This window comes from Betta splendens, chromosome 4 (genome assembly GCF_900634795.4).
Source record: "Betta splendens chromosome 4, fBetSpl5.4, whole genome shotgun sequence".
Classification (NCBI taxonomy): Eukaryota; Metazoa; Chordata; class Actinopteri; order Anabantiformes; family Osphronemidae; genus Betta; species Betta splendens.
Genome location: NC_040884.2, coordinates 1,685,966 through 1,803,303, shown reverse-complemented (window position 1 = coordinate 1,803,303; position 117,338 = coordinate 1,685,966). Strand labels below are relative to the sequence as shown.

The 117,338-nt window shown below is 46.4% G+C and overlaps 9 protein-coding genes across 26 annotated transcripts; 4 read left to right on the top strand and 5 right to left on the bottom strand.

Annotated features, from left to right (window-relative positions):
• Positions 1–7,245: 7,245 nt before the first annotated feature.
• On the top strand, positions 7,246–16,760 carry phactr1 (phosphatase and actin regulator 1). 3 transcript variants are annotated; one of them, XM_029149079.3, is made up of 13 exons: positions 7,248–7,639; positions 9,839–10,003; positions 11,417–11,497; positions 11,799–11,906; positions 11,987–12,190; positions 12,371–12,545; positions 12,674–12,837; positions 13,319–13,475; positions 13,924–13,979; positions 14,072–14,133; positions 14,746–14,886; positions 14,964–15,040; positions 15,542–16,760. In XM_029149079.3, exons 1-13 carry the CDS (start codon positions 7,336–7,338, stop codon positions 15,555–15,557), a joined length of 1,710 nt encoding a protein of 569 aa, XP_029004912.1. In that variant the 5' UTR covers positions 7,248–7,335; the 3' UTR covers positions 15,558–16,760. The 3 variants fall into 3 exon arrangements, with proteins under 3 accessions (XP_029004909.1, XP_029004912.1, XP_029004910.1); XM_029149077.3 differs by having other exon boundaries at positions 7,251–7,639; positions 12,284–12,545; XM_029149076.3 differs by having other exon boundaries at positions 7,246–7,639; positions 11,987–12,545.
• On the bottom strand, positions 16,671–20,689 carry tbc1d7 (TBC1 domain family, member 7). 8 transcript variants are annotated; one of them, XM_029149095.3, is made up of 8 exons: positions 20,587–20,689; positions 20,049–20,182; positions 19,729–19,809; positions 19,137–19,327; positions 18,419–18,562; positions 17,987–18,132; positions 17,118–17,247; positions 16,671–17,036 (listed from the first exon to the last, which is right to left on the bottom strand). In XM_029149095.3, exons 2-8 carry the CDS (start codon positions 20,158–20,160, stop codon positions 16,950–16,952), a joined length of 891 nt encoding a protein of 296 aa, XP_029004928.1. In that variant the 5' UTR covers positions 20,161–20,182; positions 20,587–20,689; the 3' UTR covers positions 16,671–16,949. The 8 variants fall into 8 exon arrangements, with proteins under 8 accessions (XP_029004928.1, XP_029004926.1, XP_029004920.1 ...); XM_029149093.3 differs by having other exon boundaries at positions 20,049–20,215; positions 20,587–20,603; XM_029149087.2 differs by lacking the exon at positions 20,587–20,689 and adding an exon at positions 20,376–20,580 and having other exon boundaries at positions 20,049–20,264.
• A 594-nt stretch (positions 20,690–21,283) lies between these two features.
• On the bottom strand, positions 21,284–43,325 carry LOC114854547 (desmoplakin-like). 5 transcript variants are annotated; one of them, XM_055508428.1, is made up of 26 exons: positions 42,964–43,325; positions 42,796–42,891; positions 42,657–42,723; positions 41,269–41,362; positions 40,045–40,166; positions 39,815–39,965; positions 38,765–38,890; positions 38,214–38,273; positions 37,964–38,131; positions 37,779–37,883; positions 37,605–37,700; positions 37,210–37,335; positions 36,703–36,855; positions 36,460–36,614; positions 36,076–36,202; positions 35,808–35,994; positions 35,285–35,718; positions 35,025–35,203; positions 34,465–34,603; positions 34,141–34,334; positions 33,725–33,887; positions 33,546–33,629; positions 33,367–33,474; positions 33,166–33,264; positions 31,234–33,060; positions 21,284–30,409 (listed from the first exon to the last, which is right to left on the bottom strand). In XM_055508428.1, exons 1-26 carry the CDS (start codon positions 43,169–43,171, stop codon positions 21,770–21,772), a joined length of 13,908 nt encoding a protein of 4,635 aa, XP_055364403.1. In that variant the 5' UTR covers positions 43,172–43,325; the 3' UTR covers positions 21,284–21,769. The 5 variants fall into 5 exon arrangements, with proteins under 5 accessions (XP_055364403.1, XP_055364405.1, XP_055364407.1 ...); XM_055508430.1 differs by having other exon boundaries at positions 42,796–42,867; positions 42,976–43,325; XM_055508432.1 differs by having other exon boundaries at positions 32,563–33,060; positions 42,964–43,324.
• Positions 43,326–47,295: 3,970 nt separating this feature from the next.
• LOC114854554 (solute carrier family 22 member 23) lies at positions 47,296–59,099 on the top strand. The gene is made up of 10 exons (XM_029149080.3): positions 47,296–49,164; positions 50,216–50,319; positions 51,492–51,646; positions 55,107–55,293; positions 55,462–55,589; positions 56,053–56,155; positions 56,267–56,493; positions 56,700–56,732; positions 56,812–56,935; positions 57,336–59,099. Exons 1-10 carry the CDS (start codon positions 48,766–48,768, stop codon positions 57,754–57,756), a joined length of 1,881 nt encoding a protein of 626 aa, XP_029004913.1. The 5' UTR covers positions 47,296–48,765; the 3' UTR covers positions 57,757–59,099.
• On the bottom strand, positions 58,981–60,171 carry psmg4 (proteasome (prosome, macropain) assembly chaperone 4). The gene is made up of 3 exons (XM_029149108.3): positions 59,819–60,171; positions 59,402–59,477; positions 58,981–59,289 (listed from the first exon to the last, which is right to left on the bottom strand). Exons 1-3 carry the CDS (start codon positions 59,993–59,995, stop codon positions 59,168–59,170), a joined length of 375 nt encoding a protein of 124 aa, XP_029004941.1. The 5' UTR covers positions 59,996–60,171; the 3' UTR covers positions 58,981–59,167.
• A 150-nt stretch (positions 60,172–60,321) lies between these two features.
• Positions 60,322–62,133, bottom strand: bphl (biphenyl hydrolase like). Of its 2 annotated transcripts, none has more exons than XM_029149102.3 (7): positions 61,910–62,133; positions 61,554–61,657; positions 61,309–61,475; positions 61,052–61,205; positions 60,837–60,968; positions 60,634–60,757; positions 60,322–60,567 (listed from the first exon to the last, which is right to left on the bottom strand). In XM_029149102.3, exons 1-7 carry the CDS (start codon positions 61,984–61,986, stop codon positions 60,477–60,479), a joined length of 849 nt encoding a protein of 282 aa, XP_029004935.1. In that variant the 5' UTR covers positions 61,987–62,133; the 3' UTR covers positions 60,322–60,476. The 2 variants fall into 2 exon arrangements, with proteins under 2 accessions (XP_029004935.1, XP_029004936.1); XM_029149103.3 differs by lacking the exon at positions 61,910–62,133 and adding an exon at positions 61,758–61,900.
• Positions 62,134–62,957: 824 nt separating this feature from the next.
• LOC114854568 (dual specificity protein phosphatase 22-B-like) lies at positions 62,958–70,268 on the top strand. The gene is made up of 7 exons (XM_029149107.3): positions 62,958–64,095; positions 64,186–64,219; positions 65,806–65,888; positions 68,034–68,083; positions 68,175–68,249; positions 68,564–68,735; positions 69,714–70,268. Exons 1-7 carry the CDS (start codon positions 64,075–64,077, stop codon positions 69,825–69,827), a joined length of 549 nt encoding a protein of 182 aa, XP_029004940.1. The 5' UTR covers positions 62,958–64,074; the 3' UTR covers positions 69,828–70,268.
• A 160-nt stretch (positions 70,269–70,428) lies between these two features.
• LOC114854557 (interferon regulatory factor 4-like) lies at positions 70,429–76,601 on the top strand. Its single transcript, XM_029149084.3, has 9 exons — positions 70,429–71,093; positions 71,221–71,457; positions 71,756–71,942; positions 72,072–72,148; positions 72,463–72,601; positions 72,687–72,788; positions 72,968–73,345; positions 75,249–75,361; positions 75,837–76,601. Exons 2-9 carry the CDS (start codon positions 71,260–71,262, stop codon positions 75,996–75,998), a joined length of 1,356 nt encoding a protein of 451 aa, XP_029004917.1. The 5' UTR covers positions 70,429–71,093; positions 71,221–71,259; the 3' UTR covers positions 75,999–76,601.
• A 445-nt stretch (positions 76,602–77,046) lies between these two features.
• On the bottom strand, positions 77,047–109,982 carry exoc2 (exocyst complex component 2). 4 transcript variants are annotated; one of them, XM_029149072.3, is made up of 28 exons: positions 109,851–109,982; positions 103,266–103,423; positions 101,312–101,488; positions 100,507–100,633; positions 98,645–98,758; positions 97,899–98,023; positions 93,829–93,909; positions 92,638–92,783; positions 92,030–92,111; positions 91,836–91,938; positions 90,466–90,584; positions 86,529–86,642; positions 86,101–86,225; positions 85,471–85,539; positions 85,223–85,380; positions 85,008–85,129; positions 84,249–84,310; positions 84,078–84,158; positions 83,887–83,946; positions 83,609–83,670; positions 83,457–83,526; positions 82,689–82,805; positions 81,374–81,515; positions 80,181–80,236; positions 79,984–80,106; positions 79,723–79,784; positions 79,373–79,432; positions 77,047–79,294 (listed from the first exon to the last, which is right to left on the bottom strand). In XM_029149072.3, the coding sequence occupies exons 2-28, from the start codon at positions 103,381–103,383 to the stop codon at positions 79,201–79,203; spliced, it is 2,769 nt and encodes a 922-aa protein (XP_029004905.1). In that variant the 5' UTR covers positions 103,384–103,423; positions 109,851–109,982; the 3' UTR covers positions 77,047–79,200. The 4 variants fall into 4 exon arrangements, with proteins under 4 accessions (XP_029004905.1, XP_029004904.1, XP_029004907.1 ...); XM_029149071.3 differs by having other exon boundaries at positions 103,266–103,442; positions 109,851–109,971; XM_029149074.3 differs by having other exon boundaries at positions 83,457–83,523; positions 103,266–103,442; positions 109,851–109,971.
• Positions 109,983–117,338: the final 7,356 nt, after the last annotated feature.

The window sequence follows — 117,338 nt, the reverse complement described above, 5'->3', positions numbered from 1 at the left end:
GTTGCCATGGTCACGGTGCGGCGCTGTCACGAAGCCGGCATCTCGAGCAATTTCCCTTGGCTTTACGGCTTTTCTACGTTTCTAAATGTGAGAACGAGCGTTCTGTGCGTCCTCATCCCGGAGGGAGGCTGCTAAATACCGCATCGGCGCGGAGCTGTCCACTGCCTCCCGGTGCTGAAAATGCCACCGAGCACTGGCGGACGCATTCTGAGCGATGCGATGCTCAAACCCCCGCATTTATATATGAGGGTTAGAATGAGCTACTGCTGCTTCCAAATAGCCTGTACGACCCCCCCCCCCCCCCCCCCGTGTGTGTGTGTGTGTGTGTGTGTGTGTGTGTGTGTGTGTGTGTGTGTGTGTGTGTGTGACTAGACTTGAGCCTTTATGTTCCATTTCAGTTAGATGCCAACTCTAGAAATTTCCTCAGTCTGTGTCTTGTTCTGCTTTTGTCTCATTCCCGTCTGTGTTCTGGTGAAGACCTGTAACCAGAGGCTTAGTTTAATGAATGCTTGAGCTGTATGACTGAACATGGATCAGTTTAATTGTGCGGCTGCTCCTAAACTGAGACATACATGTAACAGTACATCAATCTTAATGAGATGAGGAGTTACACACATGCTTGCTCTTCTTTATGCCCTTTTTAGCCTGCTTAGACCTTTATGACTCATAGTGTTCACAGCCACTTACTCATAATCTATCCCAGCTGCCCTCACTGCGGTCCTCTCCATTTTGTTCTCTGTTAAACCCCGTTATTCCTCTCGGACGGACGGAGCTGCTCCTTCCCTTTCCATCAGCACCCAGCATCCAGTATAAAGCGCCCAGCGCCCAGCGGGCACTGCCAGCTACACCAGGAGAGTGGGGCTGTTCCACACTGGTTCCTGAAGTATTCCTCTCTTGCTTCCAAAACTGCCTTAAGTCAAAGCTCTTGTCACCACTGAAGCCATCTGCTCACCCACTCCCTCACTTCCCTTTTACTTGTTTGTGTGTTTAGCCGCTGATGCGTCTGCATAAATCCAGCCCACTCGTTCCTTTGATGTGTGCCACACGCTAGCATGGCGCATACGTGTGTGGCTCCAGCAAACAGCTTGCTTTTGACCTGCTTCAGCCACGTTCAGCCACGAGCAGGCGTAATGTGATGACACCGGCCAAATAACAACTCGACCCATCAAACGTCAGATGCATCTCAGGACTATCAGCTCACATTAGGGTCATAAATGAAATAAGGGCTTTAATGAAGCAGAGGCCTAGTGGAGCTGTATGGACGGGATCCTTCAGGTCTGCTGTCATTTCTTAATGTGTTTTAGACCCAGTGGGCTCCGTGTCTGTGCTCTCTATTTATCTATGGTCCACATTCGGGGGACGTGCAGCGCTGCTACAGCGATGCAAATTCAGGTCACCTCGGTTGGAGCTTAACCCTCATCACAAAGACCGAGACCCAGGCATTACCACGCTTTCATTCAAGCACAGAGGGGTCTCACAGACCTGAATGAAGGGCTGAGACAGGGAGGGTTTGAGTGAGGAGCCTGGACCAGGCTGGGCCCGTAGATTACCATGAGACGGCTGCACACACAAATCGCCTCTCACTATGTGAGTAACGCTGTTTGTCTCATTTGTGGCTGCTGTGTCTCAGCCACATGCACAAGCGCTGCTATCAGGATACATTAGCCGAGCCGAGCAGCAGAGCACCGGTACCTGGGTACAATACAGAGCACTGGGAGGAAGAGTGAGAGCTCTAAATGCAGAGGCGTTCGTCCTCTGCCTCCCACTCACACACAACAGCCCCCGACGCTTCCTCCGCTGCCACGTGGATCCGTCCATTCACAGCAGACAGGCTGCTCATTGTGCTGAGAGAGAAACCCCGAGTCCAGGAAGGTGCATGAGTCAGAGGACAGCAGCATGTTCACTTAAAGGAACACTCCCCAGTATTTGTTCACTGTAATGAATCTGTAAAACGGGGATAAATGTCTGACGGTGACTCATATTGTTACCTTTCATTTGTTGTTTAGCAAATGATGAACAATCTTAATTAATTGATGAATAAATTGACCAGAAAACTATTTGAACCTTGGAGCTGCTTGTGAATTCTGAACGTGTTGAAGTGTTGTAATTAATGAATGAACTTGAGTGGAGGTTCTGAAGGCCAGACAGGTCTGTGGTCTAATACCAGTAGGTGTGTCCTGTGTTCTTCTAAGGAACATTGTTATGTGGCCGCTGGGCAGATGATGGTGGTTTACTGTCTGTCTCCAGCTGCTGTGCTGCACATACACTGGAAGTCTCATCACTCACTTGCTTCTTGTCTTGTTTACTCTTTCTTTTAAAAGTGAAGCTAACTTGCATCAAACTTCGCTGTGGATGCTGCGTGTTTACTGGGGCTTCTTAGACTGAAGAATGAAATCATACGAAGGACTTGTTTTACCATGAACTAGGACCTAACATTCAGTTCTGCTCTGGCTGTTTGTTCTCGTTGTGATGTGTTGTGTGTTTTCATTGGCTGCTTCAGTGCTCCTTTTACTGATGCTTCTCATTCTCCTCGTTCTTGTCCTGTTCCTCTCCGTCATCTTCGTTGGTATTTTTCGGTTTATGTCAGGACACTCGAGCCGGCGCAGGCACTGCCTCAGACGCCTGCAACTGTAGTCAAAATGAACTAAATCAAAAAACACAGCCGGAAATGTGCGAACTTACAGGTGTGTTGTGTGTATTGATTCCAAGCAGAGGAGCTGCAAACAGCAGGAGGAGCGAGGTGATTCACATCGCTGTGTATTTAAAGTGTCACTTTCACACATTTACTGGGACACGTGCACACACACACACGCACACACACACACACACGCACACACACACACACGCTTGCACACACATGCACACACACAGCTCAATTAATACAAAGTGACAGAACAGCAGAGCCTGTGGGAGAGGAGTGTGTGGTTATTTGGGGGGGGGTCGATTCTGAACAATGAATAGCTGTCAGAGAGAAGGAGCTGAAACAGAAGGAAGAATAAATAAAAACTTAACCTTTGAACTCCCCCGTCCTCAGTGTTGGATGGAGGAGGATGGAGGTGACACCGGAGCAAATCCAGTCACAAGAAGCCGTGATGGAAGCGTCCTTTCTGGCTAAAAGGACGCTTTCTGGCTGGTTACATGCAGTCTTCACCTAATTCTACCACAGTATTTCAAACCTGACAGAACATGAAGGAATGGTGGAAAACCTCAGTCAGTCTGTACTTTATTAACTTTATTTATTGCCTCTGACTGTGGGTTTCTGTTAAATAGACCAGTCATTGGTTTGAGGTGTATTTTAGAAAGTCTTTGGTAACAACAACAACCCAGCGTACAATCAGGACTTCATGTATGATGTATCATTTCTACCCGTTGGTGAAATCCGGCCCATGACATGAGCTGTCAGGGCCGTCACCGCTCAGACCCAGAGTTCACCAGTGTTTGGATGTTTCTGTTCACGTCTCTAGAGCGGTGATAAGTTTGACGCCTTCTGTGTGATTCATCCCTGGAGGCCGAGGACGCGACCTCTCTTTACTCCACGGGACTCAGTCTGACTCCAGAGCAGTGATGCTGACAGTTCAGTGGAGCAGCACTGGGCCCTGACCTGCTGTGAAGCTAATTATAGCACGCGCTGTGTTTCCTCTTCTCCATTTAGTCTGAAAACGGTTAACTTCTCTCACCCATGGACATGAAATCCTTATTGTACTCTGGGTTGTTGTTGTCAACTTCTCTCACCCATGGACGCGCAGCGCTGCCTGCGTGTGTGTGTCTTCCTCAGCCTTGACAAGGTGATTCCTCAGTGGCACTGCATCTGTCAGCATCTTAATCAGAGATGGTGGCTGAACAAATCAACTGATGGGGAAATGGAGACAAAAGAAGCAAGTTGATGGAGGGAGTGAGTTCTGGACTGGAAACAGCAGGTCTCACTGTCTCGGGGCAGAGCAGCACATTAATTTTGCATACAAAATCTCTGCCAGGATCATGGTCTCAGTTCAGGGACCAAATTAGCAGCAGCGCCATCAAAGGCCAGAAAATGATTAATACGTTTTGCCTGATGGCGTCAGAAGCCCAGATGGAAGGAGAAGGTGAGATGTGGGGTAATGGATAGTCGTCAGAAATAGATCAGTGAGTGGAAGACGAAAGGTAAAAAAGCAAGAGTGGATCTGGGAAATGTAGTTTAACGCATCAGCACTTCCCTTTACTACTAAAGACACAGAGACGGAGCAACGTCCCATTCAGCTCTGGCCTGCTGGGGTCCAGAGAAACCGGGTCCAAGTGTGCAGCTGCAGGCTCCATGGCGAACGTGAACTCTCCTCTCTCTTCTTGGTCGTACGGCGCCGCCACGAGCAAAACCTCTTCTACGAATGTGTAGTCGTGGCTTCTGTCCGTCACATTGATGATAAACCGGGTCGGATCTCGGGCATATTGATGATGTGACCGCTTTCTGGTCCATGTTTGTTCTTCCACAACGCTCTCTCTCTCTCTGCTGGCGGGGATAAGTTCTGTTTTTAGATACCGAGCCATTAACGATGTGTGGTAACGTTCTTCTTTGCACATGATGGCGAAGCAATGACTCAGTTGGTGGAAAGCGTTTAGGCTGAAGAGCACTAAAAGCGAGGTTGACCTGTGAGCATCGAACCAGCATCAACTGTGCTGCCATTGATTGTTTTCATTTGGAAGTTAATGCACGGCAGTAAAGATCCAGACTCGGGCCTCTGACCCTCATCAATCACCATCTAATGATGCTTATTTAACTTAGCAAATCAGGTGGAACTTTTCAAATTAAAAGGGATAAATGAAAGAAAAAGGGCATTGTCAAAAAGATGACGACGTAAGTCTACAAACCACGTCCATCCATTAGAAATGACTTAGGAGTAAACTGACAGTTGTTTGTTTCTAGCCTGAACATATGAGATGCATGAGGAAACCTTATGTTGTCAGGCTGTGACACAGTCTGATTCAAGTCTTATTCCTAAAAGATGAAAAGCACAGAAGTTGTCAGGCAGTTCAGCTCCCTGCTCAGGTGCTCGGATTGTGACGAAGTCACTGCATCACGGATGGAAAATGATCTGAGAGCTGGTCAAGCGGCCTTGTTTGACCTGGTGGTCAAAGTGCACACGCTCAGATTCTGAGATTGTGGTTTATCTGCTTTGTCAGACATATTGAGACATGAAGTTTATTAATGTCTGCACCACACAGAGCTGGAACCTGCCAAACATCTCCCCAATGAGGCCTTCAGCTGCAGGGCAAAGAATGGCGAGAATTTAAACGACCAACCACCAATGTGATTATTTAAACTGAATCTAAATTCAGACAAATAACTCAGTCTTTATAATAATGAGATAAATTACTGGTGGTGTGAAGTAGGAGAAATATGTGAAAGCATATTTTCATGCTTGTTGCGTTGATCTGTTAGCATGCTAACGTGCTAACTAGCCAGAGGGGGAGCATTCCTAGATTCACTAGAACCTGACTGATGCTGCTCTACCATCAGGCATCTCTGTGACAAACGCTCTTCTGGAGGATTTTGTGCATGTGAATGCAGCTAATCTCTGTTTCCTTGGGCTTCATCACTGGCAACTGGGAGGAACGCTGGAGTCCTGCCACCTCACCGAGGGAGGAGGCTCATTCCAGAAGAGACGCTTGTTCTCTAAACTCTTCCATCGTGTGATTCACAACCTCGTTCTGCGACTCTTCACGCGTCTGTGTCATCATGTGCCGCAGGAAAAATGCAGCATATGCTTCTGATGCCATCCTTACATGAGTGAAATGACAGACTGGGCCTGTGCCGTTCTGGTTATAGACCAGTCCCTGCATCCAGCTCTCTGCCTGTTTATTTCTAAGTTGTATATGAGCTCCACCTGCTGGTCCGGGTGTGTAACTACAAACTGTGACCCTTTATTGGCCTCAGTAACATACAGTACTGAGTGTTGGCGTCTTTCTCACCAGCTCATCAAGTTGAGTTCTACAGTCTTCAGTCAGTCTCCAAATTTAGCTCTCTTTCATTGTTTGGATCCCTTGTTGTCTCTGTCGCAGCCCAGATTACAGAGAGAACAAAATGCAGGCTGGCAGCTCGCAGCCTGAAACGAGCTTCTCCTCTCTTGGCTTCTCTCCACTGTCTTCCAGGAAAAGTCAGAATTGATTTATGATTAAGGCATAGAATAAGATTGCACCTGTTTTTGTTACTGAGCTCGAAGCTGAATGCAGTTAAGTCCCATAGCTGATCAGAAGTCAGTTAAGGACAAAATGTTACTTTTCTGTTAAAGAAGATTGCATATTTGGAAATGATCAAAGTTGGAGGTTCTAAGAGCGAGGCCAGATGAGAAGAGCCCTCGTACACAGCCTACCTTTGATTTCAGACTCAACCCTTCCCTTAGAACCCTGGTGTCTGAGGTGCTGCCACTTAGGGTGTGCTTTAGAAAAAACACTTTCCTCAAGGTGTTTTAAAATGCTTAAACCATCTGACCTTTCGTACAAAGCAGATGGCACAAACATTAGGGAATAAAGCATTATTAACGGCCTTGAATTAGTTTCCTAGTTTAAAATGAATATTTCTTCATTTCAGTCAAAGCATTTGATTTTGTCTCTAAATTAAAAAGAAACATTTGACACATTTTGTTAAAGGTTTTTAAGTGATGTTTAATAAAAGCATTACAGACAATGATCAGAGTAAATTGTGCAGTGTATTAAATTATAAGAAATGTTGCTGGTACCCAGTAATCATTGTTTCTCTTTTTATATCTACCTCTGTAATCTATGGACCTTCGTAAGCGTTGTAATTGTAATTTTAACCATCAGCAGGACATTTAAAATCTCATTATAAATTTCCTGGTACTTCATCCTCATTGGCTGATGCTTTGGGCTCGACCCTCATCGGCCTCCCACGATTGGCTGAGCCTCGTCATAGCGCTGTCGAGACGTAGTGTGTCCGGAAGTAAGATCTGTCTTCAAAATAATAGCAAATATTTAAATGAAAGATGGAAATGTCAAGATTTGTTTCGACGTCATTACTTAATTAGCGTATTGCGTTTTTCCACAAGTCCTTTACGGAAATAATCCACTATACAGCCCATTTGTCAAAAAATGAAACCTATTAGCGAAATAGAATTTTAGGTATTAGTTAATATTTTTAATAGTTAGTTTTTCTCATCAAGTGGTTTTGTTTTAATATTTTGTGGGTGAGAATAGATAACACGTTCTTCTGAATAACGTTTTTTTATTTTGAAAGCCTTGACCGGAACAGCCCGTTTTCATGATGGCTGACTTGTTTGTGGACTGAGCTCCGACCCGTTTGAAATCCTGGGGCGAGAGGCTGCGTCCCTGCAGTCCAACCCAAACATGGCGGGTCGTGAAACGTCCGTGACGGGTTTATGGTCCGGGTCCAGGAGCACGGCCGTGTCCCCGCCGTTAATGTTCGCGGTGCCCTCGTCCGAGCAACAGAAGCCGCAGAAGAGGCGGAGGACCTTCTGCCTGACCGGCGCGAAGTCCCGCGGCGTCTCCGTCGAGCGGCGGCGGGAGCGGCGGGAGCGGCGGGAGCAGCGGCCCAACAACAACAACAACGTGCCGTTCACCATCCACTGCCAGCTCGGGAAGGAGCTCAAACACATCTGCAGCAAGTGTCACGGAGCCGACCCGCTGGACGGTGAGAGGACCCGGTTCGGTTCGGTTCGGTTTATTACGGTGACTGGCTGTCGCTGGGGACCCGGCACCGGCACCGGGAGCTGAACCCAGATCAGCGCCGCTGACCCCGTGTTCTTTATGAAATCAGCCTGTTATTGATTGATTGCATAAAATGTGATATCATTATTTTAGGTGCGATTTACAGATAAATATACATTAGCATTAATAGGAATGAATAAAGGCTTCACACCAAATTCTAGTGCTTTTATTGAATTCACTGTCCTTTAGTCTTAGAAGACTCACTTGTCCTGGGACACTGGAGTCAAGAGAAATCGAGCCTTCAGCTTTATTTGTGATGGTCTGAATCAGGTACAGTAATTGTACCTGTAATAAAAATAAGTAATAACAGCGTCCCCTCCAGTACCACGTCTACGGGTCACTCAGTGCAGGTTGATGAGCGGCTTCGTTCCAGCCTCTGCAGCTGCAGCTCACTTTATAATTCCTTTATCATAAAATAGATTTGCATCAGCTGGAAATGCAGATGTGTCATATTTGCGACGTTTGCAGCTCAGTGTGTATGTACTGGTAAAAATATCTATTAACTATAATCTGCTTCGCTTTGTTTAACCAAGGATCAATGCAGTGTAGCTCGAGATTGATGCCCTGATTTTGCTGCTTTGTCAATGCTAAAGATGTTTCTGAGGCCACTTTGGTTATTGTTAAATTGATCAACTTCCTATAATCCATTTAAATGAAAAGTATGAATCAGCTGGTAGAACCTCCATTAGTCAACTCATTGAATGAGTGCTTCCACAGCAGCGGTGGTGTCATCATCTGTTGTTGTTGTTGTTGTTGTTGTTGTTGTTGTTGTTGTTGTTGTTGTTGTTTGGGCTTCTTCCAGTTGTTGTTCCTGTTGTTGAGTGACTCAGTCTTTGGAAATCAGACCCAGGGTCAGACTGAAAGAATGTCTCCCTGCAGTGTGACTCGGGGGTTTCAGCCAGCAGCGATGGGCCAAAGCTGGTCTCTACCTGCTACAGGCTCAAAGCTGCAACACGAAGCTGCTCGGCAGATTATTAGGACAGTAAACAACCTCTGAATTGTAGTAAAGTGTCAAGTGAATACAAAGTTTTCTCTCTGTGTGCGTGCGTGCGTGCGTGCGTGCGTGTGGGGAAAGTTTCTGTTTAACATCAGTGTGACACTCCGCTCAACCCCAGGCTGGTGTTGGGATGTAGCGTCTGGACCTGGTGGTGGAGGCAGCTTCTTACTGGTTTACAGTCAGCTTGAGTTTTACCCACCCTGTAAATGTTTGTAGCACAAACGTGTAACAGATAAAAAGAAAGAGAACTTTCTTAAATGCATTCAATCAAATGTTTGTAAACCTTGAAACTAGACTCATAAAGTCTAAAGTGACAGTTTAATTATTCAGTATGCTTCAGTATTTCAGTTCTGGTGGTGCCTGTTTAGATGCAGCTCTCTGATTAGTGTTTGCACTTGTTCTTCACGTCTGAGCGTCTCCAGTGTTTTGTGTGGTTGTGTGTTGCTGCTGTTCACGTCCGCTGGCCTGTGTGTGTGCACGCGCTGCTGCCAGCTGAACCCTCGCTGCTGGCTCCGTCTCCAGGCCTTGCTCTGCAGACCTCCCCCTGCTGCTCAGCACCATGTTGTGTGTAGTGGGGAGGATGCCATCTCAAGAAGAACGCTGGAGCGTGCCGTGCAGGCGCGTGGTGCCGTCCGTCGGCCCGTTCTGGACCGCTCCGGGGAGCTTGACCTCAGCCAGGCCTCTTCGCCTCGTTACGTCAAGTCTCTGCCGACAGTCTAACTGTGATTGAGAGCGATCTGAATAAGGTTGTCCTGACTTGATTGTGCCCAGCAGCCCTGTAGCGGAGTCTGTCCCCTGACATTTGAATTTTCATCATGCTGATTTACTGCAGTAAATATGTCCTATAATGAAACCTAAACTACGCAGCTGGCCTGACAGTGCTTCATCTGGATGCTATCAAGCTGTATTTCACGTTTTCTTTAACTTCATGTGAGAATTGCGATGTTTTCAGGTTAGGGTGTGACGGCAGAAGGGAACCTCTGGCTCCAGTAGCTTCTACTGCTTGTTTTCATTACTATTGCTTCATTCTTTTTCTGGCTGCGGGTGAACAGATGTGAAAATCTCCTCTCGTAAGTGCTGTTGACCTTATGGTCACGACCTTCCTGATGTCCTTCTGTTTTGCAGCTGAGGAAGTGGAGAGGTTGGCAGCGATGCGCTCCGACTCGCTGGTGCCCGGCACACACACGCCCCCCATCCGCCGGCGGAGCAAGTTCGCCACCTTGGGGCGTCTGTTCAAACCCTGGAAATGGAGGAAGAAGAAGAGTGACAAGTTCAAGCAGACCTCTGCCGGTGAGAGCACAGATCCTCACGCACAACGCCTCCATTGGCGCCCGCTGCCGTCTCACTGTGGACACAGCAGCATTGATCACACAGACCTGTGCTGCTGACCTCCAGTTATGGTTGTGTAGGATCAGGAAAGCAAACCAGGTGAAATCAGGTGAGAGAGGAGCCAGCAGGTGAAATCATTATAATCATTTCTTACTCCCAACGCTGCAGTTGTAAGAACTGATGCTGAATGAACCTCATTACACCCGTCAGACGCGCAAACATCACACGTGGGCGAGACGATAATATGGAATCGGCTGTAGACTCTGATTGTTGTTGTCTCTTCAACAGTGAATGGATGAGGTGTTTCTACTGAGCATGTTGGCGCATATGTCTGCTTCAGAGCGGCAGGAAGTCTGAGGATGAGAAGTGGCTGTGAAACAGCAGATCTCTGGTTCTGCTGTCGTTTCTCAGCTGGCCGACTCTCTGAGCCAAGCTGTTCTCCCAGCTGTCACAGTTGGACTCGTTTATTTATTTGCTTGCTGAAACCTGCCTCTTCTCTGAATAACAGGTTACATCTTATCTTCACAGCAGGGCTATGTACACAGGAAGCTGATGATGTGACCACCATTCAGACAAAATGCACTAAATAATGTTGATACATGTTTTCAGGCGCTACCAAATGCGATTAACTGTCTTTAAGTCTGAATGTATTATTCTGCTAATTTCAGATACGGTAAAATCACATTATCCAGTTATTGAAATAAAAAGTAGGAAACTTTAAAACCTTCCAGTTTTATTATAGCGCCATCCTAGGAATATTTCAATTTTTTAATAATTGGGTGAAATATTAGTTAGTGTACAAACTTCTCTGGCCACGTTACTTGTATCACACTTCATTTGGGTTTAATGTACAATTTTATTGTGAAACTACAAGGTTTATTCTGTTGAATCTAGGTTTTGTAGTTGTCAGATTTACTGCGAAGCATTAGTGATGCGTGTTTGCTTCATCACCGGGAGGGTTTGTCTTCACACGTAACCTGTGAGGTCACAGTTCTTCACATGTGCGACCTGATCCTCAGTATGACGATGTTTCCTGCCGGCGGTCAGACAGGAGTGCTGTTCTTCCCACTGCCTCCTACTGGTCCCTCATTGTTTCCTCTGTGTTAACCCCGGTTCTGATCGTCATCATCTTGTTCTGTTGTGGATGATATCTACACAGCCTGATTTCACTTTATTTAGTGAAAAACTCCAACCGCAAAATGAAACCCTGCAGTATGAGGCTCAGCATTAAACCCAACGATTGGCATCATTATACTGAGCCGAGGTAGAGGAGTAGAAGCCTGATGCTTTGCTCTGGGCAGTAAGCTGTTTTTTGTTTTGACCTCATGTCTCTCTTTTCTTTTCTCTTTCTCACCTCTTCCTCCTTTTCCTCAGTGTTGGAGAGGAAAATGTCCACCCGCCAGAGCAGAGAGGAGCTCATCAAGAAAGGCGTGTTGAAGGAGATTTATGAGAAAGGTGAGTCACAGACCAGCCTGGCATTAATGTGGTCATCAACATGTTGTCCTATATACATACTATAAAATATCTAAGAACATCTGATGGGGTGTTAACTGGGCTGCAATCTGATTATTGTTATTATTGCTGATGTGGAATATGTCAGTGTTTGACATTTTTATATGATTAGTTGCTTTATTAATGGATTTGTTTTTATGCCGGGTCTGCGTCAGCGCTTCCAATCACAACGAAGCAGCAGCACTTGTCTCTGGTTTGCCTCTCTTCTATTGCTGTCTTGGTTCTTCCTCCCTCTCCTCCATAGACGGAACATCTCCAGCCATACGAGAGGAGGTGAAGATGGAAAACGGGCGTTCACCTGTGCCAGAGCCTGAAGGCAGCGAGCAGATGGAGGGCGCGGCTGCCGCTGTAGGTAGGCAGCAGCGCCGCTCACTGTTGTTTCCCTCTGCACGCCGTGTCTCCTCTGATGCTTTTACTGGTTTTAATCCTCAGGTGCCGTGGAGTTTCAGATGCCCAGTGATGGCGCATGTTCACACGACCACACACAGATAACCACTCAGGCTCCGCTCACAAGGAAGTCCACTGTGTATCTGTCGGACGGCGCTGAATCAGCTCTCTCCAGACCTCCAACGTTACACAAACAACCTCCTGCGCTCCCACCCAAGCCCTTCAGCAGACTGCCCAACCACGTGACAGGTGCGTCGTTCGTCTTCTGTCACGTTCCTGGCTCCTTACGGGCATTAACTGTTCATGCCTTCGCCTTCAACTGTGCTTGTGCTTGTGCTGCAGACGATGGCCCAGTGAAGCTGCCATGTATGTCGGGGAAGTTATCTCCTCCTCTACCTCCAAAGAAGCTCATGATCTCCATACCTGCAGGGAACGTGGAACCCTCGTCGCTCACCTTTCAGAAGTGCCCCGCGCCTTCCAGCCATGCTCCGATGGGAGGGCACCCCCTGCAGTACGGGACGCTGCCGGCCCCCCTCCACCCGCCCAGCAGAATAATAGAGGAACTCAACAAGACGCTGGCCCTCACCATGCAGAGGTTTGAGAGGTGAGCATCACTCTGACTGCTACATCAGAATAACTCCTGGCTCGTCTGTGGAATAAATTTCAGCAAATTCACACTTGCTGAGTTGCTGAGTGACCTCCTCTGACCTTTGCCCTTTCTCCAACCTGCAGCTCTATGATGCATGGTGTTCCCACCGTGATGATCGAGTGTGATGACGACAAAGAGAACCTCCCCAATGAGGCAGACTATGAGGACCTGCCGAGTATGTACAAGGAGGAGGAGGAAGATGAGGACGAAGAAGAGGAGGAGGAGGAGGATGAGGCACTGTTTACAAGTAGGTGTCTCTCTAGTTCCTCTAAGCTGTTTAAACTGAGTAGGAAGCACTTTCCCAACTTCACCATTTGATGTCATCACTCTGAAACACGACTGAACAGAAACGATCCTCCTGTTGCTGTTAAGAATTAAGTGGATGTTCTAGTTATTGCATGTATGAGCATATGGAACCTCTGCATCAGCACAGACGTCCCCGTGGCGTGCTGCATTTAGAGCAGCAATTTGGTCAGACACAGCACAAATATCTGACCTGGTGATACTGTTGGTGTCCACCTGCTAATACCTCTAGTCATTTTATTAACAATTATCACCAGAAAGAAACAAGAGGATTCTATGATCTCCTCAGAATGAAGACTAAATTAAAAATAACCAAATTTGCAAAAGGTTTTTTGGATTTTTTTCATTTTTTTAAGAGCTCGTCAACATCTGAAACTGCACAACAAGATGGGTGAATGTCCCTGTAACTGTCTCATGGTTTGTAGGCACACTGGCCATGAAGGTTCTACGAAAAGACTCTCTGGCCATCAAGCTGAGTAATCGTCCATCGAAAAGGGAGCTGGAGGAGAAGAATATCCTGCCGCTTCAGTCGGACCAGGAGAGACTGGAGTCTCGACAGCAAACGGCCACCAAACTCACCAGGTGAGCTGGAGTTGTTAGAGCACATGATTAATCCCTGTGGTGTGTGATAGACGTGACCTCAACATATAGGGCAGGGAGGGATTTCAAGAATTCAGACTGTGGAAAGCAGAGAAGACAGTGTGAGGACCATCAGGATGGCCCAAAGACGCAACACGACTACAGTCGTTCCTGCCGGTCAAGGGTCGGTGCATTCGGTTCTCTAGAACATCACCGGAGGAGCTGGCACTTGTTATACATTCAAGCTAAAACATGCTAAGCTTCCCCTCAATGCACTTGAATCTTTTACTTAACAAACACTGTAAATTCACAATGCATAATGTACATAAAAGACTTTTAGCACAGTGAGGTTGTTAGCCTGACCACAAGATGGATGATCGTCTCAAAGCACACAAACATTTAAAACGTATAAAAATAAGTTTCTTAAAATAGAGGTTTTCTTTCTTTTCAGGCGATTGAGTCAAAGGCCAACGGCAGAGGAGCTGGAACAGAGGAACATACTCAAACGTGAGTCGCTTTACACATTATAAGAAGGAAAACCAAACACTAATCCACAGTCTCTGGGTGTGTTGAAGCTGTTTTCCTGTTGTTCCTTTCAGCTCGAAATGATCTGGAGGAGCAGGAGGAGAAGCGGGAGATCAAGAGGCATTTGTCCAGAAAGGTAAGATGGAGGAGAGACTGACGGTCTTTGATCAAAGGACATGATGCTATAATATGAACACGGTTGCCATGGGGACAAAACTGCCACCATTGGGATTAGATGATATTATTATCTGTTACATCATCATCATCATCATCTTGTTCTCAGTATCAGGACTGAATGGTAGAGAACAGCTGCCTCAGTAATGACAATATGTGACTATACAATACAATATGAGCTGATGGATGAGCCGAATAAACCCATTCAGTTACTCCTGAGAAAAGCTGCTTATATGTCTGTCAGCATCATCTATTTTTATACACACTGAATTTAAAAGAAGCAAATGTTAACATGTCTCTTGGCTCTGAGAGTTTAACACAACTGGCCATTTGTCTCCTTCTTCCACTTTGCTTATTATTAATACACAAGAAAGAAATGAGGAAGGTAATGTTATACTCATAATATTTTGACATATTGATAAACAATATTGCAAAACCCCATTTTTCCTACAAGATTTGAACCAGCTATTTTCCAGTCACATCCAATATTGGGTTCTTTACTGCACAGATTGTCCTCAGCATCCATGTTGCAAGGCACTGAGTATGTCATGTTGCATTCTCTTCCACGCTGCAGCTCAGCCAGAGGCCGACAGTGGAGGAGCTGAGGGAGGCGAAAATCCTCATCCGCTTCAGTGACTATGTGGAAGTCGCCGAGGCTCAGGACTATGACAGGAGAGCAGACAAGCCCTGGACGAGGCTAACGGCTGCTGATAAGGTTGGCTCCAAGCACAACAACAACAAAAGTCAAGAAGTCTGTACGCGTATCTGAATGTGTGTTTGTGTAATACTCAGGCGGCCATAAGAAAGGAGTTAAATGAGTTTAAAAGCACAGAGATGGAGGTACATGAGTCAAGCCGTCATCTGACGAGGTGAGTTAAAGTCAAAGGTGCAACAAGCTTAAAATCATTACACATCACAGAATGAATAGTGATAGAAAAATAAATGATCCAATAAGACAACTAGAAAAAAAATAGATGAACTAATAATTTTGGCTTTGAGGTTGATGCCAGAGTGATGTTGAATAAAAGGCTTTACACCCAGTCACAGTTAGTGAACTGTTACGCTGTTGTTGAAGCTCTGGAGGAGGCAGACCTGGTGTTTGGGTTAGTGCTGTTGCCATGGTCACCCAAGCAAATATAAGCACTGTCATCCAGAAATACAAACAACCAATTGAAAGAGATTAGCCGCTTAGGTGTAATTAGAGTCTTAGCGCTGACAGATGCAACATTTCCCACTCAGCAAAAGCAGACTGGAGCCAGACTGGGCAGCGCTGGCATCCACTGAGTTCAGGTCGGCATTAAGGCTGAAGTGAAGACTCTGACCTGTGGGTGGTGCTAGATGAAAAGTAAAGGCCCGTTTTCTCTGTGCAGGTTTCATCGGCCATAACGTGGACCTCCGCACTGATCTACCCTCCCCAGAAGCCTGGAGCACCGTGACCGCTACGTGCGGCCCTGATCCTGCTGACTACAGACGCCTGACTGGACTGAACACGTATGACTTTGAGCCATTACAGGAAACGGGAGCAACAAGGTTTTAAACAGATGGGGCTCTCAACTGGTGTCTCCACTCTGGAGATTTTACAGACTTCTTGATATTCAAAAGCTTTTATTGTCATTTTTGAATGATAAAAGGTGATGAAATGTTTACTTTGCTGCACTTTTGTTTTTTCGAACAAAGCCACAGAAAGTCGCAGAATCTGTGCCAACAATCAAGGATGGGAACAGTGCGAGGTGAAGACGGGACTTCCCTTTATTTATTTTTTCCAGGGATTGTTTTCTTGCCTTTTACTATGTTCTGAAGTCTCATTTTTCATTTTGACTTAGTGTTACCTAAGAAGTGAGCTTGTGTTGGCGCACTTCTACTCCACTGATTGAAATCTCTCTAGTCATTCATCTGATTCTGTCAGAAGATAAACACTTACAGCAGCTTATGCTGTGACCGGCAGCTGATAATGAAGCCAAAAGTATCCTAAATCTTGTTCAGAGTCCCAAGGTGTTTACTACCAACTCAGTAACAGTCAAAGTGTAGATCTCCTAATGCAGTCGCATCAATCACCCAAGCAATAATATCAGCTTTCATTTGTTAATCTGCTCTTAGGCTGCATTCAAGAGCTCAATCACAATCCAGATTTCAGAATCAAACCAAAGCAACTTGACCTGCTGAGGATGTTGTGACTTTGAATGCATCCAGATTGACAGCTCATGAGAGTTCAGTAACTGTGTCTCTGTGCCTACAGTATTGTTTACAGGGATTTACACATTTTACAGATTATTGGTACACCGTAAAATGTTGCAGAACTCTCCCCATGGATATTTTGCATTTCATCTTATTGTACAAATTCAAAGTTTACTGCCTGTTTTTTTTTCATAATTGCTCCATAAAGTTTTATCCATATTAGGAGGTGTGCGCAAGCACAGAGTCAGTTAAATTACTGCCGCTTGTCCGTTAAAAATGTATGAGGGAAAAAATAATACTCATACTTTTGTAAAGCAGACAAACTGCATGTGAGTGTTAATTTATTGTCTTCTATAATGTATACAGTTTCTTAAAGAAGGAAACTTATTAAAATTAATACATTTATGATCTCTCGTCCTTTTCCGGCTGGTTTTGTGCCAGCATTCACACCTTACAGTACGTGCTTCTGTGGTCGACTGCCTCCAGTGTTCATGCAGTGTAGTGAAGCCTGGAAAGTGGCCCCCACTAAGAGGTTCTGCTTATACAGAGACTGATCTCTGTATGTGTGTGTCCTGGGAGAACATCTCCCTTCTGTTCACGTGACTACAGAGTGTGCATCGGGGTGCCGCAGTATTTATGCCACAAGTCAATGGCTTTAGTCACGATGGCGTCTGTGTTTTCCTGTGGTATCTGGAAGGAAAAGTTGTGTCCATGTTACTAAATGTCAGCGACAAAGACACAGTTAATTCTCGAGATTGTTGAATAACTTACACTGCACAAAAACTTGACCACGCATTCAGGCCGACTGATGCCCATCAACATGATCTTGTAGCTTAGTAGAATCTCCAGAGCAACAAACACCAGAATCTTACAGGAGCCACTTATCACCTTGTCCCACACCCTGAAGAAAATGACAGGGCTCAATTCTATGACTGGTCAGTGACATTAATGTTCAGATCTTAGCCTGACGACTAAAGGTTCCAGCTGACCACCTTTCTCCTCTAGGTTGGTTTTACTGCACACACAGATACATTGTGTGGTTTATTAGCTACACAACATTTGTGTAATAAATCAGCTTTAACTTGGAATCTGTTGAACCTGCCTCAGAAGAACTGATTCACCTTACATTCTGACAGCTGCAGCTTTGTATCCTATTAATCTGTATCATATTACTGGTCTGTACTAAATCATCAAATAGGACTGTTTTATAACACTTTGTTTTAGCCAAATGTTTAGAAACCGCTACATGTTTTACTCAAACAGCAGCTGCCTCCACACTCAAACTACCAACACATTCATTACTGTTCCACTGAATGCATCATGCTCCACATCGACATTCCCCTTAGGAAATCAAGTATGTCACTGAACACTTAAAAATCATGCCCTTTAGAATGTAAATCAGTATTTAAAGCACGGGCTCAGTGCTGAACATGCCTTCAGGCTTATGGTTTGTGGGAGGCAGTTCATTGCTTCTTAGAAGCTGGACATTGTTTACTATGTTTACACAGAAGAAAACTTAGGTTATTTCAAACAACGTATCTGGTAGAAAGATAATTCTAAACATTTTAGACTAAAAATTCTGTCTATAAGTAGTAGATTACCAAAGTGAGTTACAGTACTGTGGTGAAGAATGGACTGACCTCTGCAGGCTGCATTCAGGCAGGCAGCCAGCGAAGCAGCGTCTGAACCAGAGGCTATAGGGCAGCTGAGTCAGGGCTCCAATGCTCTTCAGATGGTTCAGCAGCCGAGGTTCCTCCTGACACAGAAAATGCTCCAGGCTCTTTGGCTATAGCAGAGGACAGACAACACCACGTCTTAATTCATACTGAAAAATGTGTGAACCCCCAAGTCATGAGAAGGCCATCACATCAACTGTAAACACAAGCTTTGTATCTTTGTCTTCTCAGTGTCATGACATGTTCAAATCAAAATCAAGTCATAAAAATATTTATTTAAAATGGCCCTGATTTGCCTTTATATTGCATTCAAATTACTTTTCTTCTTTGAAGTCTACAAAAGCAGCAACATCGTGTTTTTAAATTTCAGTCAGTTTAATTTGAGTTAAGTCTTACCAGATGAGGTATTGAGTCTCCAAACTTTGTGTGGAACTGATTGACAAAACACTTGATCAGCCAGTAGCAGTCGACAGGATCGTCTACAATCTCCTCCATGGCCCGACCGATGGGGAGAAAGTCATCATTTTCTTCATCCTGTACCAATAATACATAGTTTTATATACAGGTTAAAGTATTTTTATATATTTTATATACAGGTTAAAGTATTTTTTATATAAAAACAAGCAAACGAATTAAAGATTTTTATCAGCTGTGGGAGAACCAGTCATTCCCCATGGATGCTCAATGTTTCTGTAACTAATCTCATATCTGTTAGCTGCTTAAACACAGAGTCTCATTTGATAGTAATACTAACCAGACAATGCTCAGTCATGTTATCATTTTATTATTAGCTCCTAAAAACGATGTATCTGCTCTCAGGCTCGGGCTGAAATGCTCACAGATGCATTTAATGAGATAAAACCAGTAAAAAAATAAAACAGCAGCCATTAGCCATTTTTAGAAGATGGTTACACTACCTTTAAGGCTCATGCATTATGTTAAAAGCACTGATGTAGACATTTGACCATAGAATGGCTGATAAAATAGGCTTTATAACACAAACTATTTTTATGGCAGAATGGAAGATTTTTGACAAACAAAAGCAAAACCAGATTGAAACTGTTATTGCTGCTACTGAAAGTTCACCCATTATCATTTGAGTGCTCCATCTTACTGGGGGTAAGGTCTCAGAGCACCGTGGGAGCATCTGGCTCTCCAGCTGAAACATGCGCAGGTAGATGTGGGTGGAAGGCGTGGAAGGGTTGATGTATCTCATCACCTCCAGAGCATCCAGGATGTCCTGGTACTGCTCCTTCCTGTAGCCTCCAACTAAAGCATGAGAGTCACTATGGGGAGGTAAGATGCCTGCAGGAACATTAAATCAAGTCATACTTACAAGGGACAATAACAAGGATGGTTTTCAGTAAACATGAGTAATAAACAGATTCCTGTTAAATACATTTATTTATTTCTGAGAAGAGAATTCTACAAGTAATTTTTAAATATTTAAAATGAATATTGATATAACACAGAAAAGCAACTCTGTATGCAGAGTCTGAAATGTATAATACTAGTGTTCTCTATATAAAACTCTGTAAAATCAGAAGATCATTTTGATCGTATATTCCCTGTACTGTAGTAAGACAACAATGACTACACACACATAGCTAAGTATAGTCAGTAAATAACCCCTCTGAGTAGCTGTAGCGGTCATGATGATGATGATGATGATGATGATGATGATGATGATAAGGCGTTTGTCTTACCCAACAGCACCTTCCACACATGGATTCGATACATGGATGGAAGAGGGAACCTCTGACTGAAGGTGCTCAGCTTCTCCAAATCTATTAGAAATGAAAACTGTAGGTGTTGTGAAACTGCAAACTGTCAATAGCAGCATTTGAATGGGTATGATGTCTGATGAGAACGTAGAAGGCTTGTGGCATTGCTGCGCAGTGAAAAAACAGGCCAACTAATCATCATTCATTATGAAACTGAAATGAGCTTGGCAGAAATGTATGCTGACCAACAAACCAGCCCACTTTAAACTAAACGGCGGTACATCGGGTTGGTCGTTACTCACCGAGAGGATTGTCCTTGAGCAGTATTTCCAGAGACTTCTTCTCCTCCACTCCTCTGAAGCCCACTTTCTCATAATACGCCGAGCGGAAGTTTCTCTGGGGGTCGTCAGCCATGACGTGACCCGGGCGGTGAAACCTGGCAGCAACGTTCAGTTTGAAGCTTTACACCCTGCATTCACATGTAGCTGCTCAGAAACGTGAACTTTTTTGTGCGACGCCTGCGATAAAACGCAACGTTTTAAGCAGTTTAACTACTGTAACACCCATTAACGTCTCGTATATATACAGAAGGGAAATATTAAAACCCGAGATCGTGTTAATCTTCCTACCTGGGTAGCTTCTAGCTAAGTATTAGTTACCTGCAACATTACTTCTGCTAACGTTTGATATCTAGCGTTTATTTATGTCCTGACACCAACAAACTAACAGCGTAGCTTCATTTGTGACATCTGCCCAGACTCCACTGAAACACCACTAATGGTTCAAGCCCAGACAGGACTTAACGGCGCATCTGCTACATGCTAGCTACTAGCTACCAACCTTGTTACGGAAACACTTCCGGGTGAAACTACCAAAATCAAGTTTGCGGCTAACAGCTAAAACAAGACGTTACTACTGCAACGTAAACGACGCCAAGTACCGGAAGTTCTGCGAAACTCTGTTTTATATGCGTACAAGCTGCTTTTCACGGCACATGTATTTGTTGCAACAGTTTGCATTTTAACAGTCAGTGTAAATTATTGTGATTAATGGTGATTTATAAACTAGGAAGTAATAAAAAAAATATATTACCAATTTTAAGAATATTTTAAAATTTGTCCTGCACATTAAAATGTTGCTCACGCATATGCAGATGAATAAAATAATATAATACATATACAGTACCCATGCTATTATAACTATAAAAGGAGTCATTATAGTTGTGCTATAGTGCAGATGTTTTTAGGTATTTTACTGTAAGCTATTAACCCTGGAGCTCACCAGCAAGCGCCAGCTTGACGCTTTACTTTTAAAATACATGTATTTTAAAGGTTTCCCTTTAAAATACATGTAGGCTTATACAGGACCTTTAACTTGAGTCATACCCTGAAATACGCATTTTTTTAAATATACATGATCTAAGAACGACTCAACTTTACATTTCATTTGACTTTACGAAAGTATGTGCTACAAGCTCCCTACAACAAGGAATATTATACTTGTTTTAGATTTTTGCACAACAGAGACAACTAAGACGAAAAGGTTAGTTTTTATTATGAGATGAGATAAACATCCAAAGCACAAAAAAGCAAGAAAACAAAGATTAACAACTCAGTCAAAGTATAAAAGGATTTATGCTAATAAACAACCTCTAATCCCTCTCTGCAAAAAGTCATAATGGATATTTAATGTGAATTTAATGTAAACAAAGCAAGGCTTAAAAAGGAGTGATACTAGAATTCTTTGGAGCCAAAACCATGGCAAACACTTCAGTTTCAATTTCTTTGGATGGCTGCTATTAGTTCTTTGATTAATTTACACAATATCTTGGCCATAATAACTATAGTATTTCAAAAGCACAGCACAAAAGATAAGAGTGAAAAAAAATAAGAATTAAACCTTATTAACCTTACACCTTTTTCCTCTCACACAGGACAGACATCTTAAAGTTTCCCCCAAAATAATTCATCACTATTTCAGATTTATTTGCAAATAGGTAATGGCTCCTTTTTCTTTCCTTGATTTATCTCGCAGAGGAGAAGGTGGTAAAACTGGTGCGGCTGTAACGAGTGGTTAGAAGCGATGAGGAGGACACGGTGCCAAGGTCCAGACTTCCCCTTCGGGAGCCGTGTCGTGAGCCACTTCTGGAGCCTGTGTGGGACCCTGGGGCAGAGGAGACATTGTATGGACTGCTGATTCCTTTGGAAGACATAGCTGATGCCTGGAGCATTTTCACCCCTGTGGTTTCCTCCAGCATGCAATTATCCAGAGCCTCCTTATAAGAGATCTTGAGTTTGCTCTTGGGGCAGGTCAGGTTCTTTGTGTGCTGTTTGACATCTTGTAGCTTCTGGGCAGCTCTCCCATCCAACCAGCCCATTTTCAATGCATCTTCTATGGTTCTTCTACAGCCCATTTCTGGGTCATACAGCCCTCCTGTTACAAACTGAAATTCCAGAAACCTTTGTCCTGCCTCATATGGGAGCCACATCTCCTTCATTGCCAGAGCAGCAGACATCTTCTTCTTAGTTTTTACATCTTCAAAGCCAAAAAAAGCTTTTTGAGCAGGCTTAAGCTTGTTGGCCATATCCTCAGTTATAATACCTAGCCTGGATGCCTCCTGGATGCTCACTCTACGGCCATTTGTGGGATTCACGATTCCTCCAGTGCAGGCTTGGGCCTCCAGCAGTCTTTGTGCAGTGATGGAATCCACCAGATCACGGTTTCGGGCCTCTGTGATGGATATCTTCTCTACGCTATCTGTATCAAAGATGGCACCGACAGGTTCCTGTTCATCCACTGCCTCAACGGGCGAGGTCAGAGTGAAGGACACACTAGATACATGTTTAAGCGTGTCAGGTGAGTCCTGGGTAAGGCTGCTGAATGTAGCATTTTCCTCTGTGATGGTGGTAGTTCTTGTTGTGGTTATCTTGGCAAGAGTGGGTGATAAGGGTTTCGACATAAATGATGACGCCTGAGTTGTTAAGGATGTTGATGACACCTCTGACCTACCTAATGTTGATGTTGCTGTCGCTGCTGCTGCTGTTGAACCTACTGACTTTGAGGATGTTGATGATGATGACAACTCTGACTTGCTAAAAGTTGTTGCTGCTGTTGATGTTGCTGAGCCTACTGACTTTGCTGCTGATGATATTGATGTACCTAAAGATGTACCTAAAGATGTCGTTGATGTTCTTGTTGATGATGAGGTCACTGAAGATGTAGCTGAAGCTCCTAATGGCATTGTAGTTGATGATGATAATGATCCATGTTGAGTCTTGTTGGTGATGATATCTGCAAACTGAGTGAGGGTGATGGTGCTTGAGCGGTACTGATTCAGGACTGACTGATCAATTACTCCTTTTTCCAGTAGTTCAGTGATGTCATACTGTTTTCCAGTTGACCTGTCAACGATAACAAATCGTGTAGAACCATCTGGAGCAGTAATAGTGATCTCTTCCCATTCGCACTCCTGTTGGGCCAGCTCCAGGTACGTGTTATAGTCAATATACCCTTTGTTATATGCTTCACGTATTGTCATTTCTTTATTTGTCTCTGGGTCCACAATAACCACCCTTCTCTTTCTCTTAGTATTTTTCAGAGTTGATTCTTGTTTTTTGCTGCTCAGGATAGGCAAAAGAATGAGGCCAGTCTTTTTATCTGTGATACAACGTTGTTTAAGCTCCAGATACGTTAGGTTTTCCTCTGTGTTGGGGTCAAAGAAGCCTTTAGTATCATCACTTGGATCAGTCAGGATCTTGTTCATTTCTTCATTAAAGTATCCTCTTTTGTAGGCTACATCCACTTCAATACGATGGCTGTGTTCATGATCAATTATACCCCCGCTGGCAATCTGGGCCTCTAGAAGACGGATGCCATGGCCTTTCTCCACTAAACCCCTCTCTATGGCCTGGAAGAGAGAGATAATCTTTTCTGTACCAGGCAGTTTGTAACCAGTTACAGCTCTCTCTGCTGATAGCAGACTGTCTTTAAACTCCGGCCCAAATAATCTTTTATTGTAGGCTTCACTAACAGTCAAATAAAGGCTGTTGACAGGGTCAACTATGAAACCGGAGGCAGCCTGGGCCTCAAGGAGCTCTAGTGTGGTTCCAGGTCGTAATAGTCCATCTTTCATGGCCTGATAAAAGGGCATCACTTTATCACTGGCCTCATCATAAAGTCCTGCTATGCATGTGGATCCTTTAAGATAAGAGTGAAGGCGATCTTCAATGTCTTTTCTTGTTAGTTTACCCTGGTTCAGTTGATCAATTTCAGCCTTATTCAGCAGGTTGGCATCTACCAGATCTATGACAGACACCTCACACCTGAGCCCTTGAACAGTCAATGGCTCTTTTGGTTCAGCAAGAAGCAAAAGATCTGTACCAGGATCAACCCTACATTTTTTCTTCAGAGAAACATAGGTTGTTGCTTGGTCAGTGTCTGGGTCCAGATAACACTCGGGAGACTGATTCAAAGTCCGGTGTAGGTCCTCATCAATGAGATTCCGAGCCACAGCAGTTTCTTTAGGTAGGAAAATGCTTAAAACAGGGTCCAAAATTCCCCCCAAAGACTCTTGAGCCTGAAGTATACGTAGTGTGGTGTCTTTGTCAATTAATCCCTTCTTCATGGCCTGGCCAGCTGACAGGAGCTTAGCAGTACTTGGGTCCCTGTAACCTATTGCAGCAGCCTCAGCTGCATATAACATTGATTCATCTTCCTTATCCACCACTCCTCTAGTACATGCTTCCTTTACTGTTAGTTTCTGATTTGTTCTAGGGTCAATTATATGACCTGTGGCTGCCTGTGCACTCAGTAGCATGTTAGCACTGTCAGAAGACATCATTTTCTTTTTCTTTGCCTCTGTGAAGGACATTTTTCCCATTGGACCAGCTGCAACACCAGCAACTGATCCGGTTCCTTTTAGAAATACTTTTTTATCAACAGCCACCTCTGCAACAGTTTTTTCTCCTTTTAATAGTTTGTTAAATGTGGGTTTGTCCAAGACCCCACAATCAAGTAACTGCTGTGCTGTTACTGACTTACGAAGACCATCAAAGATAAGTTTGGAAGGGTCTGGCTTTGCAGTAATTGGTAAAAGTATCAGACCTGTTGTTGGTTCTGTCTTGCATCTTTCTTTTAATGTTCCATAACTGGCATCACGCCCTGTGTCCGGATCAAGGTAACACGTAGGACTTTGATTAAGTGCTTGACCAAGGTTTTCATCCAAAAGGTTGCGTTTCATAGCTGTGTGTCTGTGAAGGAACACACTGAGATTAGGATCTAGAATTCCTCCCACCGACTCCTGGGCCTGCAGCAAACGCAGCCCAGCTTTTCTATCGATAAGTCCCTTCTTCATTGCCTCAAACACTGAAAGAGGCTTGGCTGTACTGGGATCCTTGTAACCAACAGCAGCAGCCTCTGCTGCCAGCAATCTTTCTTTATCACTAATGTCCACCACTCCACTGGCACATGCTTCCTCTACTGTTAGCTTCTTATTATTTATGGGGTCAATGATGTGGCCTGTAGCAGCCTGGGCATCCAGCAACAAATCTGCACTATCTGGAGGTATGAGCATCTCTTTTTTGGCCTGGGACAAAGACATCTTCCCCAATGGTCCAGCTGCCACACCAGCAATTGATCCTGTCCCTTTGAGAGGGACCTTTTTGTCCACTGACACCTCTGGAACGGTTTTTTCTCCTTTGATTAGTTGATTAAATGTTGGTCGGTCCAACACACCACAATCAAGCAAGTCCTGTGCTGTCACTGGCTTACGTACACCATCAAAGGTCAGTTTGGATGGGTCTTGTTTCCCAGTGATTGGTAAAAGGAGCAGTCCTGTATGTGGCTCCATCGTACATCTTTTTTTCAGAGCTCCATAACTGATGTCACGCTCCGTTTCAGGGTCAATGTAACAGGCAGGTTTCTGGTTTAGGGCTTCACTGAGGTTTTCATCTAAAAGACTGTGCTTGATCGCTGTGTCTTTAGGCAGGAACACACTGAGATTGGGATCAAGAATTCCTCCTACAGACTCCTGAGCCTGCAGCACGCGTAGCCCAGTCTTTCTGTCAATTAGTCCCCGCCTCATGGCCTCAAACACTGAAAGAGGCTTGGCTGTACTTGGATCCTTGTAGCCTACAGCAGCAGCCTCTGCAGCCAATAATTTATCTTGATCCCTAATATCCACTATCCCTTTTGTGCATGCTTCCTCCACTGTAAGTTTCTGATTGTTCCCAGGATCAATTATGTGACCTGTAGCTGCCTGAGCTTCTAGCAGCAAATCTGCACTATTAGGCAGAAGCATTTTTTTCTTAGCTTCTGACAAAGACATTTTTCCTTGATCTCCCACGATAACCCCAGCTATGGGTCCAGTGCCCTTTAGGTTGATGCTTTTGTCTATGGAAACCTCTGGAACAGTTTTCTTCCCAGTCTCTAGAGCTTTAAATGTTGGCCTGTCCAGGACACCACAGTCAAGCAGCTTCTTGGCTGTGACAGGTTTGCGAACGCCATCAAAGATAAGTTTTGAGGGATCTACCTTCTCAGGGACAGGAAGAAGCAGAAGCCCTGTGTGTGGCTCTACCTTACATTTGTTCTTTATTGACATATAGGTTACACCCTCCTCACTTTCTGGGTCCAGGTAAAGTTCAGGCCTCTGATTCAAGGCCCGACATATATCATCATCCAGTAGTTTGCGCTTAATAGCGGTGTCTTTGGGAAGGAACACACTAAGGTTAGGATCTAGAATTCCTCCTGCAGACTCTTGGGCCTGCAGCAGTCGTAGACCAGACTTCCTGTCAATAAGTCCCTTCTTCACTGCCTCAGACACTGAAAGTGGCTTAGTTGTACTTGGATCCCGAAAGCCAACAGCAGCAGCCTCTGCTGCCAGCAATCTTTCTTTATCACTAATGTCCACTACTCCACTGGCACATGCTTCCTCTACTGTTAGCTTCTTATTATTTATGGGGTCAATGATGTGGCCTGTAGCAGCCTGGGCATCCAGCAACAAATCTGCACTATCTGGAGGTATGAGCATCTCTTTTTTGGCCTGGGACAAAGACATCTTTCCCAATGGTCCAGCTGCCACACCAGCAATTGATCCTGTCCCTTTGAGAGGGACTTTTTTGTCCACTGACACCTCTGGAATGGTTTTCTCTCCTTTGATTAGTTGATTAAATGTTGGTCGGTCCAACACACCACAATCAAGCAAGTCCTGTGCTGTCACTGGCTTACGTACACCATCAAAGGTCAGTTTGGATGGGTCTTGTTTCCCAGTGATTGGCAAAAGGAGCAGTCCTGTATGTGGCTCCATCGTACATCTTTTTTTCAGAGCTCCATAACTGATGTCACGCTCCGTTTCAGGGTCAATGTAACAGGCAGGATTCTGCTTTAGGGCTTCACTGAGGTTTTCATCTAAAAGACTGTGCTTGATAGCTGTGTCTTTAGGCAGGAACACGCTGATATTGGGATCAAGAATTCCTCCTACAGACTCCTGAGCCTGCAGCACGCGTAGCCCAGTCTTTCTGTCAATTAGTCCCCGCCTCATGGCCTCAAACACTGAAAGAGGCTTGGCTGTACTTGGATCCTTGTAGCCTACAGCAGCAGCCTCTGCAGCCAATAATTTATCTTGATCCCTAATATCCACTATCCCTTTTGTGCATGCTTCCTCCACTGTAAGTTTCTGATTGTTCCTAGGGTCAATTATGTGACCTGTAGCTGCCTGAGCTTCTAGCAGCAAATCTGCACTATCATTAGGCAGAAGCCTTTTTTTCTTAGCTTCTGACAAAGACATTTTTCCTTGATCTCCCACAATAACCCCAGCTATGGGTCCAGTGCCCTTTAGGTTGATGCTTTTGTCTATAGAAACCTCTGGGACAGTTTTCTTCCCAGTCTCTAGATCTTTAAATGTTGGCCTGTCCAGGACACCACAGTCAAGCAGCTTCTTTGCTGTGACAGGTTTGCGAACACCATCAAAGATAAGTTTTGAGGGATCTACCTTCTCAGGGACAGGAAGAAGCAGAAGCCCTGTGTGTGGCTCTACCTTACATTTGTTCTTTATTGACATATAGGTTACACCCTCCTCACTTTCTGGGTCCAGATAGAGTTCAGGCCTCTGATTCAAGGCCCGACATAGATCATCATCCAGTAGTTTGCGCTTAATAGCGGTGTCTTTGGGAAGGAACACACTAAGGTTAGGATCTAGAATTCCTCCTGCAGACTCTTGGGCCTGCAGCAGTCGTAGACCAGACTTCCTGTCAATAAGTCCCTTCTTCACTGCCTCAGACACTGAAAGTGGCTTAGTTGTACTTGGATCCCGAAAGCCAACAGCAGCAGCCTCTGCTGCCAGCAATCTTTCTTTATCACTAATGTCCACTACTCCACTGGCACATGCTTCCTCTACTGTTAGCTTCTTATTATTAATGGGGTCAATGATGTGGCCTGTAGCAGCCTGGGCATCCAGCAACAAATCTGCACTATCTGGAGGTATGAGCATCTCTTTTTTGGCCTGGGACAAAGACATTTTCCCCAATGGTCCAGCTGCCACACCAGCAATTGATCCTGTCCCTTTGAGAGGGACTTTTTTGTCCACTGACACCTCTGGAACAGTTTTTTCTCCTTTGATTAGTTGATTAAATGTTGGTCGGTCCAACACACCACAATCAAGCAAGTCCTGTGCTGTCACTGGCTTACGTACACCATCAAAGGTCAGTTTGGATGGGTCTTGTTTCCCAGTGATTGGCAAAAGGAGCAGTCCTGTATGTGGCTCTATTTTACATCTTCTCTTCAAAGCTCCATAACTGATTTCACGCTCCGTTTCAGGGTCAATGTAACAGGTGGGATTCTGGTTTAGGGCTTCACTGAGGTTTTCATCTAAAAGACTGTGCTTGATCGCTGTGTCTTTAGGCAGGAACACACTGAGATTGGGATCAAGAATTCCTCCTACAGACTCCTGAGCCTGCAGCACGCGTAGCCCAGTCTTTCTGTCAATTAGACCCCGCCTCATGGCCTCAAACACTGAAAGAGGCTTGGCTGTACTTGGATCCTTGTAGCCTACAGCAGCAGCCTCTGCAGCCAATAATTTGTCTTGATCCCTAATATCCGCTATCCCTTTTGTGCATGCTTCCTCCACTGTAAGTTTCTGATTGTTCCTAGGGTCAATTATGTGACCTGTAGCTGCCTGAGCTTCTAGCAGCAAATCTGCACTATCATTAGGCAGAAGCATTTTTTTCTTAGCTTCTGACAAAGACATTTTTCCTTGATCTCCCACGATAACCCCAGCTATGGGTCCAGTGCCCTTTAGGTTGATTCGTTTGTCTGTGGACACCTCTGGGACAGTTTTCTTTCCTTTCTCTAGATCTTTAAATGTTGGCCTGTCCAGGACACCACAGTCAAGCAGCTTCTTTGCTGTGACAGGTTTGCGAACACCATCAAAGATAAGTTTTGAGGGATCTACCTTCTCAGGGACAGGAAGAAGCAGAAGCCCTGTGTGTGGCTCTACCTTACATCTCCTCTTCATAGCCATATAGGTTACACCCACTTCACTATCTGGGTCCAGGTAGAGCTCAGGTCTCTGATTCAAAGCCCGACATATATCATCATCCAGTAGATTGCGCTCAATAGCTGTGTCTTTGGGAAGGAACACACTGAGTATAGGATCTAGAATTCCGCCAACAGATTCTTGAGCCTGTAGCAGACGTAGTGTCGTGTTCCTATCAATTAGTCCCTTTTTCATGGCCTGAAATACTGAAATAGGTTTGTTGGCGCCAGGACTACCATATCCAACAGCTGCAGCCTCAGCTGCTAGCAACCTCTCCTGGTCCTCTTCATCAACAACACCCTGATTACATGCTTCTTCCACTGTCAACTTCTGATTAGTTCTGGGATCAATAATGTGGCCTGTGGCAGCCTGAGCATCCAGTAGGAGATCAATGCTATCAGGTGGAAGAAGATTCTCTCTCTTTGCCTCAGTAAAGGTCAGTTTGCAGAGGGGGCTAGCAAAAGACCCAGGACCTTTTGGACTTTCAAATACCACCCCCGCTATCGGGCCTGTCCCTTTCAGACTTACTTTTTTGTCAACAGATACTTCAGGGACAGTTTTTTGTCCTTTCACAAGCTGGTTAAATGTTGGCTTCTCCAATACACCACACTCAAGCAGCTGATCGGCAGTGACTTGCTTACGAACCCCATCAAAAATCAGACCAGAGTCATCCAAGGTTGGGGGCTCTCTGCCTCTCATCAGCTGTGGTTCTGTGGTTTGTCTAACAGTGGTCACCTCTATCATTTCCTTTTGTATAGCTGACAGCCTGCTTTTATATGTACCATCAAGCTCCCTGAGTTCTCTCATCAGTCTCTCTATCTCACTTCTCAAGGAGTTCTTTTCCCTGTCCATACGTTCCTTGTCAATGTCATATTGTCTTATCAGACTCTGCTTACTATCATTTTGGTCTTTCCAGTAACTCAGATCCCTCTTCACCCTCTCATTCTCGTCCTGTAGCCGTTGCCTATTACGAAGTTCAGAATCTAGGGAGAGTTTAATGCGATTGATTTCCTCCTCCAGTGCTTGCAGGCGATCTCTCTCTTTTTCTGTCAACTGCAATTTCAGCAACAAAGCATCTCTTTCCTTTATTATATCGGTGTACTGAGACTGAATGGATTTCATCATGGCTGTTGTCTGTAAAAAAAACACAAAAAAGAAGAAACATGGTAAAAAAAATTGATATTGATACATTTGCTTTTGCAAATAATTTAACATTTGGCATCAAGAAATTAAATGAGCTACAGTCTGGGATCAAGGAAAAAACACACTATGCATGTCGTAGCAGGAATACTAAAAGGTAAGACAGCATATGGGCTCAGTCTAGTTAAAATATAGAAGCTACTCAGCTACAATATCAACATTAAAATGTGAGTCATTGAATCGACCCCACGTTTCAACCTGCTATTATCCTTTAACAACATGAAACTAAGATTAGAAAAGCATTGCGTGCAACACAGCTACGGCCTTCTAGATTTTGGAAAGCAGCACACACAACAGGGTGCCAAATTTTATTTGACTATTCCCAACTTGCAGGACGATATTACTTTGCAGTGTTTGCATCTTCAAGGTGCTACAGCTTCTAAGCTGAATGAGAACGGAGGGGCGGCAGTAGTGAAGTCACAGATAATAGTGACTGTTGGGTTAAGAGAAGAAACAGCAGGCATGCACACTGCACATGGTCGCACAGTATGGGCAGGGAGGCAGAGAGTGATTGGGGAAGGGCTGCAGCTACAGAGGCACAGATCAGGTTTCCATGCATGCAGGTAACTGACATGCAAAGTTATTTAAACACATTCAAATTGATGTGTTTGAATCAGTTGCCAAGGAATCTACAGGTGATCCAGCATGCAAGCAAGACTTTGGCTACAGACAGTGATCTCTACTTGATTGGTCCGAATTGGGACTATGATTGGGAAACATGAGAGTAGTCCAGGACTAACTGCCAAACTTCCATGTACCTCGATGGCCTGGTTTTGTATTCTCTCAGTTTCCTCCTTGAGCTTCTCCCGCTCTAAAGAGAGTTCTGAAACCAAGTTGCTGTAGTCTATATTGCGGCGCTCGCTGGTTTTCAGCTGCAGCTCCAGGGCAGTAATCTGGGAGGAGAGCTCATCATCGCTTCCCTTTTTACTTCTCAGTGCTTGATCTTTCTCAAAACGCACGGCCCTTAGTTCTTCTTCGAGCCTCAGCCTCTCTTTTGTCTGGGTTTCTGTCATCTCCTTCAGCCTTTTAAGCTCAAACGAGTTCTCATTCAGTGCTTTACTCTTCTCTTCTAAAGCTTTGGAAAGACCCTCGTTCCTGAGGTTCGCCTCTTTGATACGGCTCTGCTCCTGGAGTAAGTGTTGCTGCAGGGCCTTCAGTTCGACGCTCAGCTGTGCCGCTTGCTCTGCAGAGGCCTGGTTTTGTGCCAAGCTTTTCTCCAGCTCCTCCTGCAAGCGAAGCTGCTCCTCCTCACATCTCTGTTCCGACGCGCTGGCTTGTTCTTGGCTGCGGCGCAGGGCACTGATGGTGCTGGTGTACTCCGTCATGGTCACAGTGGTCCTTTCTAGCTCTGTTTCTACCTGCCTTCTTCTCGCTACTTCCTCTTGGTTGGCTTTTCTCAGACTCTCCACCTGGATCTCCAGCCCATCTCTTACAGTCTGCAGGTCCCTGATGCGTCCCTGTAGCCGGTTCATGTTTTGGTCTACTCTGCCTCGCTCCCTGCTCTCTCTCTCCAGCTCCACACGTATCTGCTGAAGCTCCTCCTCACACTCCCTCAGCTGGGTTGCACCCACGGCTGAACTAGTTAGCTTCACCTGCAGCTGAGCTAGTGTTTGTTGAAGCACCGCCTGCCCTTCCTCTGTGGTTTTTCTTCTTCTGGTCTCCTCCTCTAGGCTGTGTGTCACATACGCCAACTGCTCGCCCTTCTCCTGCAGGAGCTCCATGGCCTCAGCCAGGTTCTCCCTGTATTTGGCATTTTCCTGGTCTCTCTGTTTCATCACTACCTCCACCTGGATTTCCAGTTCTCTCCTTCTGCGCCCTTCCTCTGCGATGACAGCACGCTGACTGTGACTTTCTTCTTCTGCCCTTCTTATTTGTTGCTCAGCTTGGCATACAGACATCCTGAGCGTCCTGAGCTCCTCCTCCAGATTTTTCCTCTCTGCCTCCATCCTCTCATACTGCAGTTGGAGCTCAGCTGTGTCGTCCTCCCTCTGGGCCGCCAGCCTCTGGATGTCTGTGCGACTGATGTGGATCTGTGATTCGTAGCTCAGCTTTATGTTACTGAGCTCCTCATTGCATTGGCTCCTTACCTTTGATATCTCCTTCTGTAGCTCCTTCACCCTCGCTCCTTCATCAGACAGCTGCCGCCGCAGCTGTTCAATCTCGTGATCCTTACTGACCACACTCTTCTCTATCTCCACCTTGGACCAGCTGACTGTCTCCAGCTCCGTCTGCCTCTTCCTCAGCACTCCCTCGTACTCTTGCTGCTGTTGGGTGTAGCGCTCCTCTGCCAGCCTCCTCTTCCTCTTTTCTTCCTCAAGCATGTAGTTCAGTCGTGTCACCTGATCGTTGAGGTCTCCCAGCTGGTTCTGGGTGGAGTCTAGACTCTCCTTGGTGGCACTGCACTGCAGCGCCGTGTTTCGCTTCACCTCTTCCATCGACAGCAGCTGGTTCTGGGAATGGGACAGCTCCAGCTGGTAGCGAGCTACAGCATCTTCCAACGATTTGTTTTTGGAATTTCGGTCTTCAATGTTTTCCCTCAGCAGGCGAAGCTCCTCCTCCAACAAGTCAATCCTGGTGTTACGAATCTGGAGACAAAGACAACGCTAGTTTTACCAGTTCACAATACACAACCCAATTAGAATTACGTTACGTTAGGAAGCATGAGGAAGCATGAAATACACGGTCAGCACCTTGAGCTCCTCCATGTTTTTGAGCAGTTCTCCCAGGTATTTGTAATAGTCACCAGACAGAGTAAGCAGCTCCATGTAACGCGTCTGTAGCTGTGCAGCCTTGGACAAAAACAGACTCAGTCAGCAAGTTCAAGGATTTAAATCCTCCTAATCATAAGAACAAAACATATCCACATCGATGATAACAACTTCAAGAGGTACCTCCTGATTAAGATCCATTGTTGGGGAACTCAGCATCGTCCTCTTGATAGGGATGTTGAGCAAAGTCTCTAATCCAGATGTATAAGTAGCAAGATCTGTTTCATAATCCTGTAAAGACACGCAAATATGAGGAGGAAATAACACGACGACGCACGTCTGTACGTATGTGAGCTTCGTACCTTGACAGAATGCATGCAGACGTCATTGTCCTTCAGCACACTCTCCACCGTCTCCCTCTTAGCCTTGATTTCTGTGTTCAGCGCCTTGAGACAAGATCATAATGAAGTTGCATGTGTGATTACTGAGCAAGTAGAAAATCAGTGAGTGAATTAACAGCAATGGAGGATTCAGAAGAGACCTTCTGGCTGTTAATGAGGTCTTTGACTGCTTGGACGTTCTCGGTCTTGGTGGCCTGTAGGGCATCTTGTTTTTTCCGTGTCCCATCAATCCAGCCAATGAGCGAGGTGCTGGTTTGCTTGTACTGCTGCAGCTGGGGCAGGTACAACTCAAGATCCTGGAGTCTGAGAAAAAAATGAAAAGGTGGAAAAAAAATCCCCTCCCTTATTACACAGATCTCTAACTTCATACATGTTACTGGAAAACAGAGGCTGAAAACAATGGAAATAAAAAGGAAAATCATCAAATCAATCAATGATCATAACTTCTTATGGTCGACCATTAAATGTTTAAACAAATTATTTAAGGGTTGGCACTTCATGTTGGTGTTACATCACCGAGGAAGAACTATGAGTGTAAAATAGAAGACGCATTTACCTGGTGTTAATCTGTGCCTGGATTCGCATCCAGCGATCGGACAGCAGCCCCACCTGCTCCGTGTACTTGGACAGCATCACGTCACACCTGTGGAAAGCTCCGCCCACCTGGCTGTTCCAGTGGCTGGCCTCGGCCAGGTGTGCCTCCATGCTGGCCAGAGCGTCCCTCTTCTGATCCAGCTCTGCTTTGATATTCTACACAACAACCACCAGTCAGCAGTGACGTCTCGTGGACAATAATAGAGTCAGATAGAAGAGCAGGACTATCCTGCTTAGGATCATTGATTCATGCAGAGTACTTGCACTTGTCTTGTCTCAAACAAACCTGAAGTGTTGACATATAGTCTTGTACTTCGCTCGGTGACAGTGACGTGGTCTCTTTCTCTGTCAGTCTTGCTTCATACACTTTGACTATGTCCTCAACGTGTGCCACACTCTCCAGCATGTCCTTGACAGCCTGCAGCCTGATCAAGAGATGAAGGAGACAAAGGCTCTAAAAGACACAATATACTGTATTTATTCTGTAGAAGACTGGAGCACAAAGGAGCCACAAAGGTTAATCCGAGGAAGTCACTGAAAGCCAGCTGTAAGATGAAGATCTGAATCGTGAATCAATGATCCCATCACCTAGTGCTGCTCAAAAGGGCTCCTTGGGTTATTTCCCTAGCTGAATGTCAGTTGTGGTGTGGAACTTTAAAATAAAAAACTTGTTCGATGATACGAGTTACAGAGCTCCTCCCAGTGGCACACGTGGATTACACCAAGTGCTTGTGCTCAACTAGAAGCCTCTATATGCGACGCTGGTTACAGAACACCTAAATCAGCTTAGAAGTCCTGAATAGACAAAGCTTCCAGCAGCATTGTGAGTCTGTTTGTGTCATGTACCGCTGTAGATAAGCCGATGAGCTGCTCTCCAGACTTTCCAGTTTTTGGTCGATGACTCGGAGCTCGCTGCTGAGGAACTGAGCTTTATCTGGATCATCCGTCCCCTCCAGCTCCTTCGGAACGTGTTCCCTGAGACGCAGGTACTCCTCACGAACGAAGGCGATGTCGCGCTGCACCACCTACGACACATGCACACACATGAATGGCATGAGTTTTACCGACGCACGCGCAGCAGCCTTCATTGTAGTTTTTTATCGTACCTCTAGCTGAGCGATCCTGAGGGCGCAGTCGTGCACCCCATCATCTCCGAGGCAGATGTGAACATGCTGACTCAGCGAGCCCTCAGCTGCCTCCAGCTTCAGCCTGAGCGTGTGCAGCTCCGATAGGCTGCGGAAGGCAGAGGACGAGGAGCTGGACTTCCTCTTCTTCGTGGACTCCGACTTGGTCAGTTTCACGACTTCCTTCTTGATCACGTGCTCCTTGCTCACATCTTTCTTGACCTCTGTCTTCTTTTCAGACACCTTTTTCACCTCTGTTCGTCGCCTCTCGTCCTCCACTCGTTTGCCGTCCACTTCCACAGCAGTTTGCTGGAGTGTTTGCTGGAGCACTTGTTGGACTGGTTGCTGTTGTAATATGAAAAGCTGCGGTGGCTGAATGGGTTCTTGTTGGATTTCCAATTGTTCTTGTTGTGCAACTGGATGAAAATACAAACAAAATCTTTCAAATTTAATAAAGATGTACATTTTCAGTCAAAAAAGAGAAACAATCAATGGTTCTACTGACCATAAGTGGGCAGCTGCACCACCAGCTGGTCATAGTGGGCCTGGGCTCCATTAAACTGGTTCTCTATGCTCCTCTTGTCCTCATCTGCAAACATCTGGGAGCCGTGGCTAGCCAGCTTGAACTCCTCGTAGTGAGTCTCCATGTTCTTGATGATCTGCCGGTACTCCTCAGGACGCATCTGGGCCAGCTGAGCAAACACACAGAAGCCTCAGGTGATGACCTCTATCACGGATAAATGAAGAGCAAAGGCTGCGCTTTCATGGCTTACCATGGACATGGTGAGGGAGTTGATGTGTTTGATATCTAGGAGACAGTACTGCCAGGAGATGAGGCTCTTCACATTGACGTACAGCTGATTCCAGATAGACAGGATGGCCTCGTAGTACTGCTCATTCCTTTCAACAACACACAGAATATCAAACCAAATTCATTTACAAAAAATAGAAACAAAAATGGATGAAATCAAATGCAAAAAATAATAATAATATATATGAATATAATAGAAACTGTATAAATATAAAGAAACTGAAGGACAACAACTGAATTCCTGGCTTCCCCTAAAAACTAGCCCCAGTAACGAGCCTTGGACTTTGGACCATCCGGCATGAATATTCTGTAATAATTATGTAACATGACCAAAAGCAACACTTACTTGGCAGCCACGGAGATGCTGAGTGGATTAGGAGGTGGAACAATAAGACAAACGGACGGCACCAACATGTCCAGGCCTCCCGGGCCGGTCACCTGCCACCTGCTGCGCTGACTGTTGTCCTTCAGGATGGCTTCGTCGTCCTTACAGATTACCCTCTGTACAATACAGGGAATGGACTTCATGAGGTGCTGTGCAGACACCTAATGTGTGACATCTGACTGATGCGAGCATGCGGAGACTCACCTGGTCTTGTTTGAACTCACACAGAGCCTTGACGATGACGGGGGAGCTGCTCTTCTCCTCAGGGTTCCTGGGTTTCAGTCTCACGATGCTCTTCGACTTGTTGACCAGATGTTGAACCTGACTCTTGTTTTCTCGAATCTTCTCTTTTTCCCTCTAGAAGAAGGAAAAATCTCAACTCAGGGCCCATAAATGATAGAAAACTTCTTTTCCATTACCAAACTCTAATTCTGTTTAGCTTCGTCTTAGTGTCTCTTAGCAGATAAACGCAACGATGCAGAATGAGCTTTAAAGCCCCTGCTCGTTAAAGACTAAAGAGCTTTACTGTGTTGTCTGAGATGTGACATTTTACAGTCATAACTAACAGCTCCTGGTCCGTTCAAGGTTCCCAATTATGTAAAGCAGGCTTTAATCCCTGCGGATGCACAGTATGCGCCGATGGATGGATTTAGAGCTGGAAGCATCAGAACCGCTCTGATGCTGTTCAGGTCAGCGGATCAGCTGTCACACCTCCAGTCCTCTGAGAAGCTCCTGCAGGTCCTCCAGAGACGTGTTCTTGTCGCAGGTGAACGTCTTACGAACCGTCTCGTGTTCCTTCTGCAGGGTATTGTACGTCTCGGTGGCCTCTTTGAAGAACTGTAATGGAAATAGAAGGGGGGACGCTGCCTTCACTGACCACAGAGCCATTTGTTCTATTATCATGTCGTAGAGTTGATTCCACACTGAGGCAAACAGCACAGCAGTGTTTCTGGCTGCATAAGGAAATGAACTGTCCATTGCTTTTCCACCAGTATTCACTCCACAAATATTGTCTATTGAACGTTTTGATGACTTGAGCTGAGCAGTCAGAGCCCCTTAAAAGTTAAGCTGTTTCATTAGAGTAACGTGATCAGTTCGGTGGTTACCTGGCCATAGGCTGCGTTTTCCTTCAGGTGAACATGAATGCACTTAGTGATCTGCAGGAGCCAGCTCCACTGCGTCTGCAGCGTGTCTTGATAAGCCTGCGAAACACCATAAACCCATGAGATCGCAGGAAAACGAGTCTGAGTCCAAGTGAGCAGCCAGTGGGACGTCCTCACCTCGATCTTGTCCGCGGCTGGGTGGTTGTTCTTAAGCAGCGCGTCCACTTTAACCTTCAGCTTAGTCAGGTCCTTCTCCTTGACCTCCAGCGCGCTCATCAGTTTCTGTGGGAGAAGAACAGCTTTAGTGGATCACATCAGGCCCGCTTCCTACAGATAAAGGCAGGGATCCAAGTTTCACCGACCGAGTAGCTCTCCTGCTTCTTGGGGATGTACTGGGCCACGTCCTTGTCTCCCCAGTCAAACACCAGTTCCTCCTCCTCCTTGTCGTTCACCCACATGATCTCTGTGCATATGTCCTGGAGGATCTGCTCGAGGTCTTTGAGCTGCTGGGTTCGATCGAGCGACATACGCTAACACAGACAGAGCAGACAACGTGTGAGCACAAGCGTGCGTTAAAGAGCGCACAACACGGGCAGCGATGAGGACTCGTACCTGCAGGTTGTCAAACTCCTGCTCCAGAGTACGGAGATTGGCTTTGTCTCCTTTCTTGAGCTATGGGAAGAAAATCAAACTGGTGAAAATCACAAGAGGAAAACTATATGTAAAACTGTATTTAATTGTGTTTTTTTTCCTGTGAGGGAACAAAGACGGAGTCAGGACAAATACAATTCCTCGGTTGTCCTGTGCAAACTTGGCCATTAAACTTTAATTCTGATTCATTTATTGCTAAAAAAAATATAACGAATACCACTTCAATTGTATTCTCATAGGACTTAGATGTTACTTTAGCTTCTCCCCTTCTCACTTAATGATAACGATCCACCTGATCTTAAAGACCTCAGCAGAACACTTGGTTGTAGCGTTGGTCTAGTGCTTCCTGTTCCTGCATGTGGAACAGCAGCAGAGCCTTTAGCTCCAGGCTTGTCCTCATAGCTGGAGCTGGTGAACTGTGGAGCTTCATGCTGCCTGTGACCGTTACAGCCTCCTCACACAGCAGTAATGCATGCGTTGCTGCAGCCTTCGCTCTGTGCAGCTGAACCCACCAGCTCGTCTTTGGCGCGGTCCACCTCTGGGCTCCTCTGGATGGAGCTGTGGTACTTCTGGTGGGCCACGAGCTGCTGCCCGATGGAGGCGGGGTCGTCTCCCCAGGGTGCAGTTTGAATCAGACCCTGAAAAACAAGGAACACGAGAAGAAGAACCGGTTGCATCAGGGCTTTAGTGAATTAACGATGCACTCCAGGGCAAACGCCCCAGGAATCTACTGCAACGTTGGCTTTAAGCTTCAGGACCAAACAAGATCTTTCAAAATCCTATTTTCTAAATGGCTTCTTCAGAAGGTCTCAGATGTGGTGTGGTTAATGTCAGGTTCAGCTGTTGCAGCTTTAGCACTTGTATCAAATGCCTGGAACAGCAGATGCCAGAGGAATGTTCTCACGTCTGAAGCATTCTGGTTTAATGAGATCTGTCAGTCAGCTCACACCCTGTTTATTCCACTGAGGTTCATGCTGTCACACCGAATTGGACTTTTTATTTTTTTAACAAACCTACAGCACCACATGCAGCTTTAAAAAACAGATTTGGAACATCTTGGAAGTCCAACAACATGTTGCTTAAATAATAGTAAATAAAACTCATCAAATAGTTTTGACTGATTATTATTTTGACTGATTGACTGATTATTATTTTATTGACTGATTATTATTTTATGATGACAGACAGAATAAACACTGATGATGCATTTAGGTGACCACAGGAAAAGAGTAAAGGCATGACATGGGACAGACATTAAACAGTCTAATAACTGTACATATTTGATCCGGTGCTGAGTAAACTCAGCGTGATGTTGGTTTACCTGCAGATAAACCTGCTGCCAGTGACAGCTCTTATTTGCATGCAGTTTTGCTAACTAACCCTTTGTTCTTTGCTCTGGACGCCTTCTCTTCTTCACCTACCACTGAATTCATTGCCTACGGCCGTTTGCTTCGCCCGGTCCCTCATTTACCTTTCAAGTAACAGCCGTCACTAATCCAACGACCCAACTAGACGTGCGTTACAGATACCCAGTAGTTGTGTGTTTTTGGGCCTGTCCCAACCTTCTGCTGTGAGATCCAGGCTATGGCATCGTCGAAGGTCCTTCCAGGTTCCTCCCAGACTCCAGAGCTGCCTCTGGTGCTCCTCCTCCTCCGCAGGGTGCCTTTGATGGCCATGTTGACCGCGTTGTAGTGGTCCTTGCACCTCTCCAGTCTAGGCATGAAGGAAGAAGGCGCATGAAGCAACATCTGGGAGCACCCAGTTGCAGAAAGCGAGAGGCAGAAGTCCTCACGTCATGGCGATGTTGTCGTTGGGCTGCCCCAGCTGTTTGAGCTCCGAGGCGCAGCCCTTCAGCTGCAGGATGCCGTCTTTGGCCAGCGCCATGTAGCGCTCGGCGTCGCCTGAGGCGTTGTCCTGCAAGACACAGAGCAGGGAACAGGCCGCTCAGGGAGCTTCACTCCAACTTTTCATTGTTTAACCAAGGGGTGAGTTTCGGTGGGACGGCCTGACTGTCCTTTTTGCTTTTGTCATACGTTTTTAAGGGGCTAAAATAAAAGGCAACTCCTCAGCTTTTTCCCGCCACAGCGAATGAAAAAATCTAAAATAATACAGACACAAATAACCCGGTCATTAGAAAGTCATACTACTTTTACAAGATAGGAATTTTTAGTTTGAAGCTGTCAGAACGGTGCTGACTCTACTAGACGTTTATTACTGAGGTCTCATTAAAGCTGGGAGTTCGATTAGAGGCTGGTTCTGAGGTTTGGCCCTCAGTCATTTAAAATACAGGAGTCAGGAGGAAACATTTGTCTTTGTTTACAATGAAAGTTAAAACATAGATTTGCGTTAACTGAGGGAACACAGGCTCACATCTCATCGCAGCTCTGTTGTGTTTTACTGACTTAGTCTGATTCCAAAAACAACCTTTAAATGCCAGAGAAAAGCTGCACAACATAAAAGCAACGGGTTCATTATACAAAGTTTGGTATTTCACACATTTCACACAGCCGGAGTTTGACAGTTTCACGAAGCCTTCGACGCCGCAGATTCAAGTCAACAGGACGATAAATCACACGCCCCTGTCACTCTCTCACTCACTCACTCACTCACTCACTCGCTCACTCACTCACTCACTCACTCACTCACTCACTCGCTCACTCACTCGCTCACTCACTCACTCACTCAATCGCTCAATCGCTCACTCGCTCTGTACTCGTGGTGAACTTTGCAGAAAGTCAGATTATTCAGAAGTTGCTCAACGCGTCCCATCAGCGTGAACGTTTACAGACGGACCCTGAATGATCACGTTTCAGCAGCAGCGCAGACACAGACTCCGCTTTCATCGTCCGCCTGGTTTCACTCACACGTTTGCGACAGCTTCACTCAGCCTCTGCTCACATTACACGCAAACACCCGTTCTGTCCATTTTCCTGCAGAAGTCATGTGACACGCTGTCTTCCCAACAGAACCCATTCTAGGCCTGACAGGCGGTTCTGGCGTCGGGTCAGATACTCACAGACTGGAGCGCGTATTCGGCCTCCGTCAGATACTCCACACACTTGTTCTGCACGGCCATGGCCTTCTTGTGGATGGTAGTGATGTTGGGAGCCCTGCACGAGAAAGCAGGCGAAATCAGTGACCATCAACATGATTACTATGATCAGCCTGTGTTGTTAGCGTAGCGACCGCCTCGCTCCCACATGATCACGGTTTAGCTTCACCACACAGTGATTTTCTCTCCTCTGGTTGTTAATTATTAGATGTTTTTGCCTCCATTGTATCGTGTTTATTATCTCGGTCCTTTAATGTTGTTTTGCAGTTATGTGGAAATCTAAATAACATAACATTACAGAATATTAGGTTCATTATGTACTCAACAATTTTATTCTCAAGTCACTTTCCATAAAAGGCGAGTTGGATCATGTAAGTGTGGATTTCATTTCATGCTCGTCGCTGCTTCAGGAATTTTGCTGCAAGCATTCATTTGTACATTCACTTGTTTAGATTGTGCAACCGTTCATGCATAGAGATTTTAGCAAAAATTTTGGAAGATGAAACTCCAGTGTTTTATAAAGTCACTAATGTTGTGTGCATTTGAGATTTTTCATGTCTGCAGGTGATTTCTGGTCTGAGTCCGGAACCAAATGCAGTTTTTTACAGATATGGGAGACATTTTCATTGTGACATCACAACACAACACATCCCATTTCATTATGTGAGGCTGCAGGAATGAAGGCCAGAAAGTGTTTACATGTAAAGAGGCTCAACAACAACTTTAACTAAGTCACAAGCTTTGAACTTTGAAACCACAACTCCCTGTTTATTTAACACAGAGAAGCTCCTCCTGCTGCTGCAGCCTGGAGTTCCACTGGCCGATCAGATACGCAGGCGTGACCAAGCCAAACAGCAACAAGACTCTCATGGCAGCGTCTCTGCTCTGAGCCACAAAATCTAAGATCATGAACAACCTTTAACCTTCAAGCATCAAAAAAACGCAGTTTGTCTTTATAAGCTTCTGTCGACCTAATTCTCCTCCAGAAGGTAAAGGTGTCCCTCATGTGCTGGCCCTCTGATCTCCTCTGGGCCTGAGAACATGGGTTCAGCTGAGCTGCTGCAGCAGAGGGAGGTGAGCTGGGAGCAGTGGGAATGTGCAGGGAGCTCCCAGTGTTTCCAGTTACTCTGCTAGGACTTGTCATTTATCTTTAATTAAAGGCTGATTCAGACTCATTTCTAACTAAAAGTCCTGCACTTTCCTGGTACTGGCCCTGCCTTGAAATAAATACTAGGACACACGAGGCTGCCAGGATTAATATTTGATAGCAGCAGCTTTGGAGCCTGACTACATCCTCCCTGTGGGAGCGGCAACTTAGCAAAAAAAAAGAATGATCCAAAAAGACCACATACATTCCGCCTCCCGTTTCGACCAATATTCCGCCTCTTGTTCCGCTCATCGTTCCGCTCATCATGCCGCTCATCATGCCGCCTCCCGTTCCGCTCATCATGCCGCTCATCATGCCGCCTCCCGTTCCGCTCATCATGCCGCCTCCCGTTCCGCTCATCATGCCGCTCATCATGCCGCCTCCCGTTCCGCTCATCATGCCGCTCATCATGCCGCCTCCCGTTCCGCTCATCATGCCGCCTCCCGTTCCGCTCATCATGCCGCCTCCCGTTCCGCTCATCATGCCGCCTCCCGTTCCGCTCATCATGCCGCTCATCATGCCGCCTCCCATTCCACCTGTGGACACTTTGGAATAGCTGTAGGTTCTGTATCCGTCTGGGTAGTAGGGGTCGTATCCATTACCGCTTCCGTGCGCAATGTCACTGCGCGCGTAATGGTAGGTCCCCCCGCCAGCCAAGTCCGATTTGGAGCCGGACCTGCGGTTCGTGTTCAGGCCCTGCTGGGACCCGAAGTAACTCATTGTGACCAGGAAACGGCAGCCAACGCGGCTGTGTGAAAGTCGAGAGGAGGCCTTGCGTCTCCCTGTGCGTCTCCCTGTGCGTCTCCCTGTGCGTCTCCCTGTGCGCCACCTCTGCGCCACCTGTGCGCCTGCTCCCTCCGACGCCTCTGGTGCAGACTGCGAGCGAACTGTGCGGAAAGGCCGTTTTGGAAGCGGTGACCACACCTCTCAGCCCCTCCCTGAGCTCCAGAGCCAGAAACCACTCCCCAGCGCTGCTCTCCGAACTCAGTGACCGAGGAGCGCCGACGCAGGAAGTGCACGTTTTGAGTAAAAGTCCGCTCCTTGTTTCCACTGAATTTCGATTTTTCGAGTGGAAAAAAGAAATTGTGTTGTAACATTTAAATGCACGTTTTTCTGAGCTCCGGCTCAAACACCAAGCGGCTCCTAAGCTCACAGACGCTGCACACTCGCCTGCAGCCAAAGGGTGGAACCTCAAGAAAAACTAGTCTGACAGTTAATCATGAGTGACAGTAACTGGGGACAACTTACTGAGACAGTGGACCCTTAAAACCACACACCAGCACAGTGACGACGAGTAGAAAAGATAGACATTTATTAATGTGTGCCTCAGTAAAATACACATCCTCACTCACTGAGCTCAGTCTTGTATATTGGGGTGAAACGCCACCAGTCTTAGTGGTGTTCAGTGATGGCTTTTAACAGATCATAACCTCAGTCTTCATGTCGTCTGCAGCAAAGAGCCGTGAGAAATATGTCACGTTACAGAGTGAAACCACGATGGTTTCCTCAGTAAAAGCATGGGTTCTATCTGTTAATGAGGCCACAGGGAGGTGAGCTGGTTTAGTCACAGCCAGCAGCGTGGCCTCAGGGAACCACGGCCTGTTGGACCACACCGAAGCTGCTCAGCGTTTACTGGTTGGCCAGTTTGCAGCCGATGCCTAACTGGACACCAGTTCAGCTGAAGCTCTGGATCCCAGTCCCTCCAGAGACCAACAAACATAACAGACACCTTTCATGTTGCAAGAATCCAGGCAGCTTTGGAGTTTGGATCCGTCCAGATTGCTCAGTGAGTGTGAGGCATGCTGGGATTGAGGAAGTGGTGGTTCTGAACGAGGGGAAGCCTGAAACTGCTTGACTTGTGCGGTTCTGAGTCAAATGACTGCACAGAGCGGTCGACCACCGGTGGAACTACACGATGAGCAGAGTCAGAATCTGTCGCTCCCAAATGGGCAGGAGTCTCCACCGTGTTGCAGGTTCTGCAGAGTCCGATCGGGACTCATCATGTTCGGACCCTGCGCATGTGAGGTCGTCCTGGCTCCGACTGACTGCAGCGCAGCAGATTCAACCTCTCTCTTCTCAGGAATGTAGCGTGTGCGTGTTTGTGAGCGCCTGATGCTGAGTTGAGCCAAAAGCGCGAGAGGAACTCAGAGGGTTGTTTACAGAGTGTTTGTTTGTTCGCTGGTGGTGATTTATCGCCAGCAGTTGTTTTGCATTAGCTCAGGCCTAATTGCAGACTTGCAGAGAAAAATGTGCACACATGGTGTTTGAGGCTCACGCTCACTTTCACTGGCGTCTGCAGCCTTCGCTCCTCAGAGGCCACAAACTGCTGCACATTTTTCTCAGGGAAGAGTCCCACCTTGCTGTCATCTTATACCTTCTGGCAACCGGCTTTCAGGAACACGCCTTTGCTTGTGTGAACCCTCCGACAGACAGACTTCTGCCAAAGCAGCATTCCACCTGCTTTTTTAACAGCCGCTCTGCAGTGATTTGCAGCCTCCAACGCTGCAGTGTCACTCAGCAGAGAACGTGAACTCTAGGTCTGCAGCAGTGAAGCACAGGGAAACACATGCATGGGCATAAATCTCAGAATAATGCAGCTGTGGACAGGTGTTGAAGCGTATGAGGCTCATCATCCTGGGGAGTGTCTCAGGTGAGGGTGTGGTCACGCCCGCTCTCATCTCCTTCCCGTCCTGAGGACAGGACGCAGGACGAGGCTTGCAGCATTTACAGGCTTCATCCTGACATTCCTCTGCAGGGGAACACCGTGGAGCCAGCGGGTGAGCAGAAGGTTGCTGGTTCAAATCCAGGTGGGGCAAATCCAAAGCATGGCTCTCTGACATGACGTCCATCATCACTCACACCTGAACACGTCCACCTGCGTGGGAGCAGGCGGCGCCCGGCTGCTCGGCCCTGATTGGCTGGAGAGGAGGGAGGGGGTGTTTGTGAGAAGCATCGTCTGAACCCCGTCCTCACGTTAGCGGCGCGGCGCTGACTCACATGCCTACGTGTTCAGGCAGTTCACCTGCCTTCACTCCGACGCCGTGAGGGAAGAAGCCTTTTAATTATTTAGGTTTTTTTTCCAGGTCCGGGGTTTGAAGGTTGTCTCATCTTGTCAGCTTCTTGGCACCGTTGGTGCTTGTGCACAACACTTGGTGTGAAAGTTGTGCACGGGAGAAGTTCCCCCTCATTAAGCAAATGGATCCAAAGTGATGATGACTAATAGATTTGATAGTTTGTGTTCAGGGTGTGGCTGCTTGTCAGAGATTAACAACTATTAACCTGCAAATGTCAAACTCCAACTTGTAGTCGGCTGAACGGCACCTGCGCCAAGACATCGTGTGAATGAGCCTTTAGGAGGAACTGGGTTCAGATAAGAACCAGGAGCAGTCAGGGTTGAATTGTTCAGCATCCTGTTCAGCATTACATTCAAAATGACCATTTCTGATCTACTTGTGATCTCTTACAGATGGAGCTAATTGAATTTTTACCCTAATGGGCTTAAAACAAAAGCAGAAACGTTTCCTGACGAGCGTCAACACGTGCTCCGTTTGTGACTCGTGGCTTCTTCTGTCCCACGCGGCTGCATTCGCCCTTTTGGATCAGGAGCTCATCTGTTTAGATGCTGACTCTGTGGTCACAGGTGGAGGGCGGATCTACTGACACACAGCCACACAAGGTGCAGGAGTCCAGAGCCAATCACGCGAGGGGAGGACGGCTCCTCGCAGGCGAGACGTGACAAAGACACAGTCATTTGTGCCTGAGGGGGTTTTCATCAGAGGTGAACGAGCTGCACAGGACGGAGCGGTGCTCGGTTTCAGCTCTGTCAGTCCGGACGCAGCGCAGGACGGGGCGGCCGGTGCTCTCGCTGATCCTGGGACAGCGGCGTACCTGTGCAGGCTGACATGGATACGCCCCCTGAGGCTACGCAGGCACAGACCGTCACAGAGCTGCCACCTGACACCAGAACCAATGTGGGTCACTGGTGTCATGGAGACTAACGGCGCTGACCAAACTGGGAGCTGTGGTGCTGTTTGTTTAGTGGGAGGTGATTTCCTAACGTGTAACGAACACAGAGATCTGAAAATACCCGTTTAAAGGACTAACGTAAGCTTAAAATAAGGCTTAAATATGCTGAATTCATTGGCTGAGAACGGATGATGCTCTCATCAGATTTGAATGATTCATTTACACTTCCACGTGTTTTACGTGACTTCTGTTACTAAAGCAAGACTTTCGTTTTGAGAATCAGCATGAATTGTTTTCACCTTCTTGTGCAGAGTAACATGAGAAGCGACCAAAGCTGAGCCTGGAGCTGTTTAGCCTAGCTTAGCATAAAACCTGGAGGTGGATCTGAAAGGCCTTGTGCCAGAGATCTGCATCAACCTCACCTGAACAGAAAACCACGTGATTGGTGTTCGCTGAATGCAGCGTGCACGTGCAGTGTGTCGTGTGTCCAGCAGGGGGCGGTGATGCTCAGCCCAGTCCCACCTGTCTGCAACACAAAGGAAACCAGGAGCTTGTGCACAAATGAGGAAAGCTTCTCATTTGGAGCTTCTTTTTCTAAACCACCTATTCACAGTTCAGTGAAAATTCAATGAAAAACATCAACCTCATTCTTCAACACGTGACTGATAGTTGTTTTATGTGTGGGACAGATGTTCATTTATGATGGACATCCATAAATCATCATCATAGTGGTTTTACTGCCGTTACTGTTGCCTGTTGACATTTGATTCTCATGTAGTGGTGTGAATGTCTGAACACTGGGGGGTCGACCCCAGGAATGCCTGCGCCAGCTCTGGTATGTGCCATAATATGGGTGTGGTTGTCAGACTGTTACACACTGCTCCGTCTTCCATCTTAACAAACCTCCGAGGACGCGACGCAGGACGCTGAGGCACGAGGGAACGAGCAGGTCGCCGCGTCCCTGCTGCTCCGAGTCCACGCTCCGTGTCACGCCTCCGTGGGGCTCAAGCGTTAGCTATCCGCTCAATGCACGCCGAACCACAGCTGCGCGCGCACGCGCACATATTCTCGCCTTGTGTGGCTGCAGCTTTGTCCGGCACCGGGAGAACCTGCCAGTCACTTGAAACTCAAGGTCACTCACACAGAGATGCGGCAGCAGCTGCAGCGTCTTCAGCGTCTGCGTCGACGCGCAGACGCTCACGCGGCTTAATATCTGCGCTTTCGTGGCGCTCATTACCTTGTGTCCTCGTGCTGATGGACTAATTACAGAGCACGCTGACAAACTGCTGCAGGGACGCGCGCCGTGGTCGTCTGACGCCCCCTCGTGGTTGACAGGCGACGCAGCATGTGAACCGATCATCGTCCTATTGTCTCCTCTAACCGGTAACCGAAAGCCTCCTGACTATTTATATGACGGTTATGAAAAACCCATGTGACGCAAACTGGGCTCGGTGCGACGATCCGCGAGCGCGTGAGCTCGAATGGTTTCCACTCAACCCCGCGAGTCGACGGTGAACGCGGGTGGTTGAGCGCGTCCTGAGAGCCTTCGTGTTCAGCGGAGGGCACGGGCTGCACAAAGGGACCATTGTTGCCTGCGTGCGCCCGTCGCTCGCGCAGTCACCCTTTGAAGGCTCTCCAATCGGAGCGCATAGCGCCACCGACAGTGGGCGGGGCTTGTGCCCCCTCCAGCTCCTGCTCCAGCAAGCCCCGCTGTGGAAGCGCGTCCCAGTGACGCGACGGCGAACGGCGAGCATCATTTTCAGCCTCGGCTCCGAGCGCTGCAGCCTCCGGACCGAACCGCTACTGACCGGGAGCTCGCAGAATCTGGGCTCGAGGAACTAAGGGATGCGCGCGCCCACGAGGTCACGGTTTGGGCAGGTACGAGACCTGTGGCGCTCGTGAATGACGGACCCGCAGATGCCGACTGCACCCCAGTCTGGATGTAGCTGTTCTTCCTGCTCACAGCCCGCAGGCCTGGCCCGGTTCGGCCCCATATGGACGGATACCGCTTCAGGTGCTGTACTCATGGGATACGCGGCTCGCGCTCGTAAGCATGCGTGCGTGTCCGATTCCACTCGCGCCCCGGAGCCTCCCCTCAGTCCTCACCTCCTGACACAGCTGCTCCACTTGGACTTCCCCTGGTCGCCATGAGGGCGAGCGCTCGGTGATCGGGACCGGAGAGCCCTATTTTTGGATACGACTTTGTTGCCTGCACGCGGATTTATCTGCGCTCTGGGATCCTTTGTGTCAAAGGGCTCAGCGACCGACTGCGCGCGCGGTGACCGAGCGGCGGCTCCGCTCCGCTCCACCGCCGTTGCGGCCACTTGCTCCCTTTGTGGGCGGCCGTGATGGCAGCCGGCCGGCCGGAGGCGCACGACCACCCGCCGGAGAACGGCTTCACGTCGCTGGAGCACGCGGCGCCGCGGCTGCTGCCGCACATGGACGCCTCCGTTCTGCCGGTTCTGGGGGGGTTCGGGAGGCATCAGAAGCAGCTTGTGGTCCTGACCTGGATACCGGCATTGTTCATTGGCTTTAGCCAGTTTTCGGATTATTTCCTTCTCGCGCAACCCAACGGCACGTGCGTGCAGCCCCTGGCGAACGACACCAACTGGACCGTGGCGTCCCCGCCCGCGATCCAACTCAACGGCACCGGACAGGGACTGGTCGACGGGAGCGGCGCGCTGTGCGCCTGCAAGGAGTGGAAGCTGGAGCTGCAGACGGGACTGAGTCAGAATGTGGTTACCAAGGTAACGGAGTGAGCGCCGAATAGACCCAGTGTGATCTCTGACAGGGAAAAAGGCCCATCCTCATCGGCCGTGGCTGTGAGCAGAGCCGATGGAGAAGCACGCGGCTGATTGACGGGTTACCCACTGACCTCAATATGAGGCTGAGTGGGGCTCAGGCAGCAGCTGATGGCACCGACCTACTGTAGCATGCGCGTGCACGTGTGTGAGGGGGGGCTGGGTGGTGGAACAGGCGGGTCCACAATAAGAGCTCACTCAGCTAAATAACCAGGCATTGTCTGACAGTCGCACACCTCACAGCACTGGTTCAAACCTTCCAGGAGAAATAGAAATGTTCCTCACGGCCGCTCCGGCTGTTGTTATAGTGAATGTAGCTGCTAGTGGAACCCTGATGAAGGGATTCTGATTCTGTTCTGAACACGGACCCTGCACCAGGATCCAGTTTAACCCTGGAGGAGCCGTCGGTGTCCAGCTGCACACATGATCGGTGAACTCCACCGTGAGTCTAAATGAATGAATGACGACGGTGAAAGTCCATAGAGTCCAGTTGTGCTCCAAACTGAGCGCGTCCCTTGGTTCTGCTCCCGGGCCTCGCTCAGCAGCAGCGACGGTGGCTTCTCTGCACAGTTGGAGCCTCAGTGGGAGTTCGAGCGGCTCATCTCCTGCACGTCCTCTGCGCACATCAGACCAGCGCCCTCGGCTGAGGTTCTGATGCTGAGAGCTGCACCGCTGTGTGTCCTGACCCACGGGCTCCCAGCGCAGAGAGCGCAAAACTATCGATTCCTGTTATTCTAGAGCCCACATTCGCACGCGGCTCCCTCGCGCTCACACGCCTGAGCGCTCGCTGTCTTCTCAAAGTGGCTGAATATTTCACTAGCGTTCGTTGCATGTTTGCACACTCATCCGCCTTCATGCATTATCCAGGCCGTGACTCAGTAAGAACAGTTTGACCGACGTCTGATGGAGCGAAGGCCGCGTTTCGCCGGCTGCCGACGGGTCGAGCTCCTGAGAAGTGTCTCCGTGTTTCTAAGTGTTTGCTCTGTGTCTGTTGCAGTGGAAGCTGGTGTGCGACTCTGCCTGGAAGGTGCACACGGCCAAGTTCTCCCTGCTGGTGGGCTCCATATGCGGCTACCTGGTGATGGGCGTCATGGCTGACTGGTACGTTGATCCTTGTCTGGGCCTCAGTCATAACACCACACTCAGCAGGTTCACAGCAAAGACAGCGCACAGGAGTGACTGGCAGCCTGTGGAGCCATAACATGCTCAGGGCTTTATAGCTGCAGTACTGGGCATCTCACGCTGAGGAAGAAAAGCCCAGACATCTAAAGTTACACAACTAACCTGTTCCAGAGAACCACAGCATCTGTGCAGATGACCATGCAAACAAGCTGATACTGACCCGTAAACATGCGGACAATAGGATGATAGAGGCCGACGAGCAACTTCCAGGTTCTGGCAACAGGCTGGATTCGAGCCACACGGTCCTTTGTCCATCTGGAAACCTGCAAACGGACCGATCACAGAAGCAGACGGCAGAAAGGAAGCAGGAGGAGGAGGCTGGGACCCAGAGGACACGCTGGCAGCTGAGGCCGCGAGCACTGACCCTCACACTGGATGAGCGCGTCGGAGCGGAGCCACAGACCGGGCCACAGCTCCAAAGCTCAGCCTCCGCGGTTCTGGTGCCGCTGTCACCGGCCGTCAGCCAGCGGCACCGTTCCGAAGTCAGGAGCAGGAACGAGCTCAGCGCCGGGAGTCACCCGAACGCATCGCAGCCAAGTGCGAGGCCTCCTGCAGCAGGAGCACGTGTGAGTAGGTTCTGCTCGTGCTCACAGAAGGCACCACATTAGGCCCCGGGTCCATCGGAGGCGCTGGACTCATTCATGTCTGTTCAAGCTTCATGGACGCCCATCTGACACTTGCTGGGATTGTTCGGTCCAGGCCTGTTTAAAACGTCCTGCTGCTCACATGGCAAACCATTCAACAGAAGCTATTCTCCTGATCACCACAGTCTGTACAGGGCTTGTATTTTTAGACCAAATTAGCTGCGAGCTCCACAACATTTTAATCACAGCCACAAACTTCCAGAGCAGCAGAAACAGAGCCACCTGAGCTGCATGCTGGGAAAAAAGTCTTTGCATTGTGTCCGGGATCAGTAGCCGTGGCCACAATGTAAAGAAATGTGCAGGCCTCAGCTCTGACCTGACCCACTGACCCCCCCCCCACACACACACACACACAATGAGGCGTTCTACTCGGCTGCACCGACGGCTCCTCACTGTGCTTTCTAACCGTTTGCTGCTCCCTCTCCTCTCACCTCTCTCTGCTTTAAGGTTTGGTCGACACCCGGTGTTGATTCTCTCGGTGCTTTTCATGCTGGTGTTCGGTCTGAGCGTGGCCTTCTCTGTGAACGTCACCATGTTCAGCACCTTGCGCTTCTTTGAGGGTTTCTGCCTGGCGGGCCTGGCTCTCTCCCTCTACGTGCTCAGTAAGTACCAGCTCTCTCCTCCCGCTGTCTCTGCTTCTGCTCTCTCCTTCTCTGTGAACCCTGTGGAGCTTAGAGGAAACGCTGATGATGGAAGGACTCGACTTTGCATTTGTTCTCTGAACATCTGAGAAAGGTGCAGGAACACTTTCTGTTGCTGCAGGAGTACACACGAAGCTCAGTCAGAGATTTCCATCTGAATTATTTACCTCCAGCAGTCGGGGCTCATGCAGCAGCTGATCCCAGTGAATCCATCTGTCTGATTGCTTCTCTATTTCTAAATGCCCCCCCCCCGTTCCCACCCTTTAGGCCTCTTTGCTCTCTGAGCTCAGACATGAGCTTTTGTTCGTCTCAGCAGGGGGACTTTATAAATCTCAGCTGAAGCGCTTCTGGAAACAAACAAACAAAATGGGCGCCTCGGAGCCGTCTGCCGAGAGACTCCCTGGAGTTGAAACCGACAAATGAAAAGAAAAGCGATGCTGTAGGTGTGAGATGAAGGTGAAACGGTGGAGGGAGGATTTACACTGATTCAGCACAACCGCTGGGTAAAGGAGGAACAAGCCACGTGGTCGTACATCAAGTTATTACGTCTGATGATTATGTCTGAACACGTCACAGCGGATGAGATTAGTGATGCAGGATTGTTTGTAAACTGATCAGCTGACGCCACAGTGTTATCATTCAGGATTCAGCAGATCTCTGAACAGTTTCCACTCCTTTATTGGCGTCTCACGGAGAAGCTCCCTCCGGTGGCTCGTCTGCGCTCACGGTTTGGACTGAGCTCACGGTGGGAGGCCGCTGCCGTGCACAGGTCAGGTTCAGTAGCGGAACCAGAGCGGAGGTCCGTCTCCTGCCTGGCTTCACTCAGCTCATTCATGGTGTAACCGTGCAGAGCTGCAGCAGGAGCTCCAGACCAGCGCCAGTGAAGAGACAGCGTTGCTCTCCCCACTTCTAAATGCAGCAGCTCCCACTCGCTCGCCGGCACGTTATTAGCACCAGCGCTCATTTCAAATGTCTCATCGCGGCGCATAATAAACTCCTCTGGAGCAGAGACGCCTCGGTTTGCTCTGCTAATGGAGACGTGTGTTTGGTCCACGCTGCTTTATTAGCTGCTGGGACGCAGCTCCTGCTTTTCTGGTCCGATATTTACTGCTGTAAAAAGCCTGACACATTTGGCGAGATCTGAACGTTGAAGATGAAATCCTCAGTCAGTCCCTGCAGCAAAGCCTGTCATGAGCTCAGTGTGTCCCCTGAAGGAGGTGAGAGAAGGCGTGCAGAAGTTTGGGACTGGCTGAGGTTCTGCTCCGTGTGAATGGGTTTGTGCTGAAGGTCACGGGTCCGTTGCTGTCAGGTCGCGTCTCTACCGTGCGTTTTATTGTTTTTCAGCTCGTTTGGATTTTATGGCTGTGACTGTTTTGGTCTTTGGTTATTATTTCCTGCCGCGTGATTGATTTTAGCAGACTTGTGATTTTCTACATGAAGTGAGAGTTTACGGTGCGTCTGCTTGGACCCTGAGGAATGAGCTCTTTTCCACCGGTGCACTAGGCTGAAATCATCTCCGCGGCCTGAAGACGTGCTGAGGACAAAGATGTTTGAGGACATGCGTGTTCCCGCTGCTCTGGAGGATGACGTCTGCTGAGTGGACGGGGAAAACTCCAGTGGAGCTGTGTCCTTGACGGCCTGTCTCAGTGTGAAGTCATCCACCTAGAGCTGCAGACACACACATTCCTTCATGAGTCATTGTGTTTGGGCCTAAATCTGCATTTGAGGTCACTTTACTCTGAACCCGTGCTGTTAGCAGCCAGCCGCCTCTCGAGCCCAAGGCAAGGTTAGCACGCGGCACACAGGACGTGTGTGTGTGTGTGTGTGTGTGTGTGTGTGTGTGTGTGTGTGTGTGTGTGTGTGTGTGTGTGTGTGGCAGCTCTTTGTCATGGGAGCACAGTCGGGCCATTGGATCAGCTGCCTGACGTGGACGCTGTGTTTCTAGTTTTCCCTTTTTAACGTCGACCTCCTGCCACTGTTTCCATTCAGAGGTAACGACAGCAGGGAGGCTGTTTGGGGGGAGGAGGTGGGGGATGGTGAGCCAACCACTCAGCCCTGATGAGCAGGAGGAGGGTGAGGAAGGATCGGCCCCGGGGGAGGGGGCACCGCGGCGATCAGCAGGAGCACCGTTCTCCCACGTGGGTGGAACAGGAGCGAGTGTGAGTTCAGACGTTCCCCAGAAAGTCAGGCAGCGCTTTGTGTTTGGTCAGATGACTATGACGTCGCACTGCGGGGGGTCACAGCGGAGGGAACGCAGCCCTGCACTGTGCTGCACCTGAAAGACGCAGGACGCCGCAGTCATCTGGCATCTTTATAGAACAGGCGGCATCTTACAGTAAAACAGCTTAAAGCTGCATGTTCTGTATTTGTTCCTCCACTAGGTGGCAGCACAACACGTAAACACAACCCTGACTTTTTCCTGTCCATGATGCATCTGCTACTTGCTGCTCTTCCTTCAGCAGATACCTGGTGTTTGGCTGGTTCAGGTGATAAAACACGCTTCTGCCTCAGTTTAGGTCCCGGCTGTGGCTCGGTTCCTTCATCTGTGGAGCTTTAGGTCATCGTGTGGTTTATAGTTGTGGTATTTCACTAAAGTAGAAACAAAGGCATCGAAAAATAATTGACGATAAAACTTGTAAACATCCCTTTGTCCTGTAGTTTGAGCTTTTATGAGAAGCTGTGATGTCACATTAAGGGTTAAGGTTTAAGGGTCGGTGTCATTTCCATTTTGAGTTCAGGCCTTTAGGCAGACGGAGGTTCTTTGTGACTCATTTGTGCGTCTCTCCCTCGTTCTTTCCTTCCCGCTGCCTTTCTGTCTCCCTCGCTCGACTTTATTATCATTCCCCACTGATCCCAGTGATGAATGAAGAGACTTTCTCATGTCCTTCTCAGGGAAACCTCATTTGTATTCTCCCCCTCCTGCTCCTACTTTCCTCTCTCCACCGTGTTCCCTTCACCTCCTCCTCGTCTCCATAATAAGAAGTTAAAGCGCAGGTTAGCGGGCCGCTGACAATGGTCACCTTCAGAAGGACGTTGGCATATGGGCCAGGCCATCTGGACGCTACCATGTGAGCGGCAGGGAGGGGGCGGGAGCCCGGTCCGGACCTTACAGTGAACAGGGAGCAGCTGAGGCGTCTCAGCAGCCTAAGTTCGTGAAGGCTCTGGTTTAAACCCGTGAGCTCTCGGGGGAAGGATCGGTCATCGGAGTCCTCAATAATTCAGAGAGGAAATTCAACACTGGCATCAGCATTAAACAGACGCACACATCACGGTCGTCCGGGCCGTTGAGTCTGCTGCTCAGTTTATGACTATGTTCACGTCCACAGACACGCAGCTGTTAAATAATTTACTCCTCTGCTCTGCTGCACCAACACAAGAATCTATATTTACACTGAAGCCCTCGCCTCCCGTCTTTCTTCAGGGATCGAGCTGTGCTTGCCAGCCTGGCGCTTCTCCGCGACCATGGTGACCAGCTTTCTGATGGTGGCCGGGCAGCTGCTGATGCCGGGGGTGGCCGCTCTGTGCCGCAGCTGGCCGGACAGAGACGACTGGCAGGTCCTGCAGATCGTCATAATCAGCCCCTTCGTTCTGATGCTGCCCTACGTCTGGTGAGTCGCGCCCCACGCTGGGGGGGGGGCTTCTCTCGCTGAGCCAGGCAACGGCTTGTACAGCACATACTGAGCACACTCTATTTGACTGCCACACAATGCTGCCGTTCTCCTCTCGTTTTCCTCTCCTGCGCGCTCTCATCCTTTCCTCCCTCTCCATCGTTCCAGGATTTTCCCTGAGTCCTTGCGCTGGTTGCTGGCCACCCAGCACTACAGGCGCTCCAAAGCCATGATGCTGCGCGTCGCCAAGAAGAACCAGGTCGACATGACGACCGAGCCAAGTGGAGTTCTCGCAGGTGAGGAGAGGAAGTGCGATCATTGACCTCAGAAAAAGAGCACTCACACCGACTCACACAAGCAGCTCCTTTGTGTGAACACGTGCGTTCCCAGGCAGCTCCACTCAGCCCGTCCATCAGCAACTACCAAGTACTTCTGATTTCTGAAGGAAATCCTGACTGAATCATGAGCAGAGCGTCCGCTTCCTCTTAGTTTCATTTACAGCCATGTATTCTTACATTTGACAGAAAATGACTTTGTCTCTTGGTTCAGACTAATAGCTCAGCAAACGGTCACTTCACCTACATCCTAACTTTCCTCTGCCTTTGTCTTTGACTCCATGTGTTTTCATATATGTTTTCATATGTGTCTGTCTGAGTAGACAGACACATATGAGGAAGCCCCACTTTAGCCTCTAGCAGCCAGTGTCTCGTTGCTTCTGAATGAACGCTCTCAAGGTGTGCGTTTCACTTTTCCTCCTAGAGCTGGAGCAGGAGCTGCACAAGAAGCCCCAGAGGACCTGCATAGTCAAGATGATGAGCACCAGGAACTTGTGGAAGAACATTGTGGTGCTGTGTGTCAACTCGTAAGTGTTGTGTTCGCCTTCCCTGATAATCAAGCCCACGGTCGTGTTAAGTATGAATTAGTCTTTAAAGCCTCACCTGCTCCTTCGCTCTCCCACTCTGTGTCTTCGCAGTCTGACAGGGTACGGGATCCACCACTGCTTCGCCCGTAGCATGATGGACCCGGAGGCGCAGCCCACGGCCTTGTGCCACGCAGACTACTACACCATGGCCGGCATCGCCGTGGCAACCTGCCTGGCACTGTGCCCCGCGGTGGCGTTGATGGGGCGCCGCGGGGGCCTGCTCACCTTCATGATCATAACAGCGCTCGCGTCACTGCTACAGCTGGGTTTACTCAACTGTGAGTGGCCACTGCTGCATCTCCATTCATGTAAAAAAAAGTTGTTAAATGTGTGTGCTGCAACCATCAGCACCTTAATGACGAACGTCAAACATGGGTCCTGCTTTGATTTGATAATGTGCAGCCTTCTGGTTGTTTGAGTCTCTGCCCGATGTTCTTACTGAGGCGTTCTCTCCTCTTGTCCACTGCTCACTGATGGAACCTAGTGATTGGGAAGTACAGCCTCCGCCATGACACAGGTAAACCTCTAAACCGTGCGACGTCTAAATGTGCTGAATGAGCTTTCACATACTCACGCTGTCGTCGTCTGTTGCACAGTGCTGAGAGACACCCTGAACAGGAAGTTCTCGGTGGCCTTCTCCATCATCGGCATGTTCTCGTCTCACGCCGTCAGCACACTCAGCATTTTCTTTTGTGCTGAAATCACTCCCACTGTCATCAGGTGAGTGTTCACCTTCAACATTGGTAGTTGGAGTAGTTGGACCTGCTGAACCTACAGAGTGCGTTTAAAAAAAGATGAAGCTAAACATGCTTTTCAATGAGAATATGCTACAGAGCAATCCACAACACAAACGCTGCAGATGGATGGTGGTGCCTTGTGTAATGTGAGGCAGGAGGGTGGATGAACTACAGGGGCACAGCCGGATCCCTTCCTGCTGGCTCCATCCTGTGGCGTAATGTTCACTAGCTCTAGATCGAACACAGACAATTTTACTTTTAAACCCAAATCGTTCTTTAAATGAAAAGTCAGAGCCGCAGACATAACGCTGTCTCTGTCTGAGATAGAGATGTGCTGAAGCCTCCGTACCTGACTGATCCTCTGCTCCTCCTCCTCGCTGCAGGGGTGGGGGGCTGGGCCTGGTCCTGGCGAGCGCTGGCTTCGGCATGCTCACGGCGCCCATCATGGAGCTCCACAACCAGAAGGGCTACTTCCTGCACCACGTCATCTTCGCCTGCTGCACCCTGCTGTGCATCATCTGCCTGCTGCTGCTGCCCGAGCCGCGGGGCCACCCGCTGCCCGAGAGCCTGGCCGACGGGGAGACCTTCACCCGTCAGACCCTCCTCCACCCGGGAGAGCAGCACCTCCTTCTCGCCAAGTGCGACAGGGACTACTCGCGCGTCCACGACACCCCGCTGCACCTCACGACCACTGGCAGCGCCACAGTGGCCGCAGCCACCGCTCTGGCAGCGGTGCCTGCGTCGTACGCCCTGGCCACTGGTGGGGAGGTCATAGGGAACCGTGCCATAGCTAACGGGGTGTGAGCATGTGAGCAATAGTTTACTACAGTGCTACTATGTAATTCAAACTGAATAGTCCATGAAGAAAACACTGTTCGGAACCAGATGAACAATCATGGTTGAGATGGTGACGATAGTCATTGTTGTGTAGTTTGTAGTGATTATGATTCCTTCAGGAGTTGCCAAAAATATTGTATCTGAAGTCAGTGTGTGTTGCATAAAACGAACGTCTTCAGTTGAGCGATGTGCAGACGCACGCGTGGACAGGCAGGGCAGCGACAGTCCGTCTGTATCTGTGACTCGTTGAAAGAGGATTTCACTGCATCTTACACCTCCCTGTAAGTTACTTTGCACTAAATGTCAGAGACACAATCAGGTGTTTGTGATGTTCAGCCAAGACGTTGGGAGATCCAGGGACTGGCTAAACCACTACCACTCTCTTTTTGCATGAAAACACAAATGGTTCTACAGGTTTTTTTTTTCCTATTTTGGTCCAAAGTGGCACTTTACCCTTCGCACTGAGGCCGTGTAGAGGCACCGCTGTTGCTGTGGGTGTATGATGGTTGTGTGGCGCAACGTACAGCCGGAGACCAGACGGCACGCAGAGCCTGTAGAGACCCAACGAAGCTGAGAGCTGAACGGATACTAGAGTAACTTCTGTGTCTTATGACGCATCTCAGCATTTTAATGGCTTTACTGTGTAGACTCTGTTCTTTTAACAGAGTGTAATTTAAGAAAACTGTATTTATTTTGTCACCCTGCCTTGAAATACCTCCTTGATCAGCCAATATTCCCACTCCACCTCTCTGTACCGTGGTAATGTCGTAATCCCACCCTAGGACGTGTAACTCTCGCCAGAAAAGCACAATATCTTACAGTATTTTGGAATAAACATTTGTGGAGATTAGGATAGAGCACTGTAGACCCGTGCGTAGACTGGCCTAGATGTAACTAGTGTACATTTATACACTTTACTACCAAGTATCCTTAGGACTGTGTAACAGTGTAAGGTATGTATACATGTGCCATTCATTCTTCATGTGCAGACTCTTTTAGAACATAAGCACACCAATAACTGAACTGTTAAACCATCCCATGAGCCATTTTGCCCAAATATATCCAAACCCAAACATCGATTTCTATGTCATATTTAGTACTTGGCACGTATTTTGAACCCTGTATGGTTTTGGTAGTTTGTATGTTTTAAACAGTTAAACACTAGGAGAAAAAGTGAACTCAAACCACTAATGATGTTTTCTAAGTTTTATTTTTTTAATATGATGCATTTGTACAAAAAGCCATAGGCCTCCATGTTTTGATAATAAACCACTTAATTTATTATGTCAATAAAAGAACACTTGATGTGACGTGTGGGTCTGGTGTGTGATTACGGTAGAAGCAGCTGCTACGTGTCCCAAAGGAAGCTCGGCCGGAATCAGAAGTGTTCAGGGTGAAGCTCCAGCTCCTTTTTGATTCTGTTCTCCACCAGAAGACTGATGTTGGAGTCGGTCATTGGGAGACTGTAACTCACAAATACTTGCTTTTTGGTTTTCTTTGCTGCAAAACAGAAACAGACATCATTAACATTTTTAATGTAGGCTCTGCACAAAATGCTGCAGCAGCGCTAAACTACACTGCAAGTCTTCAGAGTCATGGTGTCATACTTCACCTAATCTCTGTGCCAAGGAATTGGGAGCCGTGTTGGACGGATCCCCAATGACTAGTGTTGATAACGGCGTAGAATCCTGCAGACAGTTCGGCAACAGTCAGGGTCAATAATAGGCTCTGACGCATAATGTCTAGATTACCCTCTGAATGGATGGAGGCAGGAAGTGTCAGAAGCAGGTTGATGGATCAGAAACGCAAGGTCGCAGCAGATGGTGAGTGAAAACAGAAACACTGACACATGGTTCACTGCAAAGAACAGCGAAGGCTGCTGAAAGCGAAAACACTGCATCTGAAGGGAGTCCAACGTTCAGCAGCTTCTTCTGTTTTTTTACCAGAAGAACCAGGTTCCACTCATAGACCAACGATAGACTGGGTTAAACGTCTATTTGTTTTCGTGTCTGTGCAGTGTTTTACTTACGTATCTGCTGCTCATCGACACCGCTAGGTTGGACAGAACCGGAGCCGAACCGACCCACAGGAAGAATCCGCCGCTCAGCTTCATCACATGGAAGTGGATGACTTGCTCCAAGATCTTCTCCGAGAAGTTATGAAGAGAAATGGCATCAAAGGCGGGTCCGTTGTTGGCTTCTGTCATTTTGTTCAGTCATTAAGGTGAATTAGCCGCGAACGTCTCGTGTTGCGTTCGCTGGAAACGGATACTTCCTGTTTGAAAGTAAACGCAGACCAAAGCAATCGATCCGCAAGGGGACTACGTGCAGAGCCGCATAATCGATTCCGGCTAAACACGAATAACGAGTAAATAACTTGGGGATCTTTCTTCTTATATATACACACGTCATATATGTGTGTTGTGCAAATGGTCTTATTTGATAAAACGTGTAGATGTGAGGCACGAAATAGCTTCAGAGACACAGAAACCAAGATATTCAGATTATCAATTTAAAGAACAATTAGTTCAGCTGCTTTATGGAACTCTTTGTCTTTAATCTTCCGTTTAATATACACACACTGTACCTTTACAGGCCATGGATAAGTGACTGCTGGACAAGAATCACACTTAAACTGAGTTTCTCGTGACGTTTCTACTTAAACCAGCATCATCTCATCAGCTCCTTTCACTCCTGCAGAAAATCTTCCACCAGCTTGTTGAATTCATCAGCGTACTTCAGGTGGAGATTGTGTTTTCCCTCTGGCATCAGGTGTAATCTAGATTATGGGATGGAAGTGTTGATTAAGCACATTGGCACAATGAATAAAGCTTTGCTGACTCACCGTGCGCCCTTGATGTGTTTGAGCAGGTACTGTGGGTGGAAGCTGGGCACCATGGGGTCCTTCTCTCCATGGATGATGAGTGTTGGACAGCTGATCTGAGGCAGCAGCTCCATGCAGATACTCCCTAAGCAGAAGACATTATCTTGAAGATGTGAAATGGGTGAACCTCAGTTAAAACATCTCAGCTGGTGGTCGATCTTGACCTTCTGGTCTGTGAATGAACTGAGCCACCCCATTCACCCAGGCCTCCCAGGTTTTAGCAAAGGCTTCAGCTCCATACACGTCCTCCATGGGCTGTCTCATCCTCGCGCTCCACCTGGAGACGTCGCGGACGGCTGACAACAAGCACAGAAAGTAAAGATCAAACCTGCACAGGTCGAACAGTTCTCCAAGAAGATGGCGGGTCCCGAGGGAGCACCTTCATAGAGCTGGAGGTCCTGCTGAGAAACGAAAGCGTTGGCTCCCCATATGACCATCTTTCTGATCAGGCGGGGGTTCCTGGCTGCTGCTATCAGAGCCGTGATGCCTCCGTCGCTCCAGCCCAGCAGAGAGAACCCGCTGAAGCCCAGCGTCTGCCAGAGAACGGACAATGATTACAAACCGTCTGCAGTCACTGTGGACACCTGCATCCACCGTAACCACTTCAGCTCGGTACTGCAGGGAGGACGGCTTTGCCTTCATCAGGTCCACAGCGTCCTTCGCATCACGCTCAAAGAAGTCAGTGGGAAAGTCTCTGTGTGGCGGACGGGATCGGCCGTAACCGCGCGGGTCCCAGCCCACGACAGTAAAGAGCTCCCTATTGAGAGACTGAAGCTGAGGGCCGAAATCTGTCTTTGTGCTTCCTGTAGTAGAAAAGACACCAGCTAGAACGTGTAGTTCTGATGGAGAGATGTGTTTTAACAGCGACAAGGTGCATTTACCCAGAGCACCAGGAAGCAGCAGCACAGCGTGTCCCCCTCGGCCCGTCTGCTCGAAGTACAGGTCCACTCCATTCACACGCTGCCGGCCTGAGGTCACAGACGAGCTGCAGAGAGACGGACGCTGTAGAATAAAACACAGCAGAACAGCTCCAAGACCATCGGTCTCATCAGTCACACCGTGATCAAACGCCATCGTCCACAGACCTTTGCGTCGCCCGGAGCTTCAGCGCCATCTAGCGGCTTGAATGCGCCTGTTGTCAACCTGCTCCTGCACTAATTCTGTCACAGCGAAGCCTTTTCCTGCTCGTTTGCGCGTCTAATCGCGCACGTGTGACGGTGGAGACGCGGACACTTACCTGCAGGTCCGGACGGCTTCTCTGCCGAACCGAGCTCCGCTCGAACACAAGCGTCCTCCGAGAATAAACAGCGACATGTCTCCGACCTGCAGGCGTGCGTGCGTGCGTGCGTGCGTGCGGCTCCTCTTCCTCCTCTTCCTCCTCTATTTTCTCCACCGGGCAGAGGTCACGGTGCGTAATCTTGCGCCCGCTACGTGTTTTTATGGGATTCTGGAAGTTGGATTTAGTTTCGACACTTTCCACTGAGCCTTTAGTGACGTCGGTTTTAAAACGAAAGCACGAAAACGAAGCGAAAGGCAACATTTACCTAAAGGTTGAAAATGTAATGAAAGCCAATTGTGTGGGTCAAACTCCACAAAAATACAACAACAGTTTGCCAAAAACGGCTTTTACGGAGAAGAAAGTAAAATAAGTACCCAGAACCTGTTTATTTTTCTTGTGTTCGTCCATGGTACCGGTGTCCATGCTGACCCAAAACTGCTTTAGGGTTCTAGTCATCTGAACCCATAGAACCTGAGGTCCCATTATTAAACTAGTCCTTCCTGTCTGTCTCCAGCCTGTCAATCATCCCTCATCAAACGTAACAGAACAAATTCCACTACTGTTCTGCAGGACTTTGATTCCCCGCTACGCATTTCGGTTAACAAAAAACTCATGTTTGTTAATCTGAAGAATCTGTGAATCAGTACAGTCGTTTTGACACGTCATATGTGAACCTGAAATCCCTAAGAAAACCCAAACACCCATTGATTAGTGAAACAATGTGACTTCCAATTGAGAGTGAGCTGAAGCTTGTGCCTTTTCCTGCCTTTATAGTGATTCAGGCGCGAGCGCCCACGCGAGCGGCGCCGTCCGCGGCTGCGACGGGCGCTGCTCAGACCCAGGCGGCTTTTTGTAAACGCCTCCACCCTGTTCTGCCTGTCAGCGCGTCGCACACTGAACCACACAGGAACACAAGACAACATGACACAGCCGGGCTAAAAATACCTTCAGTGCCTCAGAGAGAGCGTCGCAGGCGCAGCGCCGTTTACTGGAAACGCAGCGACCCGAGCAGATCTGGACGTCCACGCGCAGGATCTAAAGTCAACGGGGAAATTCTTAGTACCAAGATACAATCAGGCTTATTAGCATCAAATCAGAAGCAGCTGTAAGCAACGAGCTGATGAGTGCCATGACTTCCTGCGTTAACCTGAATGTTTTGTTTTCCAGTGTCAGAGGTTCATCCGATGCTGAAGCTGTTGACAGTTTTTATTATGAAACGCTTCAGCAGCCGTCGAGGCGGTTGCTATGACACTGTGCAGATGTTCGTGGCCACCAGAGGTTGAACCCTTGTCATTTTGCTGATCATCTGTTTTGTTCTCTTGAATCACCTGCTGCTCACACTTTAAACCATAGTGTTAACCTAAACATTTTACTGCTGTAATGTGAAATATTGGTATTATACATTTTGGTTCCAGCTCCTAAAATCTTTTAAATGTTGCCTTCCTGGCTGATCTGCCACGGTTTGACCCAGTCTGCAGGTGGAGACCTTCTCCTCAGCACCTCCGTGTGGTTGATGTGATTGTTCTCCTACCTGGACCTCTGTGGAGGGCAGGCGACCTGGGGTCCGGGTCTTGTTCCTGGTTCTCAGAGGATGAACCCCAATGACCTTGGTGATGTCTACTGATTTTCAGGGTTCACCACGCTTTCAGTCCCCAGAACCTCCAACAATAATGAAAATGCAGTCACTGCTGCACATCCCAGAGTGTTGTTCACTCATAATTAAGAACTAATTCAGATGAAAAGTTCATTGAGTTTTCCCTAAGTCTGACTTGGGAGCGCTCCCGCGGCTTAAGGCCTCAGGGGAGAGGCAGCGTTGGCTCCAGTCTCTGGCCTCCGGCCCGAAACCATTTGTCCGGCTGGTATGTGCCCATCCACCGTCCCATGACGCACTGCTGCTCTAAATATAAACATCCAAACTGGGTGTTCAGCTCCAAGGTCGCATTATGTCACCTCAAGCAGCACGCGCTCAGCACCGGGACCGAGCGCTTCAGGACGACCTGCCTCCAACGCGAGGATCCGACTGGAGCCAACGCTGGAGGACACGCTTCTCATAAAGCTCAAAATCTGGGCCGCGACCTTGAACTGTGCTACTTGTTCGTCCTTTGCTCAGACCTCTGGCAGAAATGGGCAGTGGAATGAGCAAGGTAGGGTCCCCTTCAAACATCATACGTGTCACAGCTGCTTCTTCTTGTTTCACGTGGACGACTCTGTTTAACTCCATTCACTTCCTGCAGATCCTGCCTGATCTTTATCTTGGGAATTTAAAAGGTGAGCTGCTCTGCCTCCCGACTACAGAGTAAACCTTTAATATATTTTCAGGCTAATGTAGTAGAGTGTTTCAGTTCCTCATAGGACGGCATGTGGTGAGATGTGACACTGGCTCGGTTTCAATAGAGTGGAGAGTCGGCCGAGCAGCGCACCGCGACTGAACTCGAGCGTTTTGATGCAAAGGCAGCGTGTTTCATCCCGTGTGAGCGGAGGCTGCGTAGCCCAGCAGCTGGAGGAGGCTGCTCATAGCGGGGGTGTGGGGGGTGTGGGAGGGGATGCCCCATGGCGTGGGGGTGTCCCTCCAGTCTTCATCTTTCCACAGCAACAAATGCAGCCATCAGCTTGTGCTTTTATCATCTTCAAATAAAACACACTGGTTTCAACGGGAAGATTCGTAATGTATGAACATGAGATGTTCAGGGACCAGCTGTCAAATAGGAAACCTGGCACTTTTTAATATGAACCAGATGTTGGATTTAGTTTTACAGCATATTTTTTACAAAATAGTAGGAGACAGGTCGAAGAATTTAGACAAAATAAACCAATATCTCAGAAGCTGTAATAGACACTAAAAAATGCAGGACCACAAACTCAACACATCATTAAAGGTTCATCTCTGATCAACATATTGTTACTAAATAATTATATTTAAACAATTACTCAATTACTAATTGTAATTGAGTAATTGTAATTACAATTACTCTCATAATTATAAAAAGTATAATAATAATAAAGATCTGATCTCCAAAGTCACAAATCTCCACAAACCCATTTTATTACATTTTATTAAAGGCATTCTATACTATACTATTATTCCGAGGTTTTATTTTTGAATCACTGCTGTCTGTGAACAAACAGTGGTGCTGTGTCCTCCGCCGACCGGTGGAGGCAGATGGCCGCTCACCCAGTGTCTGGTTGTGCTGGAGGTTCCTCCTGGTGCTGCTCAGTGGGATTGTTGGGTTTCCTGTAGCATTAGACTGGTTTGAATAGACGTTTTAACGTAAGAAGCTGTGGGATATGAGGTTCTGGGTCCAAGGTTCTTCCTGGACGCTGTGCAGATCGAATCCACGGCTCCAGGAAGAACCTGTGGGGTTCCTGCTCCAAAGCTGAATCCAGCTGTGATTCAACCACTGCTACACGTTCACCAAGGGCTCCAGACAGATGCAGCTGGGCCTGAACGTTGGCAGGAGCCTCACTCATGTTGGTCTGGACTGGTGCCATTAGCAGCTTCCTGCAAAACTTGCAAAGCTTGAGAAAAAAAGTGCAGACACATCTGTCCAAGGTAGAGAACATTCGGCTTCCTTTCAAAGAACAAAATTTGATTAAAACAATGACAGCTTCTTGCTTTTGGGACAAGCTGTTGGACTGTTTTAGAAACACTGGTTTTCCGGTTTTTCTTTCAGTTCAAAACCAGAGCAAAACTTTAGAGCCGTAAGGCAAATGTGGCCTCCTGCTTTGGGAGTGGGTGAGGAGGGGCCTTGTTGTCAGGTACCCGATGCTTAATATAGGTTTGAACGCATACGCCATGATTTGTGATTGGATGGGAGCAATATTTGCAATTTCCTGACTTTGTTTGTGCTCCACAGATGCTCGAGACAAGGAGCTTCTGGCTCAGCACAACATCACCCACATCCTGTCCATCCACGACACAGCTGCACCCGTCCTGGAGGTGAGCCTGGGTCGACCTGGGTCGGCCCGCGCGACCCCCGACCCCAGCCCAAACCACTCCACCCGCCCTGAACCGGGTGTCGTTCAGCCCAGTCATTGTGAAAGTGTCAAATGTTGGCAGCAGCGCTGAGCTGCCGCACGTTCCTCCTTGAATTGAACTCTTCAGGGCTGCAGCTAAAAGTTAATACTGCTTTAATCATTACAATTAGTGATAACAGAAATAAGCCCAAAATTTTGGGCTTCTGATGAACTTTTAAAACAAAACAACAAAATTCTTCCAGTCATGGACAACTAAAATAGCTGAATTATTCCCTGGCGGGAAGTAGAGATGAAGCGAATCACGCTTTGCTTTTTGCTACAGCGTCTTCTGAGATGTCGCCTTTAACATGTGAGGTCGTATTCTGGTTTATGAAAGGACAAGAAGGAAGCCAGTAGTTTAGCTCAAACACACATCAAAATCTTGGACGGTGCAAAATTCAACCACTTCAAAGTCACAGCATGAAAACCTTGTTTGACTCGTGTGTCGCCACCTGGAATTCACCAGGTTTCACTGAGTAAGTCGTTTTCACTGCTGTGTCGCGTGGGATCGCAGCGAATTTCTGCACAGTTTCCACTCGACGTGTGTGTGAGCATGTGTGTGAGCGTGTGGGTGTGGGTGTGTGTGTGTGGGTGAGTGTGTGTGTGTGTGTGTGTGTGTGGGTGAGTGTGTGTGTGTGTGTGTGTGTGTGTGTGTGTGTGTGTGTGTGTGTGTGTGTGTGTGTGCAGCTGTGTTGCAGATGCACCATGATGCTACATGATACTTTTCACACATGATCCTTTCAGCTGCTCAAACTCTGTAAAAGTCCTGAAAGTGGAACCGCATTTAAAAAAGCTTTCTGGCTTTTTCAGCACTGCATTTAGACGTTGCCCATTTGTGTATGAATCAGCAGCTGCTTCACTCGAACTGACTCACATTTGGAAACAGATGCAGGAAAAGTTTTTAGTCTCAACTAAACATGAATGTTGTTACATAGTTTATTTAAGGAATGTCTTTCTGGAGTAATTTTCTTTCTTACAGTGAGTGTGTTTATTGGGACCTGATCCTAGGTCAGTATGTGTGATACATAAACCTCCTCTTAGTCTGAAATGATTCATCTGTTTACTTATTATCACCTGCTTTTAAAGCGCTGTCTTTTGCACATGATCCAACTGAGATCTTCAGCGTCCGCTTTCACAACTTTCATCTTTTCTTGCTGAAAGCGAGGATGAAAAGTGCTCAGAGACTTCTGCACTTTCTCTGTCGATGCTTGTATGTTTCATTGAACAGTGAAGAGAAACAGCAACTCTCCACTATGACAGTATCACTACCCAAACTGGTCAACCACCAAGACTGTGTGCAGGTTTGGGCTCCGGGTCGGTCTCCGCTCCGACCCGATCCAGGCCCGGCACCGGCGGCTCATCCTGGGACGCCGCCTCCGCTCGCACGACGCAGCCTTTTCTGGTTCTGAGGTGCAGAATGACTCAGGCCTGTTTTCACCAGTTCAGCCCAAGTGGCCAGATGGGACGGGTCGTTTGCATACCCAACAGTCAAACTGCGGACTGGTCGATTTCTTGGAAGACGGCTCGTCGGTTCCTGAGGGAGGAAGGTGAAATTTGCAACCAGCAGGTCTCGGTCGGACGTGGCCTCTTCTGAGCCCGTCTGATCAACACGCTGTCTGACGGGAGAAGGTTTGTGCAAATCGCCCCAGGCTGCAGCGAACATCTGGGGGGTGCGCCCCAGATGTGATGTGGCTTTGATTTTATAAATACTGCCACTGAGTCACAGCCATAATGAGCGATGCTGCAGATATGAGTCCTTTGCATAACCCAGCTCTTCCTGCCCAGATTTACAGCTTCATGTTTGCGTGCGCTATGCTCCGCCCGCACGGCGCTGCGTGCGGCCGCGTCTGGAGCACCTCCAGCCGCTCGGGGCCCCAGAGGCCTCGGGGGGTTGCAGCAGTGCAGTCATTACGGGACAGGGTGGTTTCTGGCCAGGTGCACAACACACGTTATGATGGGTATGTGGTGACCCGGCAGCAGCGGAGCAGGTCAGGGTTTCAGGCACACAGGAAGCAGCTTGGTTCAGGGCTCAGAGCGGCGCTTCTGAACGCTCCTCTCGTCCCTGCAGGACATCACGTACCTCTGCATATCTGCTTCTGACCACTCCAAGCAAAACCTGTGAGTACTTGTTATGACCTGTGAACGCTGTCATGTTCACGCTTTCTGCCTTGACGAGTACATGGACCCACTGTGATCTGTGATCTCACAGGAGCCAGTTCTTCAGGGAAAGCATCGCGTTCATCCACGGCTGCCGCCTGAAGGGCGAGGGCTGCCTCGTCCACTGGTGGGTTCACGCCGGTAGTGGAGTTACTCCCAGTTTGATACGTCATCACATCACATCGGCCTCGTGGATCAGCGGCCGGAGGTCTTCATGTTTTATTAACCCCACTTTCATTTTCAGCCACATCAGCAGCAGGACCGGCCCCACGCGACTTTGCTTAAAGCTTTCATCTCCTCCTCTCCAAAACGTGCAAAATCAGACATTTAACCACAACTTTAGGAAAAGGGGGTTTCACTTCTTTGTACAGTAAAGAGCGTGTGTGTGTGTGTGTGTGTGTGTGTGTGTGTGTGTGTTGAGCTGATGCTCGCTGCTCTCAGTGTGGCAGGAGTGTCGCGCAGCGTCACGCTGGTGGTGGCCTACATCATGACGGTGACGGGCCACGGCTGGGTGGACTCTCTGGCGGCGGTGAGGGCGTCCAGGCCGTGTGCGGGGCCCAACCTGGGCTTCCTACGGCAGCTGGAGGAGTTTGAACACACAGAGCTGCCCACGGTGAGTGACAGCACACGGCCATCAGACAGACAGACAGACAGACAGACAGACAGACAGACAGACAGACAGACAGACAGACAGACAGACAGACAGACAGACACACACACACACACACACACACACACACACACACACACACAGACAGACAGACAGACAGACAGACAGACAGACACACACACACACACAGACACACACAGACAGACACACACACACACACACACACACACACACAGACAGACAGACAGACAGACAGACAGACAGACAGACACACACACACACAGAAAGACAGACAGACAGACACACACACACACACACACAGACACACACAGACAGACAGACAGACACACACACACACAGACACACACAGACAGACAGACAGACACACAGACACACAGAAAGACAGACACACACACACACACACACACACACACACACACACACACACACACACACACACACACACACACACACACACACACACACACAGTAAACAAGAAAGTACAACAAGAGTATATATATATACACAACCGTTAGAATAGAAAATATAGTCACATTGAAAAGGTTAAAAATATTGATTTGTATTTGAAATATTTTTTTTTAACCTTCAAACTTTGCTCTCGTCAAAGAATCCTCCATTTGCAGCGATCACAGCATTGCAGGTCTTTGGCATCTGGATGTTAATTTGTGGAGGTCATCTGGGCCTTCTGACGCAATGATCAGACACATTGTACCATTACTACACTGCAGCCACAGTGTATTTCTGAATCGTTCATTGCAAAAAGGTGCCTTTCTGTCAAAAATAAGGACATTTCTATGTGACCCCAAACTTTTGAACGGTAGTGTATGTAGAGAGAGACAGATAGAAATCAGAGGAAGGCCGTAGTAACATCTGCACGTGTGATGAGCTGAGAGCAGCTGGCTTTGAGTCCAGCCTCCGGGTGCTTTGTGTCATGAGCGCCCCTGCTCTCCCTGCTCCAGTACCGAGCCTGGTGGAGCGACAGGTACGGGAGGAGGTCCTTCAGCGACGCCGAGGACGTCGAGGCCCTTTTAGCTCGAAGCTCCGGTCCTGAACGCTCCACGAGGGGAACCTGAACGCACCGTCACTCAGCAGCTGCTGATGCTGCAGACGGAGGCTCTCGTTAAGCAGCGTCTGCTCTCATGTGAAAGGGGACTTTCTTTCAAGCCGATATCACGAGTCCCTTTCGTCATGTCATGTCCTTCTCTAACTGTCAAAACAACACGCACGGGCGGCCAAGCGCGACGGCGCGGCACGAACACGCTGTCCACAGCCAGAGCTCTCAGCTCCCGCTTTGGCCTCGGACCCACAGCTGGAGGCCTCCACTGAAGCAGCATCACACTTATCTCCATGTTTATTGCAGGATTTTTGCTAAAGCGTGTTTGTCAATTCATGCAACATTGAAACATGAGGTGGAAAGTAACTTTTATTTCATGCTTTTACCATTTTCTGCTACTTTATAAATTCTCCTCTGAATCTGATTATTATTATTAAACCTCAAAGACACAATCTGTTAACACCATGAGTTCAACTAATTATTTCTTTTTTAATATATATATATATATATTTAATTATTTATCATCATTTATCAAGTAATATTTTAAATGTAGCACTGATTGTTGTCTAATCTAATCTGATACCAATCTAGTATTTCTAGACTGTGACAGTAACAGTAAATTCTTTTTGACATTAAACTAATAAAACAACTGACGTCTCAGTCCGAAGGGTTTAGTAACATCTGACGTCACTGCTCTAATTACCGACTAGTTATTGTCAATGGACCATTTAATGACATTACAAAAACTACACTTTTTGTTTCTCGGCGTCCAAAGTAAATATTTGATATTGTGGTATCGATACTTGTTTCGGTGGAAACTCGACGCTTGTGTAGTTTGTTCCTCTGTAATATTCCTGTAATAGATTCGATCAAACCACGACACGCGCCTCGTGTCAGTTTTATCTGTAACGCCGCTGTTCTACTTAATCTTCCAACGGGAACAGACGCGCACCGCTGGACCGCTCTACACTTACTTTTCGTAAGGCTTTATCATTTCAAAGAATTGTTTTTGTCTCAGTCCCATGATTTTCCACGTGTGCGGGTGTGTGACAGCAGACTGACGCCGGCAGGGTTTCCCCCGGTGTCTTACTGGAGATCGGCCGCTGCGCGCGCACTGATAAGCTTCGCAGTAGCGAGCGGCAGCAGGTGCGTCCTCCTCAGCATCCCCGGCGTGTCTCCGCCCCCCCGCTCGCATAGGCTGGAGGATTTAAGCGGGCCCGTCGTAATGATGAGGGCTTTCTGAGACTGAGTGATTTCAAAACCTGACGGGTTTCGAGTTTCGCAGGTAAGACCACTGCGACCGGCTCCCAGGGCGCTCAGGGCGCGCGTGGGAGATCAGGGGCTTAACCTTCACTCGGCGGAGCGGCTCATTGTTCTCTGCTACACTTTCAAAACATCCCATTGCGTTGCAGCACTCAGCAGTGGAGGTGTCGCGCGTGTGTCTGGCAGAGATGAACCCCGAGGTGGATTACGGAGGCTCCGGGAGCAGCGGCAACGGGAAGCTGCGCCAGTGGCTCATCGAGCAGGTGGACTGCGGGAAATACCCCGGCCTGGTGTGGGAGAACGACGAGAAAAGCATCTTCAGGATACCGTGGAAACACGCGGGGAAGCAGGACTACAACCGGGACGAGGACGCCGCGCTGTTCAAGGTAAGGAGCCGCGCGTCCCCGCGCGAGCGCGCAGAACGTGCGCCGTGGGGGAAGTTGAAGAAGTCAGCGTCCCGTCCCGTTTCTGCGCTTTAACGGGTGTATGACGCGCATTGTACGGTGGAATTAACCACTAAGAACAGATTACAACAGATGCAGGTAACAGGTCCGGAAACGCATCACAGCGATCTAATAAACGACTTGAACGTTTCCATTCGAGCCGCGGCGCTGAACCTCAGCTCAACAGCAGCCGCTCATCGCTTTAATGACTAATGACGTTTGACGGATGCCCTGTCTTCAGGCCTGGGCGCTGTTTAAAGGCAAGTTTCGGGAGGGCATCGACAAACCGGATCCTCCGACCTGGAAGACGCGGCTCCGCTGCGCCCTCAACAAGAGCAACGACTTCGAGGAGCTGGTGGAGCGGAGCCAGCTGGACATCTCCGACCCGTACAAAGTGTACCGCATCATCCCGGAGGGCGCCAAGAAGAGTCAGTACCGAGCCGCCGCGTGTGTGTGTGTGTGTGTGTGTGTGTGTGACGTCACAGCGAGGCTCCGCTCAGAACGCCAAAGAGCGCAGCGCCGGTGAAGGTGTGTGATTGCTCCGTCTCTGCCCTCAGGACCCCGGCAGGAGGACAGTCCTCTGAGCCCGGTCAGCTACCCGGTGCACCCGTCCTACCCCGCGCTGCAGACGCAGGTGATTTTCATACACATGGAAATGAGCCGAGACTTCAAGTCACAGCAGAAACGCACACTAACCTGCTGTGAACGCATGAATGACTCACTGGTTCATCTTTCAAGATGTAAAGTACCTGAAACTTATATTCTGCCACATGTGTCATATCGAGCCGTGATCACATTATTGTACATTATACGCAGACTCATAACTTAGAAATGATCTAAACTAAACATTCCCCACCACACAAGTGAGTGGTCACCACTTATCTATGAGACGACGTTCCCGGGGTTCAGTGAACGCAGCGCGACGCTCTGACCGCTGTCTCTGTGCAGATGCCACAGTACATGGCTCCCCCAGAATGCAGCTGGAGGGACTACTGCCAGGAGCAGGCGTCTCTGCCCGAGCTGTCCTTCACGCAGTGCCCCTGCCCCCCCCGCAGCCTGCCGTGGCAGGGCCCCCCCATGGAGAACGGTACGCTGCCGCTCCCACTCACGCTCTGGGGCCGCTTCCGGTCCAGTCTGTGCTGAGCTGAGCTCTGTCTGACGTGTGCCTGCAGGGTACCAGCTCAGAGCCTCCATCTACTCGTACGGACCGGCCGACAGCCAGCCGTCGCCGTTCTCGCTGGACGCCAGCATCAGGTCGGCGGAGGCGCTCACAGGTGAGCTCCACGCTCTGTACAGAAGGTCCTTGAACGCAGCACAGGTAAACAGGTTAGACGCTGTGCTGCCCCCAGTGGCCAAAGGTCAGTAAGTCCAGCTTTAATGAACGGACCTGCAGCTGCCGTTGCCTCGGACCGTGGAGGTGCCGTCTGACCCGCTCCTCTTGTCTCCCATCCAGACTTCCGCCTCCACGTGACTGTGTTTTACCAGGACATCCTCCTGCGGGAGGTGACCACCTCCTCCCCCGACGGCTGCCACATCACTCCGTGCTCCCAGGACGAGAAGCACTACCTGCAGCCCGGCCGGCCTGAGGTGGTGCCGCTGCCCGTGGACGGCGTCTCCGCCCAGAGGAGGGCGGACGAGTGTCCCCCGAGCCCCCCGTCGCCCCTGGACCGGGGGGTCCTGCTGTGGATGCGCGCAGACGGCCTCTACGCCAAGCGGCAGTGCCAGAGCAGGGTCTACTGGCAGGGAGGCCTGTCCCCCTACGCAGACAAGCCCAACAAGCTGGAGCGGGAGATCCCCACCAAAATCCTGCACACGCAGGACTACCTGACAGGTAACGATGAGCAGGGAGGCGGAGGCGCACACACAGAAACACACACACACACATACAGAAAACAGAAACACACGCACACATACAGAAAACAGAAACACACGCACACACAGAAACTCACAGAAACACACACACACACGCACACATACAGAAAACAGAAACACACGCACACACAGAAACTCACAGAAACACACACACACACACATACAGAAAACAGAAACACACAGACACGCACACATACAGAGACACACACGCGCGCACACACAGAAACACACACACAGAAACACACACACACACATACAGAAAACAGAAACACACGCACACACAGAAACTCACAGAAACACACACATACAGAAAACAGAAACACACAGACACGCACACATACAGAGACACACACGCGCGCACACACAGAAACACGCGCACACACAGAAACACGCGCACACACAGAAACACACACACACACAGAAACACACACGCACACACAGAAACACACACACGCGCACACACACACACACATACAGAAAATAGAAACACACAGACACGCACACGTACAGAGACACACACGCGCGCACACACAGAAACACACACGCACACACAGAAACACACACACACACACACACACACACAGAAACACACACACACACACATACAGAAAACAGAAACACACAGACACACACACATACAGAGACACACACGCGCGCACACACAGAAACACACACACACACACAGAAACACACACACACACATACAGAAAACAGAAACACACAGACACACACACACATACAGAGACACACACGCGCGCACACACAGAAACACACAGAAACACACACACGCACACACAGAAACACACACACACACACACAGAAACACACACACACACACAGAAACTCACAGAAACACACACACACACACATACAGAAAACAGAAACACACGCACACACAGAAACTCACAGAAACACACACACACACACATACAGAAAACAGAAACACACAGACACGCACACATACAGAGACACACACGCGCGCACACACAGAAACACACACACACACAGAAACACACACGCACACACAGAAACACACACACGCACACACACACACACACACACACATACAGAAAACAGAAACACACAGACACGCACACGTACAGAGACACACGCGCGCACACACAGAAACACACACGCACACACACGCACACACAGAAACACACACGCACACACAGAAACACACACACACACACACACACACACACACACACACACACACACACACACACACACACACAGGACTACCTGACAGGTAACAATGAGCAGGGAGGCGGAAGCGCACACACAGAAACACACACATAGAAACACACACACAGAAACACACACACATACAGAAAACAGAAACACACGCACGCACGCGCACACACACAGAAACACACACACACACACACACACACGGTTCATGAACAGAGCTGCGGTGTCATCAGCCTGTGATACAGCACCAGGCACCAACCTGTAGCTGCTGCTTTAATGGACAAACTCCAGGATGCAGTGATAGAAGTGTAAAGCTTCAGTAACTTACACAAACATAAAACAGCTTCACTCACTTTAACCTCAAACAAGCTCGGTTTGATCAGATCTGGGCCTCATGTCTTTGCCCTAAAACAACCTTCTAAGAACAGCGAAGTACAACAAAAGCCCCCAAATGTCACCCCCAGCGCGGCGCCAGTCATACGTGTGATAAGTCATCTGTCACGTGAGCCGCCCACTCTCCACGACAGCCCCAGCTGTGGAAGTCACAGCTAATTCAATCTGCATACGTTGTGACCAGGACTTTCCGTGCGAATCACCCCAAATGTCACTTCAGGTGAAGTTCTGCTGAATTCATTTGAATGTGGGCTCACGGGTGCGCTCTGTTGCAGAGATCCAGAGCTACGGGCTCCACGGGCGGCCGCTGCCGCGCTTCCAGGTCCTGCTGAGCTTCGGGGACGAGTGTCTGGACCCGCAGAGACAACGACGGACCCTCACAGTCCAGGTGACGCGGCTTCACACATTCACGAGTCAACTGTGAAAGCAGCCACTCAAAAGTGAAAATGGGATTTGAAATTGTAAGCCTGATATGAAAGTCTGTAGCGACTTCTTCATTACCCCTTCAGCAGCAGCCTCTCCGTTCCTCTAGACTCGGGTCCAGAGGCAGCGCTGAAGCGGGACCAGTCACTGCATCTGGGCTTTGCTGTTTAACTCCAGCTGAGCCTCGGCTCTGCGGCCGCTGGGACTCGGACTCTTTCACTGAACCTGAGCTGGTTTTACTTTTCAGACCTTTTCCCCTAAATGACATGAGAGCGTCTGACCACAGAAACACCTACATCTGAACAGGAACCTTGACTTCTCAGGTTCTGAGCCTGGTCCGTCGTTGGCCGCGTCTGCTCGTTGTGTGTGTGTGTGTGTGTGTGTGTGTGGGGTCTGGTTAAGCGCTGCCTCTTCATGGCTTCATGACTTTGCCGTTTCAGGTGGAGCCGCTGTTCGCCAGGCAGCTCCTGTACTACACGCAGCAGCCCAGCGGCCACTTCTACCGCGGCTACGAGCACCCGGGCGTCGCCGAGCACCTCAACGCCTCCGAGGACTTCCAGAGGGCCCTCACGCACCACCACAGCAGCAGCCTGCAGGAGTGAGCTCGTCCCCGAGGAGGAGGAGGAGGAGGAGGAGGAGGAAGAGCCGAGCTCCAGGAGCCGAGGACACGAGGACATTCAGGGACACGATGGACATTGATGGACCGTGCAGTCAAAACTGATTTGCAGTGTTATTTTTTACTTTTAGGGGTCAGTGAATATTTCTTTACTTACTATTCAAACAGAACTGACAGCTTGGGTGATTGTACTGTAGAAAAGTGTAAGTAAATCCTTTTGTAGTTTGACATTTTGGGACATTTACATGAACAGAGCAGCAGGTTCCTTCAGCGCTGGACGCGAACACGAGCGTCTCCCTGCCTCAGCTCATCATGTACCAAACGTCAACGTTTGTTGTTATGCGTTTTATCCTTGTACATACTTTGGATTTTTCTGTTGCTAGGAGACACTATCACCACCATGTAGTAAGTTATGAATGATGTCTTGTGCCTGGCTGTGAACAAAAGACAAAACTCTCAGGGAACTAATTTCAGATAAGCTTTTTCAACCCAGTTTTGTGTGAAATGGTACGAGAAATGAGCTGATGTTTAACTTTATCTGAGAAACGGCTTGTTTTACATGTCTTTGCAATAAACGACTGAAGTGTAACGAGCTGAAGTGTGTTTCTGACTACGAGTGGCGCCGGTGCTGTGTGCGAGCGCCTTCGCGCTGAGCAGGAAGTGTGGTTCAGATGCAGGATGAGGCTGGTTAATCAAAGCGTCGTTATCACAAACAATGATGACATCACGCGGGGAGAGGAGAGGAAGCGCTCGCTCATGCTTTCCGCGGCGCTGGGGAGGAAGCGTTCCTGCTTCTGCTCAGATTACGGTCGGTTTCCACTTTCATGGAAAACAATCACTCAAGAAGCCACAGATGCTTCTGTCACAGGAAGACGAAGAAGAAAAACACTTATGCTGAAAACCACTGTTTACTGTTTTCATCAGACTGAACCTGGTCCCCAACAAAACAGACAACAGCAAGAGATTCAGATCTGATGTCACTGATCAATAAACCAAGGAATTCAAACATACACAAAAACTACACAGAAGCGCTGTGACTTGAATATCTGCGTTTAAGAACAGACTTCTTTTGGTACAACATCTCACTTCATGTTTACTACACCACACTAGACACCGCGTTCATCATAGAGCTTGTTCAGCCTGGTTCGCTCCACAGACCTGCTGAGCCTCATCCAGGTGAGGTCACCTGGAAGCTTCTGCTGCGATAAAGAGCTGGATGACGTCATAGCATTGGAGCCCCAAGGGCTCAGAGCTACAGACGAGGTTCACTGAGTGCTGAGGGATGAACTAAAACCTTGGTCTTTTCATAATTGAGCGCTAATTTCAAGAAACCACAAACACCTGAAAACATCTGCAGTGACTAACGGTTTCCTCAACCATTCAGCTGATAGAGAAACTCAACACTTTTTCCATTTGTTTTCAGTGGAGCTTAAAAGACAGCGTGGCTTTGAAGGTGTGTGAAAAAAAAAGTTACTTGACTTTCCTCTAACGAAGACGGCGGTTCCTTGGACGACACGGTTTGAGAGCAAAGTCTGACATGAGGGCGATTTCATAAAATCAGTATCAATTGAGTCCTCAAATGTCTTTACATTCACGGGTGTCCAGACGCAGTTACAGGAGCAGAATCGGCCGAGAGGGAGCGCGTCACACAGACCTCAACGTTTAACCAGATCAGTTCATCCGTTTGGACACACAATCACATTCACAACCGGCTTCACCCCCAGCGCTGACACCTGGGACTTACACTGAGGGGAGGGCTGTGTTTGTCCGGGAGAGCGGTGGAACCTTCTAACGGACCCTCCGTGAACGTGCCTCCTGTCAGAGCCTTTGCTTGTTTTTCAGCTCTTGTGGTTTTAACTCCTGAATGGAACAGAGCTCGAATAAAAACTCCCCCATCACCTCTCCAGTTACTGTAAACACTGACTGGTAGCGAAGGCACAAGGTTCTGGGCTTTGATCTTATTTTGTGAATGAATCCGTGGGAGGGCAGAGAGCTAAGTTTAGCACACAGAGAATCAAAACATCTCCTGCCTGCTCTGCTTGACTTTCCCCTACATGCAGATGGGAAACCAAGACTGAAAAAAGTGGTGCATGAATGAGACACCAGGACGTTGTAACCAGAAGTTAACGTTCTGTTCAGGTGTGGCTTCTACGCTGAGAAACCAGTTTTAATGGGTCAACTGCAGCTGCAAAACCAGAGCACGGTGTGTCCTCAGCTAACTGCTGGCGTGGGTCGACCCACCACCACCAGAACTACACCCAGACGCCTCCAGAGGCCGGGTAACGGCCCTGCTCACGCCCTGCTCACGCCCTGCCAGCCGCTCCTCACAGAGCGAGACGGGGCAGAGCTGCTGCTCCAGAGATGAGTGGACCAAGCCGCCGCTTCAAACAGCAAGTGAGCCAAGACGAGAGGGGACGCGTCTCAGATGTGTCAGGGCTGGAAACAAAAAGAGAACAAGGTCCCCAACAGCTCTCAGCTCAGCAGCTTCACATTCAATGGTTTCCATGTTGATCAGCAGATGGACATGGATTCCTGTTAAATATATTTTTCTATGCAAAGATGAAATCGCCACAGCCCAGATTCTTCTGCTGCAAAATCCAATACTAATGTTTTATGATGCTGTCCATTTCTATGGTTATGGATTACCCTCTGGCCATTTCCTGTCTGTCAGCGTCACTTAGGTAAGCTGGATCGGTCTGGAGAGACAATCATGGATGAGAACGGGAAGCTCAGACTCCTACAGGTGACCGTCCACTGTGAGAAAGGCTCAGCAACAAACTAGAGCTCAAACGCCGAATGTAACCACCTCAGGTTCACCTCTTTCCACTTTACACGTTCGTTCAGGACATTCTTCGCGTTGTGTGGACCCTTTTGAAAAGTGTGAGCAGTGACGGATCCATTTGCACACACTCGGTTGGGGACGTGAGTGGCCATAGGTGATTTGCATAACCAACAGAACTGGGACTGTCCTACAGAGTAACAATGAAATCAACTCATTTAGTGTCTAGATTAGATGAACAGACATTTATGATCATCTAGCGAAGCAGAAATTGAAAGTGACACTCAAAAAAAGGGATGAGTAAACAATAGAGTGATAACTGACAAGATAAGTGCAGTTAAAATTCATTAAATGATTCCACGTGGATGATAAAACGAAGGGGGTGCAGCTTCATGTCAGCGGGAGCCGTTCATCTCTTGACAGGCTGGACGGACGAGGGCTGGAAGCAGGTGAGCTGGAGCTGCATGCTGCTCTTAAACTTGTTCAGCAGCTCCTCCAGTAACCTGGAGGAAGAGATAACATGCATTAATCTGTTAATCACTTAAAAGGTCACGGCCCCCCTGCTCCTGCACGACACTCACTTCTTGTCAGCGCCGCTCTGCAGCTGAGGCAGCGCGTCCAAGGCCAGTTTGAAGCTGGCGCTGCAACGAGACAGGCTTTTATTGACAGGACCCAGCAGAGAGTTCAGTTTAGAGCCAGTCCATAGATGCATCCACGCTCACCAACACATGCACGCGTACACACACCGCACGAAGTACACACAGCAGAACCAGATTACTTTCATTTCCTCTCCAGAACCCACCAAGTAACACAAACAGGGATTGTAGCGAGGGATGTGCGACTGCTAAGATTTATGTCTGACATTGGGCCATAAATCACTGGGCGCACACACAGCACCCGCTCCCATCTGGGCCACTGGGGCAACACCTACTTGCTCTCCGTGTTCAGGTACGTGGCTACGGCGTCTCTCAGAGCGCAGAGTTCAAGTCGAGCCTGAGGACAAGGGGGGGGGGGGGTACAAAGAGCTGAGAGCTGGAGAAATGATACGAGCAGCTACAACGATCAGCAGTTAGTGGCACGAACTGAAATGTGACATTATCAAAACCACAGGAAAATCCCCGAGCAGCCGAGGACTTATTAGTCAGGGTCTTATTATGAGTGAGTGACGGTGGCTGTGCACATGTGAACGTACCTGCAGAGCTCCGTTTCTGCTGAAGGACGACACGCACTGCATAAGACGACACATCTCGTCTGCAACCGACTCAACGATTTTTGACAAAACACGAGGCACCAGATCCTTAGAGACCGTGAAGACCTGGCACAGAAACACAGGTGAGGACACGCTCAAAGAAGCAGAGAAGCGTGTGCAGCAGAGGCCTCGGCCGCTACCTCAGCGTGGACCGTGATGACGTTCACCAGAGCCTCCTTCAGGTAGTTTCTTACACCTGAGGAGGGAAAATGCACAGCGTTTATCAGGACCTAACAGGTACATGAATGTTTTACACAGCGGTGGTTGGAGGAAAGTGAACGAGCCGCGTCCTTACACGAGGATGAACCAGCAGCGAGCCGGAGCCCAGCTGGAACCTGCTGAACCTCCTAGGGCGGTGCAGGTTCTAATACGTGACAGATCCTCAGCACCAACAGGTCTTAGTGGTTGGAGCTCTGCATGACCAGCTTTATTAAACGTGGTGGTTCACGTCCACGGCCTTGGTGACTGATGCACATGATCAACAACCGAACCAGAGTCATTTAGTCTTTAACACGACTAAGGCCCATTAGTCATTTTGATTAATAAGTGTTGGTTACCTGACTCTACAGATTATTAAACTTTACCCAGAAACAAAACAACATGAAGGACTGTGCTGGAAATACAGATATGACCTATTTGATAGTAAGCGACTGGAGGACACGCAGGCCACCGCGAATGCTCTTCCTGGAAGTTCAAATATAACATTCTGTAAACCCAACAGTGAAACAACACACTGAAAGTACTGAAACTGGAGTTTTAATTTCTTGCAGCACCCACACGTTAACATGTGTCCCACACAGAAAGTGCAACAAGTGAAAGTATCATATCCTAGAACTGCGGTCTAGTGTCCATACGGTTCCTCTTTCACACGCAGCCAACACACACAAGCTCTCACTGGCAGGAACAGACTGGAGCAAAGCAGCTTTCGATCAATGCTGCCTTTTGTACGCGTGTAAAAAGCTCCCGGCCATCTGAAAACTCACTGAATGTCACACACGGTGACGAGTTGCTTCACATCCTGTGCTAAGGTAAACCACATATACGCATTTAGGTTTCACCTGGGTTTGGGGAGCATCTGGTGAGCGCAGAGTCAGAGTCGACATGGCTGCACACCCACAGTTAAAGAAGCTGTGAGGGGGCCAATAGGATGATCAGAGCCGTGTTTACAGTAATCCATCAACGGGCTGCACCTCACACATGACACATGGGAACCACAACAACGCTCTCGCTTATGACACTACTGGCTCGGTTGGTGGTTGCAGCGGCTCATTCCCCCCTTTGTCCTGAACTGACATCAAACTGTGACAATGAAGTGTAAACTGCTGTAACAAACCTGTGGGGGTCTGGCAGTCTCTCCAGTCAAAGTAGCCAGCGTAGATGCCGGGTTCCAGGGAGCCTGCGATCGGATCGGCCCGTCGCTCGATGTAGGCGTCAAACAGCTTCCTGTCTAGCTCCCGTACAGCATCTACGCTGACCTGGTGGGTCAGAACACACCACGTTAGGACCAGATACACCACCATCCATCATACGATGCACAAATCCGCAGTTAATAGCAAAACATGGGAATTCTTTGTGCAGAAACACGTAGCAATGCAAAGTCCTTGAAGACACAACTGCAACGTTAGCGGTCTTCATGTTGCTAAAAATGATAAACACATAAAAATGACAAACACAATGAGATGCTCACATGTCCCTAATTAAACCAACGTGTGCAGCAGCGGAGCATGAGCCGCCCTGTGCATCAGCTTGGGGTCTTTGCAGAGCAGCCCAAGCTCAGGGATGTCGGTTGGCTCCCGATTCAAACATCAGCAGGTGAAGGGTCTGAACTCTTCAGAAACACCTTAATTCATTAATAAGCTTAAGTTAAGACCTCTTCTGTTTGATTCATCACTGAGAAAAAACCCAGGAGGAAGGGCCTCCAGACGCACACACACCAAACACGAACTGAAGTGTTTTCATTTGTTTCAATCGATTCACTTTTTTAGTCATATACAATGTTACAGAACAGATTCACTTACTGTGTATTTTCATAACCTGTGTTTGCACTTGACAGTTGTTGACATAGATGATGTGAATGCCCTGATCTGAACTCTCTGTAAGTGTAACATCTTAGGACCAGTCCAATTTAATCGTGTATTTTCTTTTGTGCTGCTTCAAACTTGTGGAAATGTTGACTTTGCACATTTTGCTGGCTTTAAAACAATGTAGTGTTAACGTAAAGAGGCTTCTGTAAAAACGGCATATGAATGATGGGGATTTCTTATTTATTAGTCATGTTCATGACAACGTTAATATCTGTATATTCAGTCTCAAACTGTTGCTTTGGAAATATTACTGAAACAGCAGAAACACTCTAAATCGATCTTTCAGAGAAAATGTTCATGTGTTTTTACAGGAAAAGCAACCGAACACTTCTTTGCTTTGTGATTCAGACGTTAGTCATTGTGTGTCAAGAGAAGAAAGGATTTCAATATGTAACTGAGAAATTGACCTTTTGTTTTTTTCAGAGACGAGTCATCTGTGCCCACAAGAGGTTAAGGGACATTGGTCACAACACACTTCTCATCAACTGTCTGACACAGATGTGAGTGTAGTTTCCTCCATCTACAGAGCTGCAGATGAGATGAGCAGTGGACTTCAATACTGACTCGAGTGATCTTCTCTGTCCCGGTGAAGCCGTGTTTCTCGAAATGATCAGCCAGGTTCAGGAAGGTGCGTCTCTCCAGGTAATGGCAGTTACTGAGGATGATCAGCAGACGCTGCTCCTACATGGACACAGGAGAAGAACATCAGCCCAGTGATGTGTGAGTGTGGGGGTTCACAGAATGGGAAACATGAATCAAGAAACGGCAACCCCCGAGCGTGAGCACACAAACACTGAGGGGGGTGGTGACAAAATGGTTAACCTACATTCAGACGACCACGTCACCGGCACAGACTACTTTCTTACACTTTGCCCAATGAAGTGCTCACTGGCAGATGTAGCGAAAGCTGACAGCACGCAGCAGAAACCAGTCTGTAAGAGTTGCTGTCTGTATGATGAGCGGCGCCGGTCAGCTGCACTCGCTCGTATTTTGCTGCCTCACCCCTGCTTCTCATTTGGGTGTGGGGAAACCCCGTCTGCACCTTGCTCCATTTCTCTTTACCAGAAGCAGCAGACACCCTGCTCTTCCTCCTCCTCATCCTCCTCTCACCCCACACTCACCCCCCTCACCAACATGTCAAACAAGTTACAGGAAATGAGGACGTATCTGCTTCTTGTCCACAACCAGGAAACTGCCTGATAACATTTTGTGGTTTGAATGAGAAGCATGTCTAGTGTGAAGGAGAGAGCCCACGCTTCAGTGACAGTGGTAGTCACCAGATGTGGCATTTCAGGTGTAATAACCAAGAAAACAATAAAAACACCAGCTTACAGATGTTGGAGTGAAGCTCTCCTGAACACTGGTAAAATGATCAGGAGAAGACACGTCCGCTGCCAGGCTGCTGCAAAACAACGTTAAATATGTAGCTTAAATCCAACAGGTAATAAACATTTAGTCTTCACAGAAATCCCCCAGAAACTTACTGAGCTGTGTCGGTTTGTCCATCTTTCTTGGCACTCAGCTCCTCCAGGCAGTTGATGAAAACCTGTGTAACACATGGAGCCACAGCTTGTGAATGTAACGCAGCATCGTGTGGTGTTCATGGTGTGTTGAATTATTACTTCTAGGTCTTTGTGCCTTGAGGGATGTTTTTGCTCCTGTGTAACACGTATGGCTCAATTCGCGTCTCCACATGAATGGCTGCTCTCGTCTGTCTCCATATTCTACAGCACATCGCCTTCACTAGGTTTGGATCTCTTACCTTCATGATGCTCACACTCATCTCTGCAGCCTGATCCTGGACCTGCTCCAACAGTAACACCTGAAGAAAACGATCAAGAGTTCTCTCTATTAATGTGCAGTGCTCTGAGTTCACTTTGCTACAACAGGCATTTGATGTTCAATAGCCGTGACTTCGTTAACATCCTGTAATTACACTGGAGCGATTCTTACGTTAATCTCTCCTGTTTTAATTTCCAGCGGCTCTTTGAGTGACTGTAGCATCATCATCATACACTGCTCAAACCGTGATGGCTGCAAGTAAAGAACAGCAATGACAAACACTCCCAACGTTTTCTGCCAACAGTAAGAGAAGCACTGTCTGATACAAAGGCAGGTCCTCACCAGGCAGGTGATGCCCTCATTGTCAACCACCCAGTCCTCTTTTTCAGCAAGCCTTTTGACATCTGACAACATAGAAAGCAAAGAAATCGAAAGGGCTTTGCCTGTAACTGTACCAATAACAGTGAACTTCAAAACACTGTCTACGTGTGAACTGCAGTCACTTTCATAAAAGGCCATTACAATGAAAATATAAACATAATAGTTTCTGAGGGTAAACCACAACGTGATATAAAATCAGACTCTTTCTGCCCAGACCACAATGTGAGCGTGTTTGTGGGGGAACGTTAAGTGAAAACTAGTCACTCTTCTCAAAATGACCATGTCTAACCACTGAAAGTAAACATGTCTGGTTTTAGTCTCATAACACTTTCTCCATTAGTACCTTAGCTACAGTATATGAGGTAAAGGTGACACTGACCAATATTCAAAGAACAAACATGCTTTCATTGTGATCTGTGAAAATCCACTGGAAGTCATAAACCCTGTGTGTTAATGAGACTATTCTTAGACAAGTGTCCTCAGCAACGGGAAAGTGGGAAATCTGGAAAAGGCCTTAGAGTCAAAGTCAAGCTATGTTCCATTATGTCTCATGATAATTACTGCTGCATAGTGTTTTTCAATGTTACTGTAATATGGGAGAACTACTGTACATATATCATTTGAACTAACAGGAAATGACACACATGCAGGCACAACAGACACGATTGTGGAATGCATTCCTGTGTATGGACACATCCATTCATCCGACTTCTCTCTCACCTTCTGTAGTGTGCAGCAAAGTTATCATGAGGCAATGAACTCTCAGCTCCAGCAACAGATCCTGGATCACCTGCAGCAAATCATTTGGGATTTCCAAAGCTGACAGAGCCTCATGACAAGCCCTACAGGGGACGAGAGAGAGAAAGGGAGAGGTCACCATTCTGTAATGATGAATTATCAAAGCAATACAAAATGATAGAACTGAGCAGTCGGACCGGACAGTGTGTATGATCTGCGTGTGCCAGGCTCCAGTCAGCTCTGCCTTGCTCTCCCAGCCTCCATAAAAACTCAGCTCCTGCTGTGGCAGCGTCGTGGGGAGGATGGCCCCACGAATAAGCCTCACGAGGCGATTGGTCAGCTCCTCAATCATTTTCTGTAGCCAGTGAAGCCAACATTCATATACAATCATCCATAAACAAATGTAGTGTAAATGTTTAGTGGATAGAGGACAGTCCTATTTGACCTTAAAGTCATTCTGCCTCTGCCTGGCATTCTTCTTGGATTTCTCGACTTGTCCAGATTTCTCTCCGGTCTGCAAGGCATAAAAGAAACGGCTGATAAGATTTAAAACAAGTCAAAAATCTAAAAAGTGGATGAAGAACTAAAGGGTGAATTATGTGAACTGAGTCAAAAAGAAGAAATCACAATCCCTAAAAAGGTTGGGATGGGGTCAAAGTTAAAAGTTAGATAAAAAAAAAATAAAGATTTAAATACTTATTAAAGATCATGTGATAACGTAGGACTAGCGTCACTGTCCGGAGTTTGTGTGGGACACATGTTTAGTAAGTTCTCTGTGGGGCAAATCAGTTCATCACTATGTCAAAGTGGGCAATTGTAATAAATTAGGAAAAAAAAAATCCTTCCTAGAGGTTTTATAACATTGTTTCACTAGACAACACCAATCTCTTGTGTTTAGACTCACGATGAGGAAAAAAAACCCTGCCTCTTGGTTCACTCTGAGAAACACGAGTGAAAACCAATTCACTTCCATTTTACTTAGAATGAGACGTGAAGTCAGGCAAAAAATGGAATATTTCATTGACAGTGTGTGACGTATTCGTCTGGGGGCATTGCGGCCTGCTTAGGTATTTACCTCACTAAAGAGACTCCCATTAACATAAGAGATCCAAAGCTTCCAGAAGTTTGGCAGCTGGCCGATCACCACATCTGACAGCTTCTCCACAAACTGCACCTGTTGAGGCGTTTCAAAGTGCCAGGCTGGAACAAAGACACACGCATCGCATCAGGTTCTGCAGCCCGTGTGTGACAGCACGCGTCGGGGTGGTTCAGTCATTCAAAGCACTGAATTCCTGGCACAGTGGGTTCCAGTTGTCAGCACCGTTACCGTACAAGCTGCTGCGCACAGAGTCACCACAATTCCTTTATGCTCTTACACTGTGATTCCCCTAAACAGCATAGGCTGCAAAACAGCCACATAAACAAACAAAGGCTGAATTGGAGCCTGGCTCAGACAGGGAAACCCCTCTCAAACACCAGGCACGTGGGAGCGACCGTACTCACTGCTGGGCCGCGGCGTTCGCAGGCTGCCCCCCCTCTTCAGTGACGCAGTGTGGCCGAGCCTGCCGAGGGCCAACATACGGGTATCCCCCTCCAGGTCCAAAGCTCCGACGCCCACTGTCAGACACAGTGAAAGGACAGGAGAACAAGATGAGAAACGAATTGAGGGAGAAGAACAACAGGCTGGAGGTATCAAATAAGTCATTTCATACATCCACATTCCTCAATAAGCCCAGCAGGCTTTCACACCAAACAATCCTTCCTGCCTCTCTTTATTTGTGTTCTGATCCATCTTTGCCCGGGCCCACAGCTCAAAGAATGTCCCGTGGGCTCTGCTAGCGCTGGGGTGAAGCGGGTTTGCATGAGCCACACTGGCCTCCAGTTCAGTCTGGAAAAGCACCAGAGCTCCACTAGATGGCGATGGGGAGCTGTGCTGCCGGAGCTCAATCGCTCCAGTCGCAGAAAAAGAGAAAACAGTGGGTCCGTGAGATAACTTCAGGATGAGCAAAGAAAGTTAACAAACCTGAATGAAAGTGAAACACTGTAGTACAGAAGGTTGGGTCCGTCTCAATGAAAATGAAACGGGTTTGTGCGAAGCTGCAATACGCCTACGGTCATTTGTCTGAACGAAGGGAGACGGACGGCCACATTTCCAAAACATAGGTCTGACACAGAGAGCAGTGAGTCACAGGCGGCACGCCGCGTATGAGCAGCCGCAGAGAAATCCCCATCAGAGGAGCGAGCGGCGGCCGAGCGCACGGCGCAGTCATCCAGCCCAGAACATGGAAGGAACGTCTCACTCCACTCAGACGACCTGTAAACACACGCCGTGCATGCGAACGCTCGCACATGTGCACAAAGCCCCAGCTCTGCAGTAACGTGTGCTGAGCCCCTGTTGATACAGGTGTCAGACGAGCCCCGGACCCCACAGAACCACAGAACCGGCGCGTCGTGTGTTCGGTCTGTGAGTCCTGCTGCTGTTTTGCTCGTTTTTTTTGCCAAAGGTTGACGGTTGGCTGTAGGTGTGTGTGTGTGTGTGTGTAGCATTAAAGACTCCTGCTCACTTCCTCATCTTGTCTGAGTTCCTGTTCCCTGAGAGGTCACTGACCCCGACCACGCACACACTTCACCAATCCTGCTTTAAATATAGTCAATCGCTCAAACTGAAACCATCCCAGACACTTTCAGGTTTTCACACTTGTTGCTGTTAAGTGTTGCAAACTTAACGTGTTTTGAGGTAAAGTTTGTCCCTGGTTTGAAAAGTTGAGAAAAACCAACTTTCTACAAGTAAAACATGTTTTAATGTATTGTTACATTTCGAGACTTTTGTAAGTAAACAGACTATAACTGGAGTTCTTGGATAAACAGCCTGAGCCCAAACACTGAACAGATATTTAATTAACATACTAAGTGCAGTGTGTAATAACGAACAAGCTGCAGTGGTACAGTACCAACTGAGCCTGAAATCACATCCGCATGTTCCCACTCAGATTCAGCAACAGATTCACTCTAATTCTCCACCAGTGAACCTATTTTCTGTGAAAGAATTTGCTACTAATTGTATTGACATTGGCAAAATAATCCCTGTTCAGGAAATAAGAATAGTACAGTTTATAATTCAACTGGTCAGAGGCGAGTTGCAGCACCAGAGCATGATGGGAGAGTTTAAACATACGGAAGCAACTTGCATTGCTGTGCGCCGCCATGCTTCCTCCCTACGAAAACATAAAAACAGATTCAGCCTTTTGTTCCAACAGAGATGGATGGATCCATTTTACATTTAAAGTAATTTGTAGGGTAATTAATGCTACACCAGAAAAACCTCCGACCTCTTCTGAACTAGGAAACACAACAGACCGGGAAAATTGGTTAGCGCAGACAAGACCAATCCATCAGGGAAGAATAATCCGTGCCACGTGTGACGCTGACAACAGCATAGGAGACGGCTGCATGAGCAGCACGACGGTCAACGTGAGAGTGGGAGGAAGAGGAGGCTGCTGCTGGGGGATGCTGGTTACAGGAGGGGAGGGCAGCGGTGGGGCGAGTGCTGTAGATGTGGTTTTATGATGGTGGCCGTCCAGCGGCTGCCGGGGCGAAGGGATGCGTCAGGAGACATGGGTTTGTGCTTTAGTGAGAGGAAAACGGGGTGGAAGCAGAAGACAGAGACAAGTGTCTGTGGGAAACGGCCGGAGCAGAAATCAACGGAAAAACTAGGAATGGTGTGCTTCTTTGAGTGTTTATGCCTTTTCTCCTTGTGTACATGAAGACTCCCCTTGTCAGTAATCATGGTGATGGTTTGTTTGGAGACCTGGTGTACCCTGTGGAGCTTTTGGGCAGTAGCAGTGCTGCTTTGATGAGGTCATGTGTTGTTTGTACTTTGTGTGCTCTACAAAGGCTTCACAACAACACTGGGCTTTGGTGTAATTGTCACAGTTGGTACTAAGGGTCAAATTCTAAGCGATTTTCCTATACACAGTTAAGATAAAAGGACATTTATAAAACTGAATAAATGAGTCAATAAAGAGAAGTAAAATGAAAATTAATTGACGTTTTTCATTGGCTTGGTCAGAGGAGGTACGAAAATGCCCAAAACGGTGGATAAAAACACCAAACAGCTCCAGGTGAATGTAACACGCAAAGGAGGCTGTTGGACAACACACACGAGCACCTACAGCCACATGCGTGTTTGTTCCCTAACACACCAGCAATAAACGCCAGCCAACCAAGAAATGCTCCTATTTGTAAAAACCTGCTTTTGCAAACACTTTGTCCAGATGTAACTGTAAGTGGCTGGTTTTGCCCTGGTTTACAGGGTTTAATGGGAAACACTGAATATAAACAGGTTCATGTTTATGAGAACAACCTACAACCTATTTACATTTTCCCTGCAGGTGACCTGAGCTGTGTGTGACTGTCTCTGTGACGGAGGGTGTGACGCATGACTGAGGGAGCTGCATGAATCACACCATCTAGAATTCTAAATTTTTCTAAGAATTATATCTTCTAAACTTAACTAAGTAGTTGATGAATCGAAACACACTTTAAGCAACATGCGGCACATGAGGCCATAAAAGTTTCTGACCCGTCACTGTTTTAACTCATTTTCTATATAGTTTGCTTCTACATTTGGTTCTTTACAAACCATCATTTTTCAGATTTGCATGTGTTTTCTCCTCATTCTCTTGTACATGTTGTTCTGCTGATGAATGTGTGGCGTGAAAAGGGAACATCCCTGACATGATAACCATGATCTCATTAACTGTGATCTCTTCAGATCCATCAAGTCTGGGCCCCGGAAACCACTGTTACCCTTAACATTAGACATGTTTATGTTCCAGCTGCACTACGTGAAGGAGCCACCCACTCACAACGTATCTGTGTGGGTGCCTTTGTGTGAGTATGAGTGTAGGACTCTGTGTGTGTGTGTGTGTGTGTGTGTGTGTGTGTGTGTGTGTGTGTGTGTGTGTGTGTGTGTGTGTGTGTGTGTGTGTGTGTGTGTGTGTGTGTGTGGTGAATTGCTGTTCTTCCTGAGCGGACGGTTTCACATCCACATTTTTCTGCTGGCTGATTTAACAGAGGAACAGCTTAATTGGGGTTAATTGTTCCAATCCATCTGTGAAGCTGTGTGTGACTGAGAAAGAGTTTGTGTGCGCCATAACACGTCAAGCCCTGAAACCCAAATCCAAAGCCAACGCTCGCTCGCTTTCATCTTATTCATACATTCATGAAAAATAAACATGGGCCTCTAAGAAGCAGGGGAGGGCGGTGACGGAGAGTGGAATGCAGAGAGCTGGTACCGCGAAGAGGCAGCTGGCGCTCGCTCGCTCTCTCCTCAGCCACCTTTAGGCTCTTGTGACATCCACCAGGCGCCTGACTGGAATTGCTAAATAGGGGCTTAAGAATCGACTCAGACCTGTATGCGCTAGTGTACGTTATTCACCTCTCTGTCCACTGATGAACTCATCTCTGCAGTTGAGCATCAGCTGCAGGATCCATTTGTGCTGAGCGTCAATGCACTGCCACGCTGGGTCGCCTGGTGCATGCAGGTCAGACAGGTATCTACACGGCAGGATAACACAAACACAGGTTGGATGAATACGTAGACAAAAGGGAAACCCACACAAAAAGATTAGTTAGGTGACAAATAAGAAGCAGAAAAGTGTAGAATTTGTAAATTCAATTCTCTTCATTCAGAATTAAACTGATTACTGAAACTGAAAACCCTACAAGTAAAGTGCTGCTGGAGCGTGAAGGAGCAAAACTAATGAGAAACTGAAGATTCACATACTGTAATTTTGTAAAGTATAAATACATTCAATACAGGTCTGTTTGTATGTCTCATTTGTAATGAGTAATACATACATCCCCATATTTTAGTTCAACAAAACTAAACACAACCTGACTTTGGTGCCCCCTGGTGGAGGAACTGCATCCCTTTAAAAAGGGATATGAGAGGATAGATGAGGATGAATCGATTATCACACATTGGTTGAGCTTTAAATCAATAAATCAATAATCAAATTCAGTATCGCAACCTTTTTAACTTTAAATTGATTTTCCATGCACAAAAGCTTATCTATTGTGGGTTGATTTCAATATGTAATATATAATACAGATTTAATGAAAATTTTAAAATCCTAATACTATTGTGAAGTATCTTTATGTGAAAATTTTAAAATCCTAATCCTATTGTGAAGTATCTTTATGTGAAGTAACAAGTAAACCTGTCAGATGGACAAAATGTACAAATAGGAATGGAAGACGCCTTCAATGTCTTTATCCATGCATCCTTCTCCACCATGACCGACCCTCTCCAAGTAATACAGAAGGTCCAGGGTCTCAAGATGACTTACTTACTGTGGTCTCCATCTAATGTCATCCAGTAAGCAGTTGCTCATTAGGTGGCATCTTTCAAAGGTTAGAGCAAGAGTCTCGTGGACACACATTTAGTATAAACAGGAGCTGAGTGGGTGTTCACAACCGTGCCTAATGCAGCAGGATGAAAGATGTTGCCATGTGGCTGAGAGCGAGTCTCTGATCCTGACAGGTTGGTCTCAACAAAAATAAATCGGGAAAGACCACAAGTATGAATGAACAGATGGATAAAGAAAAAAAACGAAATAAATTAAAAGGGAAAAACAGGAATAGGAGAGTGGGACAACCGAGAAAAGTGAGATGAAGACAGAAGACAGTGGACTGACTGATGACACAGACAGACCTCAAAGACAAAGATATGACAAGTTATGACTCATCTGATGACTACAGACTGCCGAGAGCCACATGACATGCAAAGATGAAATCATGCCTGACCTGATGTATCTCTTCTGGTCATGAAGTGTTGAAGGTGTCTGCAGCAGCTTCTCCAGTAAGAGACTCCTCAGGGCTGTGATCCTCGTCTCTACTTCAGCATAGACTACACAGAAAGGACCAACATTAACAATAACTCACTAAACTCTATCTTTACAAAAACTCATGAATTCATGAATGTATTATGAGATTTATACCTTTTTTGAAAACAGGGACCTCAGTACTGCCAAACAGGGATTTGGCCTTTTCATAGTCATTGATCACCACATCATAATCCCCCTGCAAAGACAGGTCAGTGGAGATGTAGGTCACATTTTTAACAGTCATTTTGAGTTTAGCTTCTAGCTCCACCCTCTGGATCAGATCCATCAAGTTTAAAATATCAATCGTGATCACAAAGAGCTGCGCTGGGCGTCAGTTTGTAAAGACTCTTAACGGGTTGGTCTTTAAACCAAACATGTTTCTGGCTTCGTTCAGGAAACAAAACGTTTTTAAATCAGTTGGCATATGATGTGAAGAGCGATATAATGAAGTAAAGTGAGTGGCTCTTCACATGGCAGTTGACACTAATGGCATAGAAATTTCTCATATGGGCTGTTAGGCTGGAGAATTGCTCTGGGTTTTATAATAAAGAATTACTCAGCCACATTACTTATAGTGCAAACATATTCCTCTATTCTAATTTTAAGAAAGATTGAGAAAACGACCACTCAGTGCTTTTTGGATTAAATCAGTAGCTGACATTTACATTTCCTAGAGCCTGAGCGTTGAAGGGGGCGTGTGCAGACTGGTGTGTAAACGCTACCTTTTGGATATTGCGTTCAATGTTGAGTGGCAGGTTGAAGAGAAACTTGAAACGCTGCAGGACGTTGAGAGCATTGCGTGTGGAGTCAGCTTTATCTTTCCTGCCCAGTACCTCCTGGAAGAGAGTATCTGCTGTCTCACTGGCTCCTACAGTAGGAGAGGGGCAGATGCAGCGGTGGGGGGGGGGTGAGAGGGAAAGGAGAAAATGAGAAACTGGGATACTACATAAATAAATGTTGATCCCACATTTCCCTTTTATTGCTAGCTGCGGTTTTTATCCTGCTTCGTATGATATTTGACAGAGAGGAGCAGACGTGGAGCCTAAGTTGTTAAGCAGAAAGTCACAACTATCCCTTTGTTGTCTAACTTGGTGGAACCTTTGCTAAGCTAACCGCTTCGTGGGTGGCCTCGGATGTGACTTCAAAGGAAAAAACCCAAGTTGTTCTAATCAAAACAAGGCCCCACCCCCAAATCAAAATCCCACAAGGGCCGAACACAGGAATATTTTTCAGTCACCATTCTAAGTTGTCATGCATCTAACGATCCCATTCTGGAACTGAGTGAGTTCTGCAGCATGGGCTCCGGGGGTGAACGCTGGTCTAAACCCATGAGGCTGTGGGGATGAAAGCTACGTCCGGTTAGAAGGTTTATTTACACTAGAACGCTGGAAAAAAACTGCTCATTGACCCTCCATTAGTGCAGCCACATTATCATGTATGAGATGAGAGGGAGAACCCAGAATCTGACGAGGGTGAGGAAGACACATGCAGGTGACGCACAGTTTACATGTCATTGATCAAGTCAGCGATAACCACTGAAAGCTGAGCTTTAGTAATAATTCACTTAAAAATGAAAAAAAGCAAGTAGAATTTGTTGTAGTTAGAATTCAAATGCACAAATTTTATCTAAATAATAATTCATGCAAACAAAAAAAAGTATTGTAAAAAGTAAGTATGTATGAAATCAAGTAAAAGTTGATTCTGATTCTGAAATAATCTTTTAACACAAGTCCAATACAAGTGCTGAACTGATTGATTGATTGATGCGTAAAGTGAAACCCAAAATAAGCTCAAAGAATGTGAGTAAAACTAAATGGTCCATATCTATGAATTAATGAGTGTAACCATCAAACACTTTCCACAAAAAATGTATTGAGATTTCAACTTTAACTTTAACTTAAAGAGAGACGTACGGTTAAGGATGTTTTCTAGCCGCTGGGTCATTGATCCCTCCACCCTTTCTGTGCCATCAGACTCCAGTTTCTGGTGGATCGCTGCAACACAAAACACAAAACAATATTAAATGATACAAACTAATGAATGCAGGTGGTAGGAGACGTGGAAAAGCACAAATAAATAAAGACTTCCCACATCCAGAGTCACCATGTGCGAAGCCCAGAAACAAATAAAACAGTAGAAAGGGCCTACTGCTGTGCCTGATGCGGTTCCTCACCTTCAGATGCTGCTATTGAACAAAACAAGGACCTGACTTGTACTGGATCAGTTCACCTAACCAAAGACCTTAACGGTCCAGTTTGACCTGCAGCTAATGTTAAACTAAAATATCGAAAAAATAACATTTTGGAGAGCAGCGCCTGAGGTCTTGTTCCAGATATGAGCAGGGGGGTCTCTGACGGGTTGGATAAATTAGCACGCACGAAGCTTCATGCGGGACAGAGAATTTCAGATGAGGGAGCGAGGGTGAAACCAGGGAAAGAGAATGAGTGCAGCGAGTGGTGTGGCTGCCCCAGTGAATAAATAAATGGTGTGCAGTAGTGGGCAACCGGGCGCTGAGAGCTGAACTGTGGGTTTATTGACAGAGTGGAGGAGAGAGGGGGAGACATTTAGGGAAGTACGTACATCTGGAGTGATTTAAATACGCAACAAAGAGACATCCCAAGAATGAAACTAAGAGTCAAAAGCATAAAAAACATCCTCTCATTTCTCCTCCATCAACCCTCAGCCTTTCCTCGATCCCAGTTGTTCCATTACAAATGCTGGCTGTTAGCAGAACGTAGGGACAGCAGAGGGAGAAGGCAGAGGGAAGGGGGAGAGCTCTGTAAATAAATATGTGGGTCCATTTTGACAGACAGAAGCCTCCAGGCAGAGGCCGAGGTATTCCTAAAACATGCTGGTGCCTAATCAGTACGGACGTCATTGGCCCCTTTGTGGACCTCTCCACAAGCAGAAAATACCGGCCAGATGTAGAACAGGACAAAAGCACGTAGATGTGGATGTGCACAAGACTGATAGGAGCGACACGCAGGAAGAGCAAGATGCAAACACACACTGCAGGTCTGCTTCACATCTCCACCCACCCCACACCCCGTTGCCAGCTGTGTGTCCTCTGCATGTGTCACACATTGAAGGGCCAGTGACGTCACAGTTAACCTAAACATCAGGCCAGGGTCCGGATAAAACACACCACTGAGACCTGAGGAAGAGCTGCAGCTCCTGCTTCACTTCCTGAAACCACTGAGGGAAGGGAATAAAAATACAGCGTCCCTGGATTCTAAAGCTGGAGATGTTTTGACTCCTGTCGGGGCCGGGGGCTCAGGGAATAGACCCTGGGAATCTGGCATTTTTGGAAGACGGTAGCCGTTCTGTTTCCTGCATCACTGGGAGACTTCCTCTTCACAAAACAATGAAAAACCTCTAATTTCTGCATTTTAGTAGAAAAAAACATACACTCCCAGAGACTCGGTCACTCAGTTGGCATGTTTCTGTCTCTGTGACTGAGGCTTCGTGACTAAACAGTCACCCTTTCTGTACCGTCCATGTCGTTCACCACTTTGGTTGGTTTAGATGGATTGTTTATGGAACCATTTGTTTACTGCACGTCTGCATGAGATTTCTACAACTTTGTTCACCAGAAAACCGGAAAAAAAACTGCGCTATGCAATTAAAATGACCTAAGTACATGAGCTAATAAAATCCTGTGGTCATGGTATCAACAAACAACTAGTCATTTTTCTAAATTTAAATCCAATTAGAATCATTTTTATAATATTATTCAAAGACAAGTACATCTATGGAAATTTGATGGGGCTACACAACTTAATCATACATTACTCATTTGAAGCTTTAAGAAAATACACCTCAGTCTAGAACCCTGCCAGCAGCTTGCAGACTAACCCACATAGCTCTCTAATTAGGAAGAGTTGAGGTTTGCAGATGCAAATGTCTAAACTTTGTGCTGTGGAACAGATTTTATAGATCATTAAAAAAAGAGACATGAGATATTGTTTTGCCTGTTACTGTTGAAGATGATTAAGAGTCAATTAATAAGGACATGAAACCCTAGCGATCAAGTCATAGTCCTGCTATTTGCTGCAAATATTTTTTTCTGGCTCATTTTTTTTCCCGAGGTTGGCTTCTCCTCCTTTCCTGTTTCCACCTTGCCAGCAGCAGTGCGATGCATTAAAAACTCCATCCTTCTATTAAAGTCATCAGGAAATCTCACATGCAAGCACAACTGAAAATAAACACGAGAGAAGACAGAAATGTCTTGATGGTGATTGAGAGGGCTGGAAGTACTAGTACGGAGAACACCGAGCACCTTGTTCACTTCTTTTTTCACAGCTAATTTCTTTTAAATTGTCACAGCTAGACCCCAGGTGAGGTTTATTTGGACCAACTCAGAACAACTGAGAGCTGCCAAACGCTGCTGAGAAACAAAGAAAGGATTCACAATTGCTCCGACAGCTGTGCTAACCAGGTCTGGCAGTGAGCTACTGCAGAGCTGTCTCGAGCTGTCTGGCTGCTAGGAGCTCTGGCTGGTAACGCTGGTTTGGCCGACCACCTCCAGTATACAGGATGCCTTCACCTCAACTATCTGGGCTAGCACTTAATTTTTTATCACTGAGAATCAAGTGCTGGGAAAAGACGTTGCAGAGCTGTCATGACTCATGGTGAGAAGACAGTTTAAAATGAACGTTTCAGTCATGGTGAGGTACCACACTGATCTGCATATGAGACATAATGAAATGTCTTCACATTGGGCAGTTGGTATGAGTACCCTTGAAATGTAGTGGCATATTTTAGCCAGAGTTAGTATCTACTTCGTTAATACTGTATAAAGCAGTAGTTCACTTAATATCTACTCCAAGTTTATCAGCCTGAAGTCAAGAATCAAGATGTGCTAGTCTCCTAGTCCAATGTCAGATAATTAAAGTTCAATTATTATAATTATTATTAAAAACAATACTGTTGATTCAGAAACAGTAGTATGTTGTAGTGACACACTATAGCGCTATAAGTACTATAGCACATGTTCAAGTGGACTAGCGAGACAGGTAAAAGTGTCTCGAATAAATTTCCCTGATTGTATTAAAATACCTAATAATTAAAATAACTATAACAGTAACTATAACATGTAAATCGGGGCTGTCTTTTAATGCATTTAGTCCAGTCCAGTGTGAATACTCAATATACTAAAGTGTAAGTATGCCCTCGGGTCACAGGTCACTTGAGTCCACCCATGCTGCACGGCTTCCTCCACCTCTGGAGACTGTACATTTCCCATTGGGGCAGCGGGCACACAGTAGGCACGCTCAGTCTGAACGTGAGAATGACCGTGCATTGTTCCTGTCGGTCATATTGGATCCGTTATCAGCACTATCAGTCCTAATACTCTGGGCCGCATTGTGTTGGGCTGCTTTGTTTATTTAGATTTAGCCACTAACAATGAAAACACTGCTTCTCTCCCAAATGGGGCACAAACATACGGAAAGCAATAATAATAATGATGGAGGCAGAAAAGTGTACGTATAAATAGTAAGGGGAAGTAACTGAGCGGCTATGGTGGGAGCAAAGGGTAAACAGACAAAAATATGAATGATGAAGCGAACAATTGATTGGAGCTACCTGGCAAAGCGACAGGAGTCGTGTTTGGTACCTTGAAATCTTTTTGGCATAACGTGATGCATGCGCTTGTACCTCCTCTAGCTCTAGAGACAGAGCCTGTGCCTAACAGGTGAGAAGTGATCTCGTTTTGATGAAGGATTCACTGTGTTGTGCTTGGCTGGGGTGACCGTGCTGTAAAATGGAGGGCTTCCACGCAGTGTCCAAATGAGAGGCTTTAATCAACCACTGCAAAGCCGCATGTGTGGGGAAAATGTTCGAGACACACACTTGCACACTTTCCAAAAAAATCAACAGTTCAACTCGGCAGAGATGAAGTGATGATTTGGAGCTTTGTGTGTTAACTGGAGACGGTTTGATGCAATTACATAGCACAGAAAAATGTGTTAATCCCTCTCACCTGCGAGAGCGTCCTGTGCCTCAAAGAATGTACTGAGGCCCCCTTTCACATAGGCCAGACTGCCCTCATTCTTCTTGGTAGCCTGCTTCTTAAGATTATTGGCTGCTATCTTAAGTTGCTCAAAACTGTGAAAACAAAACAAAACAAGACAAAAGGATGCTGTTACATTAGGCCAGCAGCTAATGATGCAATGTGTGAATTATTCATGTAATCATTTACAATATAAAATGTTAGAAAGTGCATGTTGTTTTCCCTGCTAGATACACACATCTGTGAGCCAGAGTGAGTGTGTGTCTGTGTGTCAGTGTCCTGAGTGAGGTTTCCTCAGCAGGAAGAAACAGTCACGCTGAGAGAGCCAAACAGAGGCCCCTGCTCAGGCTGGATCCTGGGGTCTGGGTTACTGGAAGGCTAACTGGGGGGAGAGAAGGCCAGGAGAGTCCAAAATAACTCTTCACTGCCCTGAAATGACAGCCATCTGGCCTCAGCAACCAGCCTCATCTACATACACTGTATCTGAGGAGGAACCAACTGGCCATGTGGACATTCAACCAAAGAACAAATTGACAATGTAGATGAATTTGTAGATTGTGTTTTTAGTACCTGTTTAGTCTAAGAAATGTCAGCATATTATTAAGACATGTCAGCTCATAGTTCTTCAGAACACTGGAACAGTCATTTGTTTGCTCTCCCTGTCTTTGTATTAGTGGTTAGGAGCCTTAGTGTTGTTCATTATAAAAAGGACCTACTTGGAGCCCGCATGGTTTTCGATGAGGTACCAGGTGGCAGAGAAGTTCTCACTGGTAAAGTCTCCACTCATTCCTGGAAAAATCTGCTCTATGTCCTTCTGTGGAATTTTGCCTCTGAAATAAAGAAAGAAAAAAGAAATGTGAGAACAAAAAAGGAAACAAAGAAGAACGTTGCTGTATGTAAAGACTCACAGGATGTGAACGGTGGAGATATAATAGCTACTAATGAATGAAAGATTTGAATTCCAAAGTGAATGTGTGAGAATACTAAAATCCATGGTGGGCTCCTCTGAGAAGGGATGCCGAGCTAACGTTTTCCAGCAGGGGGCAGCGTGCAGTCAAGAAGTGACGGTGGAGAGAGCTTGGCGTGGGAAGTGCAGCGTGTGACGCCTGGATGCCCCTGGAGGACCCAGCACTCATTAGGGATGCTTGATCTCTACTAATGACCCGTGGTCTACACAAACCCCCCCACCACCAGCACCACCCACCCTGCAGTAACACACATACGTAGAAAGAGCAACACATGGACAGTACAGATTCAAGCCTGTAAAGATGCAGATCCATGTGTCAGCACAGGTTGTAATGCACACATGAAGACACTCCGTGACTGAACACTCCGTAGGATTTACAACCACATGAGATTTGTCTGAGTAGTTGAGAGTAGAAAGACAGACACATACTGTACACATTTAGTACAAGGTGGATAATACTGCATAAACCTGAAGTGTCAATAAAAATCCAAGGTATCCTGGGATTTTATTGGGAATTAAATTATTTTGACGATAAATTCAAATTTTAATTCACATTTTCACAATTTTTTGAGACATAAAGAAGAAAGAAAAAATACAGATTCATGCTTCAGTGACATGAAGCTGCTTCCTTCACACTGCAAGTTACACAAGCAATGCATCCTCCGAGTTCTTAACAACAGTCTCGTTTATTTATCATGTGTCGTACATTAATCTCGTATATTAAATCAACCTTCTATGAGACAGAGATGCTCGAATTCAAGTTATTATATGAAATATTTGAGCAATGTACTGTTCATGGGATGTGAGGGAACATCTGGTTTTGGTCCATAACAAACTGCACATTACATATGTAAACATTAATATTCAATATTACAAGGTTGAGTTGTTTATAGTTTTCATAAATGAAAATAAAAGTTTTAAAGAATTCTACATTTCAACGTAACAACAGTGTCACCTTAAATAGGCTGCTCACATTTCTCTATTCAGGCAGGTTTTATTATAATATATTTAGTTTAAAGAGAAATTCTTAGGTCTACCCTGTTATTTATTGATTGATGGACGTAATCTTCACATGTTAAATGTAAAGCAGACAAAGCATCTATTCTTTAGCGGCTTCATGTAACAGATTAACTCCACCGGTAGGACACAGATAGCACCTGGATGTTTAACCCTGGGAGTTGATGTTGCAGCCTGCTCATGGCCGTAAGCGGTCACTTGTCCCAGGCCCCTCTAAACCAAACAAACACTAAACCAGAAACGCCAGAATCTGACAACACAAACTATACATTACAAACGCTACTGCCAGGCGCGTGGGAGGCAGCGCTACCTTTCCCTCCCAGGCAGCAGAAATATATGCATTTAGCTCCCAGATCCCTTGCAACGGTTGTTTTCCCTGATCTACACACAATAATTCTGCTTCTCCTCCCTGCGTGCAGCGGTTAGACGCTCTTCAGCCATTGCTGTGTTGGCATAATATTTCAAATGCCTGCATATGGGAAGAGTTTGTTTCTGTTTAGGGATGTAAACCATGAGTCACTGACTAGAGAGCATGTGTTTATGGTGGTGTGATTGTGCTGAGGGATTTTGTATTTGAATGTTCTTGCCCCGTACTTGTCTATATCGATGCCAAGTGGATTGCTGGGTCGCAGGGAGAGGGGGGAGATGCCTTTGTTGCGGTCCGTCCTCATGTCGTAATAGTTCATCTCATCCACCCACACAGCAGACTGGTCCAGGATACCTGCAAAACAGGGCAGGACAGGACAGGCGACGATACACGTCACTGAGCTCTACAACACATTCCAGATGTGTGCTCACACACAGACATATACACATTTACTGCAGACTCAATACACGCAGAATCACTTAGGAAGTGTCAGCATTGTGAAGTTGCATTCAAAAGGAAAAATTAGAAAGAGATTTCAAACACGTTCACCAATATGACTACAGCTGCACAGCATAAAGAACTCTGCAGGTTTAATACAGCAAAAGAAGTTTAACCGTTATTTGGTTAAAAGTTATAAGTGTAATTATTAAAAGCTAATAGAAAATGTTATATAAATGTTGTATAACTAATATCTCAATCGGCCTCAGAATGGATTCATAAAACAGAAATAAATAACGGAGATAAGAGTACATTCTTATTGGTATAAAATAGTTTTATGGGTTTAAGTTTTCTCTATTTAAATATTTCAAAGTATGGACATCCACTGAGGTTTTTTTGTGTTTTAACATGAAAATTGTTCTTTCTTGTGAAACTAAAGCCTAAGGATTGGACAAAACAAACCATTTGAAGCCTCTTTACTGTGGGCTCTGTGAAATTTTGTAGACTCAACAAAAACTTTATCATTGAAAAAATAACAGTGTGTCACTTCATGAAAGTAACAAACATAGTTATTTTGTTCTCTTTCAGCCTTACCAATCCGCTCTGGTCTGAGCAGTTTGAATGAGACCGTGGAGGTGCCGAGGCCTCCAGACTTGGTGGTGACGATAATCTCTCCCTTGTCGTCTTTGGCAGGACCCACGCGGCACACTATCTTGCTGGCGGACATCCATTCGGCTGTCAGCAGGCAGTTATGGCCACAAATTGACAGACCTGACACGGAGGAGAAAGGTAAAGAGTGAAACGGGTGAAAGATATAGACACACCGTGACGGCACAAATAAACAAACCGTAGCACAGAGACACGCACAAAGGCAATCTGTAACAAGTACTGCCCACTCACACAGACTTGCTGCCTTTCAGCAAGTTTAGCCAAGCTGTCACCAGGGGTCAAAGTTCAAGTTGGGGGTCACCATGGGTGTGGGTGGCCGTGACCTTCCTTCCTATCACTCAGCTCCTTAAAGCTAGTGTGGGTCACTTCACTGCTAAGTGGCGCATTACTAGCACGCTGCATTTTCTACCCCAAAGTCTGTCATCCACCTTTTAAATCTTCTTGAAAACTATTAGGACACTAGAGAACAGACACAAGAATTACTTAGACACTTTCAACTGAGAAAATTCAGAAATCTTCATATGTCTATAATCATAGATATAAATGCATGAGAGGCCCGATCAACAAATAGCCCATAAAACTGTGAATAATATGCCCATTAGACTCCCATTTCCTGCATCTGTTCTCTACTGAGCACTTTGTTTGAACACATAAGCACTCACACACATTTGTGCATACCTAAACGTCTAACTGAAGCCCCAAGGGACATTCATGGTCAGAAATAGGCCACTATCACTGGCCAGAGCACAACTTGGAGCTTGGTGTAGAGCGGTTTACAAGTCCTAGGGTCTCTCACCACTTTCTCCACCTCAAATAAGTAAGTAGTGTGGAGGAGCAATTAGAGAATGTGACGGACAATTTCTGCACGTGAAAACTGGGAATATATGTAATACAATCAACATAGACATTGCATGGCTCTTGAAAAATAAAAAAAAAACTTCCAACAACAAAAACAATTACGCACTCAAAGTTTCTAGATTCAAGGAGCTGTTTACACAAACAATCATTTGTATCAGTATCAGAAGAAAAAGCAGTAATGTCCCAAAGTGGAAGCTAAAGACTAAATAGTAAAACAAATATATATATATAATTATTTGGTGCAGCTCCTCCGAGCATGGATATATTTTTCTATATAAAAAGGTAATAATGTGCTAATAACACAAAAACAGAGGATTTTTTTAAAAATATACATTTTGTGTCAAAAACATTAACATAGAAAATAGACTGTATGTCAATTAAAAAACAAGATCAGGTAAAGGAGACAAGTTTTTTTCTTTGTATTAATATTTGTGTAATTCAGTAGTAATTCTTGTTATAGTGTAACATGTTTAAACATTGGTGGATAGACAGAATGAATTAAATGCCCACAGACCTTACTTCAATTAAAAAAATGTAATAAAAATAAAATCTATGTCGTTATGAAGTTGAATATGTTATGAAGGGGGAGAAAAAGCTCTGGCATCCTGTCCACTTACATATCGTATGTACAAAAATAAACTTTGCACCACTCTGTTTAAAATTGGCCACTGTGGTTTGTTGATGGATAGGTTAATAAAATCAGTTAATACGCTTGAAGTTATAAATGCCAATGCCAAATTAAAGGAACTATATATGTAGAGAGATTCTTAATATCAGTGTCACTTTTCTTGTATCTTCCACAGAGAAATTTTAACAATAAATCAACACTTAAAAATTACTATAAACAGTAATATGAATAAATGTTCATAACAATGTTACAATATTGTGTATATTTTATATGTGCGATTATACATCAGAATTATCAGTGTATTGAATATATACTGTACTTCCATACAATGCTAGAAACTACCACGTGGGTCCTGGTGTATTATGAATGTAATATGAGTTAAATGTGTTTTACCAATGAGGTCGGCTGGGCCTGTGCCCAGGTTTTCTCCACGGATGGTAACTTTGGTCCAAGCTGCACCCTCCTTGGGTGAGATGCCTGTGACTAGAGGGGGCTGACGGACACGAGACATGGTGGCTGGAGGCAGACAGGAACACTGGATCACTCACCACCTGGACGTGGAATAAAGAGCTGCAGGTGAAAAACACATGATTTACCAAAAAACATTCATTGATGATGAGACAAATCCTTCTAGTAATCCAGTCACCACTAAAAAGAAGCAATTAGAGCATTCATTTCAAATAAATTATCCAAGTACTTTATAATCACGTTTTAGTACTTCTTAATGTAAAAAAAACATTTGTTTATAAAATTCCAGATTTTTATTTTTATTCCAGTTTATATTCTTTATTTGTTCATTTTCGTAAATAACTATAATTAAAGTTGTAAATATTGTTTTTTGTCACAAGAGGGAACGAGAGGGAACGAAGGGAAGACGGCGTCAGACCACATAATTCCTTGGTTGTCATATGCAAACTTGGCCATTGAAGCTGATTTTAATTCTGATTCTGATTCAGATTGTCATTAACTGTAAAAATTTAATCTTATAAACAACTTGTTGGTCAGAAATATTTTGTTTAACACAGGTCAAGACTATTTCAAATAACCAGTTAAGACCCAAACCTGAGACAAATTACAAACATACTTAATGCATGGAGAGTAAAGAGTGTCCATAGATTTTGGATATAAAATAAGGAAATATAATTTCACATTGGACCATATAGTAGTGAACCCACAACCTTGTCCCAGTTATAGGTACCATTAGACACCATTGACTTTTACAGAATTACCAGGCAGCCAGACATTTAGGTTTTTACTTGGAAAAACATGTCTATGGAGGTTTTTAGTGTTAATTGTTCAGCCTGTACTGCAGGTCTGTAAACAACGTTTGCATTGCAGCAGTTATCTCTCAGATAATAGAAAAAAATAGAGAAGTGAGCCAAGAATGAAGGAATGAAGGAGCAGACAGAGAGCAGGGAGGAAAGAAGAATGTAAACCTCACAGCAAAGGATAAATAAACCTGGCCTCCCCAATCATTCCACATGAGCCCACACAATACAGTACAGACCATGGCACCAAAGATGGAGCACCTATACAGATCAGTTCACGCAGAGGCTGAGAAGAAGGGAGAGATTCCAAATGAAAAATCTCTAAGTATGAATTTCAGCAACACACATATGTTTGTTAATAAATTACAGCCAAGTCCCAAAAAGGCTGATCATTGTAGACTCTGAAGCAGCAAGTGAGCCTTCCGCCCTTTTGCTCCACAGCCAAAACACGTTCTCCACAAACAATGCCGGAGTTCACACGGAGCGGACCTGCTACATGGTGGTCAGCCCTCGCACAAGTATATGGCCACTAATTAGGTGTAGCTGTATAATTGAGATTCTGGGCCAACAGGGATTTTAATATCAAAGGAAATCAAAGCTGACAGAACACAACATTGTTTAAAAGACTTTCCAGCAAGAGTTTCAACATCAGCAGCAGCAAATGCATCTATGTGGAGCTGGAAACCATATATAGAACTAATAATTAAAATTAAGTAACGTGCCAGTTACTTACCAGTTTTTGACTAATGAGTAAATTGTTTGTACCATGTTGTGTTTACTTTAGTGTGATAAATGAATAATAATAATTAATAACAAACTTACCAAAAAGAAATTAGACTTATTCAATGAAAAATCACTTCAATAATGAATCCACATTTTTACAATCAAGGGACTAGAACATAGGATGGAATTACAGACCGAATCTGTTGTGTGCTTAAAACTACAATTTTTATTATAATAAATTAAATAACAATAATAGTAATAATTGTAGTAGTAATAGTAGTAGACTCATCATGTGAGATATTAATAATAGTCTAAATTATAAATTTAACATCAGTTTTTGGGGTTTGGAGTTTGAAATTTTGAACATTTCAATCCACAGTGGGACAATAGAACGTGTCCTGAGCTACAAACGAGTGCAAACCTTACTCTTATGCCACAGTGCACCCCTTCCAACACCCTGACTTCCCATAGTTAACCAAAAGACTCCAATGGGATTTACCTCATGTTGTTGCTGCTGCGCTGTGCATGTCAGAGGAAATGAAGGGGCTGTGGATCTGACATGAAGAAGATAAGAGGTTAACAGGCCTAAAACAAGAGCTTGGAATATCCTTCATCAGTCCCACATGTTGAGAGTGGGAGCAGCAAAGGGCGGAAGAGAGGACGACTGGAATCTTTATTTTGTACAATTTTGATCAGCTTCTTCGAGTGTTTCTATCCCACCCCCATTAAAATAGGCGCGCGCACACACACACACACACACAGGCAAACACGCCCACACACACACACACACACACACACACACACACACACACACACACACACACACACACACACACACACACACACACACACACACACACACACACACACACACACACACACACACACACACACACACCAGAATGACAGCTAGGCTAGTTTGCGTGCGAGACCCGAGCCGGTGTTGTGTGGTCATTGTGTATGCGAGTATGTGGAAGGATCTGCGAAGAGGTCTGGGCAGCGTGTGTGTGTGTGTGTGTGTGTGTGTGTGTGTGGTCTGGGTGTGTGGTCTCTGGCGCGGGCCTGGGGAGAGCCTGCTGACGGCTGGGATGAGAAAAGAGCCGCTGTGTTTACTTTACTCTGGGGGCTGTGCATGGACACGGGAACATTGCCCAGACCCCTCTCTAGAACTCCAGCGTGCAGGCACCAGTTCACACAAAAACTAAAGGTAATCTTGTTCAAGTCTCATGTCATGTGCCATCACAGATTCCCTGCTAACTAGGTAGCACAAACCCAAACGTCCCAGACTAGCTGTGCACAGGCCTTTCCTCTAAGAATCAGGAAGCAAAAACCCAAAAAAGAGGTTTATAAAAACTCCACTGAAGTGGAAATTCAGGAGGTAGGACGCCCTTTGCTGGACAGAAGTTCGGTTATGAACCTCTAGATGGCATCGACACTTTCCTCAAGCCATGTGCCTCTGTGTGGGCTAAATTTGATCAGCGACAACCCAGAGCCGTCTCAGCCCGGTCCTCTTCCAGCCATGGCGCTGTCGGCCACCAGTCTCTTCCTGGTAATAGGCATAAATAGACAGCTTTGTTTTCCTTGGAGAGTGACTAGCAATCAGCAGGTTTGGCTCCAACTTGTGTGGTGGCCGAGGACGACGAGGCTTAAAATCTTCGTCAGGTACTGCTGACAAGTGGTCAGCGAATGGTTCTATGGGTCTGTGATTGGTATCCAGACATAAAGCGAAAGACTTCCCATCAAAGGTCTAAACAAAACTCTTTGTTGCATGAAGCCATTTAATAATAACATGATTACAATAAGACAGGCTAGCATATTCATAAATATAAAATTGATTTCATATAGAGCAGTCTGTTTCTTTTACAAAATATTTCTATTTGAAATCTTTAGGTTTGCATATAATTTAAATAAATAAAATTGAAAATAACATTTTACAGCTTATTATTACATCTATATCATTATAAATTTAGTATTTTGTTTAAATTTATTTTGATAAAAAAATAAATAAAAAGAATATATACCTTCTCCTAAAGTTTAAATCAAGGAAGGATTTTATGCAAAAATAAAAAGGTTAAATCTAACCTATGCTGCAAAAAAATGCTGAGATTGTTTTTTATCCTGACAACTCTCTGCATCCCTGGGACTGGGAATCTGCCCACATTAGTGTCTCATGAATGAGGCGTTTATACCTTATGTCATAAGTTGCTCTAAGCTCAAAGGTGACTCACATATGGTAATAATTGACCAGGGTGTGCGTTGATGTGTGTGAGAAAGAGAGTGTGATGGGTTTAGGGGGCACAAAGGGACCTTTTTAGGTAGCTCATCACCCTCAACCCCCTTCATTGCCCATCACAGCAGCTAACACACTACATCAGTGGCTCCAAATCCACACCCACACACTAATGCCATTTCACTCTGTGCTCCTCAACATTACATAAACACAAGATTTCATCAAAGATCCCCTGACCTCTCTGAATGCACAGACTGGCCAAACATCACCCGCCTGAGATGACCGGCCTGATCACACAGCTCGGTGGGACTTTGAACAATCCTCCTCAGTATTCAGTCACAGCTAAGATCCCACACACACATATATATATATATATATATATATATATATATATATATATATATACACACACACACACACACACACACACACACACACAGTGCAGTTTCCGTTAAAAACAAATGTTGTGACCAATATCCAGTAACAATGAGGCAGTATGCGGCTGATCCCAGAACTTATGGAGAATCTTTCATGACGGTGAACGAGCACATAATGATCACGAGTGCCTTTGGCTTAGCATCCGACCCTCATGATGTCTGCCTACAGGCTATGTTATCATTAGGGCTGTGTGTTTGTTTGTTTGTCAGTCTCAAGTGCTTTTCAGGGTAAGGCCTAATGAAATGAAGTTCCCAGTTTCCCATATAAAAATCCTGAAACAATAAACAGAAATAGAAAGCATGGGCCCACAATCGCAGGAAGATGTTTTCAAAGGATTAAGAGACTGGAGACAGGCGGCTCTGCCCAGTGACATGGCGAAATCGAGAGATCTGAAACTTCACGGGTGAGGCTGCAGAACTGCCGTCCCAGCCACTTTACATAAAAAACACATCAGCAGCGTGAGAACTCTCCACACTCACATACCATCATGAATTACAACAACATTACTGCTTACACTACAAATCAGCACTTTCACCTAGAGCTGCAATTAAAGATGATCAAAACCTACTGATAATTTATTATTACAATTTAAAAAAAAAAAACGAACACATGTTCAGCCACGTGAACAAGACTCCCAAATGCACAACAGGTAGGAAATAATAGGTTAAATTTCCCTTCTATCCCTGTTTTGGATAGAAAACATAATTTTATGTATTGAAATACACGTCAGTAATACAGTGGAGAAATCACTTGGCAATGAATCATCTATACGGGTCTAATGCAAGCAAAGCAAGGCTTGCACTACTGATTATACTTACCAATAAATAAATAAGTTATTACAGATATTTTTAATGGACTCCTAAATCTTTCCAAGTTTTTGGATAATCATCTTTTTTGAAACACAATCGTTTCATCTGTATCATCAGTAAATTGGTTCAATAAATCTGCATGAAATAAGGTGACCCGCAGCCAGTTGGAGCTGTTTTTTGATTCATTTTCCCAGTCCAAAGCTCCTCTGTCTGTTCATCCAGCCCGTACTGGGTCACAGAAATCACACTGTGAAACCAGTGGCCCAGCAAGCCTGTCAGCAGGGAGGAGGCTACCAGGTGGGTGGACTGCCAACAGCGAACAGAGGTGAGAGAAAACTGCAGTTCCACAAATAATGCTCAGTATGACCCCCGACACTCAATTCACTCCGAGGTCTACGAAGCAGAAAGACTAAGGAAAAGCCTCGAAAAACACAACCCACCACATTCCAGCAAAACAAACAAGCGGGCCACCCAAATTTTTCAATTAGAGTGCTGGGAGGGGGCAGGAAATGGATCAGTGCAGCCTTGCCCCAGTCATCCCCCAGCCAAGCGGTGCCGACGTTGGGGAGCGGAGGGAGAACTGATACACAGATCAGTAGACATGCTAGAAGAGATGTCAACACAAATGATGGAGGAGATCAGCAACGTGTGTGTGTGTGTGTGTGTGTGTGTGTGTGTGTGTGTGTGTGTGTTGTCAACTTGTCTAATTTACTCTCCTTAAGGACACTCAAACGAATGTCTACTATATGTGTGCTTGTGTATGAATTAGGTATGAATCAAATAAATGACATTGCCTGGTCAGTTTGTTTCATTTGCCTAATTGCTACTGAGTGGAGCAAATCACAATATACACAAGTGAATGATTTTCATTCCGCTTAATAATTATTTGGAAAAATTGTAAAAATAAAAATATGCATAATGCCTAATGAAGGGATTTTACATTATGAGATTATGAAGATGCGGCATAACATGACTTGGATAGAAGCAAAACAGAGGGTTCGTAAAATAGAAACGGCGACTGCAGCTAATTAAAACACCGATATCAAAGTTTTAAGCCAATTTTCTCTCGTAAAAACGCCAAATCCACCCAAGGCGGCGAACACTTTAAAACGTGACCTCTAGACGAACAATACAACGTTATCTTCAAACTGGAGGATGTTTACACTGAGTTCGCTATTGCCGTTAATAAAGTACCAGTAACAACATCTATCATCTGTCCACGATTTAAACTAACGCCATAAACCCCGGACATAGACTGACAGATCTGCTTCAGTAACTTTAGAAAGAACGGTTTCAGCTGTTGTCAAATGTGACAGCTACCGTTAGCTCAGGCTAACCAAACAAGCTAGCTGGCTAACAAGCTAATGAACCGGTAGAGTTACATAAAGCTGGTATGTGCGTTCGTCGTATATGTGCACCTGCCTTTGTCTCCATATGTTATAAGGCAAGTGTAACGATTCTGCTTTGGGAATTATGCTAACAGTATCTTTTAATAAGGAGGTGAACTTACCAGTAACAGCGTCTTGACTGCAACGAGCAGTTCCTGGATCCTCCGACTACTTCCGATATTCAACCGTACCTTTCAAAATAAAATATAAAATCAAGTAGTGACTGATGCGTTTTTGTGAGAATGTTTGTCATAACAAACATAAAAAACATCAAACTAAAAATACAAGAGGTTTGCAGACACGGTTGTGCTGGTTAGGTTTCATTCCTATAGCCTTGTACAATTCTAGGATTGAGGTTTGCAGTGTAAATAGTGTAACTACAATAAATCATTTTTGTTTGAATTCTGAACCAAATAAAAAATAGAAAAGTCTATTTTGTCCATTATACAGCCAAGCATGCTTTAATATGTAGCCTTACTGCATCGATTAGAATAATTATATTAAGTAACACTAAATAGTCTAGTAGTAGTCTCCTAGAAAAGTTTATTTGGCTTGCCTGAAAGGGTAATTATTTGCAGATAGTTAATGGTTCTATACCATAATTGCAAATGCATTGACCTTGAAGCAAGTTAGTCTTGCTTTTTACAGTCAGAGACCTCTTTGGCTAAATTGAAGAAGTGTGTGAGCTGCTGGGTGTGTCTTGAAATGTGCTTTTTGAGAAAAAACATGAGATTCATATGTCGACTCAGTCTACATATTTCCAGCACACTTTAAGAGTAGGTGCTGCAGCCGCATCCATCCCTCTGGAGTGTTAGATGTCTCTGTTATTAGCATTTCGAAGCCCAGTGGGAGCTTTGCTTCTTTCTTCATCTTTCCTTTCACGGTGCATCACTGAGGTATTTCCACTTGTTCTGGGAAAGGCGCAGCATCATTAGAAATGCGACAAGGACCACCCAGGCACACATTTGCACCCTGATGCCATTACATTTATCTCACTAAATTGTGCAGGGCAGAAAGCATTTTGTGATAAACCCAATCCCCAGAGAAACCATATTGTCCAATTAGACTGGCTAATCTGGTAATTAAGGATCACACTGTGAACTGGTAGTTTGCACAGATGCTGATGCAACCGAGGGGCTGTTTATCTCCATAAACCAGCCTAAAGGAACGGCGCTGGTAAATTCTGATCTTTGTCTCAGCCAGTAATTTACAACGTGTGAAATATTCTTGAAACATTTTCATACTGAAGATTAACTGGCATCATCACTTTGCAGAGGCTTTAATTGAGTCACTCCACTATGGTTAGTTTAGCTTATGAAGCTGACTGATTATCACCTCATCTGTCGTGTGCTGCGTCGCTCTTTAACCAACAGGCCAACCAGCAGGTGGCTGAGGCTTCAGAGTGCTATCACTTCAGCTCATCCACTGTTAAACTGTGAGGCACGTGTGATTAGATGATGTATTTAGTGCAGATCTTTAGAGCAGGTGCCCCAGGTGTTTTCAGGGAACCTGCTAATGCCTTAATCCTTTGTGTGACCCTCCAACTGCATGTAATCCACATCCCGCAATGGCACATGCTGAGCTGGTACCATTGCTCATCCCTGAACCCTATTGTTCATTGTTTGTCTTCTCCAGTTTTTTCCCATGGGCCTCTGGCCAGTGAGAGGAAAAGGTCACTGTAAATATTGTCCTGAAATCCTCTCTCCCTCCCATCGCTCTCCTGAAGATGGAGCAGGCGACCAGTGGGTGAGCACTTCCTTCCTGCGCAGGGCATTTCAACTGTAAGACATCAAACACGTATGAATCCCTCAACGTCAAGGAGATCATATACCCAGAGCTGACAGTACCAGAACCTGAACCGGTCACACTTCTTGGCGAAGAATGCTATTTAACAACAAGTCAAATATTGCTATTTTCTTCATAACAACAGATTTAAGTGCCAAATACCTCTAATAGCCGTTGTTTCTTACTTACTTTTAGGTAAGCAGGGATATATTTTAATGAGTCAGCATAATTCCAATTCCCTGCCCACATCTTGTAATGCACACAGAATATGGATTCTAGGGGAAACTAAGTGAAGCCTAGGAACCCTTGACCCATGTGTGGCTAATCACTAGCCTGTAGCACTGCTGTTAATATGAGACAGGGAGATTTTAAATAAACCTCTGATTTTGGGGTTTGTTTTGCTTCTGTGTGACGCGCTGTCTCCCACTGCTCTGCTTTCCCGGAGGAGTCCAGTTCCCTGGGCTCACATTTTGGGCTCCGGAAATCCAGGCCTGTGCCAGGCTTAGCTTGGAAAAGCATCAAGATGAACACAATGGAGGAGAGAGAGTTAAAGAGAACAGAGGGCCTTTCAGTCTGAGGCCTGACATGCTGCTTGACACAGTGGATGGAAAACAGAGCTAATGCACATGAGCATCAAGGAATGATTTTACAAGATGGCAAAAATACACATTTGAATATATTTCTAGACTCCTAATCTTACAGGTAAAAACTCTGATAGTGTTCTTACCTCATGTTGTTATATTAACAATGAACAAAAGTTCCTGTGGGCACAAACGAGCAAGAAGCAGAAACTTGTTCACGTCTCCACAGCAGCTGGAAGCATCAACAAGTGTCAAACAGACAATTACAATAAATAAAATATTACAGCAATGACCATTAATAGAGTCAATGTGATTCTAATATTAGACAGCAATCAAATACTGGGAGAATGCAAAAAAATCAATAAACACAATGTTCTGCAGTTTGACTGAAATTCATGCAGTTTGCATTATAAAAGTGTGGAGCAAAATATATTAAGATTAGTAATTTGCAAAACAGATCCAGGAAACTACAGCGAACTCAAAGAAAATGTCGCTGGACAAAAAACGCATGCAACGCGTTTCCTCCCAGCTTGTTGGCATCTTTCAGCTCGTTGTTCTGATTAATGACCTGCAGCTTTCTCCGTACCTTTGTGACCAAACTGCTGTTTTGTTTCCGTCTCGCTGCTCTCAACACCTCGGTTTTGTGCGGCAGCGCGTCCCAGCTCAGTTACTCAGATTTGTGCGACTCATTGGCATCGTCAGGACTGGTCAGTTTGTCTTTGATGTGTAAAAACTGTTTTAGGCTATAAAAGAAGTACAGAAACTAATGATTAACATTTTGAAAACCATAATGGAGGCTGATCTGCTACTGAACAGGTAAATATACTTATTATATATATATATATATATATATATATATATATATATATATATATATATATATATATATATATATATATATATATATACTTAAAATCTTATTCAATTGGGTGAAATTGCTTTTAGGTGTTAATATGCTTTGATGAACTGAAAATGGTTTTGGAGAAAAGGAGTGGGTGTGGGAGAGAATAAGGGGGCTTCTACTCAGAGACGTGGAGGCTTCACCAGCCAGGTTAACACAACATGTTCCTGGCCTTCTCAGAACACCAGCTCTTTGTCCCCCGAGGCTCCACAACAGGCTACTGTGTCTCAGGAGGCACCGCGAGGAAAGAGTCTCCAGGAAAAGTCCAGGGAGTTAACTGAACAAACTAAAAGGGTGCTAACCCGAAAACCTGGTCTGACACTTGGTGCATTGTCTTCCATTAAGGTCTTGTGTAACAGCTTCTTGTGTTTTACTGCTGGTGCTCGTCCCTCTGCGAACGAGCAGCCGTGGGAGGAAGCAGCTGAAGCCGTCAGTGAGCTGCTGTGTGTGTTCTCCCTTTGATGAGTTGCAAGGGTCGAGTGTGTTCATAACTGTTTGTCTCCATAAACAGGTGGACTTACTTACAGCTGGGGGTTATTTGTGCTGCGCATGGGCCCGAGCCAATAGTAATCAAAGCGCGAGCATCCGGTCACCCAGATGATCCTGAACACCAGCTCTGGGCTGCTGTCGTCATTGGTCAGATGTTTTGTTTTTATCAGTTGTTTTTTATAAGTCTGCCGTATTTTTCTTCATGACTGAATCCTTTTGTTATATTCCTGCAGAATCAGCAATGTTTAGTCTGATTTAACAGTATGATGCTTTACTTTGCAGAGCAGTGCTTTATTTTAGCACCTAGTAAAACTGTTTTAAATAAATTTACTGTGCCATTGAAAATGATGTCAGGAATTAAACGTACCACAAAACATGCACTGAAAATAAAAATCTTCTTTCTTTCCACTGTGAAAGGAAGAGAGGGTCTTAACTTGTTGAGCTCTAATAACCCACATAGTTTTTTTATCCATCTGTAAGGATTTAACACACTCAGTTGGCCTGAGTGAACATTAACTGGCCTTAAAATTGGCTTTCATAACGATGATTTAATAAAATGCCTTCATTTCCTTTGTGAAATCAATGACAGTAAAGACCCAGTCCTCAGCGGCTCGGTCTCATGACTTCCTCTGTTAGTGTGCAGGCCCAAAGTAAAATGTGGCTGGAGCCCAGAAGGGGGCGCCCCAGAACGGCAGATTAGACCTCAGCCTCTCCTCAGGTCACCAGCCTCATCTCAGCAGTGAAGAAGTGCAGCAGAGGAGTGATGGAAACCGGTTGGATCTGATGACCTGTGATCAGGTCAACCGGAACACAGGGATCCTGTAGTTCTGCATGGAACTTTTGAGTTGTGCACCAAGTCTTTAAAGCTGTAATGCACAAAAAAGGCACAAAACATTTAATTTTAAATAACAATAAATTAAGCAAATGAGAGTATTTCTACAATCACTGGATCCCCCAAACTAAAATACGTAAAATGCTGCCTGAGAGCAGGAAGAACTCCTGCGTGCATCATGTGTGGCCAAATGTGATTTTAATCAACTACCTGATGAGTCAGAACCATCGCATGTGAAAACATTTCCAGTTTTGATATTTGGACATTTGGTGTTTGGTGCCAAACGTAATGTGCACCAACACTCAGGCCTCAGATCAATAATAACCAATTTATTCATAAAGTGCTTTTCTGTTGAAAACAGCAGCCGTGACAGAAGAAAGGCAGAAAGAGAAGGACAAGCAGCACAAACAGAAAAAGGTTTGAAAACAACACCAACAACCTGCAGAGGTCAATAGGTTAAATAAAAAGGAGTGTCGTTCACTGATACTAGTGGATTTTAATGAATGAATGAGACGTAACCTGGAGCTGTTTAACAAACCTGATTCTAAAATCAATGCATGAAGAAAGTGATAAAATCTACAGGACCTCAGTCAAATATTACATAAACACCGCCATAAAGGAAATCTGTTTTGTTGCTTTAATGTTGATGGTTTGGATTTGATGTGATCAGCCAGTAATGTGGCTTCAAATCAGGAAAAAAGCCTTTAGGGGGTGTAAATACTTACGACTGAGAGTATGTGCATGTGTGTACACAAATACTGCATGTGTATACCTGACAGGGTGTGTGTGTGTGTGTGTGTGGGGGGGGGGGGGGGGTTCTGGACTGAGGAGCTGTTTGTAGTGACAACAGGAGAGGAAGCCAAACACAGGCTCTTTGAAGCTGCTGAGCAGGTGATTCAAGCAACAGGCACAGGTCACACAATCACAGACCATAATGTCCGCCGTAAATCCTGCAGAGCTAATGTGGAGGCGACAGGGTCTCTGTGAATGGGCTGCAGTGCGAGGTTTCCTGTGCTAAGTGGAGGCGGCAGCGTGGCACACAGGAAGGGAAGCAGCGTGTGTGAGGACGGCTACAGGACTGTGTGCGCTGAAGCCGAGGTCAGTTTCAGCCGCGCAGACTTAGCTTTGATCCGTCCACTGAGCTGGATGAAGAACATCCTGCTTCCCTCACCAAGCAGGAGCAGGAGCAGAAGAAAACGAAGAAGAAGAAGAAGAAGAAGAAGAAGAAGAAGAAGAAGAAGAAGAAGAAGAAGAAGAAGAAGAAGAAGAAGAAGAAGAAGAAGAAAACGACGAAAAAGAAGAAGAAGAGAAGAATAAAGAAGAAACAAGACGAAAAAGAATAATCAATCAGTACGAGAACAAGACAAAAGAAGAAGATACAATGAATGAAAAATAAAAGAAGAAAAGACTAAAGAAGAAAAAAAAGAAAAGAGAAGAAGACAAGAGAGAAAAAAAAAAAGAAGATAAAAACAGATATAAAAAAAAGAAGAGAAGAAGAATAGAAAAAAGATAATAAAAAAAAAATAAAAAAACAAAAACCAAAAGGAAAGATAAGAAAATACAAAGAAAAGACAATAAAAAAGAAATAGAAAAGAAGAAGAAGAAAAAGAAGAAAAAGAAAAAGAAGAAAGAGAAAAACAAAAACAAAATGGAAAAGAAGAAGAAAAAGAAAAAGAAAAAGAAAAAGAAGAAGAAGGGGGGGCTTTTCTATTACAAACATGGCCTGATGCAACTCCTATTTTCATCTGACCTCCTGCAGCTCTGCTGCATCCTCACCCACACAGCCTGCAAAGCATCTCTACTTCCTGTCGGACTTTATCAGTGTGTTGTCTTTCTATCTGTCCGAACTCCCTCTCTCCTGTTGTTTTCCTATGTACCACATTCAAAATGTGAACTTTGATCCTCAAACAACCTGTCAGACTGTGGAGCCGACCCCAGGAGCAAGACGCTGTTTGCATGTGTGTGTGTGGCCTTGTGTCGGCTGTGTGCAACTTCAGCACAAAACCATGATGTCGACCATGATGTGTGTGATCAAAAACATGAAGCCTTGGCATTATTGTTTAGACTTGACTCATTGTGGCAGTTACACAGCGATGGGAAAAGGCTTCAGGTGCCTGATCTGCCACCGGAGCGTCGTTTTCCATTGTTTCTATTATTTTTGAGCCAAAGAAACGCGCGCTAGCAGTTCACAGACCAACGCCACGACTCCGGCTCGCTGTCATAACATACAAACAGGAGGCACGATGGAAAGGACGGCGTCCTTACTGCCACGTCTGCAGCAGACAGTCACGTTTGCACAACTAACATTTGATATGATCACCAAAGGAAGGAGCAAGAAAATGAGTGAGAAAGGTCATAAATAGCAGTTGGAGCCTTGGAAAGTAATGAGACTATTAAATCAATTCTTCAATATGTTATCAGCATGTAGACCATGAATAATCAGAATAAAACCGTCCTCACTTCTTCAGTTTAACAGTGGTATAAAAATAATAAGTTTAGCTGTAAACAAAAGTTTACAAAAGAAACATTACAAAGAAACACCATATAAAAACAGTGTAAATCCCCAGAGTGACTAAAGAGTCAGCTTCATTCAAGGCATTCAAATGGAAATGTGCTGGCGACAACTCGGTTGTGACCCTGAACGCCGTCCAGAGGCAGAACTCAGGTTTCAGAGCTGCTAAAATCCTGGATCCAATGATGGAAACGTTCTGACTGTTAGTTTTGATCACAGACACAGTTCACGTTCACAACATCAGACAGACAGAGGGAACGTTCTATGGTGTTTCCTCACTTTTAATCTGGGGAATGATTTTAGATGAGAAGAGAGAAAACAGGTGTCCAGAGCCTAATTAAGCTTGATTAACACGTATTAAAGTGGCTAATTAGCATAGCTTCCTTCCTTTGACCAGTCCTACTGTGTCCCTGCATGTTGAATCAGACTGGGTGTGAACTGGGCAGGATCACACCCTGTATACACCATATTAGTAATGGATAAGGTAATGAGGTTAGTTAATTTAACTAT

Coding starts and splice junctions, on each gene's coding strand:
- phactr1 (XM_029149076.3), top strand. CDS start 7,336: ATGGCGGGTCGTGAAACGTCCGTGACGGGTTTATGGTCCGGGTCCAGG. Junction 11,907..11,986: donor GGGCGCGGCTGCCGCTGTAG/GTAGGCAGCAGC, acceptor TTTAATCCTCAG/GTGCCGTGGAGTTTCAGATG. Junction 14,887..14,963: donor GGCTAACGGCTGCTGATAAG/GTTGGCTCCAAG, acceptor TGTAATACTCAG/GCGGCCATAAGAAAGGAGTT.
- tbc1d7 (XM_029149095.3), bottom strand. CDS start 20,160: ATGGCTGACGACCCCCAGAGAAACTTCCGCTCGGCGTATTATGAGAAA. Junction 19,810..20,048: donor GCTCAAGGACAATCCTCTCG/GTGAGTAACGAC, acceptor CATTTCTAATAG/ATTTGGAGAAGCTGAGCACC. Junction 18,133..18,418: donor GAGACTCAATACCTCATCTG/GTAAGACTTAAC, acceptor CCTCTGCTATAG/CCAAAGAGCCTGGAGCATTT.
- LOC114854547 (XM_055508428.1), bottom strand. CDS start 43,171: ATGAGTTACTTCGGGTCCCAGCAGGGCCTGAACACGAACCGCAGGTCC. Junction 38,891..39,814: donor CCTGGATCTCACAGCAGAAG/GTTGGGACAGGC, acceptor CTTGTTTTTCAG/GGTCTGATTCAAACTGCACC. Junction 35,719..35,807: donor GGTGCAGCTGCCCACTTATG/GTCAGTAGAACC, acceptor ATTTTCATCCAG/TTGCACAACAAGAACAATTG.
- LOC114854554 (XM_029149080.3), top strand. CDS start 48,766: ATGGCAGCCGGCCGGCCGGAGGCGCACGACCACCCGCCGGAGAACGGC. Junction 50,320..51,491: donor ATGGGCGTCATGGCTGACTG/GTACGTTGATCC, acceptor CTCTGCTTTAAG/GTTTGGTCGACACCCGGTGT. Junction 56,494..56,699: donor ACAGCTGGGTTTACTCAACT/GTGAGTGGCCAC, acceptor GATGGAACCTAG/TGATTGGGAAGTACAGCCTC.
- psmg4 (XM_029149108.3), bottom strand. CDS start 59,995: ATGACAGAAGCCAACAACGGACCCGCCTTTGATGCCATTTCTCTTCAT. Junction 59,478..59,818: donor TGTCGATGAGCAGCAGATAC/GTAAGTAAAACA, acceptor AACTGTCTGCAG/GATTCTACGCCGTTATCAAC. Junction 59,290..59,401: donor TTCCTTGGCACAGAGATTAG/GTGAAGTATGAC, acceptor TCTGTTTTGCAG/CAAAGAAAACCAAAAAGCAA.
- bphl (XM_029149102.3), bottom strand. CDS start 61,986: ATGTCGCTGTTTATTCTCGGAGGACGCTTGTGTTCGAGCGGAGCTCGG. Junction 61,658..61,909: donor GAAGCCGTCCGGACCTGCAG/GTAAGTGTCCGC, acceptor GTCTCTCTGCAG/CTCGTCTGTGACCTCAGGCC. Junction 60,568..60,633: donor AAACACATCAAGGGCGCACG/GTGAGTCAGCAA, acceptor CCCATAATCTAG/ATTACACCTGATGCCAGAGG.
- LOC114854568 (XM_029149107.3), top strand. CDS start 64,075: ATGGGCAGTGGAATGAGCAAG. Junction 64,220..65,805: donor TTATCTTGGGAATTTAAAAG/GTGAGCTGCTCT, acceptor TGTGCTCCACAG/ATGCTCGAGACAAGGAGCTT. Junction 68,250..68,563: donor GAGGGCTGCCTCGTCCACTG/GTGGGTTCACGC, acceptor CGCTGCTCTCAG/TGTGGCAGGAGTGTCGCGCA.
- LOC114854557 (XM_029149084.3), top strand. CDS start 71,260: ATGAACCCCGAGGTGGATTACGGAGGCTCCGGGAGCAGCGGCAACGGG. Junction 71,943..72,071: donor CCCGGAGGGCGCCAAGAAGA/GTCAGTACCGAG, acceptor CTCTGCCCTCAG/GACCCCGGCAGGAGGACAGT. Junction 72,149..72,462: donor ACCCCGCGCTGCAGACGCAG/GTGATTTTCATA, acceptor GTCTCTGTGCAG/ATGCCACAGTACATGGCTCC.
- exoc2 (XM_029149072.3), bottom strand. CDS start 103,383: ATGTCTCGTGTCCGTCAGCCCCCTCTAGTCACAGGCATCTCACCCAAG. Junction 92,784..93,828: donor GCTAGAAAACATCCTTAACC/GTACGTCTCTCT, acceptor CTCCTACTGTAG/GAGCCAGTGAGACAGCAGAT. Junction 90,585..91,835: donor GACCAGAAGAGATACATCAG/GTCAGGCATGAT, acceptor CCTGCCGTGTAG/ATACCTGTCTGACCTGCATG.